Source organism: Thalia democratica, chromosome 7 (assembly GCF_965202585.1).
Source record: "Thalia democratica chromosome 7, ktThaDemo2.hap1.1, whole genome shotgun sequence".
Classification (NCBI taxonomy): domain Eukaryota; kingdom Metazoa; phylum Chordata; class Thaliacea; order Salpida; family Salpidae; genus Thalia; species Thalia democratica.
The window spans coordinates 38,533,436-38,677,614 of record NC_139171.1 but is presented as its reverse complement, the minus strand read 5'-3'; the positions used below and the strand labels follow the sequence as shown (position 1 = coordinate 38,677,614).

The window sequence follows — 144,179 nt, the reverse complement described above, 5'->3', positions numbered from 1 at the left end:
AAAGGTTCACAACTTAACAGACAAAAAAGCTTCTTTTGTACATAATTTATTAAACTTGATTTCAAAAAATTTAATATCTCAATTTTAAATATAATACAGCTTCCAAAAGACAAGGGGACCCAATTGTTTTTAATTTATTTTAACTTGATATTTTTCAACTTATACTATTATAACTCGCATGCTTCTAGTTTGACCTTTTCTTAAATTTCTTCTATTTTACATACTTCAGTCAATATTTTTTAACTTGATACATTTCTTATCTGATTTAACTCACTATTTTTAAAAATTTTAGTTTTATAACTCAATGTTTCTAATTACTTTATTGCAAATCTGTACAACTAAGTAAAAATTTTGTTTTTATTAAGTATAGTATAGTATTAATTTTGTTTTACTTGATCTTTTAAAATTTTAAAATAATATAAACTTTGCATTAAACTAAACATTTACAATATTAGAGTTAGAAATAGAAAGTTAGAACTGTACTTAGTTAAAAAAAATCAAGTTAAATAGTACTTTTTACAAATCATCATTTAAAAAAAGTGTTGAGTAAAAAAGAAACCAATTTGAGTTACAAATAAAAAAATAGAAACAGTTAGTAAGCAATGATAGTTAACCATTGACTAGGTTTCATTAAATACATAATTAGCAAATTAAAAAAAAAACTAACCTGACAAACCTAAACGAGTGTAACCATGACATATAATAGGAAAATGTCAAAACAAAAAATAAACAATTCATAATTTGTTTGTATTTGTATGAAACTTCTTAAAAAATTTTGAGACAAAACTAAACAAGAATGAAAACATATACACAACGTATTGAGCAAAAATTATACTGCATAAAAAGTATTAAAATTAAAATTGAACTTAAATTGCTAAGTTTAAAAAAAACAGGAAACAAACGCTTTCGGTTCTAGTTTGAGCAGCTTCTCTCTGTAAAAAGTCACTTTCCTTTCTTCTAAAAAAAAAACTATTTTAGAATACAATATTATCAAATTTATTTAAAATACTTTAACTTAAATAAAAGTCAATATAAACTAGTCCATAACTATTTTAATTTTTCAAATGCTTTAAATTTTTTAACTTTTAGAACTTACTGATAACTAGAATTTACTCATAAAAACAAAATTATTATTAGAAAACTTTTTTTAAATACTAAACAAAGCACTATTAAAAAATACAGATAATTTAGAATTTAGGAATAGTTGTTAGTTTTTATTTTTTGTGAAAAAATGGTTGAGTACCAAACTAATTTTTAAAGAAAAACATGTTTTAGAACAATATTATAGAACACATGCATAAATTTTTGTTATTAAAAACTAATCTAACAGGGTTTCAACTTCTTCTTTTAATCCACCTAGCTTCACCTGAAGTTCTTCGAGCCTGTTAAATTATTCAAGCATCATAAGTCGTAGCAAAAGTTTTACTACTATGAAAAAGAAAGTTTAAGTTTTAAGAAAAAGCATTTTATGAGTGTATCTAAGATTTAAATGATATCTAAAAACTTAGATCAGAATTTTACAATAACTAGAAAGTATATTATTACAAACAACAAACTGTATATATTTTTTCTATTCTAAGCCTAAAACTAATTGTTTTTAAATAAATTAAAAAATAATATTTTTTAGTTTAACTGTAGATAAATAAGCATAAATTAATTGAAATTTTTCAAGATATAAAGTTATGTCATTAAAAGTAAAGAAAAGTTTTTTGAATATAAACAACGACCAAACTTAAAAAACATAAACATATTTTGCTTAACACTTGAAAATTTCTTTTTTAGAATATTATTTTAATAAGTTTAAAAAAGAAGACATTAACAAATGGATTATTACGAATTATGAAATAACAAATGGAATATGATTAAACCCAGCAGTTTTTTTTGCATAGCATCAACATCTAGTGTAACAAGTTTTAGAATTGGAAATTTTCAAATATAGGTCTATTAAAACTTTTTTATAGAAAAAAAACTAACTCTTGTTGAAGTTGAATTTCAAGTTCTGTGGGTTCAACTGGACCAACATAATCTTTGCTTGTACTACTTTTATCAGTTTTCTTTTTTGGAGGCATGTTTGATTTTTTTATATGATCTAGATAAAGTAGTAATATTAAACTAGAGTAATGTTTTAGTGTTAGGCAAAAAAAATATTTGTATAATAATTAAACATTTAAAAAACAGCTAATGATTGTACAAAAAAGTAGCTAAAACGGAATTTGTTTTGAAAAAACTAAAAACTTATAACATACTAATATTTATGGGATATGTAAGTAAGCATGTTCATTATTTACTTTGTAATTGGCTTTTTAGAATTTTCTTTACTTCCAGGTTTTTAAAACTACAAATTTTTTTGTCCCTTTTTAGTAAAAAATAAATTTTAGTTTAAAAACTAATAAAAATTATAATACTACTGAAAAAAAATTGTTATGTTACTTTAAGTTTTTTTTAAAATAAATAAAATTTAAAACAAAATAAATTAATGTAAAAAACAATATCTTTTTACTAATCTAAAATTTTGTATTACACATGTTAAAACTTTTCAAAGTTTCAAGTTTTTCAAGGTGCTTTGTGCCTAAGTCTACAATTTACAGGATTTCAAGATTGGCAACTCTTATTTTAACATAACATTTTATTACTTTATTCTCAAGCTATGTACTAAATATCTGTTAAGGTTGGTACTGCTGACTATTAATTAAAGCAAACTGTTGTTTGTAAAAAATAATTTTGAGATATTTCGTCAAATGCCTGATCTGATCTTTAAGAAAACCTTTTTTTATAAAGAATGGTCTGATTAAGTTGAATGAGATATTTTATTTGCAAGTAAGTTTAAAGAACTTAGGTATAATTTGAGTTTAAAACAGTTGATTTACATTTATGTGTTTATTGCATAACTGAATATTTTTAAAGAGCTTGATTTTGTAAAAGAAAACCTTGGAGAAGGCGTTGCTAAAACTATTTTACATAATGGGTTCCTAGTTTTTGTCTAGTGACAATTAAAAATTTTTAAAGGTAGTTTTAAATCTAAACGGAAAAAATTTCTTAAGCTGCTATAATGTACAATTTGGAGTTATTCTAGTTGTTAATTGGTTAAATATTTTTTTGCATGTTGTGTCTATTGTATTATTTAATTTTAATGTTCGATTCTCTAACCAAATGAAAATTTTTATTATATAAAAAGTTATTTAATTAGTTTTCTCTTACTAAACTTAATACTAGTTTAAAATAGTAGATTTTTTAGATAACTTTATAAAAACTTGACCTCGATTAACTTTGTTTTATTGTTTGTACTAGCAATTTAATGAACTGTTTTATAATGGTTTTCAAAATAAATACTTATCATTTTGGTTTTAGTAAGTTATATGTTAAATATTATTGGTAACAGATGATTGTGGATTTACATTGATAACAATGATCACATAGTAATGATTAGTTAGTTGGACTTTTAGTATATATTTTTTAAGTAAAAGTTGGATAAAATTTGCTTAGGATTTTAAGCTTTAGGGTTTTTCTTACTTTGTAGTTTTTTAATACTAATTTAAACATTATCACCAAGGTTTTTTTCATGTCAAGATAGATTCTACTTTAGGATAGTTTAATGTTATTTTTTAAAGAGACCATTGTTTTTAAGAGCAGTAGAGTTAACTACTTTCTTGACTTCTAAGAAAAGTTTTTTTTTTGAGTATGTGTAAGCCATGGTTATGAACTGCGAAAAGTTTTACATTGTTCATAGCTGTTTCAAAGTTGTTGAGGGAAGAGTAAGATATATATTATTCCTTTTTGATGATGAGGATATAGTGTAGTCTGATAGAATAGAGGTCTTTATGATAGCTTTGAAAGCTCTCTGAGTGCACTTGCAAGATTAAAACCCATAAGTCAACATATTGACAAAATCATAAAAACTAACTTTACTTATATTTCCTAAACTTTTAGTTTTAATTTAGATACCAAAATAAGCATTGATGTTGTTATGACGTAAAATTCCCTAAATAATAACTTAAATTATTTGGAAAAGATTTTAAAAAACATTTTTGTTGTTTTGATTTCCTAAACTTATAGTTTAAATTTTCTTTTATTCTTTTTGCTATAAATTTATTTGCTCTTTTAACAGTTCTTTTTTTGATTAAAATAGTTTTAGCATAATTAAGCTAGGCTCCTTTTAAAAAGTAAATTATTGTGGTTATTTTTAGGGAAATTAATAAAGATATGCGACTTATACATTTTATTCACAACCGGGTTTAGCTGACAAAAAATTGTGACTTCTTCAAATTAAATAAAATACTTAAAGAGGTTTTTTAAGTTTTTTTTATTTTTATTCTACTAAAAGGTATTTTAGAGTACTTGTTAAATAAATAGTATTTTATTTAACTTGAAGAAGTCGCAATTTTTTGTCACCGAAACCCGTTTGTGAATAAAATATTTAATTCGCACATCTTTATTTAAAAAAGCTTTTTACATTTCAGCATAGAAGCCAAATGTAGCTGAAACGCGGAAAATTTGTTAAAAAATGAGCTATTTTCCACAATAGCTGTTAGCTTAGCATAAACCTCTTTTAACCTAAATTTTGACTTTTGTAGCAGAACGGCCTTAAGGGGCGTCACATAAACGCAAAGGGGAATCCCATTGTACAAAACATTTTGGAAAATAATTTATCAAAGTTTATAAACTGTAGTAACAATGCTTGTAACTACAAGTTTCAAGGTTTAAAATAATAAATTAAACTGTGACAAGTTAAAACATTATAAAAAGTTCTAAAGGAACACTGCTCTTCAAATAAATTAAATTTGGAAATATTTAAAAAATGCTCATGCTCATAACTTTTATAAAAAAAATCATCAGTATTAAAAAGCCAATTTTTAGTATGTTTTAAAATTTTAATTAGTTATATATATTTTTCATTTTTTCAAGTAGAAAATTAAATAATGTATTTAAATAAGAATTTAAACTTATTTAAACTTTTTTATATTGTTTAACGAAAATAAGACAAAATACTTTCAGCAAAATATTAAGCTTAGTAAGTTGTTTATGAAACATTGCCAAACCCTTAATTACACTGAATATACAATTTTTTTAATTTACAAAGTGTTCAATTTAATGTTAAGAAGCAAAATAGAGGGTGAAGTAAATCTGATGGTTGTCTACCATAAAAAATTAAAATATCCTAGAAATAAAATAATAAATTGTGATTAAAGTCTTAAAATACTTAAAGATTTTTATCAAAAAGTTTTCTTTTTAGTTCAATTTTTGCATTCTATTTTATATATTTGAATAATATAATGAATTTTTAAATGACTTGATTAAATTTCAAATTACTATTTTTTTAAACATAAGTTTATCATTTTTCAAAAAAAAAAATAAGGTTTAAATATTTTTTAGTTTTTAGAAATGCCACTTTGACTTAATTTTTGCACATTTTTGCTGGTCACTATTTACTTAAAAAAAAAACAACAGATTGAGTCTCAATGAAATGGGTAAATAAGATTTCTTAAAACAACTTATCTGCAAAATTTAATTTAATAATGCCCTGCATTTTTAAAGTCTAGGACTGTTTGTATAGTAGCCATATACAAAGTAGCCTACAAATGTGCATAATTGTGTTAACCATTTAAATAATAATATTAGTTAACCTGTGTTATTAAGTTAGTCCAGTTTTATAAGCTAACTCTTATTAAAAATATCTCTAAAGACTCTTCTTTTGTAACAACTAAATATTTTAACTGTATACTTATTAATTATTCAAAATTAGCTAAATGACTTTAGACTAGTAAAAAACATTTTACGTATAATTTTAGAACTTAACAGTTATATAATGTTTTCTTTTTAATATTTGACACTTTATTTACTCTATTTAGCTCTTCTTTGATTTCTTAAATAAGTTCTTCTGTTGTTTGATAAATATTTTTGTTTTGATAAATCATGTTTTTCAAGAATTCTAGAAGTTATAATTTTATAGCTTAAGTTTAGAAGTGTACAAATTTTTCTAAAAACAGCTGTGTTTAAATCAAAATCTAAACAATGTCTTTGATTCACTAACAAATTAACAAAGTATTAAGTAAAATCCTAAAAAAATTAAAAATAAGTTTTGTGTAATAAGTATATTAAAATGGTAGTTAAATAATTGATCTTAATCATCTAATTGTTATAAAAAGGAATCATTAAGAACAGTTTAATAAAATATTCATTAAAAAAGTTTGATGGATTTGCTTCATTAAAAAAGTTTTCAGCTCACATTTCCCATATCCTACAATATATGAGCAAAATTAAAATTATGTCTTTTAAAGCATTCAAATAGTCAATGAAAATGTACATTAATTTTTGTGGTGGACTTTAGATAAAATGATTGTGCTAAAAATTAATGTTTCAGTTTTAAAATTTGTTTGTATCATGTAGAAATTTCACATCAGTAGATTTGTTTTTTTATAGTATTATCCATAAAATCTATAGGAAGATCTTTTATACAACCAAAAACAGTTTCAGTTAACTTTTAAGATATATTCAGTTAAAAAAGATTCAGATACATACTGCGTGTGGCACTCTTAGGCTAGTATGAACTTTTTTTGAAATCTCATGCTAGTGTTGATTTTAAAGTATCTCATACCAGTTTTTATGCCTTAATTATTTCTTATTTCTTACAAATATTGATTTTCAAAATTGTTCTGTAATTATTTAGGTATCTTTTTGTATTTAAAACTAATTAGTACTATTTTTATTTAAAAATTTGCTAACAAAAACAATTTGTTTCTATTTTATTATAAACTCTAACTAGTCTCAGGTAACACAGGCTGACTATTTTGCCTCAAAGAGTGGCAATTCTGATTATTATTAACTCAGCTAAATTATAATTACTTCAACTTAGTAGTTAGAATAGTTAAAAGCAAAATATACATTTGTAAGTTGTTTAAAAAGTAGGAAAAACATCTATCTAACTAACTAACTAATGAATTTTTATTAAGTATTAAGTAAAAAAAAATATTTAATATTTATTTTAATAGCTTATTACTAACAAAACAATGTTTTACTCCTATATTTGCATATAGGAGATCCTCAGTTGTTGTTAACAAATCTGAAAAAATTTTTAAATAAATGGAAGTAAAATAAAATTATAAACAAAATATTGAAATAGGCATTTAAGTCAAGAACTTTAAATTGATTAATTTAAAAAAAGTAACAATATTAGTAAAAAATATGTACAATTATGATTCCCAAGATTTATTTAATCCAAAATACTAGAAAAATATAATTTGTTATTTTAAGATAGTTAACTTTATAACAGCCTATTTGATATAAAGCACTAAAACATTTATTTGTCACTGCTGGTTAAAAATGATAAGTGGAAATTGAAGCACCTACTAGGAAGAATAAACAAAAATACACTTCTAAATGAAAATCTGTTCCTGAGCTTAAAGGTAAAGTAGTTGATTATTGCTTTACATAAATAAGACTTATCTATTAAATACAGAATATGATTTTACTAATAGACTGGATTATGCCTTATGTTTCTAGTTCATACCACGTAAAGTGTAGATATTGTAAGAAGAGATTACAAGCGAAATGCTCAAGTCTTAAATACCATGCTAATACCATCCAACATTTGAAAAAAGTTAGTTTTAACTAATCATCCTAACAACAATTTTGAATAAAAATTTAAAAAATGTTAAGGGCATAGGGATTTAGATCACTGTTTTACAATTTAGTCTTATAATATTGAATTTTAACTAAGCTACAAGTTGCTTTTTACAAATTAAAAAAAATCAAATTACTTTTTGAGATATAGCAGGTCAAATTGGACGGCAACAATAGGTTCCTTTTGGGAGGGGCAAACTAAAACAGCAAAAAAAGACTACTTCACTAAAATCTATCTTCTTTTACGTTTTTCGAGATAATAGCCACAAACTTTCAGAATATGCTCCTTGCAATTTTTAAAAAATTGTGTCGGAACAGAATTTAAACAAGTAAAAATAAATAATTTGTGACAAAAAAACAAAAAAAAAAACTGTTTGTTTTTTGTTTATTTTTTTATAATTTTATTTTTTAAACTTTAAAAACATTGTTTCTTACAAAGTTTTAAAGTACTTTAGTTTACAACAAATCCTGAAAGTTTGAGGCATTTATCTCAAAAAACGTAGGAGAAGATAGATTTTTAGTTAAGTAGTCTTTTTTTGCTATTTTAGTTTACCCCTCCCAAAAGGAACCTATTGTTGCCTCCCACTTTGACCTGATAAATCTTAAAAATTGTTTTTTATTGTTAAAATCAGTAAAAACCATCTTGTAGCTTAAAAACTCAATAAAATAAGATCAAAATGTGAAAAAAGTGTTTAACCCCCCTATGCCCTTGATACTTTTATTAAAACTTGTAAGCATTTCTTGATTTTAAAAATAACAAAGTTAATTTTCATACTGCTCTACTATTTGCATGTAGTTTTTATAGATATTCATGATTAAAACTTCAGTAACAGTTTAATTCATTAACTTTTTCATAAATAGGCCTAATTAAGCATGCTTGTTTTCAAAAATCTTATCATTTTGTTAAACTTTACCTGAACACAGTAAGCTGAAAACCGGTTAAAAAGTCCATTAAGTATGATAAAATAACCTTGCTGAAAAAAAATTGTACAATGAGTTAAACATAGTTTAACAAAGTTTGATTTCTTTGTTTTAAAATTGGTTTTGTTGTTTTTCTGCTTTAAGTATTTAAGAAATTATGTAAGTTTAAATCCAACTAGTTTTTGCCTATACAGTTTGAAAACTACTCCAAATTCTTCATAGTTTTGACAAAATTTTCTTTCAGAATGTTAGAGAAAAATTTCTTCAAGACTAATTTAGAGAAACTTTTTTAGCATTTTTCTTAAACTTTGCTGAAATGGTATTGGTAAATACAATAAATTACTTAAAAACTTAAAACTTTTAACTTAATTTTTTTATTTGATATTTAAAAAAAAAGTGCAAATAGGCATCAGGATATTGCTTGTATAAACCTAATATATAATATAAACCTTGTATTTCCTAATGATTGTTTTATTTTGTAAAATTGTGTATAAAATTCTTATCATATATGCTAAAACATAAAAAAATGAAGATATTTCATCACCAAGCAGTTGAAATATTCTCTTATAGAAATACTTTGTAGTATATTACCATAAATACATCAATGAAATTTTCAAAAGAATATCATTTTTTTATGAGAAAATATACCTTTTTTTCAAATTTTCAAAGAATTCTGACATTTTTTAACACTAAACCAAAGAAAACAAAAAATCTAAAAAAAAAATTCTATATAAAAGCCTCTAAGGTATTTTTTAGTAGTTGCTGTTGGCCTTAATTTTGACAAAAATTTAAGGGTTTTTCAACTTATTTTTCTATTTTAAAAAAGTAAAAATTTGCTACATTTAAGCTTACAAAACTTTTATTAAACTTCAAGCAGAATAAAATCAATGCAAATTTAAAAAAAGGAAGCCTAGCTATAAATAACTAACTAAATCTCTGGGTTTGATTTTAAAGTTACTCAAATGTTCAATAGCCATTTGCCAGCTCATGTGCTGAATTTCTTTATAATTCTGAAAATAGTATTATCAGTGAATACACAATTATTTCTAGTAAACTTTTAAGTTTGATAAAGTGTATTTTGTATTTGTATCAAAGTTGTTTTATTTTTATTTTTTATTAATTTTTTTAATTGAAGTATTTGTAAAAAATGATCAATTTTTAATGTTTTATACTTGAATAAATTTTATAGCTTTCTACTTTTAATGATATTTTTTGTTTAGTATTAAATGTGTTTGTTCTAATACAACTTAATCTATCTTAAAAACCTTTTTGAATTAACAGGATTTCAAATCACTTAAAGCGCTGATTTCAGTCAAGCCAACCGCAAAAAGTTAATTAAGATTTCGAGATAATGTTCCAGTTTGATAGTGCCTGTCAAAGTTGCAAAACAAATAAGATTTTATTGTCCCAGGAGCACTCATCTCTTCTAGTTAGTTTTTGTTTTAATATTTCAGTTATTCTAAGTAATTCAGCAATGTTTGTAAGTTATCTATTTATTTATTTTTAAACCATATTTGCTAAATAAATGGATACTTTGGTTTTTAAGTTAGTTAAAAAAAGTTTTTTACCTTTCAAGACTTTTTATTTATTTTACAACTAAAGAAAAGTAGGATTCCAATTTTTCCACTTCATAATATTTATATTGTTTTTCTAACTCTTCGTTTTGAAATATTTAATAATATTATAGTTAACCACAATGGATTTTCAAATATTATAAAAATTATTTTTGAGTGATAAACAAGTTTTTGAAATTCAACGCTTTCTGTAAAAGTTTTAAATACAAAAATATGTAAAACAAAGCTTTTGTAGTAATATTTTAAGAGTTTTAACTAATTTACACAACTTTTCTTATCTTCTTAAGCAAAGAACGTTGAATTAAAAAAAAAATTGCGAAAAAAAAACATAATATATATCAATTAAATTTAGATATATTTTACTAAAATGCAAAAGAAAATCAACAAATTTTAAAATTCTTTTATAAAGATTTTTATTTTTATTAGATTGCTAATCCAAGTTTAAGTAAACATTAGAGATTGAAACTACTCAAAATACTCTATTTTCTGTTATAATTTGCTCTTGCTTTGTGGCATGTAATACAACTTTCTGATCAAAAGAACTGTAATTTTTATTTTTAGTTAACTTTAGTATTACTTCATAAATACTGTATCGGTTGAATTGAAGTTTAATAGATGCTAATGAATTTTGAAAAAATGTATAGCTTGATCTTACTTTGTAGATTTTAAACTAAATTATATGTTGTTTATTTATATTAACTAACAAATTATAAAACATAGCTGTTTAAAGTTGAGAGCACATTTAATTTTTAAAATATTTAACAAATTTTAAATTTAAAATGATAGACAATAAAATGATTTAGATAATTATTTAAACTAGAAGAAAAAAAATTAAATTGGTTTTTTATATGTTTTGTAATTATAAATAAATGAATCTTAGTTATATACCAAGTATTTCATTTCTTAATTGTTTGCAATTTTAATTATAATACATTAAAAATAACATACTTCACTGCTAGGGTAACTTGAAGTAATTTGTTCTAAATTTTTTTCAGATAAACAAAAAAAAATATTTTTATAACCTTCAATTTTTAATTGGTTCAGTACATATTTATTATTTTATTTCTAACAGTTTTATGTAACAAATTTTGCACTTAAGTAAATTTAGTTGTGTTCAAAATGTTCACAAAATGTTGTTCTTGTGTTTTTTGAAGTTATAGAACTAATAGTTTTCTTACTTACTGTTTTGTAAAACAACTTAAGTATTTATATAAACTATTTCTTTTTTAATTAAAGTGTGTTCAAAAAAATCTTTTTTTGTTTTATTAGATCTTTTAAATTTATTTAGTTTTGAACAAAAAAATAAGTTTCTGGTTATTATTTATAGTCATATTTATTAAAAGATCAAACATTTTAAAAATTATATACTGTAGCAGTTAACTTTTTAAAGTGATGTATGTTAAAAGATTAATAGTTTCAATAAAAAATTCCTCCTTGTATGGTTTTTTTTTTTACATTTTGGTGTTATTTTTTAGACAGAAAAATTAATTAAGTGGCTTAAAAATAAAAAACAGTTACTGTTTAAAGCAATTTGTTTTAATTGCTTTGGAGTTTCTTTATGTTTTAAGCCAACTTTACAATCTACAATGTTTTTACTGATGTTTTTTCTACTTATTTTTATTAGTTAAGAGTTTATTTAGTTTTAGTCTATTCAAACTATTGTTTACATTAAATGTAAAATTTAACTAACTTAGAACACAAACTTTTTTTAAAAATTTAGAAATAGTAAACAGTTTTTAATCAGTGTTTCAACTTATAAATTGTTGGTTTTGTTAAAACTTATTTGTCTTGTTGATTTCTGATTTACTAGTTTTTTAGAAATGCTTAAACAAATAAGTTGTATAAACCAAGCTTATGTAACATTTTTAAATATTTTTAAATATATATTGTATTTTTATTAAACCTCTATTTTCGTTCAGATGTTTAAAAATAATTGAATGCTTAAAACTAAGTTAAATTTTTACCTCGTACCTTGGAAGTTTTGTTTTTAATAGAACATTTTGATATTTAGTATTTTTGATCTTAAAATGCACTTTAAGCTGTATCTTTCTATCAATTTTCTTCATACTTAATTTAAAATTATTCATAATTTTTTTGTCACAAAGGCTTTTATAGAAATGATATTTTGAAACTACAAATGTAAGCTCTACTTTTTATGTGAAACTACCTTTTAGAAAAAATAGTGTAGAATTTTTTTAAAATCTATTTGATTAGTCTTTTTAATTACACAGTAGATTATTTGATGTTTTTTGACCTTTTTCTTATTAATTTTTCAAATTAATACCTAAAATAATGACATAAAACATTTAGTTATGAAGCTTAAATAGTATTACTTATTATTTTTATGGTTTAGTTTTAAGAAGTACCAATAGAAGCAATTTAATTCTAATAGCTTTAATCCATTTGTTTTTCATTATTATGATGAACAAAAAAGATTAAAAGACCAGCTTAAAATTTAAAATAAATTCTTCTAGGTGTTTTATATTGTAAAATAAGTTTTACTGTTTATAAGATGTGTTTTTTAGTTATGTAAATAGTTTTGCAGAATTTTAGACAGTGAACTATTACAATTTCTGCAATTAATATTTCTGCAATTACTTTTATTTGTTTTTATTATTTGTATTTTTTATATGTAAATTATGATAAAACTTTAGTTTTTAATATATTCATTTTTGCTAGTTTATCGCAAATTTTTTCAACAAGTTACTTAATATATTTTAAGTATTGGAAAAATACTTAAATTAGCTACAAAAATTAAACTTTAAGCTAATGATTTTTTTACATTTAAAAGTTTTCTGTATCCTTAAGGTAAATGTACTGAATTTGTATACGTCCAATTATTAGAAAAGATATCTTTTTTTTAAAGTTTATCCAAAAATTCTGTTCACTGTAGGAATATGTACAAACTAAATTTAAACATATTATAAAACTGATAAATAACTTTTTCATTAAATACACTTACTAAACTTCACTTTGTATTCAAAATAAAAGTCTAAAACTATATAAATATTACAGTTCAATACTAAATTAATGTATTTTTTTAATTAATTTATTAATAAAAAAAAAAAGCTTTTATCCAATATTATCGTTAAAATTTAAACCAACATTTATTACAAAAAGGTTACATACTTTGAAGTTACTGTAAATTATAAAAAAATATCATAGTCTAAACATTAAGTACAATTTCATTTACAGATTTTTAAAAGAATCGTCTTTTAATAAAAATAGAAAAACAATCTTATGATTTACTTTTTTTCAAAAAAAAAGTGTTTATTACTGCTATTTTGAGACTGAATTTACAGAAATATAAAATTAAAGTTCTCAATTAAGAAATGATTTCTTTGATTAGAACATTTAGTACCTTTAAAAGTTTTTCTTTAATTTTCTAATGTTTTTATATATTTTTTTTAAATAAATTAGAAAAAAATTACTCATTTAATAATAATATTTTGAAGTAAATATTAAAATTAAATTCACTTAACTTGAAATTGAAAAAGTTACATACTAAGCAATCTTTTTTAATTTAAAATCCAAACTTAAACAGCAGTGCGAACTCAATATTTGCAAATTTAACCGACTGTGCGAACTCAAAAAACGCGAATCTAACTGATAGACTTCTGCATTTGAAAATTTTAAGTATGAACAAAAAACTGCAAGCAACTTTTAAATCAGCTAAAAATGATACCGGAATTTGTACTTTTAGTTTGCAATAATTATCCTTTTAGTATTTTAGTATAAAGAAGTTAATTTCAGTAAACTGAAAGTTTATAAGAATAGGACTATAGTATAGTGATTTATTTGTAGTCTATTTTATTTGCTGAAATTCAAAGAAAGCCAAACTTAGCTCTTTGGCGATACTTAACGGTTAAAAATTTGTATATGTCAATTTTCCTGTAGAAGTTGAATGAGGGCAAAAATAGCAGAAAAATTCTGGCAACTGTGCTTCAGTAAATTAAGCAATCTTTTTTAGCTAAGAGAAATAACTATATAGGGAAATTAATACAAATCAACAAAAACAACATGTTATTTGAGACCTAATAAATATATTGTTACTTTTTCTGCACATTAATGCAAAAGTCATTGTAGTTTTTAAATTTAACTATAAAATATGTCGAATAAACTTTTTTACTACGTATGCTACTGACTGCACAAATAAAAACATATACAAAAAGCCATAAAAAATTAAAAAGTGTTAAAAAAATCTAAAGAAAATAATTATAGTATTAAGAATATAGTAAAAAGTTGTGATATAATATTAATGATTTATAATTTTCCTATAAGTTTAATAACCATCTCACTTTGAGAAAATTGCCAAATTATTAATCGAGCATTAAAATTTTAGTCATAACAATAAAAAGTCTAACTTCTGTACAAAACTGATTATTTCTTAAATTCTGGAAACTCTGCTTAAGAATAAAAAGAACAATAATAACCCAGTTTAAAAAATAACTAGATTTAAAAATAAACACTAATATGTGTTTAAACGGATTAAATGTAAAGTACAAAATTACAAATATAGCTTAAAGAATGATAAAGTTATTTTAAAAAAATGAGGCAACTTCAATACCACCCTTTATCACCAAGCTTAATTTTTTATTCTATTAGTAAATAGTTGATAGTATGTATTAAAGCTCACAAGCTCACAAATGTTTAACAACAAACTGTCTAGTATTTCGAAAACTTTGCAACTGTTTAAATTCAGAAAATTTTCAAGGAATTTGTAGCTGCAATTTAAGTATTTTAGTTTGGTACAAATTCGTTATTTAAATTTAAATTTAGTTTAATAAAAAAAAAAGTTATTTCGTTATTTTTATAAGTAGCTAACTATTTTATCAAGCCTACTTTTAAAATTTTGAATTGAGTATCATAAACAGTTTAACTAGCTAGTACAGATTTTAAACATTTTATTTGTATTTTATATAGTGTTGAAAACCTTCAAAAATAAAACAAAATGATATTTTTTTTAGTTAGAGGGTCACTAAGGTGCCTGTCGTTATTCAAAATAACCGAACGACATTGCTAAAGCTGTCTGAAGTGGATATTAAAGCTGTCCATAATTTTATTGGGCCGTTGAGCTGACTGTTGTACTTGTACCCCACGTGTATCTTTTCTGGAACAGCTTGCGACACAGCCACACAAATTTTTCAAATTAATTTTAACTAAGAGATTGTAACATAATCATACAACTACGTTTATAGTTATAGACCTTAGAGTAAGGGTTTTCTCTGAGGTAAAATGTTTTTAATCTGAAAGTTTGCACCTTAAATTCATTCATCTGGTTTTAAATCATTCCTGTTAGCCGGTGCAATATGTCTCTGAATTAAGTGGTAGTCTGGTTTTTATACTAATCGTTAAAATAAAACTTGTTAGAAAAAACTCGTAAAGAAACTAAGAGTCTACCTTAAACATGTCAATCAAAGTGTGTCAGTTTACCTTAAAACTAATTAATAATAAGAAACGTTGTTGCTTTGGAATTTTGGAACGGATCAAAATTGCACGAGGGGACTAAACTGTACAACAATTTTGCACCAAGGGTAAATTTTGCACGTGTTACATTTTTGCACGAGAGTAAAAAAAAACGGAAAAATAAATTAAAAAAAAAAAACAGAAAACAAAACTAAAAGATAAATTAATTAAAAAACAAAAATAAAAAAAAGTTACTGACCGAGGGTAAGGGTTAGGGTTAACAGTGATAGTAATAATAAAAAATAAAAAACCAAAGAAAAATTAAAAATAAAAAAGCTACCGACCGAGACAAAGGGTTAGGGGTAACAGTGATAGTAAAATAAAACTAGATTTAAAAACAATAAAAAGTTAAAATTAATAAAAAAAAAAAATTAGTGCAAAAATTTCTTCGTGCAATTTATCGTCGTGCAGTTTTATCTCCTCGTGCAAAAGTATATTTGTGCAATTTTGTGCACTCGTGCAATTTTGTCCCCTCGTGCAATTTTGTACACTCGTGCAAATTTGACAGCTACCCTTGGAATTTAGTTAAAAAAATTAATGCAGCATATTTTTACCCTTTTTTTTTCTAAAATATACAAAATATGTTCTTTTGATGATAAAATCTTAGTACCTTTTTTAGCATAGTTGTCTTACCTTTATAAAGTGTAACGATTAAAAACTAACTTCAAAAGGCATCGTGTTCAATAAACTTATTTAGTATTGTTTAAAGTAAAAATGCACTTAATTGGTAAAAACATGTACCTTTAAAGTCATACTGAGCTCAGAAAATTATAAAGTTTGTTATCTTATATTATATTAGTTTTTTTATAAAAGTATATAAATTATTATTGATAGTTTTATACGGCAAAGTTTCCAGAATATTAATGTTGCTATGCCTAACGTTTGTAAACACCATACTTATTTATATCTAGTGATGTAGGAATTTTACGCAACTTAGAGTAAACAAGTTTTACTAATAAGAAGGAAAAAGTATTCAAAAGTTGATATGTAGTAGTAATTTTTTGTTTTGATGTATCATGTTTTTTAGGTTCTCTATTTTAAAAGGCTTAATTAACAGCGTTTACAAATAAAAGTTTTTAAAACAGTAAATAAGAAAACTATCAGGAAAACCTTTGAATTCTACGGTTGGAAAAAAAACAAATAAGGTTACAAATTATGTCTGTTTATATAATTACACAAAAAAAAATATAAATTAAATTAGAAATATAACGATACTTTTTTGGTTTAAATAATTGTTTAGTTCTGCTATATGATGCATAATTTAAGGCTATAAAATACTTTCTCGCTTCTATTTCATATGTCAGCTTAAGATGTACCAGGTTTAATATTTAAATTGAAAATGAGCTATTAAAAAATGAGCTAAAACGCAAGCTTTTTTTGACATTACTAAGAAAATGTAATAACAAAAGTACAATCATCAAAGAAAATACATCCATTTTAGTACTCTATACTTTTGAAAACTGCAGCCTTGCTTTATAATTTTTTTCGCTAACAGCTTATACCACCAAGTTTACAAAAACGTCGAGCTTTACTTTTTTAGACTAATGTAAAGTTAAGGTTGAGTTCAATATATTTATACAAATTAAAACTTTCGATAATCATAATAAAAGCTGCAAAGGTTGTTAAAAGTCCTTTATGATTTGAAATTAGATGTAGAAAACTTTGAGAGCTTCTGGAAATAAAGTTTATTGAATGACAAAAAGCGCTCAAAATAAACTTGGTCCAGTGACCTAGAGTACGAAAAAACCTTTCAGTTATCGAGTCGTACACTACTCGGATACCTTTTAACGTCTTGCCCAGGACAAACGTAAGCAGTTTAGTAAGCTTTAACAAAATCAATGCATTGATAATACCATGTTTTGTATACCAAAATAAAAAGTTAAATGAATCAACTTCTTTAAATCCTATAGTTTAATTATTTTAAATGATAAAAACTATAATCTATGGAACATTTTAAAGTGATATAATTTTATTCCTATGCATTAAGTACTAATTATAGAACGACAGCTACAAATTTAAAAGTTATTTTAAACAACTTAAAAATTAACTTTGGAAGGTAACTTATGCCGTTATGATTAATACATTGAAAGACAAGCAACTTGCAAAGAGGTAGTGAGTTTTTTAAATAAAAGCTTAAAATCAAATAAACGACTTTTCTTGAAACAAGTCTTTGGAATATTTTTTGATGTAACTTAAACATTAAAATCGTTAACAATCCCAAATTTACCGAGCTCTTCAGAATTGGTGGGTGTCACTTTTGCACGAGCGTTACTTTTGCACGAGGGTCACTTTTGCACGGGGGGACACTTTTGCACGGGGGTCACTTTTGCACGAGTGTCACTATTGCACGAGGGGACACTTTTGCACGGCGACTCTTTTGCACGAGCGTCACTTTAGCACGAGGGGACACTTTTGCACGGCGTCACTTTTTCACGCAGGGTCACTTTTGCACGAGGGGACACTTTTGCACGGCGACTTTATTGCACGAGCGTCACTTTTGCACGAGGGGACATTTTTGCACGGCGACACTTTTGCACGGAGGGTCACTTTTGCACGAGGGGACACTTTTGCACGGCGACTCTTTTGCACGAAGGGTCACTTTCGCACGAGGTGACACTTTTGCACGGCGTCACTTTTGAACGAGGAGACACTTTTCACGGCGACATTTTTTCACTATGACAGTTTTTTACGGCAGCATTGTTGCACAACGTTACATTTTTACGATGAAATTTTGCACAGCGACATTTTGGCACGATGACTTTTTTGCACGGAAAATATATTTTGCATGCAGGCTGATTAAAAGTTTTTTAGCTACTACCAAGTCTCTAACATAAAAAGACCTAATCATCAAAACCTAGACCACTTAAACTGGAAGACACATAAGGAAAAAATAAAATAACACATATAGTTTATTTATTATAACAAAGATAAACACATAATTTGATATAAAATTTATAGATTAACATAAAAAGAAAAAATTTAACCACAAACTTATATTTTTTTACGCTTTGATGTAGAACGAACAACATCAAGTATTTAAATGCATTGACTAACAACAGAAACAAAAACCTATCGCTCCAAGGACATTAACGTTAGGCTCTCATTGGCTTATTTCATGATCATGAAATGCTGGTATAAGCATCTCTTGATACTTTTGATGAACATAAGTTCAAACTTCGAAATGTTACTCTCTCATTGGCTTATCATTATCATGCAACATCATTGTAATGAAATAATCTAAGTTTAAATCATGAAAAATGCGCTATTTTATTGCTTTTTTTATTTTCACGCTAAACTAAAAAATAAAAATAAACATCAGGTAAAATCTTAAATACCTTTACACTTCATAAACTTACTAAATCTTTATTTTTATTTAACAATTGTTTGTAATAAAAATAAATTTAAAATATTTTTTCAAAAATAATATTTGCTAATTATAACATCAAGAGAAAATAAGTAAAAATAATACTCAAAATTCGTGTTTTAAAGCCTTACTAAAGTTTATCTTTCTGTTTAAAAAGTAACAAAATTCAGATTATTTTCATTTAATGTATTCAAATCGTTTTTATCAAAAATTAAAAATGTGTATTCAACTAATTTATCTAAATTAAGCTGATAAATATAAATTAATGAATTGTGGTACGTTATTAATTATTATATAGTTCTACGTAAAACTTCAAAAAATCTGTACATTAAAATTTCATTAAAAAACTACCACATTTTATTTATTTAAAACAACTTGCGTTTAAAAGCGAATATTATTTGAGTAAAAATTTTTTTTTTTAATTAAAAAAAAAGTCTTCGTGCAAAAGTGTCACCTCGTGCAAAAGTGTAACCTCGTGCAAAAGTGACCCTCCGTGCTAAAGTGACGCTCGTGCAAAAGTGACCCTCCGTGCTAAATTGTCACCGTGCAAAAGTGTCCCCTCGTGCAAAAGTGACACTCGTACAAAAGAGTCGCCGTGCAAAAGTGTCCCCTTGTGCAAAAGTGACCCTCCGTGCAAAAGTGACGTCGTGCAAAAGTGTCCCCTCGTGCAAAAGTGACCCTTCGTGCAAAAGTGACCCTCGTGCAAAAGTGTCCCCTCGTGCAAAAGTGTCCCCTCGTGCAAAAGTGACGCTCGTGCAAAAGTGACCCGTTCCCCTTCAGAATATAAACTTAATAACTTAAAAAGTATTTATTGTTTTCTATGCATAACAGTTTTGAACTTAAATAGTTTTATAACAAAGTTAATGTCAATATTAATTGCTTTTTTCATTATTCTACAAAATGAATTTGGTAAATAAATTTAAAATATTTTTGCTGAATTTAGTAAATAAATAGTTTTGAATCGAAATAAAATAATGTTTACCGATTTAAAAATTAGAGTTTTACAAGGTTTAATTTTTATTAGTAAAATAATATTATATCATAACATATTTCAAAAGAAACTTTTTACTTTTACAATAAAACTGGAAAGTCTAATAACCTAATAACTTAAATTATTCTTCGTGTTTTGCATAAGTATCTTAACTTACTATTTAACTTTAAAGACTTTTAACAATTTTTTAAAACATTTATTATTCAAACAATATATGCATTTTGAGTAGCTACATATTCGTGTTAAACTTTGAGTCTATTTTCGTAATCGGTTTCACTTTACCAAAAATTTATTCTGCAGATATAAACTGTAAAGTAGAAAAATAAAATACTTTGCTGCAATAAAGTTTTTTAAAAGCAAACCATTAAAAAACACACAAATTGCGTGCTTATTAACTACTTTAAATGATGCTAAACTTAAAACTAATCCATTTATAGGTTAAATTAAGTAGATTATTACGGAAACCATCTATTGTAGAAAGTAGCATTTAAGTAAATGGGTAAAAACATATTTTCACCCATTATGTTGAATGCTTTCAAAGAACTTTAACTTTAAACTTTTCGCTAAAAATATATTTGATAAAACTAGTAGATTTGCCTGAACAAAAGCAATAAAATAAATAAACACCTGATTTTTTTGAAACTTAACTATTTTTTCAAACGACTTAATCCGTTATAACTAGATAATAACATCTAAATATTAGTTTGTTAGTTAAAAGTAGTTAATTTTTGTAACAAATTTTTATTACATTTAAACCTACATTAGCTCGTAAAACACAATTCTTCGTTTCTATATTATACTACACATAAAAGTTAGTAAGTAAAGGAACTAATCATTTAATGTTGACTTTATTTTCTTGAAAAAAAAAAAACCTTAATTTTATTAAAAAATTATTTTTCACACTGTAATCGCTTAGCAGATAATATTTTAATTTACATTTAACAAGAACTTAATATAATACAGATTAACTGTTGTAGCTTGTTAAAATAAATAAATATACTTTTCTATAATTCTTAGTAAATCAACAACAACTATGAAACTTAAAGTTAATGGCTTTTCAACTGCTGCAATATTAAAACAATATAGTTTAACGACACAGTTTCAGTTTTTCTATATAAACATGTATTAGTACATAACATTTTTATTTAATTTGCTTTATGTTTGCATTATATATAAAAACTTTATTGAAATATATCATGTTATTAAAATAGTTTTAAAAACTAAACTAGTCAAAATTAACTAGTACTTTAATTAATTGAAAATTTTTAATTATTAAATTAACGTCTTGAACATTAGTTGATAAAAAACTAAGTAAGTATGGTTAATTTTCAGGATCTACTTTGTTTAAAAAGTATTTAGTAAAACAATATATATATGGATATATAACAGACCCTTCACAAACACTTTACAAAGGCCATAAAATAAAAAAGATTTTTTTTTTTTAAATTTTCACTTAAAGTGTTCTATTTTTATTACAGTCCTTAAAGATTAATATTAGATTAGTAATTTATCATAAAGTGGTTGAAGATATTTTTAAAAATTTCACACAACAAGCTTTTTTAAACAAGATAAGAATTGCGATAATGATAATTTTTGTTTCAACTGATTAACTGTCTTTTTTATTTAAAGATAAACTAATAAAAATATTTAATTTTTATAAAAGTTGTTAAAAACTAAGCTACAGATCCTATGTTTTAAACTATAACCTCTTATCAGATGTAATGAGAATTTGCTATAAAGTTTATTTTTAGTTCCAGAATGTAAGCTTGAAATGATTTCAACTTAAACTATATGACTCGAGGCTGTAGTAGAGACATGTTTGTAAGTGCGTATTGAGAATACGAAACGCAAAAATGAAGAAAAGAAAAATAAGAAATTAAAGTGACGTGACAATAGTCAAGTGTTCAATTAGATTTCAAGAAGTTAACGTATTTCAAACCACAAGGCCAGTTGACTTTATTAACAGATTTTATTTTTCTACACATCGTCGACTTTAAACTTGTTTTTTGAAAGTAAGATAAAGTTTGATGTTGAAAACTACTCCCACACTTTAAAGATAAAACTTGTTTAACAAAGTAAAAAGAAAGTTTTTAGGTTTAAAAAGATAACAGTTCAAGTATAGTTTATAAAAATTGGTTATGCTAGCATTAAAAGTAGTAGTGTTTTTTTGCATAGTACGTCTTGGAATGGCTACAAATGAAGGTATAGAACTTATAGAATTCTATTTTTAGCCTAGTTTATTTTTTAGTATGTTATATAGTAAAAGTACGGTTATTAAAACCACACGACTTTTATAGTTTTTAAAACTTAGTACTAAAGTAGTTCAACTTTTAAAGTTTTCATTAAATACATCAAATATTTTTCTAAATTAAATAATTATAGCTTTTTAAAACTGAATTTAAACCGAAAACTGTAAGGATCTGAAATTTATAGATATAGGATGATTAAAAAAGACACTTTAAGTTGACCTGTTACAAATCTACTTATCCAAAAAGTTCAACAACACATATTTTATTATTATTTATTGTTTTGTACTTTTAATTTTGGCTTATCAAAACAGCATCTTAATAAATTAATCTTTTGTTAACCCTTAGTTGAAAGTACATAACAATACATAGATAACAATAAAATGTGTGTTGTTAAATTTTTCGAATAAGGTATGCAGCGGAAAAAAATCGTTCAAACATCTTTTTACAAAAAATGTATATGAAAATCATTTAGTCGGTACTTTTTAAAATTATGTGTATATACTATATAATATATACTTACTTATACCTAATTTCTTTTTGCTTATATAAAACTGTTTTGATTGAAACTTTAAAAAATTTACTTGTGCTGATTTTGTTTATGAAATAAATACAAAGTATAAATCCAAGCTTTTAAAATTTTGTGTGTTCAACAACCAAATTACTTTATACATTAGCGAAAGTTTCAACGACTTTTAAGGTGTGTATATTCTTAACAGACAACGCGTATGCTTACGACGACTCTTACGCTGAATCATACAGCGATTACAGCTACGGTTACGCAGATTACAATGAAAGTCGTGAAGAAGAACCGGAACCTTACAGCGTTCCAAATGCAGAAACCGCGCCTGACGACGACAATTGCATGGGCCTCGAAGGCTATTTGATGACTGAAGAACTTAAAAGTTGCTGCACACTGCTGGTTCGTTTTAAACGGATGCGTTTTTACTTGTAGTCGTAATTGTAATTTAGAAACATTTAGACTTGTTTGAGAAGTATTATCATTAGTACATTATGATAGTAAAACAACAGTTATTAATTCAAAGTCAATTTTTATTTAAAGATAAAGATAGTTACTTATACAGAGTGTCTAAAAAATGTTGGTGAGCCAAAAAAATGTTTCACACTTCAAATGTATTCACACTTCAAATAACTATAAACTTTAACCTAATTATTATTCGAACACATATCAAAATTGAACTTTTTTTTTTGATTAAACTCATCAATTACTATAAGAATTAATTGAGTAACCGCATAAAACTTATTGTTAGTTAAAATGTGTTCTTTTTTTAAACACTCCGTATAAGTAGCACTAATAATTTAAAATGTTTGAAAACAAAATATTGAACATAACATTTTATTATTTTCAGAGATTAACATCAGACTTAAAACTGAAAAAGTAGCATAAAGTTTAGCAATTGTTTTTTTTTTTAAACTAATATAGTTTTTTAATTTTATAAATAAGACTTTTTTAAATTGAACTTAGTGTTTTGTATAACTAATTACTGCAGTATTGATTTACGAGCAGAATTCTAAATATTTAAGGTTTGATTACATAATTAGCAAAAGTTAGAGTTTGATTAGCATATGTATGTATTTGAAAATCTGCTTCAATTAATTAAACAAAGGAATAGCGCTTGGCAATTCATATGAAGTTTGGTTGCATACTTGAGAAAACTTAAGTATTCTACAAAGTTATTTCTACTGAAAATTTATGTTGAACGTGATTTTATTAAGGCTGGTACATAATCTAAAATTTGCCTTATTGATTTAGCTTCTTGAATTTTTTGTCGTTTTTAAGCTGCTTAATATGCAGTTTTTAAAAATAGTACAATAATGTAGTATTAAAGGTTACACGACTATTTAAATCACGACAATTCAAATTCTTATGAAAAACTTTAAGGCTAACATCTCTAAAAAATTTTGAATTTAAAAAAAGATAAAAAATGCTAATGTAGGCCTAAGTTTTGTTTATAAGATAATGGTATTAAAAACTTTTAAAAAATGGTAAAAAAATAACTAGTAAAAGAAATAGTTAAGAATAACTAAGATTTTTTAGAAACTAAATAGTCGTGTACCCGGTAGTAATAATTAATATTTACTTATTCAAAAAACTGCAAGTTGTTCGAAATTGTATATATATATTCTAAACTTTAGCTTAAGGTTGTTTATTTTATTTGAAAAACGCTTTTTTTAATTCTATAACATTTGTACAAGAACTTTAAAAATATTTTAGGTAGTTTTAAGTTTTGAAACTCATTTAAAAAGAGATTTTGATCTACTTGTTTAATGCTTCTGATAAGATTTTTTCTCTCAGTTAAGACATAGCTAAATTAACATATCAAGGTCTAGATAAAGCATTCTTGATTTTTAATTTATAATTTTATTTGTAATTGGAAGAAGCAGTTCGTATCAGCAAAAAACAAAAGTTTAATTCTAATTTTTTCTTAAGGATAAAACTAAAAAACTACATTTAGTATAATCTTTTTATATTTTTTAAGATAACAAACAATTTTTTAAAAGTTTTGAAAGTATACAGATATAATTAAACTAAAACTATTTCTTATATACAACATAAAAGTTTTATTACAAACTGTAAATAGTACCGGTTGGAAGTACAGTTTTTATTAGCTATAAAACAATATGCATGTATTTTACTAAGATATATTAAAACAAAAAACTGAAACCTAAAACAAAAATTATATATTCTAAAAATAAAGATATTTTATTGACTTTAAATGCTATACAACTATTCAACCTTGTACAATTAGCTTACAAATATATCAGATAGAATGGGTAGAAAGATATTTCTGTTGTATACAATAATATTATTTTTTAGTATGATAAAATATTTTCTTTGTCGATTATTCTGATTACTAATACTTTTAATACTTTATTTAAATTTTAGGTTCTACTAAATTTACTCAGACAGTTTTAGTTATACTTTATTGCTAAGTAGGTTTTTTGATTTATTAAATTGTACTTATCATAAAAATAATTTTAGTTTGTTTACATAAACTTATAAAACAATTTATTGAACTTTTATGTAACATAAAAAATTTTAAATTTAATAAAAAAAAGATTTTGTCAACATAAATTAAAGTTTAAACTTGATCTGTATAACGTACGTATAGTCTGCAAGTAAACTTCTTAGTTGTTATAACATTGTACTTATTATCAACTAAAAATTTAAATAAAGTTTTGCACAAGCCCTAAAATATTATAGTTTTAAGTATAATTTTTTATACAAAAGCATACAAAAACAATTTCATCACAATACCGAGATAATATAAAACTGATATTTAATACTAATGCAATTTAAAATACTTACATGACGACATTCTTTTAGGAATCAGATAGCATTTACAACACAACAATGAAAAACCAAACGGAAAAGTGCATGGCGTTGCAAATGCAACATATGTACGGAATAAACGACAATGGTGAGTTTTAAGTTTCGTTTAATATCATTACAAACAACAAACGTATATTTTTTATTTTTAAACAAAAAGGGTTTCTACCTAGTTGAAGTAATACTACTTTCGTTTACTTATGGTAGATGAAATTTGTTAGTTTACAAAGTTTTCTATAAAATAAATTTCAGATGATTACACTGAAGATGTGGCAAGCAGAAGTTCTAAAAGAAGAAGGTGCCCATTTTCTGGAAAGTACAAACTGATCAAGCTTTTGTGCTGCTCGTACAGAAGTTGCAGTGGGTATGAATCTGGTCAGTTTCATTTTTTTACTAGAAAATATACTTATATTTATACTAAGTAAAAATAATGTTATAGTTGTAGTTATAAAAGAATGTTTGACTTGCAACATACTAAACTTCGCTTATAATTAAACTTTGAAAGTAATAAAATTAATTTTATCAGCATAAAACAACAGATTAATTGAAACTTTTTTGTTATTGACAAAGAATTAATTGTCAGTTATTTTACAATTAGAAGCAAAAAACTTTTTTAAAGTTTTTGAAGTTGATTTTTTTTTTCAGTACGTTTGAAAAAAGTATGTAGAAGGTGTTCAAAAATTTGCAAGAAAGTTACATGTCAAAGATCTTTATATCACGAGTAAAAACTTTGATGATGATTCTACAAGCTGTTAAAAGTCTTGTGTTTATTTAAAATACTCTTTTATTGTCTTATTATACAATTTTATCTCTGTTTTGATTGTTTTACAATTTAACTTGTATTGTTTTATATTAGAAGAGACTATCAATAACTATTAATAAAATGTAAAAAAAAACTTTAATAAGGTAAATATGCTAAGCATCTAACTAATAATGAAAGTTAAAATGGAATATACAAAAACATAAACCATGTGTGTATATTTAATTTTTGCATTTGTCGTTCGATATATATTGATTGTACATATATGAATTTTATCAATCAAAGTAAAATTTTACGTACCGTTCTAAGTTGGTCTTAATTTAAATTTAGTTAAGTAGACTTTATTTAAAAACTGTTCGGCACAAATTATTATTTATAACATTTATAAAGTTTATACTTAAATCGAAAGCTTACATTATTACTACAAGTTTTTATTAACTGTTAATGTTTACGCATGATATTCTCTGTTTAAATCAAAAGAAAATACTTTTTTGTTACTAATTTCAATAAAATCTTAATGGTAGAATTTTAAATATAACCGTTAATACCTGTAAAAAAAGATATGCTTTCTTAAAAACAATTTATGTGCTATCAACTTTATACTTTTATACGGTTAGCTTGTGCTTAAGATTTAAAAAATGAAGTTATTTTACTAAATAAAACAAAACCTTTAAAATCAAATTATTAATAAGTTTTTAAGCGTTTACGATGATATGTTTGTAAAAAAAAAACTTACATTTAAAATTGTTTTAAAAACCAAAAAAGTCATCACTTCATTAAATATGTTTTAGTTTATCATTTAGTATAAGATATAAACAAATATAAAATTTAAATTAAATAAAATACTTTTAGTTATAAGTTGAATTCTAATACAAATATAAAAAACGGTCTGAAGCTGAGTTTTTTAAGTATTAAGTGTACTATCTATATTCTATACTGAAGATTTAAATACTAAACTTTGGGACACTATCTATTTATAGACAACTGAAAAAAAAAGTTATTAGTAGTTTAATAGTAATATAAGAAAAAACAAATAGAAAAATTATAGTAATAAAAACTTAAGTATTTTAACTGTTTAATTATTGTCGTCAACTTGTTTTAAAATAATAACAAAATTCGACGAATAATAAATAAGTTAGAAGTTTTTAAAACTAACAGATTTTTTTTTTTAGATAAAAATTAAACAAAAATATTTGTAATTAAAATTTATAACGCTTATAAGGAATTTAATTTATTCGAAGTTTTAATTAAGCTGTAAAAACACAATAATGTCTAGAGTTTTTCTTTTTCGCTGTAAACTTCGGTTGTTTAGTAAATTAGTAAAAATTAAAGTCTATTATCAACTGAAAAACAAGATAGACAAAGATAACAAAAAATTCCAAAGATAAACAATTGCACAACTTTAATCAATGATAAGGTGTTATAGTATAAGTAGATAAAAAGTTAAATACTCACAAATCAGCAACCTACACATTTAAAATATAAAGCAGCTGTCATCAGTTTTGAAAGTCAAGCCTGGCTGCCTTGTGAAATGTAGCAAATGAGCATGAAAGCATTAAGCGATACATTCGTAGTAGCTGAAATGTTTCGTGACAAGTACGCTTTAAAAGCTAATGTTGATTTGAGAAAAAAAAAAACCTTGTTTAACAATTATTTCAAATAATTCAATTAAACACTTTAACATAACTACTTTAAAACTTGGTTTAGTTAATCAAAAATTAATAAAAGTAGTAATTTGTTTTTACGACATTAAAAATTGTATCAAAGTATAACATTTTGAAAAATTTACTGTTTTCTTCAAAAAAAAAAAGATTTTAATTCTTACGGGCTCCATCCTTTTACAATCACATCGCATCCCGAACAGTGAGATAGTTTATTCAAGTACTGGTAAGCGATACCTGGCATGTACTTCTTAATTTAATTACTTTAACTTCTGTTTGAGCGAGCGTGAGTTAAAACAACAAAAAGTTGTGTTACCAGCCAATGTGGTGCTTGTTACCAACCAGCATGATACCTGTCAACTTTTCCTCGTTCAATCAGGAGACATCTAATTTGTGCAGTCAAGCGCAACGACTAATTAGTCAAACCCACAACAATGAAAGAAATTCGAAAAACCCTCTGTTCTGCACTTAAGCCACCGTTCGAACATTTCTGACTATTTGGTAATGTGCAATTTAAACTTTTGTAAATGTAACAAATATGCTAAAACTGAATTTACTCTTGTTTGAAAAAAATATGCATTTTTTAAAACATTAAAAAAACTCAAGTGACTTGAAAACTACCTTCAAATATGCTCCAAAAAAAACTAATTTTGACTGCGTTGTCGCAAGTGTTAATGAATTTGATTTCAGGAAGCCGCAACTAAAAATCGTGTACACAAAACAAGGCAAGCTTCCAGCAAATAAGAAATAAAAACACCATGCCAATAAAAAGCTGGTGAATTTCCAAGAAACGTTGTTTTTATATTTAGTTTTTTTTTTCTGTGCGCGAAAAGAAAATATATAAACTGAAAAATATTGCCTAAAAAATAACTTAATTTGTAAAGAAAATGGCAGAGTATAAACTTTCAAGATTGTAATGAAATTACTAGATAGATTGACAATAATTTGACAAATATCTGCCGCAATTTTATACAAATCACTGAATATTTAATAAATTGTCCACCACAACATCTCAAGGGGCGTTTTAATAACAACACAAAATGTCACATTGAGTTAACATGAATTTTATTTCCATTAAAATAAATTAAGTTACAAAGTTGTACGTTTTCAAAAAATATATATATTGTTTAAAATCACGATTATTTTTTAATAACTTTGTTTTTTTTTTTTAATATGAATACTTTTACATAAAAAAAAAAGTTTTTTCATGTGACTTTTTTACGTGCTATATTAACACAACTTATAAGCTAGGTAGGTGTGCTATTTCGCTAATCCCGTTATTGAAACATGAAGACGTTCAAACAACAGTAATTTAATAAATCCCTATATGATCTGCTAATCTACTATTAAGCCACGTTAGTTGCCAAACATAAATGGGTAGTGTTTTTGGCAATACCCATAATTAACTTTTTCTATAGTAGTATACTACGATATCAATGCCTGTGATATCTAGCGAGCTTGAATGAAAAAATCGTCAATATCAAAACGAGAAGACTTTTGTTAAACATATTTAGTAGTTTGGTAGTCAGCAATTCTATTTATAGTACTAATCATACAATTTTTTTTTATAAGTGCATCTAGAAATTTAGCATTTAATTAAAACTTATAAAAAGTTAAAGTTTAAAAAACCAATAAATAAATAAATAAAAGTGTGTCAAGTTCTCCTTGCAACTATTTAGTCAGTTCCAGGAATGCACAGATGTGCCATTTTCTGAAAAGCTGTTTTAAAGTTATAAGATAACTATCCTCCAATAAGTAATAACTTACAGACAGTTATTACGCTGTTATGTATCGGACAAGTGTTGTTCTTACAGTGTTCAATAATTTAGTTAAACAGTTCAAATCTAACTTTTGCAATTTATTAAAAGAGAAGAGGTTGAAATTCTTGGCCAAGTATGAGAATTGGATGACAGCTTCCCCAAAACCACCATTTAAAATTTAAACAATTTCGTAGCATTTGTAACTCTTATTTCTCTTTAAAAGATGAAAGGAATCGCTTGGCCATCATATACATCGACTGTATGATCATTGAACCACGACAAAAAGCAAAGTTGCTAAGCAGCCATGCGTAACTGAGATGATAGTACAAGAACAAGGCATGTAGATGAGCTGATTAGTAGAGATGTTGCATAGAATATTATTGTAAAGGCTACTAGATACTATACATGTTTTATGTGTTTTAGATTTAATCTGAGTTTGAAGGAAAGTTTTAAAAGTAGAGTTTTTATTGAAGTAATGTATTTTAGATATTGCCTATTAGTAGGTTCTAGTCTGTTTAGTAGCACGTTCTTTATTTAATTAATGTAATGATCGTAAAGTTTTAAATAAAGCGAAATCAATTGCTTTAATCTTAAGTTCTTTTTAAAAAAGTGCTATAAACTTTTTTTGAAAAGTAATCATAAACACATTTACTGTACATATGTTTTGTTTTATCAAGTGCAGTAAAACTGTTACTACCAACTTAACAGATGTTTACAAGTTTTTTGTTTTTATAGTTTTAAACGCTAAATGCTGTTTTGATAGTAAAACTTGCAAACAAAGGTAATTTATAAACAAACTTTTTATTTATTATTGAAAGTTTAAAGAAAAAAATCTTTGTTTATAAAATTTGTGGAATTTTGATGTAAAAGAATACAACTAATAACTTTATAAGCTATAAAACTTGTTGAGCTTTTTTTTAAATTCTAAATTGCACAAATTCATAAGTTTTGTTACATAATTAACTTAATTTGTGTTTTAAATATATTTCAGTGTTGATGAAATTTAAAAAGATAACTTATTAATTATTAATGTATTGTAAAGTACTAACGCTTCTTTAAATGAGCCGAAGTATGTAGAAGTTTTGAACAATTAAAATATCATAAACAATTAAGTCAAAACTTAATAAATTTTATGCTAGTTTTTACACTTTGTATAAAATTAAAATCAAAATAAGGAAATTATTAAGTATAAATTTAGTTTGAAATTAAAAAGAGTAATATAAGACTTAAAATCGTGATTTTCTTATAGTTTATTTAACGTAAATGTTTTGAAGCTTACGGATTTAAAATATAAAAAAATGGTAAAGCTTTAATATTGAATGCTTTAAGTTTGAAGTCTCAACGAATATTTTACTTGCAGTTTATTTCTATAAGAAATAAAGTTATTTGAATGGTTAAATATAAATCTAAAAGAAATAGCAGAAGTTTTACAATCAGTATTTTACATTGATATAAAAGACGTTTAGAAAAAATAACAAAAAAAGTTTAAAAATTAAATTATCAAAAAATTTTGACATACATTGTAAACAAACTCTAAATTTTCAGCTTAATTTGTAATTTTATTGAAAAACAATCAATTAATACGTGTTAAAGAACAAAAAACATGTTTAATAGTTTACTTCTACAAAATAACTGTTTAGTTTTACTTTTTAAAGATAATGGAATATTATAAACAGAAATAGTATATTACAATTTTTTGAGTTAATTCGTGCAAAACGGTCCATTAACTTTTGTTTAAAAGCCTTAAACTTTTTGTAGTGTTTATCTTCACATAGTTTATAAAAAAAACTTATACTGATGTATACCTTGAAGATGTAAATGTAATTCTTAACTAATTTAATATTATGACTAAAGTAAGCAATTTATTTCAAATTTTTTTACCAAAGACTTTAAATTTTTAAAACACTTGTTTAACTTTCAACTAATAGTTTGTTCGTTAATAAAATCAAATATAACGTACGTTAAATGATTTTAAAAAATAGTTAGCTTGAAGCTTACTCAAAAAAAATTAACATTGTAAAAATATCTAAACAGCATTAATAATTTTATTGCTAGTCGGGTTTTTTACATCCAGAAGCTGTTCATAAAGGTTCGATTAAATGCAAGCTATAAGTTTAATTGTACAGTTTTACAACTGCTAAATATTTTTAAAGTATGGCTGACATTTAAAAGTTTTTTATTGTTTTGAATTTAAAAAAATTGTCTGTATGCTCTTTATTCACAATGACTATTACTAATGCTTTTATTTAGAGCATCACAATGTACAATTTCAAAAAAAAAATTGTGAGCAATAAACTATTTAAAAAATATAATTTCCTAGTGAACAACTTTAGTTCAATTTTCTCTTACTTAACTACATTTATAAATTTATTAATTTTTTAATACAAATATCTATTGATTAACTTCATGTCCATTCGATGAAGTGAAATATATAAGCTACCAATTAAATCATTGCATATTTTGTTATCGAAAAAATAAACTAAAATTAAAAAACTTTGTTTATACAGTTTTGTAAAATAAAAAGTTTCTTACAAAACTAAAGAAAGATAGGGTAGTCTATCAAAAATAAATAATTAAATAATAAGCAATTATTTATTAAATTTTGTATTGCTTTTTTCAATTACTTAACTTTTGTTTTAAGCTAAACTTACTCATTTTCACGAAAAAAAATATTAATAAAATTAAGTTCGGTCAGTTATCTTTTGTATTTATAATTGACAAAATTTAAGATTTTTGTGTTGAAATAGACTTTCTTAGTTTTTTTTTAGTTTATGATACATATTTTCTCTAAGATAAAACTTACAAAATCTAACGAAACTTAATGACTAGCTTTTTCAGTTAGTTTAGTTTAAAACTATCCCTAAACAAGTTATTTGTATTGATATTTAAAATAATAAAACTACCAATGAGTATTTTTGTGTTTGGTTATTAAACTTTAAAACTAAAGAAACAAAGCATTTAATTAAAACGTAAAAGTATACATGATATTTTCTTTGTTTCAATTTCTTTAGTATGTTAGTAAAAAACTTCACGTTTTTTTCACAGCTTTTTTAGAAACTATAAAGTTAACTGTTTATGTTTGAAAATTTATAATGTTTTTTATACTTCGTCTCTAAGTTGTACTATATAAAACATTTATATTCGATACAAATTTAAAGTTATATACGTTTAACTTAAAAATTAAATTATGTATAGTAGTAGTAAATTAATTTACCATTGATTAATTTACTTGCAAAAATATATGTATCATATTAATATATTATTGATAAATTATATTTACTAATTTATTTAATATATGCCTTCTTTTTTACCAAAATTTTATTAGATTTTACAAACAATTTAATTTCTTGCTGATTTATAAAATAATACTTTGGTTGGTTTTTGAATGTAGAACTTGATATTATTGTATACAGTAAGATGAAAAATTTTTAAAGGCGCCGGGCCAGATTTACGTGAAGATCTTTCGCGAGCCAGGCTTGTTAAAAAATCTTCACAAGCAAAAAAATTAAAAAGCACAATATACTTATAAAAAATATCTTTAAATGCAAAGCTATAATGAAATGATCATTTAATAAACAAGCACTACCGTGTACTTTAAGTAAAAATAAGATCACGTTTTGAAAATTCGTTACATTTTAGTTATTTGTTTTATGATTTTACATAAATTATTGTTAAACTGAAAAATACGTCGCCGGCAAGAAACTTGTGCGTTCGGGCTAGATCCGGTCTGCGGGCCGCAAGTTGTCCACCCCTGGTATGCAGTCTTCCTTATGCTAAACATCAGTATTTAAGGTTAATACAGACTAATTGCACCGTTTTTATTCTATTCTTATACCTGAAAAGTAAATATTAGTATCCTTCCTAAGTGAGGCTTTTAATAAACACATAAATAAATCACAAGCAATTTTTTTTTACTTTTTATATGATATCAAAAAGGTGTGAGATTTTTGCCTTTACAGAAAACAAAAAATAATCAATCTTTTAAGATGTCGTTACAAAAATATAAGCAACTTTACAAATCTTAAGTTCTAATTTAATTTTTTATGATTAAACAGAAATACGATGTAACTTTAGAGGGCTTTTAGACTAACAGCAAAGCTGTAAAACAATACTATGACTTGAATTAAACATTTAATTTAAAAAAAAATATCTTGTTTTTTTTTAAATTTACTGGAATAAAAAATAAAGTAATTTATTTTAGAGTAGTTACTAATGCATAAAAAATAATATGTTTGCTAACCTTTCAATTTACATTTTTTGAAAAACTTTCTTGAGTAAGAATTAAAAATTAAGTAAACCTGTAACAACTTTAAACTACTTCAATTAATATGAATTTTAAGATACAAACTAAAAATTATAATCAATACAAATGTGATATTTGCACTGTATAGCTTTTTTTTTTATCGCAATTTTTATTAAAGCTCTAATACGTAAACTGTACAGCATAATGGTTAACTAGTTTTAACTTTATTTACAACTTTAAAAGGTTTAATATAGTTTACATTACTTAAAACTTTCATAACTTATAATTTCATATAGAAGCCTTTTTTGATTAAAATATTTAAATTAGGTAAATCAGGAGTACAACCTTAAATTCTTGTTCAAAAAGTACTGGTAATTCATAAAGAAGAATCTATGTAGAAGCAAAACTTTTCAACCCTAAATTACTAAAATTCAAGTAACACTTTTTTCGTTAAAAATTAATCAAGTAGACAGTTATTGTAAGGTCATGTTAGAGCCAGACAGACGATAATATTGATCTTTGCTATTATAAACAAACAAAAAGTTCATTTTAAGATGTAAAAAAGACTACATTCAAACGGATATAAACGAAAGTTTTCCTTCCAAAAGTTACAGATTCGACCCAAAATTTAAACAGGACTGGTATTTACGTAACAATAAGTTTCGATTAAATGAACGTTTTCTACCAAACTGACAGGTTTTATCATTTAATGTTTGTTGTTTTTTCATTGTTTTGTAAAACACTTGGTTTCCTAAAGCGTCTGAATTATCCTTTTAAAAGTTAATTTTTGCATCATAACTCTTTGCATTAGATACCTATTAAGTAACTTTGTAAGAGACTCTACTACATTTTGAAATATAGTTTTTAGATAGTAAAAATATCTTTAATCTACGCATAGAATATTTATAAAATTATTTTCTGTAAAAAAGAAGCATACGCAGTTTGCAAATATTTTTTATCAATATAAAATTAGTTCTTGTTATCAATTTGTTCAAACAAGAACTAAAATATTTTAGTCTTAATGTTAAGTAGTTAACGGTTCTTTTGATATGTGTCATATATAAATACGATATAAATACTTTGAAAAAAAGAACAATCTAAATAATAACATACAGTATTATTGAAAATAGAAATAAAGATAAAATAAGACAACTCATACTACTATTATTATATACTTGAGTATAGCGCCTTGCGATTTAAGTAAGACATTTTTAAATATTGAAATAAGAACTAGACACATTAAATTCAGAAAAAAAAACATGTGTACAAGATAAATGTTATGTATAAAATTTTATAAAAAAAAAAAGTCTATCATTATTATTATTTTTTTTAGTGACTGATATTTCTTAAAAAAAAAGTAATGAACTTCGTTACAGTCAAAAAGCATGCCAAGTTAAAAAACTACTTACTAAATTACTTATAGGTAAGAATTATGTTAACAAATGTACTTTTGTTAAAATACTTCAGCAGTAGGTTAGTTTAAAGCGACATTATAGTTTTAACTTGTGTTTGAAAACTTAATTTTGTGTAAGTTTTAAAGTTAAGCGACCGAAGCAACAATGGAAATATATTACTCGTACCACATTTAAGTCGCCATTCGAGTTGATTATTGAAAACGGCAGCTGTTAGCTAATTGTCTTATAATTTAGATTTTATCTGAATTCAGTCAATTAGCCCAGGTGATGCTTGCTGGTGCGTGTCTTTTTAACGTAGTTTAGGTTAACATGAAAATAATTAAAAAAGATACTTTGTTAGCAACCGATACCAGACCTCTCACACGGAAAAGCAAAAGTAACACTTTGTTAACTAGAACAAACTAGCTACTTTTTATGTGTTCAGTAGCAATCATTATTTTGTTAAGAATTTTCAATGTAGAGCAGAGAACGTATTTTTTCAAACTTAAATATAAATTGAGCTCTCCACCACACACAGTTTAAGACATAGCTATAGTAAAGTCTTAAAACAGTTATAAACATATAAGTTTTGTTTAAACCGTAACGTTTTTAACGGATCTAGCTAGGTATTATTATATATTTTTGAAATTAGTTTTTAAGCATTAATCAGTATTTGTAAGCTTGTAAAATAACTAATACTATTTAAACTTTCTTTCATTAATAACTATCAAAAATGTTTTTAACTTGTAAACAAAAACAAACAATATGATAAAGTTTCAATTATAAATTTTTAATAATGTTTATCAAATAGTTGTTTATACTCTTTAGTTTAAACTAAAGTATATAAACTGATCTAATCATTCAAACTAACATTGTTGTGTGGCCTTAACTAACAGTGAGAATAAATCTTTGAATATTGGCTTGGAGTAGAGAAACTTTGGCAAAAACTAGACAGTATACAATTTATTTTGGAAACAATTTAGCGCGAGTGTTTAATCTGGACGCTTATAACCCGTGAGTATAAGCCAAAATATAAAAAGGTCATTTCTCTTGCAATATTTTGTTAAATAAATGCTCCGTTTGATGGAAATTGTGTTTGCTACGAGGTTAACTAAGCAGCAGGTGTGCAAGAATTATTTAAGCCGAAAATATTAACATAAAGCATAAGAAACTGTAATATTTTTCATCTTATTTTCCGTCGTTGCAGTTTATAGTTTAGATTAAATTAAGATAGTTCTTTTAGTGAATAATTTAAGGTGTAATATAACGAATACGTTCATTTTTTATTCATGAAGATAAGTTTTACCAGAAATTGTTACAATTTTTATCGTACCGTCGTTGTATTTTTGTTGTAAATGTATCTTCTTTACAAAACAACTTAAGTTTTCATCATTTGTGTAAAATGCTCAATTTAATTTAATTTTCTTTGCAACCGGTAAGCGCTTTGCACAACGTTTTACAATATTTAGTTACCTTTGAAGAAGTTATGATGACATGTAATTCCTTTGATGACGTCACATTTCGCAGCTGATAATCCCTCGTGTTGTAATGACGTAATAATCAAGTAATTATTATGGCGCCTTCAATTTCGATTTTCATTTATTATAGATTTGTTTGTGGTTTAATTTGCTAATTTAATTGTTTGTAATCTTAACTGCTTTCATTTTACATCTCAATTATAGTTTTGTTATGTTAGCTCAAACTTAAATCACTTTTTCAGCTTTCACATGTTGAATTTGACTCTTTTGTTTAGAAAATTGTTTACCTTTTTTATGAGAAGAGTTTCGATTAGGCAAGTTGTCACTGTTAAGGGCAACCGTTAAACTTTTACAGCCTTTTTATCAAAAAGTTCAATTTTCATTACTTAAAATTTCTTATCTTTTATAATAAAAGTTTATACAAATGCCATTAGCTACGTTTCGACTCCTACGTACAGTTTTTAAGCCTAGTAGTTGAAAAGAAATCCATGTGTTATCAATGTCTCTTTGAATTTATAAAAAGAAGTTGTAGCTATTATAGATAAAACAACAAACTGTAAAACAAAACAAAAAATTACTTCAACTGTACAAGGATTTTTCCTACAAAGCAATAAAAGACTCAGAGTTGTTGCAGTACAAACAGAAAAATCACTGCCAGAAAAGTATTTGTTAGTTTGAGGTGTTTTTAAAGAAATCATTGCGAGCAGTGCTGGTGTTTTTTATTTGCTAAACACACAAGTCTCCTGTTTCAACTCGGTACAGTTGCTTTGTAATTATAATTCGAGACTAAAACAACACTCCAGATCGGAAATCATGCTTTGGGGGTTCCACCCTACCGTGAAGCGCCGTGAAAAAAGATAGCCTCGGCAAAATACGGCATCAAGAAAGAGATCGGGGGGTTAATTAGCCGAAAGTAGCTGGGCTCTGATGGCTTTGGCAGACATGTTGGACAGTTTGTCAACATAAATACCCCCAATCATCTCAACACGGTCCCCTAGAAAACTCTTCCCGGTACGTGAGTGTGTGTGTTCGCCCGCAAGAGAAGCGCAGTCGAGCTGCCACGGAAAGAAAAAGAAAAGACTCTTCGAGACGACGGCTTGAGCGCGCGGCCGGGAAAAGTTGAGCAGCTTAAAGTTTTCATCGTGATTAGTTGATAGCGAATGCGCAGCTGCGGCGGTGAGTACAGATTACTTGAAGTGTTCGCGCTAATGTAATGAGCTGCTTATTGAGACTGCTCAGTTTAATTCCTCTGAACTCGCCGGATTACATTCTTGCTCAGCCATTGCTTCCAACGATGCGCGCCGGTCAAAAGCACGAGCAAGAGAGTTTGTTGCTGCGTGAAAAAAAAAGGACTGCTCGCCGATGACCAAACAGAAACGTTTCAGTAGGAAATTTTCAAAAGTGACAGCCAGCAATAAAACTGTTTTGCGGTGACGTTTTTGTATAAACTGAATTTATGTATTATTAATGTTGTGAAGTTGCAAGCTCTTATTTTGGGAAAACAATTTGTTGTTTAGGCTATATTAGGTTGAACTTCGTAGTAGTTTTTTACGTTTTAATGGTAACAATAAATTTGTAACATTTTAAAATCTAAGTAAAAAGTAAAAGTTAACAATTATCTAACTTTATAACCGGAACTTGTACATTCGTCTCAATATAGTGTTGCGTCATAAAAGCTGGTCGATAAAAGCCGTCTGATAGTACTATTAGTTTTACACTTTTATTGTTCTTAATTTGTTAAAAGCTTCAATTAGTTAAAAAGGCAACTTAAACCGTCGTCAGTGGACAACTTGTTTCGTTTGATTTAAAACTTTGTTTTAAGTGATTAGTAGATAATTGCTTTTTATTTCGTTTATTTGTTTACAAGAACAGTTTATTTTTTAAAAAGTAGTTATACTTTGAACAGGTTTAAAAGTTGTGAAATTAACATATGGTTATGATACTTAAGTTTCAAGCAAAAAATAGTTCTATAGTTCTAAACATCAGTAAAAATTTTTCAAGCACTCATATTTTTAGATTTTATCAAGTTGTTGTTAAAATTATAAACTTATAAGATAAAAAAAGTAGGAAATCAAATACAATACTTCAATTTTCTCAAATATTTTATCAATTTTGATAAATTGCTTGCTTTTTATTTCAGTTTAATATCTTTTTTTTATATACTTAAAGTAGTGTATTTATAAAATAATTTAAAGCTAGATTATTAAGTTTTATTCAGTATTTTTTGATAGACTTAAAAAATTATTTTAGTAAAAAATATAAGCTTACTTAAAAAATCATTAATACAAGAAACTATTTTATACAAAAAATTAAAGCTAGCTTTTTTAAACTAAATTCAACCAAACACTAAAGTATAAAAAGAATTTAAAATGTACTAAAAACAAAAACAAAAAATATAACAAAAATTTTTTTTATTATATATACTTTCTTTTCATAAAAAATGAAAATTTAGTTAATAAAAGTGTTTATTTCCTAAATGTAAAACAAAGCATAACGTTTGCTAATGTCTAACAAAGTAAGTTTAAACAAAAAGAACTTCTACATAAACTATAAGTTTTAGACTTAAATGACTTAATTCTTATGTTTTTTTTCAAGATATTTTTAATACGTCCCTAAGGAATATTGTGTATTTTTTTTAGAAATATGATGGAGATATTCTTTTATAAAAGGACTAATATAAGTAAAAAAGTATATCCAAAAAAAGAATCACGGTAATACTTGTAAAAAGATTAATTGTAAACTTTGTTTAAAGTTCTCAAAAATATTTTTTGTATAAAAGATGAGTAAAAATAGTTAATAAACTCAAAAAAAACTATACTTTTAATTTTGATTTTGACTGCAAAATAGTTTATTTTAAATAAAAAACAAACACTTTTTAATTATTATATTCTAAAACAGAGTTATTACTTAGAGAAGTGATTGCATTTTTTATACGCTGTTTTGTTTTAGCTAGTAAATAAAACGACAAATATGACATCCGAGGCGCAGTACAATTACGGGGACGCTTGCCAGGGCAGCAACCCCCAGCAAGCCTGCCCTCCCTCCCAACAAAGCTGCACTCCTCAGCAGAGCTGCACCGACTCCACGGAGTCCTGTTCCACTCCGCAGCAGACGCAAGTATCCGTTTCCACGCCCCTCTCCTCCCACAACGCTTCCGAGATCAACCTCAACTTGAGCACCTATGACGTGGCGAAGACGAGCTATGACGTCACAAACATCGCGCACCGCAAGCTGATGCTCGACCAGGCGCTCGTCAGGAATCACCAGCCCGAGGTGAACCACCTGATACAGAACCATCCCGCCGTGGGAAGCCATTTTCAGAGTGGAAACCAGCTTTCTCAAACGGCCAGTTTGCCAATAAACACGCGGGGCGACTACAACGCCGATTATTACGTCACAACAACAACAGTTAGTTCACTTGCAATTGTTATGAATGTTCAAAGAATAATAGTTTAGGTTTTATAAGTTTAATAAATAGCTAACTCTATTTGAAGTATGTTTTACATAGATATAAACTAATTTTTTTAAATTAAAATTTGTTTTTATGTTGAGCTTTTATATTAGTTAATTAGTAGAGATTATGTTTATTATAATATATAATACTTCAAAAATAAAAATTATATGGTTTAATGTTTTGCCACTAACTGCTAAGAATTATAAAAACACTAACACGTGTGCGTCAAACTAAGTAAAAAAGTAAATAATTAACTACCATTTTTATGCAAACCTATTTAAGATTTTACTTGAGAGTACTAATTTACAAGTTTGTATTTTTATACTTTCTATTGATCCTTTTATCTCGTGTTAATCGCATTATGAGCCTTCTGGAGGTCAATTAGTTAAAATATGGGGGTCAAAAATGAATTCGTCAATTTAACAAGCCTTGCTAAGGTGGTTCGCGGTATAAACTTGCTGGAAGTTGTCCAAATAATTCTATACGCTGCAAAGCTAGCAACAAAGTGGATCAAGTCGATGCTCGTTTAATTCAATCAACAAGTAATCTACTTGCATTTATTTTTATCGTTATCTATTAGTTAGTGGTTTTTAACTTAGCAGGCACATCATAAGTCGTTTAGTGAAGAAATAAAAGTTTAAATACTTGAGTTAACCTATTTAAATACGAACTGTTAATAAAAATGTCAACAGTAGTACCTGTAACTGTAAAATTATATTCTAATAAACGCTTATTTTTAAGTATTTAATTAAGCTTATTAAATTGTATGCAGAAAATACAAGCTAAATGGTCAATAGAAAGACTTTAGTAAACAAAAAAAGTTTATGAAGCAAAATTGAAAGTTAGAATAAACTTTTAACAACTACAGCTAACTTTTTTATTTAAACTGCGCCGCATAAAAATTCGAATTAAACACAACAGTTGCTACTTATACTTTCTTTAGTGGCGTGCAATTCGATCACGCAAATCTCGATTGAAATCAAAAGGTGACTTGCTTGACGTTTATTGAAAATTTATTTGAAAAATGCCACACAGTTTTGATTTGTAGAAACTAAAGTGCTTCAACAAACAGATTGCGATGGGAAAGGTTTAGCTGTTTAAGTCGTTATTTCAATGACTGTAAACACTAAGTGATCGACGCTATACGTAGGTATTGATATTTAGAATAAACAGTTAGTAAACACTACTGTGCTTTTAAAAGACAGTTAGCGTAGAAACGTGTCAAACTTACTTGTTTTGTTCAAGCCAGTTAGTTGTACACTATTATGATAAGTAACACTTTAAAAACATGATATCTATTAAGTGAGTGTATTCGCATTAGCATGAGAACGGCAGCACTGCAGTAACATTAATCGAATTACCGAGATTAGATATGAATTAAAATTCAATTACTACTTCATTGAGTTGGAGTCAATTTGTTTTGATGTTAGATTATCAATTAACGTAAGACTCGAATAACTAACTAACAACGAAAAGGTTAACTTTTTTTCAAACTAATTTAAGAATGGCATTGTTTTAAATATGGTTGTTTAACAACGTGTTTTAATACATCAGTTAAACAAAAACATTTAATCTATAAAAGTACTTTATAAACAGTTTTTTTAGTCAGTTTTGTAACTTCTATAAAGTTAATTCATGGTTATGACACAACTTAACATTTTTATTTATAACGTAAACCATAATAATAATTGACATTCTAACTCAAGCTTAAACTCTCAAAAATTAAACACGCAAACATTAGTACCAAATGATACAATACACAATGCTGACAAGTAACTGAGCAACGATTGTTTTAAATATTGAGTATAAATCAGCACATAAATGACCGAGCCAAACTTTATTGGACCGAGTTGGTATGAGCCGAAGTCTCTGCCAACCGAAACATATGTCGTTATGTTACAGTTGCGTACAGCTCATGTAGCCGCAATGTTGTTATTCATTTGTTTTAAATTGAGTGTTAATACTAATGAGCTTGGCGATATAACCCCATTGATTTTACTATTGTGTCGCCTGCCAAAAATTACCCTAATTTTGACACTTTTGTACAATAAATAACTTTATTTTCATCGCAGTATATGCAGAAAAATAACTCAACTGTCAAAATAATTCTGCGATACATGCTATATTTAGTTAAATTTGAAAATGTTATGATAAATCAATAGGTAAATGTTTCGTATTTTTAACGATTTACGTAGAAATTTTAACGATAAATGTTTAATGTTAACCTTTTTTAATTCGTTTCTTTTCGCTGTTTATGTATCTACACTTTTTTAACACTTAGAAATTGTACAAAAACAGAAGCGTATGGTTATATAGTTGTTTACTTTTTTTAAATACACATTCTACGATAAAAAGTGTCAAGGTATTATTTTTTTGAAGATAGTTACGGCTTAGTGCATGTGAAACAACCTTGTTGTCAGCTACATGTTAGAAAAACAATTAATTAAAAAAAAAACTAATTAAATACGCATCACCTAAATCATAATAAAGTTTTATTTATTACACCAACAAGAGACTAATTTAAAATTTCTAATATTGCAACTACTTTTGTTTTTCTGATTACTTCAAACAGTTTTTAATTAATATTTTGGTGATATCGTTACTACTATTTAAAATCATTGTTATTTTTCATAGAAAAGCGATAATTCCATGGCTTAAAAAACAAATTTAATATTTAGTTGATTATGACAATTGTTAATTGAAACAAAATAGTTTAAGAAAATTTACGATCGTCGTTGAAAGTATTTTAGACTTTTTATATAAATTACTATATTTTTAAAATTACTTGATAAGTTTTAAACATTTGTTTATTTTCAAAGTTAAAAATAAAAATATTTTACAATATTTTGTAGGCTTTAACACCGTTTAGCTTTTGACAAACCTACAAGTGTAGATGATATAAGTTAATTAAAATTTCATACAATGAAAAAGAAAAGGGGTTTCTAAATTGTTAAAATCTAAGACCAAGAATATATTTTTATATACTCGAACTTAAATTTTTCTTTCAAAATCATGATGAACAAAAAATTACCGCTCGCTAGCTGATGCTATTGAATACAAATTAATTAGATTTTTATCAAAAAGCTTGAATTATTTTATTTCTTTAAATATCTGATTCTTTTAATAATTGTAATACAGAAGAATACAGTTAATCTTGTTTTATTAAATATACTTCTGCATTATGTTCCAAGATAGACAATTGATACATACTACTTTCCTTCTTCTAAGATAATGTAGTAGGTAATGCTTTCGTGTGCGAATATTTTATTGACCAGTTGTGCAAGAGTTGTCATAAATTTTAAAATAGTTTGCACAATGTTAAAAATATTTGTAGTTGTTAATTTTGTTTAACATAAGCTTTATATATTAGAATAAAATCTAACATATTTTTATCAGTAGTTTTTTCTTATAATCTTTACAATACTATTTTAAAAAACATAGATTATTATTTTACAATAAATATTTTACTGGTATATTTAAAGTCTGACTGTTTTTATTCTTAAGTCACTTAGTGTGCATATCATAATCTTACGTATTAAAATTAAGAAATACTATTTTAAAAAGTTTTTATTATTATTTTACGTTATAGTTTTACATAGACATAACTTTACAAAATTTAGTTTTTATAAAACTGAATTAATAGTAGTTGAAATAATGATTAAAAAAATAATAAATAAAGACTATTTTATTAACTATAAATTCTTTAAAATAAAAATAAAAATTAGTTTTTATAAGCCTAACAAATTATTCGTTATTTACTTTTTGTTTCTCAAGAAGTCTTTTGTTTAGTTAAAGTTAAAGTTTAACTAAATGATATATAAGGCTGTACAAAAGTAAATAATAAACTATACGGCTACTATAAACTCTTAAAACTATGTTAAAACAATTTTTAATTATTGTACATACAATTTTTACGTTACTTAATGGTAAAAAAATTAATTATTTTTAACGAAATAAAATGTATGCACTTCAGTACTTCAAAAATCCTTATTTATGTTGAATACCAAAACTGTCTATTTAAAAAAAAATGTACGTATAAATTTGTAAGTATACAAATATAAGTCTTATAACCTTTCTTTCTGGTAGATTACGACTACCTATCTTAATCAAAAAATAAATAAAGATGTAAGCGTTTTATTTTTCATAAAACTTTAAATAAACCTGATTTTAGGTTTTTAAATGTTTAAACGTGTTCTGATTATAGTTTAATATTTTTATAAAAAGTTTAGGCTTTCTTCGAAAAAGGACATTAACAGTAACAAGAAGGTCGATATAATAATAAAAAATATTTACATAGGCAAAAGCTAGTTTGCATTGCATAAGGTTTCGTTTTCTGTGAGTTTGGTATTAATTTGTATTAAAAAAAGAAGATATGTTTTTTACTCAACTATTTTTAAATAACTTAAATTTTTTGTTGTCTAGTTTTTGTTAACGATAGCCGTAAGAAGAAATTAATTATTACGAAACATTTAATTTCAAACGGAAGTTAATTTATTGTACTTATGATGTCATCAAATACATGTAACGATATCGTGATTTTTGTTTCATTTTACTTCAGTTGATAAACTTGAAAATATTTGATAACGTGATTTATTAAAATTTAAGTATAAACTTTTATCTTAAATCGTGTATTCTTATATGCAATCGTCAATCGACAGTATCAACTAAGGAAACATATTCGACTGAAAATTTTTAGATTAGATTTTTTTAACAATTAAATAAAATCAACAAAGTAATTATATTTGTGTTTGAATTTTCAAAATAGTTTGTATTATCAGAACTAAAACTTTAATGAAAAACAATTTTTTTTTTCGAGTTGCTATAAAAACACTCACAAATATATAAAAACATTCATAAAACCGTAAACTTCCGCAAAAGTCGAAGTATAAAACGAAATAAAGTTTATTAAAATGAACAATAAAGAAAGCGACTGAAAGTTATGGTCAGATACCTAATGTATAGAAAAAAATCACGGTAAGGCTATAAGTTTGTATTTTATTTAATAATTATAGTGTCTGGATAACTTCTTCAGAATTGAAACTATTTGTTAACAAGTACTAGTTAGTTTAGTTTAAAAAAAACTTTATCTTGAGGTTTTAATCAATAATTAATTAAAGGAAAAATAGTTCTGAGAGGTATAAATAATGTCCAGCAGTTGAAAGAATGATTCAAATTTTATGATATATATTAAAAACCCAAAAAATAAGTGTTTCTTGGTTTAATTTTTTAGAAATGGTATAAAAAAATTACAAATTTTTATAAATTGTAAACAAAAAAGGAAATTTCACAAACTATATTTTGAATAAATTTTTATGGAAATGTTTTAGGAGCAGTACTTATATATTTTTTGTATATCTGTTTAAATTTAATGAAAAAAAAATAAAAAATAATAAGTTTGTTTATATTTAAAATAGCACAGCTGCAAAAAATTTGTGAGAAAAAAAAAAATCAAAGTAACTGTTCTGATTGAAATTTCATTATTTGAAAAAAGCTATTTTTTAGAGTTTTACATTGTGCTTAAGATGATAATTGAATTTAGGAATAAAATAAATTTAAAAATCTAGATTTTTTTAACTAGTTCAAAGTGGTAGTTTAAATCTAGTTTTTTGATAGCTTTTACATATAAATTTTTAAAATTTTATTTAAATTTAATTTTGAGTTTAGACTTGAAGTTCATTAACCAGGATTTGTCCATTTTTTACTTGTTTAAAATTTTTGGTTTTTTGCAGTTTTAAATCAGGACAAGCAAACGTACCATATTTGGTAGATTTCACAAAATTCATGAGTTTTGATTGATTATCTTATTTCTTTTCAGTTTTGTATCCTGCTACTGAAGCTATAACAAAAAGTTATGGTTTTTTTTCAGTTTTAAATTTTATTCAGTTATTTAAAGTCCAGTTTTGGCAGCATCTTCAAAAAGATTTGTTTTTATTATTATTCAAATCATGTTTTCAGATGCCAAGTAAAGTTTTTTATACACGTTTTTTTTTTTGAACAAGGGTTGTTACTTTGTAAACTAATTAGAAAATCAAAAAATGTAAAATTAAAATAAGTTAAGCATTAGATTTATTTTATATTTTTCTTTTTATATAACGTGATAAAAAAAACTATTGACCCATAAAACCTTTAAACACGTTCTGTGGTAAAAAAAAGTTAAACCGACATACAAAGAGTAACTTAAATACTTGTAAACTGTCCAAGACAATGTTTGAACTTGGTTTTTAATAAAACTCATCCTAAAGAGTAACTTTATTGCCAAGCTAAACGATTTTTTATACGAAATACTAAATTAAGCTTCTTTTAATTATAGCTAGTTATGATATTTTGTCACTAATTTTCACTTAGTAATATTGTGTGAGGATAGTAGAAGTTTTAATGTTTAACAAGCGTTTACATTATCTGGTTAATTCACTTATGTCGCTATATACACTGCTGTTCATTAAATATTAAAGCCATTGCCTCATCAATATTTAGCTGCTTCTTCAAGAATTAACCAGCGACTTAAATTGCTTCGCATCAAGATGACCTTAGGTTTAAACTTGAGCGAAGGACGCCATTTTTGTTAAGTTGCTAGAAAAAATGCAATAATTTTCACTGACAGCACTACGGTGATAGTTAGTAATATCCTGCTTTAATTTACTAATATTTGTTTAGGTTGACAAATTTCTTCATGGTTTGAAAAGCAAAGCTTCAGCAAGCGAGCTAATTTGTTTCTACTATCCAGTTAATTACTTACAACCCTTGTTTATTGTGAAAACATTATGCTTCTATTGAGCTGTTTAGTAAATAAGCTTCACCCATGGTGTACTGACAACTTAAGTTAAGGTTTATTCCAGCGCCACAAGAATCAATAAAGTCACTGAAAGTTTATACTATTAAGATTTTTCTAATTAATGTTAGTTACAAGGTAAGCTTAGTTTTTGGTTTTAAATATCTTTTTGAAATCTGTCTTTAAAAAATATACGTAATGGAATTAACATAATTTGAAAAAAAAAGTTTTACTTTAAGAAAAAAATCTATAAAAGGCAAATACTTTTAGTTGAGTCAATTGTTGAAAATTATTTGTTTTAAAATTTTATTAATATAGTTTTGTACTGACATAGTACTGTTTTTAAAATTTACAGTGTTTAGTTTTTAATATACTGTACCTTAAATTCAGTTTTTTCGGTCTCTAAAAATTAGTACCACAATAGAGTTTTGTTGGTAATGTGTTAGGTCGTTAGTTTAAACAGTCAATATTTGAATAATTAGTTGAAACTTTAAACAAATAATTTTTTTTTTAACTTTTAACTTTAAGGCTATCAATAAGTGTTACAAACAAAATTGTATAAATGTGTACACGCAAAAGGAACTTGAGAGCAATCATAGTAGCGCAGAAAACTAACTAACCTACCCAACAGTCCTCACTTCTGCAACAAACTACTGTTTAGTGGTTGTTGGAATAATTGTTCAGTTTAACGTCAACACATTAGCGAGCTGCACCCCAGCACGCAGCTGATTGCCACAATTTATCGGAAACACATCGATATTCCAGCCCGTTGCTGCTTCGTTAAAATGTCGCGCAAACCTCTCTACAGATCGCGACTCGAACTCGGCTGCGGCGGCGGTACAAAAGCTCACTTGTCACTCAGTTGCCGCGAACATTTTATTTCGCTGCTGACTTGCAACCGATGATGCGATGCATTGTGTGATGGAAAATAGTTCAAATCGAAACGACATTTCAGCCTGAAGTTTTTTTTTTGTTTGTGGCCTCTGAAACTTTATTCTTTTGTATCACAGTGAAGCTCTTTCTGCTGAGCAGCTGAGCTAGTTCGCTGCTGCTTTGTTTCAGCGAAGTTTGCGTCCTTGAAATAGATGTTTTACGTAAAAAAACTGTTACTTTAGAGGCAAGCTAAAAGCTGTCAGGCATTTTTAAGTTCTAAAAACTGTACTTAATGAAGTAATTTATGTGATTATTAATTAGCAGAACAATTCTTATAGTTAAATACTTGAGAACATAAATTTTTCTGTATAAAAGTTAGCTAAAAGAAAAAAACATTATCAAAAACTTTTAAACATTTTACATCAATTAAAAAACATAACTGATAATTAAGTAACTGAAATAACAAATAAAAATTTGAACAACCAAGTATTGTACACAAGTACGTGTATTAATAAGTTATTTGTTTTTTAATAAAGTTTTAGGTATTTTTTTAATATAAATATATTTTCAAGTAGAATTATTTTATTGGATCGAAAAAAAAGAGTTGTTTATAATACTATTTAGTTTTTATTTTATGTGTGTTTAAATACTGACACTTATCTAGAATTTATAAGTATAGTGATAATATGAAAATAACTAAAATTTTTATTAATAAACTAAATAGCTAATTATTATTAACTCTTTTTGTTTTTATTAATGTATTTATTATTTAATAACTCAAGTTTGAGTTTCACCATTTTTTGTATCAGAGGAAATAATTTGTATATGCATTTAAAAGTTTTAAAGTTTTTTTTTTCTTTATTTAGGTTAGATTTACTTCAGCTCGTGAAATAATGAGTAATATTGTTTTGCAGAATCACTCTAGTACTTTCAAAATATAAAAATATTAGCATAGTCCTTAAACATAAGTTAATCATTTAACTCTGTTAAAAATTTATTCAGTTACAGTAAAAAAAAATGATTTTTTTTAGTATTTTTGTTGAGTATTTGATGCAGTATACTTTCATAAAACTAGTTTAATATTGCAATAAAGTTAGATTCGTCGTTTTTTATTAAGCTTAAACAACGAAAGTTTAACGTTGTTTGTTAGTTTTGTTATACTGAAATAAATGCAGGTGTAGAAAAATGTGGGAAAGTATTTTTGCATCGTGAACACAAATAAAAGTTTCCCCGCAACAATAAAAACAATCGGTGAAACAAGAGTCATAAAAATAAATTTCACACAAGCACTACTGAAATAAATTTTAATTGTTTTGATAACAACTTTTTATTGAAGCTTAGAAAATTTAAAAGCACCACCTTTGTTACATATTGCCACCTTTAAAAAAGCCGAGCTTTGAAGCAAACAACAGTAGCAACGTGACAATTACAAAATCATGACATTTGGGAAAAAAAACATGCGAAAGAAAAACGGAAGCCTAACACACGAAGCGAAAGTTGTAAATAAGTTTTAAGCTTAAAAACTCCTAACTCAAGTAAATGTTACGTTATAGCGAAAAGATGCGTCAAGGATGGCCTTTTTTTGTTTTCTTTTTTCTTGCGGACTTCTCAAACTTCGCTAAGTTCATTGAACGTTTCAATATTACTTGTTCGCAAAGGCTATCAAACATCATTATGGTTCAGACTTTGTTTTCTAAGTTATTAATTGAGACGTGCTAGTAAAGCAATTAGTTTTTTAAAAGTTTTGATAGTAAAAGTTAGCTTTTTTTTTCATAAAAATTTTGTTATGAATTAGAGTTATGGGAAAACATAATTTGTTTTTTATTAAAAGTTAAACTTAATTGATTTTAACATCAGTAAAAAAAAGATTTACTTTTAATACAACCTTAATAGAAACAAACAGCTAGTAAGTATTTTAGTTCAGTATTAGTTTTATAAATTTTTAATTTCTTTTTAAGTTAAGCGCAAACAATTCGCTGTTTAGTTAAAAAGTTTTCAAGAACTTCTTATTAGGTTATCTTTCAAACAAATTCATGTCAATATAAATAAATGGTACTTTACGACATGATGTCTTAATTCAAACTAAAAATAAAACTAGTTCGATCATATTAAAGTTTTGAAAAATTTTTGAACTAAAACAACTATAAACAAAAAATGTAGTTTTAGCCATGTTTATAGCAGTAAATCTCTAAGCGTGCAAAGGTGTGCATAGAAATTTAACTAAACACTTTTTTTTAAAACAATCGTAGTGCATATCGACTTGTACTCAAAAGATATTTTTTTTTACTTCTAACTATATTGAGTATTTTACTAACAATAGAAAACAACTAAAACAAAATAAAACAAATTTTGTTAGTAAAAGAGTAGTACATAATAACTTTTTTAATGAATATAGAGTTTTTTTCAGTAGTTTCTGTGCACAACTTTAAAGATTTTTAGGAACTACTTGTCTTAAAGTTTGTTGCATCATATAAAAACTTGTAAAAGTATTCATCAAACATAAGAAGTATTTACAATACTGATTAGTTTTAAGCAGTTAAAAAAGTATGACAATCGTAAGAAAAGTCGATTTTTTATTTTAGCATTCAGATTTTCAAATTAAAAGAGTTTTTATTACGCCCTTTATATAAATAATTTAAACAAATAGAATAAAAAACTATAAATAATGATGTGAAAGCTCAAAAATTTTAAGTAATTAATAAAAAAATTTAACTAATAACTCTAAGTAAAATTTTTAATTTAAGGTTAAAAATAAAAATTGTATATTGTTGTCAAATTTCTTTACTAAAATTATATATTTTATTTTTACATTAAAAAAAAACATTGATACTAATATTTTCATAATTTTGTTAATTTTAAGAGTTATTTACTAACTTTCTAAGAAATTGATTTTGTATACATTACTAATGTTTTTTCTTTACTTTTTTGATAGTTGTCTAAGTTTTCTTAAATTTTATACATATATGTTTTTTTTAAATTTTGAAGTTTCTTCAGCTTAATCAACTACATAATAAATTTAAAAAATTCAAAGTATTGTAAAACAAAACTTAATAAAACCTGTCTACAAGTGCATATATATAAATACTTAATTTAATACTTTTTTTTGTCATATAAATTTTTATAATTAACACACTTGATTTCAAATAGATTATATTCGTAAGAAATTTGACAAAAAAACAATCAAAAAGTACATATTATGACAACTTTGCCACAAAACTTCCCTATAACGTCTCATCAAGGCGGCATAGCTTGCAACAGCCCCTACATGACGTCATCGCCCCTCGAAAACCAGCAGATTTGCCCGTCTGACGTCATCAACGTCGTTCACAACCAGCAGCTGACGCCAACTAGCGGCGACGCGGCGGTCAGCATCGACGTGTCCCCGAACATGATCGGCCACTCGGTTTGCATGCAGGGAAATTCCCCGATCGACAACCGAAGCTCGGCCGGTTCCAACGTTTCGCAGCACGCGCACTTGTGCGAGCCGGCGAAGGGGTTGGAGGGGCGAGGCGCGAAGCAGTTCGATTACGTTTCGCACGAGCCGAGCAATTTGCTTTTTAACTACCCCACTGGCGACATGATTTCGCCGCAGCACCAGCACGATCACTCAGCTATTATGACGTCACAACAGGACGAGTTTCACCCGTTCATCGAGGCGCTGATGCCGCACGTCAAGTCGTTCGCCTTCACCTGGTTCAACCTGCAGGCGCGCAAGAGGAAGTTCTTCAAGAAGCACGAGAAGAGGATGACTCCGCAGGAGGAGAAGAGCGTCAAGGAGGAACTTCTGAGGGAGAAGATCGAGGTGAAGCAAAAGTGGGCGTCGAGGTTCGTTGTTTTAAATGAATTGCTGTTAACTAATATTAATTGAAAAATATAGTTTAGTTATGACTTGATGTTATGTATAAAAGAAACACTTTTCATCAGAGTTTACAATCTTTTTTTTTTTTAAACAAGTAGTAATAGTGTAAAAGGTTTAAGTAGACTTCATTCCAGATTGCTTGCCAAGTTGCGCAAGGACATCCGACCCGAGTGCCGCGAGGACTTTGTTTTGTCAGTGACCGGTAAGAAACCAGCGTGCTGTGTTCTCAGCAACCCAGATCAAAAAGGAAAAATAAGAAGAATTGACTGTCTAAGACAAGCTGACAAGGTATTTCAATTTGATAGTGATTAAGTTCCTTACAAAGTGTTTTGATGATAAAAAGACGCATTACTGGTTAATACAAGTTTTTAATTAATACTGTCGATAACTATTTTGTAACTTTTATAATAATTTATCAAATGTGTATGTATCTTATTCAAAACTTAATTAAAAAACTTTAAAATATAAACAAAAATCTCGTTCCAAACAACAGTTTAAAAAAACCTATAAGTATATACTTTTTTAACACAAAAACGAAGATTCAGCATACTTTTTGATTTTACGCTTTTAGAAGGCTTTAAAACATTTAAGTTTCAGAATTTTAAAACAACAAAAAATATCAAATAGTTATATTACAGCAAAAATAATTCAAAAATATAATTTTAGTACAAATGTAATTATTACTGTAAAATATAAATTATTTCGAATAAACGTTCTTTGAATCATAGGTTTATATTTTTACACATTTGAAAAACTTCATATCAAAAAGGTTTTTTTTTTCTAGTTAAACAAGCTTTTAAGTTTTAAGATGGCAACAAAGCATGTATTTCAAAAATAGTAGCTTTTAAAAAATAAGTTGTAGCTATAAAACTTGAATGACTGAGCAACAATGTCTTTTAAAATTTCAAAACTAATTAAACTAAACTATTATTCAATATTTTAAGCATATTTCAAACATTTAGTTAATAAATTAAAAAATATATTACTCTGTTTTAAAGTTCTTTCACAATAATTTCTAATAAAGAATTAGTTCATAATTAATTAACAAATCCTTGCAAATCTTCAAATCTCGCCTAATTAGCTTTTGGTATATACGGGGTCAAGAAAAAGTTTAACTTTCGATTTCGTTGTCAGCTGTGCGTTTTACAAAGCTTCGTCTTTGACTTAATGACGTCACATTCCACTAAAACAACTCAACAGACTAATTTGCCGAGATGAGTAGAAAATAAATATTTCTACGAGCATTGCAACTTAACTTAATCCGATTAAGCATGACCCCTTCCTTCTTATTAAACTTGGCAGGAATGTTTTTTGAAAAAAATTACTTGTTAGAACTAAGTTTTTTGTAATTTCCTTTCAAAATTAAGTTATCACGACAAAAAACAAGTAGTTCTGATAAACAGCTAGTTATTCCCACATGGACAGTTGTCATTTTCACTTACTGCAAACTTGTTGCTTTTTGATCGCTGCCTACTCGCTTATCCTACTGAGAATTGCTGGTCACTATGACAACTTTTTGACGTCACGTTGACGACTCACAAAATCGCCCTTCTAATTCGATTTGTCTCCTTTTTGAAAGCAGTACTGTCCCCATTTGCCGACTCGAGCGTGTCATTTCCACTGACATAAACCGTTCTGATTATCCAGACATGAACTTTTCATTGATGCTTTTGTTTGATTAATTACTTTGACACTGTTTGCACCTTAATAGAATTAATTTTATCATAATCTGTTTGCATTCTCTTTAAACTTATTTTGGGTGACTCTTAAGTTTATCTAGAAAATAATCATACAAAGTTTTTACTTTTTCTTAACTATTGCGTATAGCTTAAGCTGAAGTAGTAAAAACATGTAGAGGATTTTGAAACTTTTCGATAAAATTACGCTAACTTTGATGAAATGTTTCTTAAAAATCAAATGTTGATCGAGTTTTTCAATAAGTAGAAGTTTGTCAACAAATCTATAAGAAACAAACTATATTTCATTGATTAATATTTAAGTTTTAATAGCTAAAAAATTATTTTGTAAAAGTTGTTTAATTATAAAATAAACTTATCATATACTACACTGTAACTACAGTAATGCCCTTAAATATAAAACTAGTTATTTTATTTATGAATTATAAAAATGAGCAGTTAATTAAATTTTAAGTCTTTCAAAGATTTAGAATAAGTTGTCGATAAAAAGCAAGTTGTTTCGATAAAAAGCAAATTTGGTTTGAAAAGTTATTATAAGTTTAATTTTTAGTTTATTTTGAATTTTACTTACTTAAACAAAAGGTTTGGAGACTAGACCTAGTGATGATAATTCTGTTCAGAGGCTTACCTTTAGAAAGCACAGATGGAGAAAGGCTATGCAAAAGTTGCGGTCAAAACTCTGGATTATGTGTTCAACCTTTTCATATATCAGTCACAATCAAAGAACTTGACCTGTATCTTGCTAATTACGCAAAGGATGAAGGTTTGTTTTTGAACGACAAATGTTTTAACATATGATTGAGACAACCTTTAATAGTTAAGCATTAGAATAGATATATTTTAGCTTACAGTATAACAACAAACTTGTGTAAAAAAATTTTTAGTTAAATTTAAAACGAGCACGTCTATTTTTAATTTTTGATTCTTAATAATTTTTCTCACATTTAAATATATTTAAATATTTTATTTTAATAAAATCCTTAAAAATATTTTTTTTTTATCAAAAAGAAGAATCTAATTAACCCTATTGCAACACAAATTAAGTTTATATCTTTCTAAATTTAATCAAAATGGTGTACATAAAGCTACACTACAAAACATGTTTTATTATTTTTTTGTTGGAAAATTAGCTACTTCATTATATTTTGCTTTTAATAATATTGGTTTATACAGTATACAATATTACAAAAGCCTTACTTATCAATTTAAATACTTAAAATTAATTAAAAAACTTTTAAAAGGTGATTGTAAGTATTGAATTAAAAATACTTTCAAACCTTATCAACATGTATTAAACTATTTTTCAGCGTAAGTTTCAGTTTGTGTATTTCTTAGGTTTAAGATTTAAACAGACTTTTTACTTACATTATTTTTCTACAGTTATTAAATCTAATAAACTTAAAATTTAAAAAGGTTTTTAATTAAACAGAGTCATCAGACGGACGTGATGACGAAGATACTTTAAAAGAAGATATTAGTAAAGGTTTTAATTTAATTTTACTATTTTATTTATTGTTTTGAACCAAGTCCAAGACACTGACTTTTTGATTTTTTATAGACAATAATAAAGTTTATTTGTTTTTGTTTAATTTTGTTAAAAATTAATTAAATAGGTGTATATATATAAGTATTTTTTTATATTAGCAATTGAACTGTAATACCAATTGAAAGCTATAACTTCTACATTTTTTTTAATTAAACTATAAATTAAAAAACAAAAATAAATATTTTTTAGTCATCGGAGGCTCGCCATGTTTTAGAACATCGGGTGTTTTTGGTGTAAAAGAAATATACAGAGTTGCAAAACGTAAGTAGTTAAATTTTGTTCAACAGTTCTATACATCAAAATGACTATATAAAGCAGTTTAATACAAAAAAAAAAAAATAAAATAATATTTATTTTTTAGTTCAACACTTTAAAGTTAAAAAAAAAACTGTTTAGTTTTCAAAAGCTTGAAAAAGTAATGTATTGCCTGAAAAAAAATCATTTCACTTTTTTTTTTCAACCATATTTATAAACAACTCTAAAAAAATTAAAATATGTTTTAATGTTTCAATGCAGTGTTTCCTACAAAATGTAAATTATATTAATTAACATTAACAACATTTACTGAAAAATGTTAACTGAACAAAAACAGCCTTAAAAAAAACTCACACTGCACAGAGCCCATTTTGACCGGAGATATGCACAGCTTTTCTATTATTCCGAACCCTGCCGACTCTTACTACTACTCTCACCATCATCATCACAACAATGGAAGAGTCGCAACTACTTTGTTCGACCACAACACCAGGCACAATGCAAGGTTTGAAAATAAACCATAAACAAATAAAGTGTTATACAACAATATATATTCAGTATTACCAGCAAAAATAAATTAGTCTAATAAGTAAATTTTTGTGACTTACAAGTTTGTAAGCTAAGACAATAACTTAAGGTTGTTCAGTAAGTTAATTTTAATATATGTTTTTTAGCATATAAAATAGAATATTGTTAATCATAAATAAAAACTTTGTTTCAAGCAAAGTTAGGTTTTTTGAATAAAATTTGAACATAAAACTAAACAACTATCTAAAGAAAATTATTGAAACACCGTTTGTACTTAAAAGTTGTCTAAAGTCAATGTTTTTAATAATACTTTATATCTTAGTTAGATTATTGGAGCACTACTATTGTACAACAGGTTTTATGTATGACTGTAATATACTATTTTCAAACCTTTATTTATGTGCTTAAAATCTATACTTTTTCAATTAAAAGTTAAATAGTTTTATCAAAATCGTATTTCCACAGTCACTCACAGCCGAAACGTATGAAGTCGTCAGCAAGCTCTCAAATGTCCACTGAGGATGCAAACGGGCTCGACAACGGTGCAGCTAACGACACGGCAGCGGCAAACTCGAGTTTCTACAACCGACCTCACCATCCTTGCGGAACATGGCATCCTGGTAATTTTTTACTTAAATTAGTGTTCTACAACGAGGTTTAATTTAAAAAAAAAAATTTCTATAATTTTAAAACTAGCCATCGAGTTTTTTATGTTACAATAAGCAAAGACGAAACAATAAAGCTAAAGTAAAGTCTTTTAATGGTTTAACCGTTTTAGTAATTTAGAAGTAGTTTTGGTATTGTTAAATGTTAGAAAGCTGAGAAAATCATTTAGTTAGATTTTAATTTGATGATGAGTTTTAGAAACGGTAAACTTTTAGTGTTACAACGAAACACTCTTATGTTAAGCTTGCGATTTGCAACCACACATTTTCAAACTAACAATTTTCAGGTAGTGGAAATGAGATATTTCAGTCAGCTGGCAATCCTTCGGCCGGCCATGTAGCTCATTTTCCAAGATTGCAAGGTTAGAACATTAAATTTTACAAATAACATCGCAAAACACACTTAAAATCAAAAAATATACTACTAATCTTGATGAATTATGTTTTAAGTTTTATAAAACAAAAACAAGTATTTTAAAATAACGTTTTAAAACTTTTTAGCATACGATTACTTTTATTACATGACGTCAATAAAACTAATTTAGACATAGTTCAACATAAACAATTGGATTCCTAAAACAGTGTCTTATTTTGACAACAACCTAATTAATAAAAATTTAGGATCACACGCTGCTTGGCACACAGTTCACCCGTTTCCCTACTCACAATCGTTCTACCATCCGAACCAAGACTTCAAAGAATTCGCTCAGCTGGCCTGCTTATCCGCAGAAGCTGCTAAGCACACAGCTCCGTCGCAGGTATGAAACTTTTAGTAAGCATATATACACTAGCGTTGTTTTGTTTATAAGGTAAATAACAGCGTCAAATTAAAAAGAAATACTAACGGTTAAAAAAAAAAAATTGATTTTGTTTTACTGAATGAAATAAATAAGTTTTTAAGCAATATAACTAAAGTTTATTTTTTTAAAACTGCAATATTTATTATACGCAGTTATTATACGTAGTATTTACCAAACTTCAGTAGTTAATACTATTTTTTGAACTTAAATGATTTGTTTAGGTGATTAATTTGTTTAATTTAAACGCTATAAGTTTTTTTTTCTGGTCTATTTTTTAAACTTACTATCAAAATGTAAGTTACAAAAAATAAATAGATATTGTCTTACCGACCTCATGGTATGCCATTTGGCTCTCCGGCCGCTGCTTTAGCCCAATCAACTTCAAGGACAGTCCAGCAAATGTCTCGACAGAACCCTGGACTTGAGACCGCACCTTCGGATGCATGGCCTCAAGTAAGTTTTTTATTCGTATTAACTAGTTGAATTCTTACATATCGAAACTACAATTTTTTAATAATAAATGTATGTTATTTATTTTGGATTTTTAAAGACAGCTTAAACACAAAAACTGATAGCTAAAGTCTCAGATTTAAAAGACTTGGGTATCGGTAGAGAAATTAAACACAGCTTTTATTTATGCTTTGAAAAACCAACTTAACTTTTTTAACAGATTCAACAAGTATCGTGACCTTTATAAACAAAATAAGAAAACAGTTAGTTATTATTGCGTTGTAGCATTACTACGCAAATGAAAAATATTTGGAACATAAAGGTTTTACTTAAAAATATTTCTGTTTTTGAAGCATATAAACGAAGTTTAATTGCTTATACTCATTACCTTTCATTCTTCTAGTTTTAAATCAGTTTTAAAACTTTCAATCAAGATCCACATACTTTTTATGGTATTATGATTTTTCTTACTTCGTTTGCGTAGTGTTAACATGGTTTAAAAGCTAGGATGTTTTGAATCAATCATAAAGTAGCACTGTTTTAATCGTGTTAAAATATTACTATTTAATTTAAAGCTTTCCTTTATCTTCATTATTGTTTTTCTGCTGCAATTACATCATGACGACTAAACTTTTTACGGTCGTTTACTAAAATCGTTTCGAACAATTCTTCAATTGATTACTTGTGCTTATTCTGAGTCTTTTTATAATAAAAAATACTAGTGTTGTTCTTGCGTTTTATTGAATGAATAATTTACTGTCTATCCCGTAAGTTAGTATGTAGGTTACGTAAAATAAATAAGAACCAGTTTACTTTAAAATTTATACAAGTCTAACTAAAAATTAATAATAATTTTGGAATAACTTTTATTTATATTTAAGTTTATTTTTATTATATGTGTTAAAGAATAAGTAGACCTACTTATAAAAATCGTACATATAGCTTAAAAAAACACATTATTTTTAGGCATATATATTATAACTTACTCATATGCTTTGTATTGATTAATCAATTAAAACAACTTATGAGACGCTAAAAAACTCTTAAAATAATTAAACTTTCTCGTTAATTTAAGAATGTGTAAAAACTGTTCAGTATGTATAAAAACATTTAGTTTTAATTGTTTTCGAGACATTTGTATATATGTTTGTACCTTTGTATATATTGAATTTTTTTTTTAACATTTAAAAAACTAATCAAGTAAATTCATAAACCATGAAAAACTTTTTCTAAGGTTTTCTAAATAAATTAGATTTGTAAAAGTTCAATCAACTAGTAAAAACTAACCAAATTAAATACAGAAAATACTTCAACCCAAACTAACTAGTCTTGGTTTTACGTAAATAATTTCTAATAACTTAAAAAAAAGTTATATACAGTGAAAAGCAAAGTGATGCAACCCTTGCTTAGAAAAGTCGTTTCATTTTCATTAAAAGTATCTATCAACTACAGTTTATTATACAAAAAGGCATTTTTTAATTGAAAGAACAGAGTTAAAGTTGTGTTTTTTGTAAAAATAAAAACGTTAATATAACTAAAAAAATATGAAACAATATGTCTTAAATTTTTTAAATTTCAAAACATAGTTAACTTAATTCAACAGCAGTTTTTTAAAGTATTATATGTTATATTTATACATTTATACATGTCCTTTAACTTTATAAAGTTAAAAAAATATGCAACTGGTCTATAAATTTTGTTTTTGTTAAAGTGCCTATTTCTACTTTAACACCTACTAACTTAATTTAATTAGTTAATTTGACTGTAAGTTGCTCATAATATTATAGATTTTTTTCACAAAATTAGCTTTATTTCAAATATTACAGACAAGTTATAAGAAAAGCTGTGAACTTTTATTTTTACAATTTTCCTGAAGTGTATGGATGTAAACAAAAAACATAACTGCGAACGTAAATACATTTATTAATTTAATTTATTTACAAAATAAAAATTTAATGATTTTAAAATTCTAACAGTTAAATGTTCTAAATAACTTGAAAAATCTAAAATAACTAGATAATACAGTAAACAAGCATTTTTTTTAGAATTTACACTATTTAAAAAAATGAAAAACTAGAACTTAAAAAAATAGTCTTTTATTTAAAAAAATTTAAATGTTCTTTTTTCACGTTTTTTACAGTTTTAAATATTATAAGTTTAAATATTATATTTAGGCATAGATTTTAAATATAAATTATTGTCGTTATTTAAGATATAAAAAATATACTTTCACAGTTTAAATTAACTTATCAAAGTTTAACAAGTTGTATTAATTAAATGTGAATTTTGTCTATAACAGTTTAAATAGACTAAAACATAATTGTTAAGTTATTAATTTTGTCGCAAATTATCTTAAGTATAAATTAAGTTCAAAAAATGTTTGATAGATTTTTGATTATTTTCAAGAGTTGTTACTGTATTAAGTGCACAATAAGTATTTAACATTGTTACAACTTTTTTAGCGTGTATCACAAGCTTTTAAGTTTTTATATTGATAAAAAACTAAAAATTATTATTATCAGTTATAAATAACAAATAAACATATATGAATAATAGAAAAATGATGACAGCAACTTTTCTTAACCTTGAATCATTATTGACCAAACAAAAAGGGGTCAAAATTAGGCAAGAATGTTCAGTCTTATTACAATATGCTTTAAAACTATCTAAAGTAGGAAAATTTTCATTTTTATTAAACTTATGTTAAAAAAGTTTTTTTTTACAATTATGTTCTTTCTTGGTGTTAAACAATATAAAAGATAGAACAAAAACGAGTCAAATTACAAAAAGTTTTAGTAAGCAAATATTTTTGAAAAAATATGGCCAATCAAAATCAAGCTTCAACCAGACTTTTTAAACACATTTAGATAAAGTACAAATTTAAAAGATTTTAATATTAAGAAAGATAGTAAAAATAAAACATGAATAGAACATGTTAGAGTTATTGTTAATAAATTTGAACACGATCAAATTTCAAGGCTTTATTTAAGAAGGTAACAGCTAGTTTTTAGAATAAAAAACCCTTAGAATACAACTTATATCTTGAAATAAAAAATTACCATTTGTATGAGTTAGAGACAATATAGCTTAATCTGTAATGATGATTATTAAAAAATATACTTATTGTTAGTCTTTAAAACGAGCATTAAAAATAACTTTTAGCTGTTGTTTATTGTATTACCTTAATTCGTTTTTATTTTTCGCGTTTTGGTTTAAAATTTTTAGCATTTAGGCTTTTGACCATTTTGTTGTCATTTTATTATCAACCTTAGTGTTCTACGAGTTTCTTATATAGATTAAATCGACAGTTCTGTTATAAAGTTGATATAAAGTACGTGTTTTTTGATCGTACTAATGTTGAATGTTAAACCTCATTTCTATACAAGGTATTATTTAAACAAGGACTTAATAAGAAAAATTGTAGAGTAAATTATCAGTGTTAAAACTGTCACAGGTGATATTTTTTGAAATGTTTTTCTTTGAACGAATTTCGTTTTTTGGAAATATAGTACTTTTTTCAAAGTATACGTAACTCATACTTTTTATTTTGTCTATAAAAAAAGTAACCGAATTAAAAACTTTTTTAATTAGGGCTTTAAAAAAATAAAAGCTTTGGAGAACTTGAGAGAATAAAAGTTAAAAACGGTTTTAATTGAATAAAAAATTGTAAAATAAAAGTGTTATATTATTAGAATAATTTTCAATTAGCAAAATCGGCATTTTTATCTTAAATTTAAGACATTAAAAACTGACGAGAAAACTTGTACATGAAAACTTAAAAAAATAAAAAGTTTTAAATATAAGTAGAAAAAACTTTTGACTTCTCTAATATCTTAGCTCTTTTAGGAATATTTGTTACTAAAACTCATCAAGATCTATTCTAAAAGAGCTAAGAAGAAACAAGACTTATGAAAAAGAATTCTGTCCTTAACAACAAAATACAGGTAATCTAAAAACCTAAACATGCCAGTTATAACTTGAAATTTGATGTAAGCTCTTTCGGTAAGACTAAGGAGAGTTAAATTACCTGACGAAATATGTTACTTAGGCAGTGGCTATGAAAAAAAAGCATTTTCTCTGGCCAAGCAAAGCAATTCATTCTTTGATTTTTTTAAACAAACATATTTTTTGTATTATGTAATTATTTTTTTTTAGCTTTTAAGTTTGTCATTAGTATATTAGTCAACTATTTTTTTACTCTCCCTTATACGAAAAAAAAGTTTACAATTAGTAGTTTATCCGGTAAACATTTGGTAGTTTAAGCGATACACATTACATAGTTTTGACTTAATTCCTATTATCACTTTAAAAATTCTAAAAATACTATGTTTTGTACGTACATATAAGATTAAGTTAAATAAGTCTAGATGAAATAGAAAGCATTTAAAAAGTTAGAGCTGTGTTAAATTTTGTCGTTAAATTTTTTGAAACAATCAAAAAAAAAATTCGAGGTCGTAATTTTATCGACCTTAAAAGGTGTACACTTCCAATACTTGACGGTTTCTAATATTTTAGACGAAATATCAAAAAAAACTACCCTTAGTAACCAAAAACTAACTAAAGTCAGCCTGAAATTGCTTTTATAAAGTTTTTTTTAAGGTATCAAGAGCATTGATATAAATATACTTCTTAAATGTATTAAATGTCTTTTTTTTTTCTTTTTAAAATCTACACTCTAAATTATCATGTTATATCTTTGTTCAAGCGATCAAACTTATAATAAAAATTGTAATATCAGAATTAAACTAACCACAAAACTGAAATAATTGTTAAACAGAGGAAATCCATAACACAAAGTAGATAAAATTAATTAAAGAACATAAGTCAACAAATCAAGAAAACTTTCTAGTTTATATTAGCTGTGTCTCATTGAAATTCTGACAAAAACAGAACTCAAAGTTATTAAAAAACAGAAAATTGTCTAAATTAGCCTGAGTTTACCTGGGTTGTTCGAAAATTCCAAATTAGGCAGCCTGAGTATGTAGCAATAAATACATTAGTGTGGTAAAAAGCGACTTAATTTTAACCTTAAGCCGTTTAAAAAGTTATAAATAAATTTTTTCTTGGCTCTTTTTTGTGCACATCAACACTTATATTAAAAAAAAAATAATTGTCTTCGCAGTAAAACATTTAGGTCTCTTACTGCTGATCTCAAAATGATCTCAAAATTGCAAACTTTTCGATAAATGGATGGTGCCGTTTTTAAAGAATCTTTTTTTTTTTGAAAGTAGCTAAGATTTTTATCAACAGTTTTAAAATAGTTTTTCCTTTTAAGTTCAAAAAAAAATTTAGGTGTTTACTTTTTAGGTGTTTTGTGTAAATAAAAACTTGCAATTGCTATTATTTTAATTTAAATAGTCCTACTTCAACGACAGTTGTTCAAAAATATTTTTTCAAAGCTATCAAACTACAAGCTAACTATACTTTAAAATAAATATACGTAAAATTAAACATTTAATAAAAATTATAAAAAAAAAATATGAAGTACCGAGAACATTTTAAACTGAAAAGAATTATTTTATCAAAATTTATCAGGTACGTGTTTAATTATTGTCAAACTAGTAAACAGCAAATAAAACGTTATCAACAGTAGTGTATATAAAATGTGAAAAGTACACTGATATTATTTCATATTTAATTACTAACTTAATAAATTTAAAAATCATTTTTGAGTTGTTGAACTCGTTTATTATATTTAATCCTTAAAAAAGTCTTTTAAACATCCTTAAGTAATTAAAAAAGGGATTTGCTGAATTTGATAAATAGACTCATAAGGCTTACATAAGCTTTATCCTTACTAAACAGTTTCCCGATTTTTCAAGTGTGATCTTTCACACTTTCTAAGATTATTTACTTTTTTGCTTTGTATTATTTTTTTATGCATAATAGCAAGTTAACATTTAACGACCAATATTTTGTTCTATAAATTCTTAATGCAATAAAACTTGTTTTAATTAAGTACACTAAAATACGTTTTTTACGTTATAAGGATTTTCTGAAAAAAACGTTAAACTTGTTTTAAAATTGTTTTTATAAAAATCTTTCACTGTAATTTTACCAAGTTATTGTGAATTAGTAACATTTACAAACCAATCAAATATAAAGTTAAACTGTTTATATTAGTAGCATTTATGTAACGAAAGTCTTTATATTTAAAATATAAAAAAACATTAAAAACTAAACTGTACATTTTATAAGATTTAAGTTAAACGTGCTTAAATATTTTTCATTAAGTTTTACTATTTTATATTTTAAGTTATTTTAAGCTTTAAATACTCGATCCTCAACTTAATAATCAATGAGTTTAGTAATAATAAGTTTAGTGCAAAAATAATCAATGAGGTTGAAAATTTTTTTTTATTATAGAAAATTAAGCTACTACTGCAAACTAAATAAAGTTTAATATCTACTTTTAAAACAATAATATGTTTCTACTTTGTTTTTAAAAAGTTTAAATATTTTTTTTGTATAAAAACACAACCATTTCTATAAACTTATACCCACTGTTTTGCTTAATAAAATCAGTGAGAAAAATTTGAAGTTATAATTTAAGAATAACAGCAGGTAGTAAGTTTAAAAAAAGTATCTGAAAGAAAAATAATCTGCAAATACTTACCTATGAAATTTAAAAAGACATTTAATTTAATGGAAAGTTTTAATAGTTCCAAATACTTATAATTTAATTGTTTACTTTCAGTAGTAAAATTTTTAGACACATACATTTTATGGGAACGGTTCACTTTTGCACGAGCGTCACTTTTGCACGAGGGGACACTTTTGCACGGCGACTCTTTTGCACGAGCGTCACTTTAGCACGAGGGGACACTTTTGCACGGCGTCACTTTTGCACGGAGGGTTACTTTTGTACGAGGGGACACTTTTGCACGGCGACTCTTTTGCACGAGCGTCACTTTTGCACGAGGGGACACTTTTGCACGGCGACACTTATGCACGGAGGGTCACTTTTGCACGGAGGGTCACTTTTGCACGAGGTGACACTTTTGCACGGCGACATTTAAAATTTTTTTTTTATATTTTTACTTGAATAATATTGGCTTTTAAACTTAAGTTGTTTTGAATACATAAAATGTGGTAGTTTTTTAATGAAAATTTAATGCAAAGACTTTGTTTAAAGTTTTACGTGGAATAATATAATAACGTACCACAGTTCATTAATTTATATTTTTTAGCTTATATTAAATAAACTAGATGAATACACATTTTTAATTTCCAATAAAAACAGTTTTGAATACATTAAATAAAAATAATCTGAATTTTGTTACTTTTCAAACAGGAAAATAAATTTAATTTAGTAAGGCTTTAGAACTTTTGAGTATTATTTTTTACTTGTTTTCTCTTAATGTTATAATTAGCATTATATAGTTGTTGAACAAGTACTTTAAGTTTATTTTAATTTCAAACAATAGTTAAATTCAAAACAAAGATTTAGTTAGTTTAAGAAGTGTAAAGGTATTTCAGATTTTACTTGTTGTTTATTTTTATTTTTTAATTTAGCGTGAGAACAAAAAAATAAATAAAATAGCGCATTTTTCATGGTTTAAACTTAGATTATTTCATAACAATAATGTTGCATGATCATGATAAGTCAATGAGAGAGTAACATTTTGAAGTTTAAACTTATGTTCATCAAAAGTATCAAGAGATGCTTACACCAGCATTCCATGATCATGAAATAAGCCGATGAGAGCCTAACGTTAATGTCCTTGGAGCGTTAGGTTTTTATTTATGTTGTTAGTCAATGCATTTAAATACTTGATTTTGATCGTTCTACATCAAATCGTAAATCAATATAAGTTTGTGATTAAAATTTTGCTTTTTATGTTAACCTATAAATCTTATATCAAATTATGATTTTATATTTGTGATAATAAATAAACTAAATGTGTTATTTTATCTTTTATTTATGTGTCTTCCAGTTTAAGTGGTCTAGGTTTTGATGCCTAGGTTTATCATATGAACTATAAACTTGTAACCGTATAGTAAAATATATAAAAAGGCATAGTTGTTTATTAATATATTAAAATTCAAAATAAACTAGAACAACTTACTTACATTTAAAGTATTTGTTATCCTAGTTTCTAAATAAATTAACTTTATTGTCCCTGGTATGAATCTTTTATAAATAATTTTATCTTTTCGTTAGTTTGTTTCTAACATTAACTTTTACTGTTTAAGATTTTAGACCTTTCATTTTTTGCCATTAGTATAGGTATAATATAAAATTTTAGTTTTCAGTTTCTTTTTATGTTACAGACTCGGTACGGTACTAGCTAAAAAAACTTTTAATCGGCCTGCATGCAAAATTGATTTTCCGTGCGAAAAAGTCATCGAGCCAAAATGTCGCTTTGCAAAAATTTTATCGTAAAAATGTGACGTTGTGCAACAATGCTGCCGTAAAAAATTGTCATCGTGAAAAAATGTCGCCGTGCAAAAGTGTCTCCTCGTGCAAAAGTGACCCTCCGTGCAAAAGTGACCCTCCGTGCAAAAGTGTTGCCGTGCAAAAGTGTCCCCTCGTGCAAAAGTGACGCTCGTGCAAAAGAGTCGCCGTGCAAAAGTGTACCCTCGTGCAAAAGTGACGCCGTGCAAAAGTGTCCCCTCGTGCTAAAATGACGCTCGTGCAAAAGAGTCGCCGTGCAAAAGTGTCCCCTCGTGCAAAAGTGACCCTTCGTGCAAAAGTGACCCTCGTGCAAAAGTGTCCTCTCGTGCAAAAGTGACGCTCGTGCAAAAGTGACACCCACCCACATTTTATAGCAGTAGTATTTTTTTATTAAGAGAGAATTTTTTTTACATTTACCATAGTTTCAAACATCACATTTTTTATCTTTAAAATTTATTATAAGTTTATGGTGGAGTTATGATATGAGTTCTTAAGCACATTTTTATACATATAAGTGTTTTTATTTATGTTAAGTTGATAAAAAAAAGATAAATAGTTAAATTGAAAAAAAAAAATAGTGATAAACTTAACTGGAAATATTTAAGTTTTTTTGTTAAGATTTAAAAACATGTTTTAAATATCTTATATGTCTGTTAATATTGCTTACAGAGATCTAAGTTAAGTTTTAAGTTTTCAGCCGAATTAACAAATAGAAATTAAAGTTAAAAATGTTATAACCTGTTTTTATTACTTTTTCTTGTAAATAAATAATTAACACTTTTGGAGTCCTATATTATGTTAACTTTGATTTGCTATAAGTAAAGTTAAATTTTTAAACATAATTTATAGTTGTAAAGTTGCCATTAAAAAAAAAAATATTAGTAGACGATTAGTTTTAAGGTTTTACAACATATGTATTTTTTAGTATGTGAAAATGATATGATTGGGTTTTAATTAAAAAGAAAAAATATATTAAACACTAAATACAAAATTAATCGTGTTGACTTATTAAAAAATTAATAGTCGTATTTTTTTTTCAACTATAATTATTATTTTTGTTTCTTGGAGTTTGAGTCTTTAACTTTTTAAGAGTTTAACTTTCTTAGCCCAATGTACTAAATGTAAGCATGTAATAAAATAAACAGAACCCTAAAAAAACAAAGTTATTGTTTACTCTTTAAAACGACTGTTTAATTTAACTTAAAATTCCATGCTTAAATATTTATGTAGCCACTTGCTCGTTATAGTCTGACAACTATTATTTGTGGTGTTTGAATCGATGATTAAAAGGTCTTTTTATACCCTAGACTAGGTATTTAGGATTTAATTAGACCACATTTTTAAGAATTTTCTTTGCTGTTTACTAGACTTTTTGTTATCCAGATCAGAAGGTTTCACATTTTTTATAATAAGACTTTTTGACAAAAATCTTATTTAAAACGTTTATTACTTTTATTTTAGTTAAATTACATAGTATTTTTTAAGTAATATTTAGTTTATAGTAAACCTTAAAAAAACGATTGTTGTTTTTTATTAAATATTAGAAATAAATATCTTTTAGTTACAAGTAAAATATTTGTTTTGTAAAAGGGTCTTTTTATTTTTGAAATGTTTTGTTTGTCTTATTTAAAATAAATTGAAATTCATATTTAACTCATTCCAAATAACTTAATGCTTATGTAGTTAAGAAAATAACATTTTCATGTCAACACAAAACAAACACTGTATTTGGAAATTTTACAAACCACTTTACTATTTATTTTATTTACATTAAAAAAAAAAATTATCAACTTATATTCTTTGTGTTGCCTGATGGTGTAGGTGTCCTCATAACTGATCTTAAGAACTTCTGAATTGATCTTTGAAAAAACAAAACCTAGTGGTCTTTAAAATTACTTTTTTATGTGTAAATGATTTTAAATTGTACAACACTAACACAGATAATTTATTAAAAGAGTTACAAAAGAAAAAAAAAAAAAACTGTTTGATATTAAGCTCTCTAATAAGTACTATAAAAGTTATTAAATAAGAAAAATCTCTATAATTTCATAACTAAAAATTCTATTGTTTCAAATTTGGAATAAAAGTACAAAACCGAAAGCAAACTGTAAAGCTCTATGGAGCCCCTTTTTCTATAGTAAAAGACCATAAAAATGGAAAAAAAAAAAGTTGAAGCTCACAACTAAGTTATCAAGTTGCGCACTATTTGCTTGTAGTTAATACTTTAAACTACCTTAAATCAATAATTAAAAAAAAATTAAATAAAAAACTTAATAAGTAATTATAAGTAAAAACAAATTATACAGTAATCTTCCTTTATTCTACCAACATATGTTTCTGTGTGTCAACGAATCAACACACTTCAACTGGGTCTGTAAAAAAATAATAATTATATATACATCAAAAAGAAAATTAATTTAAAAAAGGGTAAGCACTTTTTAACCCTTTTTAACCCATTACTGCCAATATTGACCATGGAAACCATAGTCTACCATGAGCTCTACACAGTCTCCTCCTCTAGATTTTTATGATCATTTAATTCACATTTTCTTATTGCCATTTCTACAAGAGCAGCCACAAAAAATGCAACAAACACCTCAAAATTAAATTAGTAATGTAGCATGAGCAGTAAAGGAGCCACAAAGTCATAAATTGAAACTTACACTATATATTCTGTAGTTGTTGATTAACAGCAAAAAAAATCTTAGGGTTTTTTCGGGTATTTTTTAAGTAATCTTGGTACAAGGGGCCAAAGCTTTTTAAATTTTACTAAATGGGGCCATTTGACAAAAAGTTTGGGAAACCCTGATGTAAATAGATCAAAATTTTGACTCATATAAGAAGTAGCTTGTAAATCAAACTTATTGGTAAATTTTTCTTCTTCCTTGACTTTAATAATAGTCATACTTTTTATAAAGTTATCAGGGTGAGCCTACCATAAATTTTTACTAAAAATAACTGAAATTTTTAACAAAAAGCACAGAATAGCCTCAAAGTTTGAACAGTTCTTGTTAGAAAAACATTGAAGATTTAGAAATTATTTGGTTTACTTTTTTTAATGCTGACAATTTTTCTAATTTCTTATTCAAAACTGTGAATTATAATGTGATATAATTTAATAAACCAAAGAAATAATAACTTATTTTTAAACAAGATCAAACACTTTCAAAGATAAAAAAGTTCAAAACTTAACAAGATATGTTTTTTTTTAATTTGATATTCTTACAGAAGCTAAATAATTTTTTTTTATTGATTTTGCTGCAAACTAAATATATTTTGTAAACGCTATGGTGCATTTGAATATTTTACAACTAATCTTAATATAACTTAGTATCAATCAAAGAGTAATTTTGACTAAATTATAATTAAAACTTTAGTATAGTATACTGAAGTAGTAACTTTCTTTTAAAAGTTCTCCATATATTGTTATAAATTTGTTTATTTACTTAAGGACTCATAAATTAAGGACTTGTTCTGTTTTTTAATATTTACATTTTATTGATTTTAACCGTTGTCAATGTTAATAATTTATATTATTTTTCTATAAAAAGTATCTTATTGTATACACTTTAAACTTTCAAATACAAGCCAATTTTTTTTTTTTTAATTTGGAAGCCCAGTGCTCTAAATTACTTATATTTCTGTATAAAGATTAAAATGTTCAGGGTTATATTAATTAAGAATAGAGTTATTTGAGTATATTATATTGATATATATATGTTATACAAGTATATTATTCAAGGTCAGCATAAATATAAATTGTGAAACAAAAGATTTTTTTATAAATCTGAAAAAAAACTATGACATTATAACTATACCAGTTTTCATCTTAGATGAAATGTTAGTACATTTTTTACACATATTAATTTTATTTTTGATATAATAGCTGATCTGCTTTAAAAGCTCAATTATAGTTAAAAATTTATTTTTTGCAAATACCTAAGTAAGGATTGATACACACTCTGGCTACTTGGGATAAGTCAGACTATTTTAATATTTTTGAAAAACCACGGTTTACTCAGACTACTTTAATAAGTAAATACTTTAATAACTATGAATTTATTGACAATAACATATAGCAATTTATTATTAATAAATAATAATAATAATATAGCTAGTTGATAATTAACAAAACAGTTATTTTAACAAATATTTATTTTAAGTTCATAAAATTAAGTGATTTAGTTTATAACAAAAAGTTTAGCTTAGTCACTTGAAATAATTTGTAAATATAATAAGAATTTAGTTTTTAGATAAGTAAATTATAATCCATGGATATCTTTAATGGCACTACAATACATTTAAAGCTGTCTGATATACTTAGATTATTAAAGAAAAAGAGAAAGACAATGAAAACGTAAGAATAAGCATTTTTATTAGTTTCTTTTTTTTTGTTATAAAATACATTTGTCAGTTAGGATAATGTAAATTTAAATAAAATTTTCTTCTGTTTTTCATATTTTAAATATTGTATGAGTTTAAAATTAGTACTGCAGTGTGCAAATTGTATAAAATCTTTTGTATATAAATGTTGTTGTTTTAACTTAAAATGCTCCATAGTCAGTACCATCATCAGCAGTAGGTCCTAATCTTCCATTATTGATGTTATCTTGATGATCAACTTATTTAGTCTAGTTCTAAATACAACTAGAAAATAAGTATTGACTGATGGTAATTTTGATAATTGTTATTAAATGTTGATGTAAATATTATTACATTATTTCTTAACTTGCTTTGAAATATTTTTCAAATCAAATTTTATTCAACTTCTTGAAATTTTTTTTATAATGTTTTTGTTTATAAATTTAAATTTATTTATTTCAATTTGTACTTTAGTTAAAATGTTGATAATAGTATATGAAGATACTATTATTTACTTATAAATTTAATATTTATTTCAAAGTTCTCATAAAATAAAGTTCACATTCTTTCTAAACAAAATTTTTTAAGACTTTAGAGCATGGAAGTTTTGTAAATTATTCTTTTTTCAATAAGTTGAATTTATAGTTTTTTAAAGTTTCTAATTTTTTACTATACTTTAGATCTACATCACATAAATTATGTCTTTTTAGTTACATTATCAAATTACTATAACATTTTTTAGAGAAATTCTGCTAGATGACAGCATGCTTGATGATATGGCAAATATTATTCTATCATTAGGACATAAACACATATCAAACGTTTTAGGTTAGAACTCATGTTATCAAATTTTAAAAGATCAGTTAAAATTTGTTTTTTTTTCTACTTAAGATAAATCTTGATAATTTTTCAGTTTTAGTTTGTGTATTTTAAACTATCATCTATTAAATCAATAAAAAAAAAGTTACAGCTTACAGTTAGTCTTGTTTCACTTTTTTAAGTTTTTTATTCTATGATAGGATTGAGTTTTTTTTTTAGTTTGCTGTCCAGATTTACTTTAATTTTTTTTGACTTGTTTAAAAAAAGGCTTAGCAGGCCCAGTAAGTTAAAAGAAAAAATGTACTATAAAAAAAATCTTAAAACTAAATTACAATGAAATTATTAATTAAGCCCGCTTGAGTGAGGGGATAATAAATTAAATATTTTTACAGATAAAACTAAGCTACGGGATTTTTAAAGGTTTATTAAATTTAAAGTAACTTTTGAAATATAAGCAATCAAAATAATAGAGTTCAATAGGTTTCTAATGGAAAGTGCAAACTAAATAAGAAAATTAAAAGTAATTCACTAAAAATCTATCTTTTCCTATAGTTTTCAAGCAGTTGTTTTAAGATTTTCTCAGTCCAATTTTCTATAAGTTTTAAGTGCTTTGTAGGAGACAGATTTTTATACTAAAAAATATAAACAAAATTTTTTAACTTAGGTTATAAATTATTTTTAATTTTTTTAACTGGCTTTATACATCTTTTAATAAAATTAGGTTATTTAAAACAATTATCATACCCCCAAACTATATATTTTGCAAACTTTTTATTTGTTTGATTTTTTTTTGTGGAATGCAAGAAAACTTTTTTTTTCTTTACAGAGTCCAAATTATACTCTGTAGTTGTAAGTTGTTTTTAATTAATGTAAATAGAGCATAAGGTTGAGTTGTTACATCATTTTAAAACATCAAAAAATCTTGAAATTAATATTTTTAGAAGAATTCTTCATTAAAGATAAGCACTTTTATATTAGAGTTAGTCTTTTTTAAATTTAACTGACCAACCAGTTGATCTCTACTGTTTTTAATTCAAAAAGGCATTTAACATTTAACCTATCAAAGTTGGAAACTTTTTGGTTCTTTATGGAAGGCACAAACAAAAAAGACTAAATTAGATTGTTAAACAAAAAACATATTTCCTACAGTTTTTTAAGCAATAGTTTTTAAACTTTATTTGTTTAATCTTTATACTACTGAGAACGATTTGTTGAAAAACTTGTTTATATTTCTAACTAATTTTTTTAAATTAAGTACAAATAAATTATTTTGTTTTTCTTCTTTTTTTAGTTTTAAAATATTGTTTTTCATTAAAACACAATTGTTTGCAACCAGTTATTCTTAGTGTTACAAGGAAAGTTCCATGTAAGCTTGAGGTTTTTCACTTAAATTACATAGGTAGAGATAAGCTATTAGTAAAGTTTTCAAAATTTCTAAAAATTGTATTATTATATTTCTTCCCATATAACTAAACTGATTTTTTACACATAACTGAGTTTAAGTCAAAAGTTGATTAACTTTTTACATTGTAAAACAATACTTTATCCTTTAAGCTTTCAAATAAGGGTCAATTTTAGTTTTTGTAAACAATTATTTGAAACCCTATAGATTTTTGTTAAAACTTTATTCACTGATAATATAATTTACTTCAGATGAGCTAAAGAAAAAGCAGGAGAAACAAGAAAAAGAATACTTTGAAATCAGAAAAACATTAGAAGACCAAAAAGAAAGTTTGAATTTTATGAATTTAATATACACATCAACTTACTTTTGTAGGAGTATAAACCTTCTTGGATTTTTTTGTGGCAGTATTTATATTTTATAGATAGTTTTATAAACCATCTTTTTTGATAAACACTTGTTTTAATTAAAGCTGAATTAAACAAGCTAGAAGATGATTTTGTTAAGGATCAAAACAGTGGAAAATATTCAAACATTGCCTACCTGGAAGGTATTTACGTTGAAAAGGAAGATAAAATAGTGGATGAGTTTGAAGTTGGTTGATTTTTCTGAAAATGTAGTAAATAAATGTCTTTTTTTTTACTGTCCTTAGAGTTTTTAGAATTCGCTCTTAAACTTATGAAGATAGGTTAGATGTAAATACTTAAGCAACATGTTATCACTTGTTATCAAGTTTTCACCCTTTTATGACCAAAAACTCACCTATTAAGCTAAGTGAGTACATTTTTAGAGTTTTTTGACAACAAAGCTAGATAAAATCTTAGTTAATAAAAAAATTAATAAAATGTATGTTGTTTTGATAAGTAGTTTATAAAATATTACTTTTAAAACACCACTTATTTATTGTTGCTAAAGTACTGAAATATTAAAGTAAAAATTTTCACAGTACTTTTTTTTATTCAACTATCATACTGTATCTGTGTTAAACAACTTAAAACAATTCCATGGAGTTCATTAATGAATAATTTTTGCAATATTTGAGTTGAATACAGAAAATTACGGTGCGAATTGTTATACCTTCCTTCCAAGAAATTTGCTTCATTAGGATCTTTATTAAGAAACTTGATCTAAAAATTTTTGAATAGTTTTAACTTTGAATACAAGATCAAGTTAACTATTTTTGAGACTTAAACTGAATATGCTTTTTAGAAAAGGTTTATTTAATTCTTAAACTATTTTGGTTTTTGCCAAAAATGCCAAAACACCACAATACTATTCTGGCTATGTTTAGAAAATTGATAGCTTGTTTTAACAATGTTTCTCAAGTAAGTTATTTTTAACAAATCAAAATAATAAGATAATCTATTGTATGTTCAAAAAGTTATTCCTAGAAAAGTTGTTCACTTTATATATTTTAATAGTTGTTTATGAATTTGGACCAGGTTTAAAAGAAACAAAGTTCCCACTTTGGCAAAAATCATTGATCCGTATATATATATTTTTTTTAAACTAATGTTTTGTCAAAAATTACGTTTGACTAATTTCTAGTTTTTAAATAATTTGCCAATATTAATTTTTTTTAGACTGAGAAAAAAAACAGTAGTAGGTTAATTGATTGCTTTTTTATCTATTATAATGGGATGAAGGTAGTCTTCCTCTTTTGATTTTAAAGACCGGACAGGATTGAATTTTAGATAAACATAAATAAAAATGGTAAGAACCATTAAAAAAATCAGTCACAGTCTTTTACAACCACTTAGAATAGATCTTTCGTTTATTAAAAAACAAACATTTTCAATTCTGTAGAAAACAAAAAAATATACTAGCAACTAGAGAAAATTAAGTACCGTAAATTAAATATTTTTAGCAAAATTTAAAATAAAACTAAAAACTACCATATTATTAAAATACTGAATTTTATACTATTACTTTAAAATTAATGGAACACTTATATTTGAGATTAGTCAGTAAAATTTGATATAATTTTTCAATTTGAGAAACTGAAAAAAAGACACTTTGGAAAATTATTTTTGTTTACTGTAACTAAGAAAAACTATTTCTATAAACAACAAACAATTAAAAAATTCTCTAGTATTGTACTTGATAAAAAAAAAAAAAAAAAATATTTTTTTGATGACATTTTCAATTTTTTATCATTAAAACTATTCCTTAAAAACACTGTTTAAATTAATTTTTGCCTTAGTTTTTTTAATCCACCACTGTTCTGTGTAGTCTAAATTAGTTCTTATAGGGCTTTCTAAAAACTGGACTGTGTATGCATTTTCAATCTTTTCTGGTATATTGTTTTTGTGAAATTTATTATAATGTATAATTAGAGCAAATTGATCTTTTATTTCATGGTTTAGTTCAGTTTTATTGTTTTTCCATATGTTTCTGTGGGCATTCCACCTCTTAGTAAAGCTATTCATAGTCTGTCCAATGTATAAATTTTTGCATATGTTGCATGTAGCTGCATAAATTCCATAATTTTTGCAATTTAGTTGTTGTTTAATTTTCATATTTTGTATTGTTTTGTTGTTACTTATCATACTTTTATTATAGTTTCCAAAATTTCCACACAAAGCACACTTTCCACATTCAGCTGTTTTGTTGTTTTCTGTTTTTGTAAAATTATTTTTGTTTATTAATATATTTCTCAGTGTTTTTGGTCTCTTATAAGTTAATCTTAATAATTCTGTACTGTAACATTGTTCATTTTTGCTAAAATTTATAAATTGTTTAAAGCTGGTTGCCCAAGTCACTTTTTCATTTTGTTCTGATTTTTTTATGTTATTTGTACTAGGATCTTTATTACATACTTCATCTAATTCATTAAAGGTATTATTTATTAATTTTTTACTGAAACTTGATCTACTGCATTTAATTTTTAAGTTAATTAGTGCCTTTTCATAATCTTCTGTTTTTTCATTTAATTTTTTAAGTCTATTAGCTTCTGATAAAATTATTCCTCTAAAAACGTGTGTTGGATGGTAAGAATTGCCATTTAAAAATTTTGCTAATTTTGCTGTGGGTTTGGTGTGGTTTACTGTTTTAAATCCGTTTATTTCTGAGCTATTTATAATATGTAAAATATCTAAAAATTCCAGTTGTTTTCCTTCTTCTGTATTTGAGATTTTTTTAAATTGTAAATTTAGATCATGAGATTGAAATTTTTTGGTGAGTTCATCTTGAATAAAAATAGCTTTATCTGCTGGGCACAAAAAAATAATGTCGTCTATATATCTTTTATAAATAAAACACAATTTTAAAAAGTTTAAATTTTTAGTTATAAAGTGGAGGGCAATATTTGCCAGTGAGACGCTGAAATTTTCTCCTGTAGGTATCCCTTGGTTATTCTTGTATAGACTATTTTTAAAACTAACATAATTGTTTTCTAAGCAGAACATTATTGTTTCTACTATTTGTTTATTTTGTTTAAAGTTATAATGAGTACAAACTTTCAGGCAATCTTCAAGGGAGTTTTTTATCAGAATTCTTTTTAGGGATGGGTATAGGTTTTTAACATCTGCTGTGATTATATTAAATTCTTCTTTAATTTCATTTTTTTTCCAACTAATTTTGGAAACTATAATAAAAGTATGATAAGTAACAACAAAACAATACAAAATATGAAAATTAAACAACAATTAAATTGCAAAAATTATGGAATTTATGCAGCTACATGCAACATATGCAAAAATTTATACATTGGACAGACTATGAATAGCTTTACTAAGAGGTGGAATGCCCACAGAAACATATGGAAAAACAATAAAACTGAACTAAACCATGAAATAAAAGATCAATTTGCTCTAATTATACATTATAATAAATTTCACAAAAACAATATACCAGAAAAGATTGAAAATGCATACACAGTCCAGTTTTTAGAAAGCCCTATAAGAACTAATTTAGACTACACAGAACAGTGGTGGATTAAAAAAACTAAGGCAAAAATTAATTTAAACAGTGTTTTTAAGGAATAGTTTTAATGATAAAAAATTGAAAATGTCATCAAAAAAATTTTTTTTTTTTTTTTTTTATCAAGTACAATACTAGAGAATTTTTTAATTGTTTGTTGTTTATAGAAATAGTTTTTCTTAGTTACAGTAAACAAAAATAATTTTCCAAAGTGTCTTTTTTTCAGTTTCTCAAATTGAAAAATTATATCAAATTTTACTGACTAATCTCAAATATAAGTGTTCCATTAATTTTAAAGTAATAGTATAAAATTCAGTATTTTAATAATATGGTAGTTTTTAGTTTTATTTTAAATTTTGCTAAAAATATTTAATTTACGGTACTTAATTTTCTCTAGTTGCTAGTATATTTTTTTGTTTTCTACAGAATTGAAAATGTTTGTTTTTTAATAAACGAAAGATCTATTCTAAGTGGTTGTAAAAGACTGTGACTGATTTTTTTAATGGTTCTTACCATTTTTATTTATGCTTTTTTATCTAGAATCTAATTTAGATGAACGCTGTTTCAATTAAATAAAATTAGTTACGATTTAAATGAACAATAAAAAAACAGAATAAGATTCTTGATGTTACAAAAAAATTCATGGATGATTTAGAAAAAGTGATAGAAAACCAACAAAAAACACTTGAAGACATTGAGTTGCCAGGGTTCTGTTCAACTAAAAATCAAGATGTAAGTTTTGCATAGTTTTTTTCAAATTTAGATATATTTAGTAAGAAAAAAAAGTATATAAAAGTATAAAAACAAAGTGGTATTTGCTGTCATTTAGTCAATATTTTTTATTACAAATAAAAATTAGTTTACTTAAATTAGTCAGTAATTTTTGTTTGACAAAGAATTTAAAATGTTTTGTGTATAACCTTCAAACAAAACTATATATTTTGTTTAAAAAAATTATCATGAGTTAAATGTTAGAAATAATAAATAATTTTTGCTGATTAAAGATTTGAATAATATAAGTATTTTGAAATAAAACAGTTTGAAATTTTATTGAAATTTATAACGTTCTTCTATGATAAGTTAATAAAAGATTTTTTCAAGTTCTGTAAAAATTTAAGTACTTAATGAATAGAAGATTATCTGTATAAGATAAATATGTGTATCAATTGTAACGGTTTGTTTCATAATTGTTTTCTACATTTGTGATGTAACCTAATTTTAGTATGTTATACCAAAAAAAAAAACTTTTTTATCATTAAGTTTTGTTCCAGTATTTTTAAACATCTATTTAGGTTTTTTTTTTGTTTTGTTAGTATTAAATCCAAGTCAAATTTCTCAAAATCAAGTTAAGTTTTAGCATATTCTTAAAAGTTTCTATTACTCTTTATTGCAGTGTGTTTTTATAATCATAATGTTAGAACAATGGACTGTTCTTTGTTTAGCAATTAGGATGTATGGTATGTAGGTAATCTGCCTTATATAGATTAGAATTGAATAATGTTTGATAGTTTGACAAATAAAAATTAGTTCAAAACCCAGGGTTGCCACTCGGTCAGGAAATCAGGAAAAGTCAGGAAAAATTCAAAAAAATGTCAAAAGTCAGGAAAAAATGGGGGGTTTTGAAAAAAAGTCAGGAAATTTGATAAAATTTAAAAAAAGTCAGATTTTGTCAGTTCAAATTTACAAAATTCCTTGTTTTCCAAAGCCTTCAAATTGTAAAAATTAATTGAAAGTCCTTTAAAGTCAGAAAAAAATTCCACAATTTTCCTAGAAATTTACAAAAACATTTAATTTTATTTCCAATGCCTTCATCATGTATAAATTATTAAAATATCCTTTATAAAACTGCAAAAATTTTGTTTTAACATATTAAACAAGTACCCTACTTGAACAAGCAGATTTTGTAAGCTTCTTAGTATTGATGATCTGTAGAAAGGACATTTCCATAGTAAAACTGTGATATATACACAAAAGTTTATCTAGCATAATTTTAGAATCAAAGTGGTTTTTGTTTAAGTAAATAATTGAGTTCTTTATAACTATTTCAGTTAGGTTAGTATTTTATGTAACTTTACCTCTTTATAATTTTTTCAAAGATGTTTAAATTTATAAATTAAGTTATAAGAGAGGTATATGCCAAGATTAAGTTTTCTTATTGTTTGTATTTTTTGTAGAGTAACTTAAGTCTTAAAGTAAATAAGAGTTTATTTATTTGTTACAAATTTTATACTAAATGATAAGAGGAAATATTTTATACAACAGATATATAGTTTAGTTTCAAGGTTTCAACTGTAAAAATTTGTTGTTGCTTTAAGATTTTAGTTGTGCAAATTAGTTATTAATTCAAGGTTTTAACTGTAAAAGTTCCTTAGATGTCATTTGTTTATCTAGATAAATTTATGCTAGGAAATGCGAAAAAATTGTGTCTTTTTTCAGACAAGCTGTGTTTATAAGGTAATAATACAAGCATTTGCTGATAGAGCTGTTTGTTACAAACATCAATCATACACAGATGGTTTAAGTGATGTACTGGAAGTTTGATGATAGAATTAAGCAAAATAACTGTTGTTCTTAACCTGTATTAAAATTAGATTGAAAGCTTTATATAGTTTCAAGTGTTAGATTGTGTATTTTAGAATAAGTTTTATCTAAGAGTTTGATTTAGAAAAGTCAAGAAAGTTTTAGTAAAAAGTCAGGAAATTTTTCTCAGCTTGATCAGTGGCAACCATGAAATCCATTGAAAAATCTGTCTCAATTCTTTAAACAAAAACAATTACCAGTAGCATTTCGTTTATTAAAATAGCAGCTAAAAAATTTTTTTTTGAAGTTTTTCTTGATTTTGAACACAGGTATTGAATGTCAAGGTCATTGTATTTGTACTTTTTAATATGAACATAAGTTTAAAAACAGTTTTTACCACTTTGATAAAAATGCACAAATTCTAAACAAAGTTTAAATCACAGAAAAGAAGATTACAAATGGCCATGATTGATTTATTACGGAACACCTTGAAAGACAAAGAATTTTCATCTTCAAAAACATAGCTGAAATATACATTTTCTGTTATCAAATTTTCATGCAGTATATTAGAAACATTTAGATAATTGTTTAAAAACATTCTAGATACAACTGCCTTAAATAAACATAATTTAATGAAAACAATTTTCACGTTTTCTTATAGTTTCTTTAAAAAAGTTTAAAAATTTTATTTATTTATAAGTTTTTTATAAGGTACAAATTACTGCGTTTTTTATCGTTTTAAAATTGGTTAAAATATGAATTTTTGTACTATAAATTTTTATTGTAAGTGAATTTACTAAAAAGTTATTGTATATGATATAATGTATACATATTGATAATTTTATATAAAACTATATTTACAGTTCTTTTTTAATTTCATAAAAATAAATTTGCTAGTTGATAAATGATTTTCTAAAAAAATACTAAAATAATAGTTTGTTTTTAAAATAAAGAATACCCATTGTGTAAATATTAGTTTTAGCTTTCAGAAGCATAAATATTTTTTACTTGAAACTTTTAGGATTTTTTATATTGTCGTACTTAAAGTTAAAATTTTGTCATATTTGCTTTAATTTATTAGAATCAATTTTTTGTTGAGCTTCAAATACATTATTTTATTTAAAAATTTTTTTCTACTTTTTAAATACTCATGAAAAATATTTCATTTATGATATTCAAATCTAAATGTTTAGTAAGATTTTTTTGCTTAGAATAAATAACGAATAAAAGATTGAAATTTTTTGCTGAATCATAAATAAGTTTTGTAAAAGACTAAAAAAATGTTATTGAAAATAAACATTAAATCTTCAAATAAATAAAAGATTTAAAGCTACATAAAAGAAAAAATATGTATAAAATAAAAAATTACTACTATAATTTAATTTATTACATCGAGCAAATAAATACAGTTAAAAATTACCTAAAAAAATAAAATTAAAGAATGCTAAAATCCTTAAAATAAAAAAAATCTTAAAAGGTTTTGTTTTTTTTACAAAAACAAAAAAGTGTTAACAAATTTAAATAAAAATTTTTAAACTCAAAAAATTGCCTAAATTTGAAAAAAAATTAGTATTTAAATGAAAAGTAGTCTTCTTTTAAGAATTACTAAGCTCAAAAACTGTATAAATTTTAAAAAGTACAATAAAAAGCATTTGCTAGATATTATCAGGATTTTCCTTAGTTTTCAATTCATTTTTTATAATCAGTCGTTGATCTAACACATCTTCAACCATTCCAATTTCATGCATGATGATGTCCTATACGTGTGTTTATTTTTATATCAAAATTAAAATTTTAAGAATGTAGGAGATTTAAAATGAATTATTTTTATAAAAACTGTTTGTGTTGGTGTAATCTTACATATTTAAAAAAAAATAAACTGTTCTACGTACAGTACATAGTTTTAGAAAAAATTAAAAAATATCTGAATTCAGTGAAAAGTAATTTAAACCATATGAACAACAACAATTTTAAAACTAAGTTTCTCTAATTTTAGTAATAATACAGTTTTAAGAGTTCTAAGATTTTAAGGATAGAAGATGTAAAATATATTTATAAAAATAATTTACAATTGTTAATACATAAATATAGATATTTAAGAAACAATGACAATTTTTTATTTAATATGTTAACAAATATATGTTTTATATTAAGTTTAAATTCACATAAACAAACATATCTTTTTTTTTTAGACTTAATATTTAAAATGATTTAAGTAAAAAATTCTTAAACATGTTTATCATAGCAAAAGTTTAATAAAATGAAGTAATTTTTCAAGGTTAATAGCGTACTTCATAAAACTTGATTAAATAATTCAATATGTCAATTTTTTATATAACTTAGTAATACAAAAACTTTATTTATTGAAGATATTATAACTACTAAGTAATTTTATAACAACAGTTTAAATCATATTTAAAGGAATGACGTTTCTCTGTAGTGTGAATAAAACAGTTTGACGGAGTTTTTATAAATATTGAACATCAATTATGTGTAAATTAAATGTCAAAAAAGAAGTTACTTCAAGAACAGGTCAATTTTTTCATAATTCTTTTTTTAATTAAAAAAAATGTTTTTAAGTTTGTAGTAGAATTGTATAATGTATTGTTTTTTTTAAACATCTGAACATAATTAAAAGTTTCGCGATGTCTGTTTTGTTAACTGATACTTAGTGTAAGAAAACTTTTCATTAACATACACTTTAAATACTAATCGTTGTTTTCTATATAAATTTTGTATTTTTATTTTTTTTAACTATTCAAGCTAGTGATCTACCTTCGGATTCGGCCGAACCCTAATTTCAAAATGAGATTCGGATCCGGCCGAGTCCAAAATTTCGGATACGATACACCACTTTAAACTTTTTGAGTTTTACTCAATTGTTTGTCAAAAGTTAAATTAAATGTGAGACTAATTAATGATTTCATGCTAGAGTTGATAAAACAGTGCTTTTTCACACTTGTAAAAGCCTTCTCAACTTTTATTTAAGGTTTTGCACACAGTATTTAAACTAATTAATTTTTAAAAATAAGATTCGGATTCGAATCCGGCCGAAACCAAAACTTGTGGATTCGGTAGATCACTAATTATAAGCTACAATAAGTTTTACTATGTGTGTTTTGTATTAAATAAAATGTTGACTGTGATTTTTTGTGAACTGATTATTTACTTTTAACAGTGCAATTTTAAAATAGTTTAATATATATTTTTTTATGGTGTCAGGTATAAATAACATGCATAATTTAGCAACGTATGAACAGGCTAACTACAAATATAAAAGCTGATATGTACCAATTTTTAAAACAGTACTACCACTAAACTTTAAACAAAAGTACATTTGTAAAAATTAAACATTTTGTACATTCAATTACCAAACAAAAACAAATAATTTATAAAAATTAAAGCTTTCTTATTTTAAATTAACATAAAGGTTTGATCAAACACATTCAATTATCAGAACAAAAGCTTTTGAGTTTCAATAAGAACGAAACCCGGGTCTCTACCTACCGAAAGCTTGTGATTTGAAGATTAAAGTGGTAAGATCAAACCATATTGTTAACTTGAGCTTGTCTCACGGCAAACGTAAGTCCAGGCTTGGGCTATTTAAACTTTCGCCGATGCTTTTTTGAATTTGAAATGGTTAAAAAATTTCATGATTGTCCGAAATATGGGAAAGTAATTTAAGTATTTAAGTTTGAGCTGGAAGTGAAAATATGCATTTTTGATAGTAAAAGTATCTTTAAGAATTCATACAAAACATTTAATCGTAACCAGGTAATCTAAAAATCTCTGTTTAAGTTTTTTATGACGTCAGATCAGATACTGCATTAAAAATTCAATTTGAAATTTAAAGCGTAATCAAACAGTAAACATCTTGTTTATACAGACTTTTTGTTTTACAGAGCAACATGTTTGATTATTTTAACTCCACCAGGAAAGCAAACCATATTCTAGCTAGAATCGCAAAGACAGCGTTCAACTCTGCAGAAACAAAACCAATTGTGGAATGCCAAGGAACTTCTGCTAGCCTAGCTTCTGGGAAGATCATTTTGAGGTTAAGGAAGTTAGATAGTACTGTGTGGAAAGTCTGTGCTCCGAAGAAAACTGAAAGTTTTGGTAAAAAGGTCATCACTTTAGATGAGAATTTCAATCCCTCAGCTGAAAAGAACAAAGAAAAGTTGGCTAAAAAAAGAAAAGTTGATGGTAATAACTTGCAAGTTGGTAGAACAGAAAATGATGGAATTCCTTGCAAAAAGCGTCGCGTTCTCATAAGAAAAACCAAGTCTAGCAAGAAATGGGATGTTAGCTTCATCTGCGAGCCAAAAAGTCTAGTTAGAAGGTCAAATAGATTGGCGGCAAAAGCTGTAAACAAACAAAAGATCGAAGATAGTGCTGTAACCGACTTCAACTGTTCAGCTGTTGTCAGCCAATCTAAAGTAAGGAGAAAAGATCAGAGTTGTTTGAAAGCTTGCCCTCACAAATCGAGCAGACGAATTCAAAGCTTAAGATCGAGTTCGAATGTTCCAAGTTAGTTTAGCTTGTTTTTTTAAAACTTGACTGTTTCTAAAATATTACTTATTTTAGTTTACTTTGAAATAGCTAAAATAACTTTTTATTAAAAGTATATTGACTTAAATTGTAAATAGATTTATGCAAATTATATATTTTATTCGCGACCGGTTTCGGTGGCAAGAGATTGCGACCTTTTAATCGTATAAATTTAAATTTATATGAAAATGTATTTGTTGAAATACTATCTACTTAAATAATAATAGTTTTGTAGGAATATAAATTATTTTTTTTAACGTTATTAAAGTCAGTAGTTTTCGTTTTAAATAAATTTAGGATGAATATTTCTAAAAAAAAGTTCTTTAATGTTTTGTTTTATGGTAAAATATAAAAACCTTAATACTCTAGACATTTTTGTAAATTAAAGGTAGTATAAACCTAATTATCAACTTAACGTGCAACTATAATGTGCTAGTAAGAGCTTTTTTAAATGTTAAATTTAATAAGAATTTTTAAATATTTCTATTAAGAATAAACACGTTTTATCTATGTTTAGGTCATTAAGTAATATTCTAGAAAAGTTTTTGCTAATATGAAACATGTTTTATCAATTTTAATTTTTCTTCTCAATTTTATTAGTACAGATTTAATAGTTTGAAAATGATATTTATTTCAATAACAACTACTTTTTTACCGAATCATTTAACTTAAAGTTAATTGTAAGACATACATAAATAATTGTCTCACATAATTGATCAGTCTTAAATTGTAGTAGTTTTTGTATTAATTTCAAAAACTGATAAACGAAATAAGTAATATTTAAATAAGAATAATTTTCAGTAAAAACTTCTCAAAAAAGAACTTCCTTTTTGTCTTTGATTTTCTTACGGTTTTAATTTATTTATTAGTACGGTAGTAGTTATGGTATTTTCTTAATAACTTAAGTATTTTGTTTAATTCTAAAGCGATTATTTATTACTTTTATTACTTAAAGTTTAAAATAAGTTTTAAAACAGTAAATTTAACCTGAATGGAGATTTAAGTTAAAGTTTTAGTTAAATATTGGTAGTTTTTGTCCAGAAAAAGTTAGTTTTGTTTTGTTAAATATTAACAATTTGAACTTTTAGTCATATTTATTTGTAAACACAGGTAACTAAGGTTAAAAGATAATATATTTTAAAAACCTTTTAACAACTTTTTCAAAGACCTTTTAAAATTTTAAAGCTATAAATAAATAGTTTTTTAGTATGTTGAAGCCATCTTAAAAACATAAAAGCAGTTTTTTTTTCATAATATATACAAAACATTTCTAGTTGATTAACATTTCTAATTATTTAGTTTTTAATGTTTTTTTTTATTTAAAACTTAAACTATTTTAAATTTTTTTAAAGTTTCAACAGACTGTATACTTTAGTTAATGATTAGTTTTAAATTATTGTTGTTGTATAAAAAAAACAATATGCTATTTTTAAAATAAATTTTTATAAACTTTTTTTTTCGATTATGTTAAATAAAAATAAAATTAATAACAGATTTTGTAAGAATCGAAATTAAACTCAATGAAATAGTAAATGACAGAAACAATAGAAATTCAAGAAACAATTTCTACGCCTTGATTGTTTTAGTGTTTTTATTTTACTGTAATTTTCCTCCAATAAATTTTTTGAATGCTAATGATCTTGTTTTTTTTTTATACTATAAGATTTTTTTAAATATTATATTTTAGAAACTTTTATAAAAATAGCTAACTTCTGCTGTTATAAACAAAATAAGATTCTTTTAGATTTAAATGACTTGCAAATAAATACTAGTTAAGAAAAATAGTTTTAAGGTCTAGTTGTTTATTGAACAAAACAATTATACTTAAAACTAACAAACTTATTAGAAATAATTTTTAAATTTATTTTATAAGAATGACTTATAAAATATTACAACCAGTCTTCTTGAAAGTTATGATTACTTTGTGTTTAAGACCATTGAGTGTAAATTACTCTTGTTTGTTGAGGTCAAGTACTCTTTAAAAAAAACTATTGGGGAACAATTAAACAAAAAAAAACTGATTATTGGGGTTGAAATCAGTTTTTTTGGTAGCAACTTTTTTTTTGCAAAATTATAATTTTTTTTAAGATTCTATTTAACTAAGCAAAAACACATCCGAATCATATGTACTTATTTGAATTTTACAATATGACCAAAAAAATGTGCTGTACTCCCTGCCCCTACATTTTACAGAAAAATTTTGCACACTTAAAGTGATTATGACGTCATAATACTTCAAAAGCAGTTAATATGTCTTTAAATATATGTAAATAAGTATAATCTTTCATTTAGACCAGGGTTTCCTAAACTTTTTTGCAAATGGCCCCCTTCAAATTAATTGAAAAAGCAATGGTCCCCTTCAACAAGATTACTCATAAACTACGATAAAAAACACCGAAGACCTTTTTTTTTTGCTCTTCATCTGCAACTCAAGAATATCTAGTGTAAGTTTCAAGTTATGGCCTCATGCCCCCCCCCCCCCCCCCCCACCTCTTTACCCTTTGCTGCTCGTGGCCCCCTGAGTATCTATCATGGCCCACTTTGGGAAACCCTGATTTAGAAATAAGTTATAAATTTAGTACATGTATAAGTGATTTTATTACTGTTTAAGTCAAAAAATCGAAAAGTATGTGATTTTTGGGGGTGAAATTAGTTTTTTGGGCTGCAAACTTTTTTTTTTGAATTTTTTTATTTTTTTTTTCAGATTATTCTTAAGAAGCAAAATTACATCCGAATCAAATGTACTTATAAGTCAAGCAAACATCACCCTAGTACTCCCTACCCCTACTTGAAAATTATTTATTGAAATATATTTTTGAAGATTTGTACAAAGTTTTAATTCATAAAACACTAAAGTTTAAGCTACAGTTCTCTTAGATTTCAAACTTTCTACTCAATATTTTTCAATACACTTTTTTTTAACAAACTTCAAATAACCTGACTTTTTTATTTTCACCCTGCCTAAGTTAACACCAAACCCTGTATTTGTTTTAAGTCAATAGTTTTACTTATACCTGATAATTTTTTATAATCTAATAATTATAAGGTAAAATCTAACATCATGAACTTTAGATGACACTTCATTGCTATCTTCTTTCGGTGTTTCATCTTTAGAGCCCGGTAGTAAAATCTAGGAAAAATAATATCTAAAAAGTCAAGCAAACGTGAACAAAATATTTATAAATTTTTAATTGAACAACTCTTTAAGTTTTATCGTAATGAAATAAATACGAATTATAAATAAATTTATCTATTTTACTATGAAAGAAAGAAAAGTTAAAACTAGTCGGAGTTTAAAAAACTAAAACTTTTTTTTACATAATTTTACTTTGAACTTAGAGCATATAGTTTTAAAACTTTAAGACTATCAGTGCAAAAGTATTTTGGGCACAGTTATAACTCAATTTAAAGAAAAACCTTTATTTAATATTCTAAATAATGAAAGATTAAGAATAACCAATAAACATTTTACAATCAACTATTGTGCTTCTGTTTTGTTGGCAGTTGACACATGTCACCCATAAACATAAAGTATTTGTTATAAAATTTTATGGTGAGTTCTATACATACTGAAAAATAAAAAACTATATTTTACCTTATTTAGTCTTGCCAAACGTTTGTTCAAATTTTTGTCGATTGTATCATCTAGTATATAATCTTTGAAGTCCTGAAATTGATAAATTAAAGTTAGTAAAAACAATCCTTGTTAAAAAATTATGAAATAAGTATAAACCAGTAGGTAACTAATATTATACCATTTGAAAAATCAACTGTTTTTACTTTTTAAATAAAAATGAAGAATTTATCATATAAACAACCCAGCAAAAAAAAAATTCAAAAAAATTATAAAAAAATAACAAAAATAATTTCAAAATCTATACAAATATATACTTCTAAAATACAACTACATGCACAATATAGAAATAAAATATTTTTAACATTTTTGTCCACAAAATTATTAGAAAACACCAAACCAAAGTAAACACCATTCTAATTCTATAATGAAATATTTAGAAAACATTTTTTTATTGTTTGCTGTAATACTAAAAATAATTTGTGAAATTAGTAAAAATATTTAAAACTAATTAGAAGAAACTAAAAACAGGCATACAACAGATTTCTAAAAAAAAGATTAATATATAAAAACTAATATAATAAATTAATACAAAAAATAAGATACTTAAAAACTAGTTTAAATAAAAAGCACTTTTAATATATTTATTTCTTCTATTGTGAGCGGAAGAAAATTTTAGATTTATTAACAGTATCATATTAATGTATTAGAAGCTTTTAAATTTCAATGTTATCAAAATTTGACAGCAATTGGTATCAGAAAAGTTGTAAAAGGCAAAACACTATTTTTAGTTATTACGTGACTAAACTATCAATATGCAGCAAATAACAGTTTAATTTTATTTTACTAAGTCTTTTTTTTTTGTAATAAATTGAAAATCTGTTCATTAATAATTTTAAAATCTGTTTTAAGCTGAACTTTTTTTCAAAAGGCAAAACAGTCATAAAGTTTATCTAAAGAACAAAGTAAAACTATTTAAGATTTTAACACGAATAAAATGTCAACCGTAGTCAACACACTTTACAATAGTTATTATAGTTTGTTAGGTACGTAATATTATTTCGGTAGACGTTTTTACACAGCTATTTTGTAAAACATGATATAAACATTACGTCGTCTAGAAAACAAAAAATAAAAAACTAACATAATTTTATATAGTATTCACACAACAAAAAAATTATTGTTAGTAACTACGAAAATTGACTAATAATATTTAACAAAGTTCTAAGTTATTTTATCGGAATAAGATCTTAATTAATTGAAACTGATTATTTGACTATAAATTGTTGTAAAGAAATTATCCATTAAGGACTAGGTATTCAAAGTACTTGTGCTTTACTAGAAATAAAAGCTCAAATTTTTATCAATCGCTTTTAAAGTTTTAAATTCGAAAAAGTATTTAGAGTGAACTTTTAAAACATGTTATACTTCACAAACTATATTACCATATAAAATAAAGCAACTTACAATGTAGCTATAGAACTACTTGACTTACCTTAGGTAACCAGTATATCGTCAAACTTTCATCGAGTGTGCTACTGATGTAGTTCGACTTAATCCCGTTTAAATCCGAGTTTGATACCAACAATTCGAAACTAAGCAAAGAACGTGACATGTAAACTTTAATAACTTCCAAATGATTTTTAAAATTGGAATACTCCTCAGCGCTTTTTACATGAAAAGCTATTTTTTCAATCCTATTTGAGAACATATTTGTAACTTTTCGGTATCCATCGATAAATCTCATAAAATCATCAACCGATTTCATTTCTTTGTCTTCAATACTGGCTAGTTGGCATTGAAGCTATAAATGTATAACTAGTTCTTTTTTTGTAAATATTTATTTAATAAAGTATTTTTTTTTTATGAAAATCTTGTTATCAAAAAACAAATCATATACACGATAAATCTGAACATAAAAAAAGTTTGATGAACTGGTAATCAACTTTTGGTAGTATAAATAATTTTGTCCAATGCTTGCTGTTTTAACTGCAAGTCTAACCGTATCAAAAGTATTTTGAAATCAAATTTAAATCTGTAAATTTTTAAAGAAAGAATCTATGAATTTATTTATTAGAAAGAAACAAAATTTTGGTCACTCAGTAGAAAAAAATTGTAAGCATCCTTTCAGAAAACTTAAAGTAAACTTAACAAAAACACTTCAAAGTGTAAAATTAAACGTACATCATCACCAGTTGGATAAGGCGCAATCATCACGCTCTCAGGAACTTCTTCATAAAACATGGAAACGAGGTCTTGGGGGAGGCGCTGCCACAACTCTTCTGTCACAAACGGCGCCACCGGGTGGAGAAGCCTCAGGAACGTTTCCGTCACCTTGGCGACGTTCCACTGCAATGCTGCCATCGTGTGGTCGTCAGCGCGGTAATAGGTTCTGTCGCCGACTGTCTCGTGGCGGAGTCTGCCCTTGCACTCTTGCTGTTAGTTTGATTAGTTGCGTTTTATATACTTTTAGAGTTAAGAAACTTGAGACAGTCGTTAACATTTTTATTGGTGGTCTAACGTACCCAACTTTTTTTCTAAATCAAACTCCAGCTGAAACCGGATTAAAATAATTAGAGGTTTTCAAAGCTAAAAATACTAAGTAAACTTTACTTATAGTTTTTGTATTCTTCTATTACCTTTAGTATGACTGAGGATTCTTTTCTAGTCGATTGGCTAGGTTTATCAGGATAAGTCTTATAAATATATTATACTACTAAAATTGGACCAGGACACAGTCAGATTGTTTTGTGGTTGATGAAAACTTTCACCAAATAAATAGTCAATCAAAAGATTCATATGATTAAATATCAACATTGTTGGTTTTGCCCATTTAAAATTTAAAGTACTTTAGAAATAACTTTGCTATCAGTAAATTTCAAACAATTTGCTGTTTTGTTTGTTTGAAAAAAAAAAAGAAGTTTACCAAGAATGAGAATGTCTCTTAAGTAATTTAAACTTTTGGTGTGAAAAATTTAATTTTTAGATTTTTATCATAAAAGTCTTTAGACTCATTATTTATTTCAATTTATTAAAAAAAAATATTTTGTTGGGGGCATATTAGGAATAAATCTTAGTGGTCTGTGTAATTTGAAAAATCATTCCAATTTTTTAAACTTTAAACTCAAATCTGTGAAGAAATATTTAAGCACTTACTGTGTACAGATAACCGAATTGATAACACATTTGAAAATATTAACTAAAAAATAAAACATTTTAGATGTTTTGCACATACTTTTTAAAGCTAGAAATTATAAGTTAAACTTCACTACTCATTATAGAGCTTAAAATTAACGTATTTTCTATACATAAAAAAAAACAAACCAAAACAGTTTTATAAGCTTCTATTTAAATCTGTTAAGTTTTGTATTAAAAGAAATTTTATTTTTAGTTCGAAGAACTTTATAGACCATGTTGTATATCATATTACTATTTTTTTTTAATATTTACAAACATTGATTTGTATAAAACTTCATTCTCAATTTAAAGTTCAGCGCTACTTTGACACACTGTGGCCCACGATTAAATTTAAAAAAATCACACTTAATACAAATTTTTATTTTAATGTTGGAACAGAAATTCAGAGTTATGATATAAACTAGACTGAGAGCAATTTGTATTGCTAATTTCATGACTATGTTTTTATATTTTAATTCTTAGACAAGTAATTTTTTTATGAAAATTTACAAAAATAGAGCGATAGACTATTTTGAACAGATCTTTATGTATTCTCTTTATGTTTACAAGGCTATCACATCTGATTCACATATTAGAAAAGTTGCCAAAACTATACAAAGATTAATTGATTTAGAAATGAAAAGTTACATCAATATTTCAAACAATAAAGTTAATAAAAAACAAATGTTGGGGTGTCATGAAAAAAAAATAAAATAACCATGCATTAAAATTTACATAATTTTATTTAATTGTCAGGAAAAACATATCTCAATAACATACAAGTTGTTATTTACATTTGGAAATTACATCAAACATTTTTGTAACTTCTGAAACAAAGAAAAAAATTGTAGATAATTGAAAAACTATGGTATTCCTCAGGTAAAATTTGTAGAAGTATCTAACACTGTTGGTTTGTTTATGCTTGATGATTAACTTGTGTCTTTACAGCAAAATTTTTGTTACAAATTTAGTGCGATTATTATTTAAAATGTAGATGTTTTGATCTAAATAAGACGCTTGCTTTTTGTAAAAAAATTGATTCGCCGAATCCGGTCGGATCTGGATTTTGACAAAAAAAACTGGATCTAGCCAGATTCGGTAGATCACTAATTTAATTTCATACGTAACACAACAATTGTTGTTACTAAAAAAAATATTGCTTGTTCTAATTTAGCTATATTCAAATTTTTGAAATTTGTATTTTATCTTAAATTAAGTTATGTATTCATAAACTAGTGATTTATTTTTTTAGAATATACTAAAGGTAAAGCTATTTTTTATAAAATCAGCTCTTCCACAAAAATATACAAAACATTCTACAGGGTTGCCACTCATTTTTTCCAAAAGTTTTTCCAGGTTTTCCAAATTTCTTCTAGGTTTTTAAAAGTACAAATTTTTTATTTCATATTCTATTTTAAGTTTAAAGTTTAATTTAAGGTAAGAAACTGTTTTAAATAGTATAAAAACATTGAAAAGATACTGTAAAGCTAATTTGAATATATTTTTGAATAATTTTTTTATGATAATTACAAATAATAATATAATGATAATGATAGATTTTTTTAGTCAAATTGAAATTTTACTACCGAACATGTGAAAATTGTGAAAATTCAAGGTTTTTCTAGGTTTTTTTAGTTATTTTTGTTCAAAACTCTAGGTTTTTCCAGATGTTTATCAAAATTTCTCAAGTTTAAATTTTTCCAGGTAAAGTGACAACCCTGATTATAATAAAGACAGTTTATTTTCGAGTTAATAATAAAAAGCAGTCATAAAACTTGCACCAAAACAAGCGTTTAAAAAAGTATTTAAATTGAAAACATGTCATAAACTAACCAAGTACCAATCGCAGAAATAGTTTTTCCAAAAATGCTGTAATGTAGACAAATAAACAGAGTATTGGTGGTTTTTAATATTCTTGTTACATTCTTTAATTGTTTCTAACAATTTGAAATTAATCCACTTATCCATAGGTTGAAAATTCCCAATCAATTTCTGCTCATAATTCACAGAATTCGCCTATATTTTGATATTAAAATCATTTTTAAGCGCTCGTTTCAGAACTAAAAAATACTTTCTGGAAAAAGTTGTTTAATAAACGCTAAATAAATAAAAAACGTAAGTAGTAATAAACATTACTTTATATTTTGACAAACTAACTATTTCTTTTATCTTTGAGACATCTTCAGTAGACTTAATAACCAAGTTGAACGATTGAAAAAGTTTGTTCAGAAATTTCCTTTCTCTTTCACAATCTTTCAAAGAGAAGTTTACGCTGTCTTTCTGTTGTAAATAAATTGTGAATTTCAACAAACTATTCAAAAAAGTTGAGAACAGTTAACTGAAAGAAAACAATGATTATTAAACTTAAAAAAAAAGTATGTTTAACCAACGTTTAGTGAATGCAAGCACAAGCTCATTCTGAGAGCGTCAGCACCCATGGGCGGGTGTTCCAAATCTTTCATCTGCATCATGGCCAGGTTCATTTCGTCCTCACTCAAACACATATCTGTGATGGCGTCCATTCGTTGCTACAACGTTTGTTAAATTCTAATAATTGTAAAAGATAACTCGCTGAAATATTTTTTTATTAAAAATCTTTTTTAAATGAAACTTTGTTATAAATTTATTTTAAAAAAGTAGAGAGTAGTTTTAAGAAATTTAAAAACAACTTTGATCATGCTAAGTTTAAAATTGATAGCTTAAAGTAATTAATGCTAGTTGTATAGTTTTATGTATACCTGATGAGAGGATCCAGTGATTACTTGCATAGGATCAACAACATTTCCCAGTGATTTGCTCATTTTCCTCCCATAATCGTCACAGACCATCGGGTGGAACAATACTTGCGCGAATGGAGCCTTTTCAAAAAATTTTTATTTAGTCATTTATTTATACTTCATTAAGGTATATGAACGTACAAGCAAACTCTTTGCATTAAAAACAATTTATAATTTTTAATAAAAGCTTATGATAAATTAGGTCTACAAGTAAAATTAAACTTTTCCAATCAATCTAGTACCGAGCATCATCATTCTAGCAACCCAGAAAAAAATCAAGTCATGACCCGTTTCCATCACATTTAAGGGGTAGTACCTTAGAAAAATTAAAAAATAATGATAGTAAATAATTAAGTTATAAAAATATATTAAGAAAGAGCAAAACAATCTTTGTTTATAATATTAATAACAAAAACTACTGACTTATTAATGTTTCACTTATTTTTATGCAAAGGTACAAACTAAAAAATATACATAGCACCCGGAACAATAAAACGCAGTAAAACTTTGTTGATACGAAGCTTTACTGCCTGTGCCTGAAAAGCACATAAATAAACAAATACCTTTCTAATTTCGAGGAGTTTTTAGGCCATCCCATGGCGACAAAGGGATATAAGGCAGAAGAGAACCACGTATCTAAAACATCAGTTTCTTGTTCAATGGTGAAATTTTTAAAATCGTTTTTCTTTAAAGCTTCTTCTTCATTGCAAGCAACAAGCCATTTAGAATCACCACTAAAATTAAAAATCTAATAAAAATTTATTAATCAAAAAAAATATTTGCCTAGATATGTTAAAAACAATCAAAATTTTAACGTTGTAAGGGAAAAAATGTAGAAATCATTTTCATAAAAAGTCGAGTTAAAAAATAACAAACGTATCGTTGTCAGTAACTTTGTAGGCGGGAATTTGGTGACCCCACCAGAGACTGCGGGACAAGCACCAGTCCTCGCAGTTAGTCAACCATGACTGCCACTGCTTCGTGAATCGTGATTGGACGAAACTAGTTTCTCCACGCTCCACTGCTTCCAGCGAGCTTTTGCACAGCTCATCGACCCTGTCAAAAAATAAGACAAACTGAAAAGGTGAAAAGTCAAACAGCTAATAAAAGATTTTAAAAATATATATCTTACTATTTTCAAGTTTAGTTAAACTCTGAGTAAAATTAAGATTAATCTGTGATATGATAAAAGCTACAATTTTTGATTTTTTTTTAAAGCCACATAATAAAATATTATTATTAATTAAACTGTAAGGAAGAGTTTCGACCAGGCATGGTATAATTTGAAAACCACTAATTACAGCTGTTTAATCTCTATAGTAATTAGAAAGCTAAATTATCAAAATATAAATAATTTTCTTCTCTTATGCTTTACATTGAATAAAGTTTCATAAGTCAATCTTTATTACTTTTGTTATCATAAACTCACTATAGTGTTTAATTACTTAAGTTTCAATTAACAATGTACTAAAACAATTTTAACAACTTAATTGTAAAACTAAAACAGTTTATAATAATAATTTTACATACTACCTTAATTTTTTTTTAAACAAAAAATAAAGTTTTTCTTAAGTTATTTTAAGCTTAAAGTTTAAAAATAAAACAGAAAAAAAAAAGTTTTAAATATAAAATAACATTCATTTTTAACTTAATCTTTTATTCAACATTATTATTTATTAACTATTTTTGTTTTGTATAAATTTTTCATTAAGCTAAATACATAAGTTCTACAAGGTACATTAGACTTAAATGTTTTAACATCTTTATTATTCAATAAAAGTAAGAAACAACATTTTTAGAGAAATACTTTAGTTTATATTTACAATATATAAAATTAATTTTTTTTTGTGCATGCTTTGTCCACAAATAAGAGTTGTAAATTATAAGCTGAAATGTTCTAAAAATTAACTATAAGATGTAACGTTATAAGGCGTTAAATCCTGGAGATCCTGATAAGCTAAGCTTATCGGAATGTATATCACAGATGTTCTTGTGCTAAAACTTTATTCCGACTAACGGCGTTTCACTGCTCTCAAATAAATTTAAGAACAGATCTACGGAGTCTATAAAATGTTAACACACATTAGAAAAAAAGCAGAAAAAAGCATGTATAATTATGTATAGTGTTTATCTAGGTAGTAATTATAAATGGACTTTATGGTTTAAAAACAAAGTTTGGGATAAAAGCGTAAAATTATAAAATTGTCTACAAAAAAAACAAATTTAATAAAAGTAGGCACCAACCTCAAAAAGCTCTAAGAATAGGCAGGTTTTAAAAATGAAAATTAAATTGAGTTGTGCAGAAATGTTACGTCATAATAATTTTAACAAATTATTCAATAATTTATACAGCTTGAAAACATGAAGTATTAAACTTGCAAGAATATATAAGTTTTGTGAAATAAATTAGTACATAAATAGACAGAGTTATTTAAAGTAGAATCGTCGGTTATGGGGACAGATATTCGATAAATCTTGCCGCTTATTCAGAAGTAGGTCTTTATCTTCTGCTGCAATTACTGCTCTTTCTGTATTGCAAGTTGGGCAAATTCTACTTACTCCGTTGGATGTATGTTTTATCTTTGAAACAATACTCCACTCCATGTTTGGCCTTTTGCCGTACCTGTGAAAAAAACTCCAGACATAATCCGATAAACGCGTGCTTTGTTTTTTATTTATATTTTTAAAAGTATGTTTATGATTAGCATATCTATCCTTGAAACTACCTGCTGTACTTCCGATATAAATTTTATCTGGGCCCTTACTTTCAACTTTAACTTTATAAATTACATTTTTAATTAAGCAATTACCTTTTAATGGGCAGTTATCTTTATTTAATTTACGGCAATTACATGTTTTAGGCATATTACTTAACTTATTACTATTAGTGTTAGTTGGTTTTGAATATTTATTTATAGTTTTATTGTTATGCATTTTACTTATACTTTTAGCGCTATTATCGCTTACTTGTTCTAAGTTTTCTTTTATCATTTTAGAAATACTTCTAGTTATACGTTGATTATTATAATCTACACTATTGTTAGTACTATTGATATCGATATTTTCATTATCATTAATATTAAAGTTATCATTATAGCTTATATCTTTAATGTTTAAAGTTTTAATATGTTTTACATTATTGTTACCATAATTAAAATTTTTACTATTAGGATTATTATTATTATTACTGTTATTAAAATTATTATTATTATTATTATTATTATTATTACTGTTATTATTAATTTGATTAGTATAATTAGAAATATTGTTCATATCTACGTTATTACTAACTTTATTACTAGAGTTATTATTTGTATTAGCTTTGATATGTCTATTTTTAAAATTTGAAATTACTGTTTTGTTGTGCGATTGTATTAAAGTTTTAACATTACTCATGCAAATATAAGAAATTTTAACTGTCTTTCTATTAAAAATTTTGTTATAAAAGTGGCTATCGGGGAAGTGTTTATCGACTAGCTTTAAAAATTCTTTACCTAAGTTTATATTAACTGAAGAGCAATATGGAGGATTATACCACATTATATGTCGGTTACGCGGTTTTTTGCGTTTTTTATCTACATCTAATTTTTCATACTTTAATTTACATTTAAAACCTCGATTTTTTAATTCATTTTCGTACGGTGCTTTTATTTCGTTAAATATCTTTTCGTTCGAAGAGAGGGTACTTAGACGTTTTTGTGTCATTACCGGGAGGCATTTTTTTACATGGTAAGGGTGGTCAGAATTAATATTGATAAAGTTTAATAAAGAATTCGGTTTACGGTACGGACGGTAAGTATTATTAGATAAATTTAAAGTAACATCTAAAAAATTCGTTATTTGCGCTCCTATTTCTAAAGTTATTTTAAAACCGATATCAGACATCAATCTAAACGTTGACTTTTTAATTTTTTCGTAAACAAGAGGTTTTGAAAGATCAATAACACCGAGTCCATCATCTCTATACAACCCACAATTATCAAAAATACTTTTGAGTTTATCTAGGATGTATAAGCCTACAAGATCGCATACCTCCGCTCCATGAAAACTACCCATTGGTATATCAAAAAAACTATCGGTATCATTTTTCTTCCATACATCATCACCCGAAAAAAGCAAAGAGTCGCACGAATGGAATATAATGTCTGTATCAGATTTATTAAAATTAGAAAATTGGGATGCATAATCTAGTGCGTTAATTAAGTGCGCTTTCGTAATAGACGGGTAAAATTCGACGATATCAAAGCTAATAAAACGCTTACTACTTTTATTGTTAATATTATTAAACCATTGTAATAGTTCACCAGTGTTTTTCCATTGGATTAGACTAGTGGCTGTTCTTACGTCTTTAATTATACTAGTTAAAATTTGTTTAGATATTTTACCAATATGCGTTTTACTTTTACTTATTAGTCTGCACTTGACTGTTGCAGGAAAATTATCTTTATGATCCTTTACTGTTATATATGCTTGCGATCTTTCTAACTTAGGTATACGTTTACCAGTAATATTATTTTCATTTAAAAGTTCTTGTGCACGGGAGTCTATCGTATCAGCCGGATTATTGGTACATTTTTTATAGTTTTTTGTGATATTATCTAAAAGTAACTTATCATAATTTTTTGGACTGATTTTATACAAATTATTAGTTTTGTCTGCAAAAATAACAAGTTTATTAGACTTTTTTATAGAATTGATCTTGTTACGTAAATTATATTGAAAGTTATTAGTTTTACCGGGTTTAAGTTCAATTTTATTAATTAAATCAATTAATTCAGATTCAAAAGGTATTAATTTTACACAGATTGGTGCCGACTTTTTAGTCGGGAAAGGCAAAGATTTACTTATTGTACTTAATTTACTTGTGTTCAAATGAGCATCAGAATTATCAGTAACATGGTTTGTTTTTATACACAACTTTTGTTCGTAATAAAATGCACGCCATCTCATCTTTTGGATGAGGGCGTTTGTGTAATGAAACAATCTAACCTGATAAGTGTGCTTGTTCGCCAAAGGGATGTTTTTAAGGGAACCATCGAACTCAAGTACTTCAAATATGCTTTTTTTCTTAGGATTCAGCATTCCTCAGAGATCCTCCAATACAAAAGTACCAGGGAAAATTATAAGATGTAACGTTATAAGGCGTTAAATCCTGGAGATCCTGATAAGCTAAGCTTATCGGAATGTATATCACAGATGTTCTTGTGCTAAAACTTTATTCCGACTAACGGCGTTTCACTGCTCTCAAATAAATTTAAGAACAGATCTACGGAGTCTATAAAATGTTAACACACATTAGAAAAAAAGCAGAAAAAAGCATGTATAATTATGTATAGTGTTTATCTAGGTAGTAATTATAAATGGACTTTATGGTTTAAAAACAAAGTTTGGGATAAAAGCGTAAAATTATAAAATTGTCTACAAAAAAAACAAATTTAATAAAAGTAGGCACCAACCTCAAAAAGCTCTAAGAATAGGCAGGTTTTAAAAATGAAAATTAAATTGAGTTGTGCAGAAATGTTACGTCATAATAATTTTAACAAATTATTCAATAATTTATACAGCTTGAAAACATGAAGTATTAAACTTGCAAGAATATATAAGTTTTGTGAAATAAATTAGTACATAAATAGACAGAGTTATTTAAAGTAGAATCGTCGGTTATGGGGACAGATATTCGATAAATCTTGCCGCTTATTCAGAAGTAGGTCTTTATCTTCTGCTGCAATTACTGCTCTTTCTGTATTGCAAGTTGGGCAAATTCTACTTACTCCGTTGGATGTATGTTTTATCTTTGAAACAATACTCCACTCCATGTTTGGCTTTTTGCCGTACCTGTGAAAAAAACTCCAGACATAATCCGATAAACGCGTGCTTTGTTTTTTATTTATATTTTTAAAAGTATGTTTATGATTAGCATATCTATCCTTGAAACTACCTGCTGTACTTCCGATATAAATTTTATCTGGGCCCTTACTTTCAACTTTAACTTTATAAATTACATTTTTAATTAAGCAATTACCTTTTAATGGGCAGTTATCTTTATTTAATTTACGGCAATTACATGTTTTAGGCATATTACTTAACTTATTACTATTAGTGTTAGTTGGTTTTGAATATTTATTTATAGTTTTATTGTTATGCATTTTACTTATACTTTTAGCGCTATTATCGCTTACTTGTTCTAAGTTTTCTTTTATCATTTTAGAAATACTTCTAGTTATACGTTGATTATTATAATCTACACTATTGTTAGTACTATTGATATCGATATTTTCATTATCATTAATATTAAAGTTATCATTATAGCTTATATCTTTAATGTTTAAAGTTTTAATATGTTTTACATTATTGTTACCATAATTAAAATTTTTACTATTAGGATTATTATTATTATTACTGTTATTAAAATTATTATTATTATTATTATTATTATTATTACTGTTATTATTAATTTGATTAGTATAATTAGAAATATTGTTCATATCTACGTTATTACTAACTTTATTACTAGAGTTATTATTTGTATTAGCTTTGATATGTCTATTTTTAAAATTTGAAATTACTGTTTTGTTGTGCGATTGTATTAAAGTTTTAACATTACTCATGCAACTATAAGAAATTTTAACTGTCTTTCTATTAAAAATTTTGTTATAAAAGTGGCTATCGGGGAAGTGTTTATCGACTAGCTTTAAAAATTCTTTACCTAAGTTTATATTAACTGAAGAGCAATATGGAGGATTATACCACATTATATGTCGGTTACGCGGTTTTTTGCGTTTTTTATCTACATCTAATTTTTCATACTTTAATTTACATTTAAAACCTCGATTTTTTAATTCATTTTCGTACGGTGCTTTTATTTCGTTAAATATCTTTTCGTTCGAAGAGAGGGTACTTAGACGTTTTTGTGTCATTACCGGGAGGCATTTTTTTACATGGTAAGGGTGGTCAGAATTAATATTGATAAAGTTTAATAAAGAATTCGGTTTACGGTACGGACGGTAAGTATTATTAGATAAATTTAAAGTAACATCTAAAAAATTCGTTATTTGCGCTCCTATTTCTAAAGTTATTTTAAAACCGATATCAGACATCAATCTAAACGTTGACTTTTTAATTTTTTCGTAAACAAGAGGTTTTGAAAGATCAATAACACCGAGTCCATCATCTCTATACAACCCACAATTATCAAAAATACTTTTGAGTTTATCTAGGATGTATAAGCCTACAAGATCGCATACCTCCGCTCCATGAAAACTACCCATTGGTATATCAAAAAAACTATCGGTATCATTTTTCTTCCATACATCATCACCCGAAAAAAGCAAAGAGTCGCACGAATGGAATATAATGTCTGTATCAGATTTATTAAAATTAGAAAATTGGGATGCATAATCTAGTCTATTACGAAAGCGCACTTAATTAACGCACTAGATTATGCATCCCAATTTTCTAATTTTAATAAATCTGATACAGACATTATATTCCATTCGTGCGACTCTTTGCTTTTTTCGGGTGATGATGTATGGAAGAAAAATGATACCGATAGTTTTTTTGATATACCAATGGGTAGTTTTCATGGAGCGGAGGTATGCGATCTTGTAGGCTTATACATCCTAGATAAACTCAAAAGTATTTTTGATAATTGTGGGTTGTATAGAGATGATGGACTCGGTGTTATTGATCTTTCAAAACCTCTTGTTTACGAAAAAATTAAAAAGTCAACGTTTAGATTGATGTCTGATATCGGTTTTAAAATAACTTTAGAAATAGGAGCGCAAATAACGAATTTTTTAGATGTTACTTTAAATTTATCTAATAATACTTACCGTCCGTACCGTAAACCGAATTCTTTATTAAACTTTATCAATATTAATTCTGACCACCCTTACCATGTAAAAAAATGCCTCCCGGTAATGACACAAAAACGTCTAAGTACCCTCTCTTCGAACGAAAAGATATTTAACGAAATAAAAGCACCGTACGAAAATGAATTAAAAAATCGAGGTTTTAAATGTAAATTAAAGTATGAAAAATTAGATGTAGATAAAAAACGCAAAAAACCGCGTAACCGACATATAATGTGGTATAATCCTCCATATTGCTCTTCAGTTAATATAAACTTAGGTAAAGAATTTTTAAAGCTAGTCGATAAACACTTCCCCGATAGCCACTTTTATAACAAAATTTTTAATAGAAAGACAGTTAAAATTTCTTATAGTTGCATGAGTAATGTTAAAACTTTAATACAATCGCACAACAAAACAGTAATTTCAAATTTTAAAAATAGACATATCAAAGCTAATACAAATAATAACTCTAGTAATAAAGTTAGTAATAACGTAGATATGAACAATATTTCTAATTATACTAATCAAATTAATAATAACAGTAATAATAATAATAATAATAATAATAATAATTTTAATAACAGTAATAATAATAATAATCCTAATAGTAAAAATTTTAATTATGGTAACAATAATGTAAAACATATTAAAACTTTAAACATTAAAGATATAAGCTATAATGATAACTTTAATATTAATGATAATGAAAATATCGATATCAATAGTACTAACAATAGTGTAGATTATAATAATCAACGTATAACTAGAAGTATTTCTAAAATGATAAAAGAAAACTTAGAACAAGTAAGCGATAATAGCGCTAAAAGTATAAGTAAAATGCATAACAATAAAACTATAAATAAATATTCAAAACCAACTAACACTAATAGTAATAAGTTAAGTAATATGCCTAAAACATGTAATTGCCGTAAATTAAATAAAGATAACTGCCCATTAAAAGGTAATTGCTTAATTAAAAATGTAATTTATAAAGTTAAAGTTGAAAGTAAGGGCCCAGATAAAATTTATATCGGAAGTACAGCAGGTAGTTTCAAGGATAGATATGCTAATCATAAACATACTTTTAAAAATATAAATAAAAAACAAAGCACGCGTTTATCGGATTATGTCTGGAGTTTTTTTCACAGGTACGGCAAAAGGCCAAACATGGAGTGGAGTATTGTTTCAAAGATAAAACATACATCCAACGGAGTAAGTAGAATTTGCCCAACTTGCAATACAGAAAGAGCAGTAATTGCAGCAGAAGATAAAGACCTACTTCTGAATAAGCGGCAAGATTTATCGAATATCTGTCCCCATAACCGACGATTCTACTTTAAATAACTCTGTCTATTTATGTACTAATTTATTTCACAAAACTTATATATTCTTGCAAGTTTAATACTTCATGTTTTCAAGCTGTATAAATTATTGAATAATTTGTTAAAATTATTATGACGTAACATTTCTGCACAACTCAATTTAATTTTCATTTTTAAAACCTGCCTATTCTTAGAGCTTTTTGAGGTTGGTGCCTACTTTTATTAAATTTGTTTTTTTTGTAGACAATTTTATAATTTTACGCTTTTATCCCAAACTTTGTTTTTAAACCATAAAGTCCATTTATAATTACTACCTAGATAAACACTATACATAATTATACATGCTTTTTTCTGCTTTTTTTCTAATGTGTGTTAACATTTTATAGACTCCGTAGATCTGTTCTTAAATTTATTTGAGAGCAGTGAAACGCCGTTAGTCGGAATAAAGTTTTAGCACAAGAACATCTGTGATATACATTCCGATAAGCTTAGCTTATCAGGATCTCCAGGATTTAACGCCTTATAACGTTACATCTTATAATTTTCCCTGGTACTTTTGTATTGGAGGATCTCTGAGGAATGCTGAATCCTAAGAAAAAAAGCATATTTGAAGTACTTGAGTTCGATGGTTCCCTTAAAAACATCCCTTTGGCGAACAAGCACACTTATCAGGTTAGATTGTTTCATTACACAAACGCCCTCATCCAAAAGATGAGATGGCGTGCATTTTATTACGAACAAAAGTTGTGTATAAAAACAAACCATGTTACTGATAATTCTGATGCTCATTTGAACACAAGTAAATTAAGTACAATAAGTAAATCTTTGCCTTTCCCGACTAAAAAGTCGGCACCAATCTGTGTAAAATTAATACCTTTTGAATCTGAATTAATTGATTTAATTAATAAAATTGAACTTAAACCCGGTAAAACTAATAACTTTCAATATAATTTACGTAACAAGATCAATTCTATAAAAAAGTCTAATAAACTTGTTATTTTTGCAGACAAAACTAATAATTTGTATAAAATCAGTCCAAAAAATTATGATAAGTTACTTTTAGATAATATCACAAAAAACTATAAAAAATGTACCAATAATCCGGCTGATACGATAGACTCCCGTGCACAAGAACTTTTAAATGAAAATAATATTACTGGTAAACGTATACCTAAGTTAGAAAGATCGCAAGCATATATAACAGTAAAGGATCATAAAGATAATTTTCCTGCAACAGTCAAGTGCAGACTAATAAGTAAAAGTAAAACGCATATTGGTAAAATATCTAAACAAATTTTAACTAGTATAATTAAAGACGTAAGAACAGCCACTAGTCTAATCCAATGGAAAAACACTGGTGAACTATTACAATGGTTTAATAATATTAACAATAAAAGTAGTAAGCGTTTTATTAGCTTTGATATCGTCGAATTTTACCCGTCTATTACGAAAGCGCACTTAATTAACGCACTAGATTATGCATCCCAATTTTCTAATTTTAATAAATCTGATACAGACATTATATTCCATTCGTGCGACTCTTTGCTTTTTTCGGGTGATGATGTATGGAAGAAAAATGATACCGATAGTTTTTTTGATATACCAATGGGTAGTTTTCATGGAGCGGAGGTATGCGATCTTGTAGGCTTATACATCCTAGATAAACTCAAAAGTATTTTTGATAATTGTGGGTTGTATAGAGATGATGGACTCGGTGTTATTGATCTTTCAAAACCTCTTGTTTACGAAAAAATTAAAAAGTCAACGTTTAGATTGATGTCTGATATCGGTTTTAAAATAACTTTAGAAATAGGAGCGCAAATAACGAATTTTTTAGATGTTACTTTAAATTTATCTAATAATACTTACCGTCCGTACCGTAAACCGAATTCTTTATTAAACTTTATCAATATTAATTCTGACCACCCTTACCATGTAAAAAAATGCCTCCCGGTAATGACACAAAAACGTCTAAGTACCCTCTCTTCGAACGAAAAGATATTTAACGAAATAAAAGCACCGTACGAAAATGAATTAAAAAATCGAGGTTTTAAATGTAAATTAAAGTATGAAAAATTAGATGTAGATAAAAAACGCAAAAAACCGCGTAACCGACATATAATGTGGTATAATCCTCCATATTGCTCTTCAGTTAATATAAACTTAGGTAAAGAATTTTTAAAGCTAGTCGATAAACACTTCCCCGATAGCCACTTTTATAACAAAATTTTTAATAGAAAGACAGTTAAAATTTCTTATAGTTGCATGAGTAATGTTAAAACTTTAATACAATCGCACAACAAAACAGTAATTTCAAATTTTAAAAATAGACATATCAAAGCTAATACAAATAATAACTCTAGTAATAAAGTTAGTAATAACGTAGATATGAACAATATTTCTAATTATACTAATCAAATTAATAATAACAGTAATAATAATAATAATAATAATAATAATAATAATAATAATTTTAATAACAGTAATAATAATAATAATCCTAATAGTAAAAATTTTAATTATGGTAACAATAATGTAAAACATATTAAAACTTTAAACATTAAAGATATAAGCTATAATGATAACTTTAATATTAATGATAATGAAAATATCGATATCAATAGTACTAACAATAGTGTAGATTATAATAATCAACGTATAACTAGAAGTATTTCTAAAATGATAAAAGAAAACTTAGAACAAGTAAGCGATAATAGCGCTAAAAGTATAAGTAAAATGCATAACAATAAAACTATAAATAAATATTCAAAACCAACTAACACTAATAGTAATAAGTTAAGTAATATGCCTAAAACATGTAATTGCCGTAAATTAAATAAAGATAACTGCCCATTAAAAGGTAATTGCTTAATTAAAAATGTAATTTATAAAGTTAAAGTTGAAAGTAAGGGCCCAGATAAAATTTATATCGGAAGTACAGCAGGTAGTTTCAAGGATAGATATGCTAATCATAAACATACTTTTAAAAATATAAATAAAAAACAAAGCACGCGTTTATCGGATTATGTCTGGAGTTTTTTTCACAGGTACGGCAAAAGGCCAAACATGGAGTGGAGTATTGTTTCAAAGATAAAACATACATCCAACGGAGTAAGTAGAATTTGCCCAACTTGCAATACAGAAAGAGCAGTAATTGCAGCAGAAGATAAAGACCTACTTCTGAATAAGCGGCAAGATTTATCGAATATCTGTCCCCATAACCGACGATTCTACTTTAAATAACTCTGTCTATTTATGTACTAATTTATTTCACAAAACTTATATATTCTTGCAAGTTTAATACTTCATGTTTTCAAGCTGTATAAATTATTGAATAATTTGTTAAAATTATTATGACGTAACATTTCTGCACAACTCAATTTAATTTTCATTTTTAAAACCTGCCTATTCTTAGAGCTTTTTGAGGTTGGTGCCTACTTTTATTAAATTTGTTTTTTTTGTAGACAATTTTATAATTTTACGCTTTTATCCCAAACTTTGTTTTTAAACCATAAAGTCCATTTATAATTACTACCTAGATAAACACTATACATAATTATACATGCTTTTTTCTGCTTTTTTTCTAATGTGTGTTAACATTTTATAGACTCCGTAGATCTGTTCTTAAATTTATTTGAGAGCAGTGAAACGCCGTTAGTCGGAATAAAGTTTTAGCACAAGAACATCTGTGATAAAAATTAACTATATAGTTTTAATATTAGGCTACAAAATAAATCAAAGGATTATATAATAAAAGTAAAAAGATTTTAATTTAAATTAATTTTGATATCCTCAGTATGAGAAAACCTGTCTTAAAAATATAAACTAATTATTATAACTATTTTTAAAAGTTTGTTTACATTTGAGAATAAAAAATCCTACTGTCGGGGATTTTTTAAAATGATATATATAATTTGCGACGCTTGTTACCATGTCTGGTTTCGACAACTAAACTTTAATGTTTGTATTTTTTCTCGAACTAGCCTTAATTGTAAAAATACTGCAAAAAAAATAAATGTCGTGGAAAATAACAATAATGTTAAATAACAAAATCTATTACGACTGACAGCATCAAATAATCTTTTTGACAATTTTTGTTGTTTGTACTTTAAGACTCTACATCAGGGTTTCCCAAAGTGGGCCAAGTGGCCCCCAAGGGGGCCATGACAGATACTCAGGGAGCCACGAGCAGCAAAAGGGGAAGAGGGGGGGCACTAGATATTCTTGAGTTAAGAGCAAAAAAAATGGTCTTATGTGTATTTCATGGTAGTTTAGAAACTTACACTAGATATTTTTGAGTTGCAGACAAAGAGAAAAAAAAAAGAATCTTGTACTAGATATTGTTGAGTTGCAGACAAGGAGCAAAAAAAAAAAGGTTTTGGTGTTTTTTATCGTAGATTATGAGTAATTTTGTTGGAAGGGGGCCATGGCTTTTTCAATTTCTTTAAAGGGGGCCATTTGCAAAAAGTTTGGAAAACCCTGCTCTACATTATATGTTACATTATTAACACACAAGCTCGTAAGTTTTTACAAAACTTTTTCAGTGAAATTGAAAAAGTTATTTTAATCAAAACAAAAAAATATATTTTCGTTTACCTAACAAACCACTGCTTTTTTATTCTAGGTTCAATGATATCGCCAGTCCTGCTGCATTGTCTCGCTGATGCGCTGTAATTTTGACTTCCTCTGTTTTACAAATGTAAAAGTAGTTAGATAAAATCAAGAAAATACACTCAAATAAAAAATTTGTTGGGATAGCAAAATACACAAAAAAGGGATTTACCTTTTAGTATTAGTATGAATCAATTTCCATTAAATAAATCATTTATATTTTATAGAGTTAAATTATCGGATAACCACATTATAATATAATATTCTTTAAACTACTTTTATTGATTATTAGAAAAAAAATTGTAGATTTTTTGATAAATGTACAACCAAGATTTTCACCTGTACAATTCCATTTCTTTTATCGTGTTCAGTATTTTGTATCTGGCTTCAAACTGCTTCACGCCGTGAAGAGACTCGTGAAGCGGACAACTCTCGTCGACGACAAGCCTGCCTGCCGAGTCGACGCCTTCCAGTTTTCGCAGTTTGTGGCGCTGGCCGATTTCAAAATCCAGTCTGTCGTGGGACGGTGTTATTTTTACTGCACCTACAGTTATTTGACAAATGTTAGTTATTATGTTCACTTTTACAACCTATATTTTACTTGTGATCAGATTCAAAAAAAATATCATTATAAGACTGGAATTAAATCTTAGAAATAGATAAACTTTTTAAATTAAAGTATTTACAAACTTTTTAAAACTTTAGAATGCTTAATGGAGATAGCATAACTTTTACATGAAACTAGGTCTTTTTTGGCAACAAATATGAATTTCAATGATGTGTAATAAATAAAGAAGTTTACTTTCTTGCAGAAAAAAATATACACTTTGATTAAAACTACTACAAAAAAATCAACTAGCCTGTTCCTTTATTCATATCAACCATCTCGTCAGCTATAACTTTCATGTATCGATCTGGCAGAAACGGATGAATGATGCGTTGACCAATCACATCACAGTATCTTGGATCATCCGGGTGAACGGCGACCGCCACATCTCCGAACAGAGTTTCGACACGCGACGTCGCCACAACAATTTCTTTGTGTTTGCCTGTTGAACATGTTTAACATTTTTCAACAGTTAGACTTATTTATGTGAATACTAATTAACTTAAATTGCCCAGATGTAGACTTTTGTGGAAGTAGTTAAAGTTAGACTAGAATGAAGGTTTAAGGTAACCAAAACAAGTTTTTAAAAACAGGGTTGCCACAGATCGAGCTGAAAAAAATTTCCTGACTTTTCTGAATAAATTTCTTAATAAAGACTAATTCAAAAGTACATAAACAAAGACTTGATATTATGTAAAGTTTTCAATTTCAATTTTATACAGGTAATACAACAGTTCTTTTGCTGGATTCAACCATATAACTTCCAGTGCCCCATTTGAACCATCTGTGTATGATCGGTGTATTTGCAATAAACAGATCTATCAGCAAAATAATTGTATCTCTACTACATAGTAAATACACACGTGAGATCATAAAATAATTTAATCTATTCCGAAAATTCAATTAGATTCTAAAAAAAGATAAATTGCAAAACAAGTTTTTTTTTAATTACATTAGCAAAATGGAGTTTTTAGTGATGATAAACTTTCTTATTATATGAGTTTCCTGACTTTTTTTCAAAAACCCCATTTTTTTAATGATTTTACCTTATTTTAATCTTTTTTTTTGTTTTTCCTGCTTTTCTTGACTTAGTGGCAACCCTGTAAAAATGTTTTTTTAATCTACCAAATGCAGTCTATGAATATATTTAGTTTTAAAATAAACAAAGCTAAAAAAATTTAAAATCTTGCAAATAGGATTACACAACAGAATGTCTATTTTCAGAAAGTCTTTTTTTTGCTGACAACGGATATACTCGATAGTTTGAAACACAGTTTAAATTACTTAAAAACATTTTAGTAGTTAGAAAGAGATAACTTAACTAAGTTATCTGAAATAACACATGTAATTGTCAGTCTTTAGAGCTAAAAAAACTAAAAGCCATCGATTAAAGCCATCTCAACCAAAGTTTTTATTAATTATGTGATTACACTTTAGCAGAGAGAGTGTTGGTTAACTTAGTTCTGACTTGATAGACAAATTGATTCGCTAGTTAAAACAATTTATTTTCTACTTAAACATAACTAAAGGGGTTGTCAATCCTTGAAGCAAAAAAAAAGCAGCCTATTACACAAATAACTAGCCTGAGTGACTAGTAAGTAGACTTAGTCAGCCTGAGGTCAAGCTTTTAAAACACTATTAAGTAGGATATATAGGTAATATAAAAAGTAGGAACTTGTAGGACTTTTAAAAATTGCTTTCAAACTCTACAATAAATAAGAACAAATTATAAAGTTTAAATAAAAGAACACTAATTTAAAATTTTAACCACACAGTTTAATAAAAATAAAAACTGAACAAAGTTCGTCTTAGTTTTTATCTTTTACCAAAGCAGCTAGTCTTATTGGTCCAAATAGCCTGAATGAATGCAAACCCTGTAGCTAAATTTTTTATAATGAAAATTCACATTTTTAATTGTATGCAATGTTAAGTTTTAACTATAGTGGCAAGTTGTTTTTTTTAATAACCAGTCTGTTTATTTTGGGTTTTAAAAAAATATAAAACATTTAAATTTTCTGGTAGTTAAAATAAAATTTGAAAAAAATTTAAAATAAAAACTAAATTGATAAGCTTTTATGTATTTTTATATCAATAAAAACTTGAAATTTATTCAAAGTTTAAGTTTCAATAGAAAAATAGGTGGTAACATTCCATGAAGTAAAAATATAAGATAAAATTAAAATTCTGTTACTTACTTTGATTAATTCAAAATATTTTATATATAAAGATTTGAAATATTGTTATTAAAAATATGTACAAAATTTCACTTAATGAATACATACTTTATCTTATAAAATTTAGTTTTACAATTTATATTAATTTAAGAGCTCTTTTTATACAATACTATTTACAATAGTTTTGCTCCCACTTAATTACAGATGTTTTTTAAATAAAAATAGTTTAGAAAAACATGCATTTATACATACTTTATTTAAGAGAAACTCTTAAATAAAGTATGTATATTAATCAAGTTAACGATTTCTGAATTAAATTGTGAAAAGTAAATTCGTTTCAATTCACTTAAACAGAAAACAACATAAACTCTAAAATTCTACTAAACAAAAAATACCACAGAAATACACATAGTTGGAATTCTCCTTTTAATGAACAAAAAAACAAATTACTGATACTTAAGTCACGCTGCAACAAAAACTGACTTGACGGATGCGCCAGTTTGTACGCAACTTTGTGAAGGACTCCGAACTGCACACCGTTGTCGTACCCGGGGCACGGAAGGGCGAACGGTCTGTCCTGCTGTACCAAGTTGACTTCGATGTCTGACAGGGAGGTGCGCATGTGTGGCGACCAGTTTATCATTTTCTCGTCTCTGTATATCAGCCCTTGGTCGTGCAACCTGTTCAGAAGGACTTTGAAATGTTTTTCACACCGTTAAGTTTACTTACGTAGTCCTAAAGACGATTAGGACACAAGTATTTTACAACTTACTTACAATTTTTGTTTGTTTTAACTCTACTTAATTCTTGTTAAAAATTCTAAACATTTAAAAAGGTTTGTCTCAGTATATACAATATAAGTTACTTGGGTAAAAATACTATAAAAACAACTAGATGTTCTGCTTGTCGATTTTGCTTTACAGCGTTTTTAATTTATATGTCAAGGAAACTTTTTAATATCTTTATCATTAAAGTTTTGAACAACATTTTATGCCTATAAGCTCATTACATATGACAAAGTAACACAACATAAGGAAGTAAAACAACTTTACATGAAGAACAAGTTTGTGTGTACCACTTTATTTTTTTAACAGTTAGTTTTTTGTCCAGTTATAAATAGTTGAAAACTACAAACATTCCCTTTAAACGCAGCTCATTTAAAAAAAAATTAAAAACACAACAAACACTTACTTAACAAAAGCTTCAATAACAGCTTCGTTATAGTCTTCACTTAACGTAAATTGTTCTTGTTTCCAATTTAAAGATGATCCAATAGTTCTTAGTTGCTGGAAAATTTCAACTCCTTTCCTGCAACAGATTTGTTTTACAAAACCAACTGTAGATTAATACATTAGTCAACGAAAATAAGGAAACTAAAACTTACCGCTAAAATACTTTAATTGGTAGACATAGCTAATGGAAACTTTAAATACATTTAAATATGTATTTAACAGCAGATGCATCTAATTAAACAGTAATATATAATTACCTTAAATGTAGATAAAAATAATAGTAACTTTATTTTTGAAGACATTAAAAACATAAACAACTATACATTTATTTTTCTTAACTGATTCTGCATAAAAAATTAAAACATATAATTCAATCAACTTAAACTTTTATCATTCTAACTGTTTTACAGCATAATTTTTGGTTTCGTACCATTATGTTTTAACTTTTATTTTCTAAACTAGTTTTTTTTTCCATAAGTTCAAGTAAAACTTTTAAAAATGTTAGTTTTAAACTTTGTAAATTTTTTACTATAAATAAATACTGTAATTAAAGATTCTCCTCATAGATGTGAATAAAAAGTATTTGCAATTTTTAGCCAGTACTTATTGGAAGGTGGCGTAAAAACATCTCAGCTCTGATGTAGAGAGCCAAAACAATAACTAGTTGATAAAACTTTAGAAACTTCTAAAGCAACGAAAAAAAAGAATTATAAACATTTGTAAACTTAAAATAAAATTAATTACGAATTTTAAATGCATCAAATATAATGATTTACGCTTGTCCTTTGAGGGAACTTTATGTTAAACGCTAATTGTGAATTTTTATAAACATAGAATTTTTGTTTCTACAAAAAACTTATTCACTACTGGTATAAACAAATTGGATCCAGATCTTAACAAAAACGGCCGAATCCAGTAGATTGCTAGCTAGTAAAAAGAAGTTGATAAATTAAAGTTGTATTATTTAGATAGTTAATACATTAGTCGATTTAGTAACATGGTATATACAGACCGCATAACTATTAATTTAAAATATGTAGAACATACTAAAAAGTTAAAAGCTAAAAGTTTAAAATCACTTGTCTTTCCATTCCCATATTGCTTTTTTAAATCCTTCTTCTCCGAGCGAATGTCTTGTTTCTCCCATTTCGCGCTCAATAAACTTTTCCACTTGAACTTGAGTTGCAATACCAGCGTGATCACAGCCTGGTATCCACATCACATCATAACCATGCATTCGGTGCCTTTGTAAAATTCACAGATTAAACCATATTTTACTTAGTAAGCATAACAAAATTTAAGTTAATAAAACTAGGGATATACAAAATCACATGTATAAATCAATGAAAAACTTTTTAACTAGTTTAAATAGTAAAAGATTAATAACTACAGATTAATTTTGATGCTAATATAATATTATTATTGAAACAAACATGATAGTATAAATAATATAAAACATAATAGATTGAAAAATGTTTTTTAGAAACCATATCTTAAACTTACCATCTTGCCATGATATCTTCAATAGTAGCAGTTAAAGCATGACCCATGTGTAACTTTCCTGTAACATTTGGTGGCGGCAGTACCATACTGAACACTTTCCCACTGCCTTTCGGTTCAAAGTAATTTTGTTTTTCCCACCAGGCATACCAGCATGGTTCTACGAATTTGGGACAGTACGCTTGTGGTGGATCAACAGACATGTCTAAAAATCACTATAATATTAAAATTATTACTATTATTGTAAGTTAAATGTCTAAAAAATGAACAAATATTTAACAGCTCAATAGCCACATACTAAAACGCTTTAGACAATGCTAACTTCAAGCACACACTAAAATATACAGAAAATAAAGGACTCAAACTAAAAAGAAAACAAACCAACCAAGAAAAACCATTCACTTTTATCCCCCTTCTGCCAATCAGTAAAAAACTAATATCCGCAAAGCATTTTTCGAAATTACTAATAAACACTGCAAACAAAACAAATAACCAAGTAAAATATAAGACAAAAATAGCTGTAAACTGTTTATAGTTGTATAAGCAGTATCTTAAGGTGATAATACAAAAGCACAACAAGAAAACTTTAAATAAAACCAACTAAACCGTAGAACAAAACTACACTACTAATAATCCATCCTGTAACTGCGGCTCAAAGAATCTATGCCCCCTGGATAACAAATGTTTAATAAAAAATGTTATTTACAAATCCATATGATATCATCTGCAAAGGAAACAAAAAAGTATATAGGTACAACCCGAAACACTTTTAAAAGTAGATGGTACAGTCACAATAAATAACTAAGACAACGGGACCAAACATGAAAAATACATTTGGCATTTTAAAAACAACAAAATCAATTACGACATAAAATGGAGCATCGACCACCACATCGAGGAAACTAAAAACATACACAATATCTGCAAAACTTGTATTTTAGAAAAAATAGAGACAGCCAATGCTAACAAAAAGATCAAATTGTTTAATAGGAACGATCTGCCCGCATTTTCAGAAACTCTGCTTTAAAATTTAAACTATCACTCGTAATTAGTAAGTTAAATTATTTGTAGTTGTAAGGAGTTATCTTCACCTCTAGTAATTTTTTTACATTAAAATGCAATCCCAAAATTATAAGTTTTGAACACATAAACCTTCTTCAATAAGAAAATTTAGCAAAATTTTATAAATTTATAGCAAAAACAAACTATTTCAATTAGTACACAAGTTCAAACAGTAATAAATTACCTCATAAAGCTAAGTTATAAAAATTTCGAACTTTAATTTTCAATACTTTTTGTAAAATATTTATCAATTGCAAACTTTATGTTTATTATTATACTCTTTTTTTTTTGCACTAACTTCCATGTGAGTTCTATTTATTACTATTGTAATTTTTTTTAATCTACAGTGTCTTTAAAATTCTTAAGAGATAATATAAGTATTAAATTCATACTTGAGATTAGTATTAGAAAAGTTTTGTTTTTATATAACCTATTTTAGCAGTAACATTTCATACTTTACAGTAAAAATTCGTAATAGTAAACATTCTAGTTTTAAACATAAGTTTATTAAACCATAAGTTTTTTGCTACTTTGGTTTTTTTCATTTTATTTTACTTATTATTTTTTTATAACACTCCATTTATTTGTTCAAAAAGTTTTTCAGACTCATTTTAACAACTGATGATCTCTTATATCTTAATATAGAAGTGAAAAATTGTTTTGTTTACAATAAAATAGTGAAAAAAAAAAAACTAATATCATTAAAGCTAAATAAGTTGAGAACTTTCAATTGTTTAATTTGAAGCAAATTACAATATCACTTATTTTTTAATGCTAAATTGAATTGAGAAATTTAAACTGACCTTTTTTATTTCCTGGATTTATATTTATTGCATATGGGTGAACTATGTTCTTTTTCAGAAAAGTTTGAAGTTTTAGTTCCTTAACACAACATTAATTAGTAAATTATTTTTATTTAATTGAGTTGTTTAATATAAAAATTATATCCATGAATGTCAGTTTATTTAAACATGTAGTTCACTAATTACAAGTTTAAGTATAAGTTTTATATTCACGTTTACTGTACAATATAAATAAATATAAGTTAAGTTTCAAAAGTATTTACCCATTTAGTAGTAACTTCAAAAAAAAAGTAAAACATATAAACTAAACTGATAGTTTTTTTTCTACTGAGAATATAAGAAAGTATTAAAAATAAACTCTAAGGAATCTAAACTAGTTTTATAAACTCATCAAGTATAAAAAGAGCTTTGAATGCATTAGAATGTGTATATAAAGCTATACTTCCATTAGTTTTTACACAAAAGTTATTTACTTAAAAATAGTCAAATTTTATTTTGGTTTAAATAAGTCTATAAATTTTAAAACCTCAGCATAAAATCCAAGAAAAAGTTACAGCTTTTTAAAGTTTGTAAAAATTTTCTTTAAACACAAAATAAATTGAACATCAACATTAGCTTTTACAAACATTAAAACTTAACATAAAACTTGTTTAAAACTGGACAATAGAAGTTTATTAATATTATTAGTTATCTTTAAAGCACTACAATTATTCTACCGATTCTAATAAAAATAGTTTAAACTTTTTTATTAGAGTATAGAAAAATTTAACAAAAATTGTATTATGTGTTTAAATAATACTTATGATTTACAAATAATTTAAACTAAAATCTACACTTAAATAAATTAATATTCAAACTCTTTTTAAATATAATCTTAATCTAAATAACATTTAAGTTTAAACATGTTTATGATGTTTAAAACTATAAAACATGTGTTTGGCTAACAACTTATTAATAAAAAGTTTATTAATCGAGTTTCTGAAACTTTACTTATTTTTAAAAAAAGATTGACTAAATTTTGAAAGGAAATAAGTGCTAGAGAAAAGACTGATAAAATTTATTTACATATTTTATTAATCATTTTTCAAATCTTAAGACAACACAAGACTTACATGGCGGTGTTTCTGTGATAAAGTTTTTTCAACTTTAAGTTTTTCTTTCATTCTTCTCATTTCTTTATAATCTTTTTTTGATTGGTTGCTCACAGACCTAAACACTGTCTTTCTTAAAAAGTGTCCATGAATGACAAGATTTTTGAATTTAGCTTCAAAAAATCTCATTTTGTTTATAGTCTTTTTTTTTATTTCAAAAACTTGTCTGTTTATTTTAAAATTTAACTTACTTAGCTAAGTGTTCATATTATATAAAAACTATTTGCTTTCAGCAGAAATTACTACCAAAATATTTATATACATAATTTATTATCAAACTCATACACGTTTGTTTTTGCTTATTGTTTACATCAATGACATTTGTTTGCAACAATTTTAAACTGGGATTAAGGCCAAAAGGGGTCAAGCTATATTATTAATAAAAATGAAAAATACTCTTATATGTCAGCGGAAAATATGAAATACAAAAATATGAAACACAAGTCATAATTTAAGTGTATAACAACTTTTCAGATATTATCCATCTTGTAAAAAGTTTCCAATACAATTTGGGGATGGTATAAATTAGCCTGATTTTTTTAAAACACCAAAATAACCAACCTGAGTTATCCTGAGTAGTCTGTGAATGTTTGATCAGCCCTGTAAATTGTGAGAAAATCCTTATGCACAAATCCTAAACAAGTTTTCACCAGCTATGCAGATAAATATACATCAACAACCCAATTTATGATCACTGACCCCAAAGTGAACCCACAATCAGTTGTCACAGTTAAAATTTTAAACTACAAAATGCTTACATCAGAAACTAATAATTTGTTCTTAAAGAAAAACAAAACTTAATTCAAAAAAAGTGCACTAAACTTTTACTAATGTATAAATTAGCTTAAATTTAATCATTTATGAATTCAAATATGTTGTCTAAAAATAAAAAGAAATAGTTTACTGCATAAAAGTGTGTAAAATTTAGTGATATAGCATAGTCAATTAGTTAATGTATATTGTATAAACAATGTAAAATGTTTTAAATGAACTCAAAAAAAAAAGTATTAAAACTAATTTCAACCAGAAGAATTACAATTTTATAGATATTAGCCTCTTTTTGGATCAACTTTTACTTGATCAAACTTTTAATGATCAGTAATAATTATAAATACTTTCATTTTTAATTATTTCTTGTATATTTGGAAAAGTGGGTTAGAAACAAACGTATATATTTAAAAAGTATAAAAAAATGCATAAAAAATAAATCTTGTTTTAGTACATGTATAAAATATATACATAAAAAAAGCTGATTTAGAAAAAAATTATACAAAAAAAAAGGTTCATTTAGATTATTAAAATTTTGCAACAAATAAAATTAGACATTTAAATATATTTCTTTGTAAGTTTGAAAATTCTCTGGAATACTAGACCAGTAATTTGCAAACTACAGCCCATTTGACTAAATGTGTGTGCAAAGAAAAAATATGCTGCTTGCAATGTACTTTTCAACTAATTTTTTTTTTGTTATAACTTTAAAAAATTACACTACTAATTTAACAAACAGCAACTACCAATGTTATTTTATCAAAAATTTATCAAATTTTTAGGGTGAAATAAAAATGTAACATTTATGATTGCAATAGAAGAATTTTTGCTGTACAGTGTGGGCTGCAAAAAACTTTTTCTACAAAAATTGGTAGGTCACTTATGAAAGGCTATTAATTTCTGCACTAGATTAAGATCTGGGGTTAAAATACTTGACCAACTTTTGGCAAAATATTGTTCTAGTTCTTTCACTTACATAGATTAATTCCTATAAAATTAATTTTTCATAAAAATAAGTAAAAGAAAAGTTTATATATACTATGAATAATAACAAATCTACTTAAAGAAAATGAAACATGCCAATAAAATGTTTGATGTCGTAAAGGGTGGTGTAAAAAACTGATATTTTTTACTATTAAAACAATTCTCATCAGTTTCAACACACCAGTCTTTAAAAAAAATTGGCTTGTTGGGTTTAAGGCAGGTACATAACAAACATGTCTAATAACTATTTTTGTAAACACATAATTTGTTATTAAGCTGAAATTTGATAGAAATATTTATGTCATACATTCTCAAAAAATACAAAAGGTTTGTTAAGTTAATATGGCGATTATAGTGACTCTAACCTTACAAAATATTTCATGGTGTTCCTAAAATCATTTGCCTGTTGTGTGCAAAATTATTTGTGAAAAAACTAAAACTGAAACTTTTAACCAGAAGTATGTTCAGGATTTAGCACATTTGATGTTGGGGTTAAATAGTCTTGGAATGAAATTGCAAAATATGAGATTGTATGCAGAATGTTGTGAAGGTGTGAATAAATGCTGGGATGAGTTTGAAGTTAAATTTAGTGGATGAGTTTATCATCATCCTCCGATCAAGGTATTAATTTAAAAAGAACAAAAATTAAAAGCTAAACCATAGTTAACAGAAGGTAACTAATTTAATTAATAATAAAAACTTAATGTTTAAATTTCCAATAAAAAAAAAAATTCTGTTTCATTTAAAAAACATATAAATTTACTTAAAGGAGGTATAGAGTAAGCCAAAAGACTTTATTTTAAACAAATAGTTAAGTATAATAAAGGTAACAGCAAAAATGATGGAAAATTGTAAATAATATTGTCTCCACTAAATCTACTTCAAGCTGTAATACAAATGGTGTGCTTGATAAGAGTGTAAGATTATTAGTGACCTGAAAAGAGTAACTGATTTAACGAATAAAAATTTTGTTAATATAGCTTACAAGTTACCAAATGATAGAAAGGATGTTTTGAGACCAAATAAAAGTGTGCGGTCTGATGTGCCAAGTATTCGATTTGTAAAACTAAGGGCAAAAGTTTTTACTCTTTATTTATGTAAACTGTTCAAAAAATGTGTAGAGTATGGTGTATTTCCCGAGTCACTTAAATATGCTGAAGTGGTACTAATTTACAAGCCTTGTAAAAAAAGTGATTTTAAGAACTGTAGACCTATTTCCCTTTTAACTCCTTTTTTTTTTAATTTTTGAGTCCTTAGTGTATGAGAGGTTGAATATTTTTTTTGTCAAAGGATGTTTTACATAGAAAGCAGTATAGTTTTAGAAACCAGGTTTTGAATGAGTTGACTGAGGCTGGTGAGAAAAAGATAATTAATTATTCTGCATTTTTAGATTAAGTAAAAGCATTCAATACTGTTAGTCATGAAGTTATCTTGTCAAAGCTAAAAAGTTATAAGGTTAAAGGATCTATGCTAAATTTACTACAAAGCTATTTAAATAATAGAAGCCAATCAACTGTTATAAATAATGTTATAATTAGTTATCAACTGAGTATGAAATTTTGAATGTTGGGATACTGCAAGGTTCTTGTTTGGGTCCTTTGTTGTTTCTTGTGTATATAATGATATTTTTTCTTCTACTGAGATTAAAATGAGATTGTTTGCTGATGATACCTGCTTAAGCTACCAACATAGTGATACTGCTTGTGTGAACAGTGTTAATAATGAAGAGCTGAGAAAAGTTGATGTATGGTTGCGTGCTAATAAACTTTTTATTAACTATTCTAAAACTAAATTCTTGCTTTTTAAGGGCATAGGGGGGGGGGGGGGGGGGGGGTAAACACCCTTTTTTGGTTTTTGATCTTATTTTATAAAGTTTTTACTAAGCTACAAGATACTTTTTACAGATTTAAAAGATTCAAAATAATTTTTGAGATATAGCCGGTCAAAGTCGGAGCCGACAATAGGTTTCTTATGGGAGGCGCAAACTAAAACGGCAAAAATAGACTATTTCACTAAAAATCTATCTTCTCCTACGTTTTTTGAGAAAACTACCTCAAAATTTCAGGAAGTGTTCCTAAATATATTTAGAAAATTCTGTCGGAAGGAATTTAAAAAAAAATAAAAATTAAAAAAATTATATAAAAAATAAACAAAAAAAACAGTTTTTTTTTTGTTTTTTTGTTATAAAATTTTTTTTTATTAATTTTTTTTTAATTCCTTCTGACAGAATTTTCTAAATACTGCAAGGAACAATTCCTGAAAATTTGAGGTTGTTATCTCAAAAAACGTAGGAGGAAATAGATTTTTAGTGATTTCTAGTTATTTGCCGTTTTAGTTTGCGCCTCCCATAAGGATCCTATTGTTGCCTCCGACTTTGACCGGCTATATCTCAAAAATTATTTTGAATTTTTTAAATCTGTAAAAAGCATGTTGTAGCTTAGTAAAAACTATATAAAATAAGATCAAAAACCAAAAAAGGGTGTTTACCCCCCCCCCCCTATGCCCTTAATAATACATCTAAAAAATTCGATTTTAAAGTAAACATAAATGTATTTAATATTGAACAGAGTGAAAGTATAAAATATTTAAGTGTGGTTTTGGATGAGAAACTGAATTGGAGGACTCACTTAAGATCTCTTAAATCAAAGCTGTCTTGAAGTTGTTTTGTTTTCTCAAAATTGAGGTACTATTTGGATGTGAGTACACTTAAAATGTTGTATTATAGTTTGTTTTATCCGCATATTCAATACTGTATATCTGCTTGGGGTGGTGCTGCTCAGTGTTACTGAAAACAAATTGTTAGTATTCAAAAAAGGATAGTGAGGATGTTTGCCGTGTGCCTGCTTTAACCCCAACAAACCAACAGTTTGTGAAAACTAGACTGCTGAAATTAAATAATGTCTATAAATTGCAAGTTTGTAAATTAATTCAGAATAGTATGACTTGATTTGATGTCAAGTATAAATTTTCTACTCTTGCTAGTTCTCTTCACTCACACAATACAAGATTTTCTGAAAAATAAAATTTCATAACTGAAAGACCTAGAACAAGACTTGGCCTAAACTCTTTTAGATATTTGGGACCAAGGTTTTGGTCTAGTGTCCCGGAAAATTTAGAAAAACTAAAAAAAGATGAATTTAATTGCTATTAGAAAAATTATCTATTAACTTGGGACAAGAGGTAAAATTGGAGTTCTTTTAATCACTTGTCTGAGTATATTGTTTGATTGTCTTATACTTTTGTGCATTTGTGTATAAACCAAATTAATTGGATATTTTGTTTCTCTTTTAATTTTTGTATAAATTTAAGTTTGAATATTTTATATCAGTTATCTTTTTTTTTATTACATAAAGGAACATTTCTGTTGAGATGTTGTACTTTTGTTAATAAAACTTTGTTATGAGAGAAGTCATTTGTCATGATTTTAAATATTGATCAAGATTTGTGTTAACTTATTGCTAGCAATAAAGTACATTAGTTTTACTTTTTTTCTTTTAGAAGTTTTTTGTTTTGTAGTTATTTGTGTATTTGTAATTTTAATTTATACAGCTTAATGGTATTTGCTGCTTAAATTTTTAACAGCTAATTGTGGAATTATTTTGGTGACAGTGATATCATAATTGGATTGTTGTTATTGTTGTTTTGTTCAGAACGTCAGAAGCACTTGCTTGAGCTTCAAGATTTTTCCCCACTTTTAGGTTTTTAATGATGAGATTTTAACCTTGTGAGTGTTTGCCAAACAACTTGTCACCAGGGGTTTTTTCAATAAAGGGTTAAGAATAGTTTTTGTTTTTATTTTGGTTAGTTAAAAATAAAAGTTCTGCTTTTTTTTTTGTTTAGAGATAGATTTAGTTTTATTATTTAATTAAAAGGTAATTTTTTTCTTGATAAATTTAAAGATAGGGCAGGTGAAATAACACATGATGAGCTCAAAATCACTTGACCTTTAGAAATTTTTTATTGTTGCAGAGGGGAGAGTGAGTTCTGATTTTTTCTACCTTTAAAAAAAAGTTGATTTTCATCAATTCAAAGTTTTCAATGTTAATTTTTATAAAACAAAATAACTCAGAAAAAGCTTTAATTTTAGGAGCCTCCAATTTAGTTTGTCAACCAAAACTTTTCTAGAAATTTTGTTTTTTACATAATTAGAAAAAGCCGTTTGAGCAAACGATTTAGCAAACATTTTTTGTCTAACTCAGGCTTCTGAAAACTGTAATATGCCAGTGTTTGAATTGAGCCATAATTGTTAATAGTTTGACTTCAAATAGAATTGTACTTTAAAATATTGTTTTAGTTAGGGAGAACCCCTAATTAATTTTTGAAATCTTATTTTTAACAAAGATAAAATATGACCATTTGATAAACGTAGAAATATAAACTAAGCAAAACTTTTAGTACAAATATTATAACAAATTCATAAGATGTCTGAAGACTTCTTTAAACTAGTTCAATTTATAAAAATTATTATTTATACATTTAAGCTGTGATAAATTCTTATATTTTATTTTAAAACAAAAATATAAATTATTTATATACTTTGAAACACTTTATTATAAGTAACTGCAACCAAATGAAACTTTTCTAAAAGTAAAAAATATATTTATATATATAAATCAAATGATAATACGCAAGAATACTAATAATATTACGAGTATTACGAGACCTAGTTAAGGTAAAGCTCCACTCTGGGTCAAATAGGAATTTTATATTATTTTATATAAAAGCCCTAACTTAGGCCTGCAAAGGGTATACGTGAGACCCACTGTACTAAAAAAGTTTCAAACTTATAAAAGACTTTTCCGAGTTTGTAAAAAAAAAGTAAAAACAAAAGTCGCGTATTAACAAAACTTTTTTTCGAAATTAGGCGTGCAACCACTAAATGCTTGGCGACCCCTGTAGTAAATAAATAAACTTTATATTAAAATTGTAAAGATTTTAAAAACATCTAAAAGCTTAAATTTAATGAATCTGGTATATTATTAGGTAAAAACATAGTAGAAAAGTTTAAATCTATTTTTTTTTACTTTACAAAACAAATTTATTTAATAGTTCATGTTTTTAAACAGAATAGGCAATATTTAAGATAAATTTTAAAATGCAAAGTCGTAACTTTAACTTCAAAAGTATCTAATATAAGTAGTTAAAGAAAGGGAATATTTAATAAATGCATAACAAGTATAAAACACTCTCTTAAGTTTTTTTGTGATAATTTAATTCGTGTTTCACTACTTTTCATCAAAATCTAACAGTATAACAAAACATAAAACTATGAATAGTTTTATAACTGAAAACACAAAAAGTTAAAACTAACAAAGTAATTAGCGCAATAAATATCAGTGCAAAGTAAAAACTAATCAAACTCAAACACTACTAACGGAAACAAAACGGATAATTTAAGTAAATAAAGACACTTTGTAATCAAATTCCTTTTGTTTGCACAATTCTGCTTTCTCTAAAAATATAGAGATAGCCTCCAACTTAATGAGATCAAATACACTATTGCAATGATGAATTATTTTAAATCTAGATATGTCATATTTCCTAGCACAATCTTTATTATTTATTAGATGTTCTGCAACTGAAGATCTTTTTTGCTGCTTTTTTGGTTGCCGTTGTCTTAATATCAGGTTGTTTTTCAATTAATTCAAACACACAAGCAAGTAATTGTTCTTTTATCCTGGTTTTTAAATGCCTCGAAGTTTGACCGATATAGCTTCTTTCGCAGAAGCAGTTAAGTTTGTATATTACACAACTTTTGTCTTGGTCTGGTATTGGATCCTTTTACTGCACTTAAATAAAGGTTTTGAGAGGAATATAACCCTTGGACTGACTTGATTGTAAATTGTTTTTGTTAAATTTTTTACTTTATTCTCAAATACACGTAATGTTTCTTCAGTATATGGTAGTTTCAAAGCTGCTGGATACTTCTCCGGTCTGTATATCTTAGGTTTATTTAGATTATTGTGATGTGATTTTTAGTAATTATTTAATTACTGATTTAACAGTATTAAATGCTTAGCATAGTTGCTAGAAAATTGTTAAATAACTACTCGAGCATGGTATTCTAAATAAAGGAAACAGTTGTTTATTTTGTACTCAAAGTATTTATTTCTAGAATTATGAAGTAATACTATTTTTAAAGTACTGAGTTAGGTTTACGTCATTATAACAAATGTTACAAAAATCTATTAAGTCTTACTACATTTGTTAATAAACACCTTTGATACTATATTGCAATGTAAGTAAATTATGTGCTGCTTAATGAAAAGTCTTACAGCTGCCTAGGATACCTTTTTTATAACGATCGTGATAACAGCGGGTAGGCCGTTAGCGTCGTTAAAAAGTAAGAAGTTGAGATTTATTATAAAAAGAAATTTAATAAAATCGAGTATGAGAAAACAAACTAACATGAAAAATTGCTTAAATTAAATTGCTTGATATAAAAATTACAAAAATATCTGTTTACCGTAAAAATTTTCATGCACACTACTGTTAACGAGATCACACTTTGACACGAGTTAGGTAAAAAGCTAGTTTTGTGGTCATATTTACGGTACCGTTTTTTCTTATTTTTGTAAAACTTTTATCACTATTTCAATGTCGGTGCAGAGAACTATTTTATATAGCATATCGAGACTTAAAAAATTAGAACAAAACAATTATTTCTTTTAGACATTACAGTATTTCGGCTTCTCTTAGTCGATCAACAACATATAGAGTTAAAGGTTGTGTAAATTAATTCAAATTTTTGTATTTTTCATATCGAGTTGTATGCCCTATTTAATTTATTAGATATAATTTTGTATGAAAATAATTATACACTAATAACAAAACAAACAAAAATATATTTTACTTTATTACAAAAACTTTTCTGCAAATCGGGCATATGTTGTGGTCAGCAAACCATCCTTCGATGCAAAAAGATGGCAAAAGGTGTGCTGACCATCGCAATCGAGACACGTCATATTTCTACCGTTTTGACATCTTCCATGCATATCACAAACTCAAGACCTACGTACGACTCGTCAGGTACATAACTGTCGAGCTGCTAGAATTTTTGAGGACTCCAACTATTCTGACGCGTTTGTTGATTGTCAACAAACGATTGTTGTTGTGTAGGAAAAACATTCATCTAATTCAGGAAGATCAGGCTGTGTGTTAGAAGGAAGTGCAAATCTACTTCATGTTGTTGATTAATCAATTAACTAATTAGTCCATTAGAGCATTGGTTAAAATTTTCAAATTTTTGTTCGGTTGAACTTGAAAGTGTTTAAGCTCTTCCATAAGCAGTTCAAGCTCTTATTTATCAAATTCATTGGCCATAGATATTGCAACTTCCTAATAATCTCGGTAGTTTTTGTTCAGATCCTCAAGTTTTGTTTTATCTTTATCAAAATCAAGCAGAATATCTATATAAAGAGAAATATTCAAACTTTCAAAAAATTTTTGCCATTTTAGTACTGGCCTTCAAGATATCTTTTCAGATTCAGGTTGTCATTCTGGTAAAAGTAAAACATTGATAAGATTCTATAAAATAAATACCCAGATTTAAAAAACATGCCTAAAATGTGCTTTAGAATAAAGTTGTTCATAAATTCAAATAGTACACTAGTAGCTTAATTTTTTATGTACGTTTACAAAATACAAACGTTTTTTTACATTTATTAGTAAGATTAAATTGATATCTTACTTTTAGAGAATGAACTTCGAAAGCTTTTTTGCAGGACATAAAAATATCTTAGTGCTTTAAAAAAGTATCTTGCTTACTGTTTATTTATCAACAACTCAACTTGGTAAACAAATTTAACTAACTTTAAAATTTTTAAATGTTCTCTGATTAACCATGTCTGCTATATTATCTATTTAGTTTACCTTTCTTGTAATGAATATATTTTATAATGTAACTTTAAATAAAGTTTTTATGAAATAATGTAAATTACTATTGTTTTGCTATAGAATTTGTAAAACATAATGTAAATAAGATTATGTTTTCAGAAAATTTATATTAAAAAATTCGGAGCTGCTGTATATTAAATACTATTAGAAGTTTTCTTCAAAAAGAGTGTGTAGAAAGGAAACGATTTTAATTTTTTCTACCGTTACAGATATTATGATAACTAACTCATTGTATGAGAAGCTAGCTATTTAGTTTTAAAATAAATTATCAAAAATTGTTATAACTGTTTACAAATTAATTGATAGCTATTGACAATTTAAAGATACTATTATAGTGTCCTAAAATTTTTTTAATAAACGTCAGAATTTTTATTTGTTAATAACTAAAAAATTTTTGTTAATAGTATATATCATTGTAAAATATTTTAAATTAGTATATAAATGTCCGGAAGTACGAATAGAAAAGAATATTTTACCACAAAATTTAGAAATAAATTTAAATAAAAAATAAATAAATAAAATTTCAAAAAAATGGTGAACTGTTACTACATTGATGAATTGGTTGATTAATTGAAATTAAATGGTCATTATTAAGTGAATTACAAGAGTTCAAACATAAAGATATTAATAGTTATTTATACTAACATAATAAAAAAAAGTTGAAAAATTTGGGGAAAATGCTTTAATATAATCGAAATTTTAATTGCTATATAAATGGTTGCCAAAGGTTTTTTGGAATTTTTTACAAGTTTTTTAAATTTTTTCCAAGCCTTTCAAAGTACAACTTTTTTAGTCTATGTATATTATAAGTTTAAAGTATTTAATGGCATAAAAGTATTTTTTTTAAACTTTTATGCTACATTAACTGTGTTCTATAACAAAAAATTCTAAAAAATACAAAAAATGTTTTAAATTAGAGTGTAGATTTTTCATATCTAGTCTAAACTTTGTTTTTTTTTTATATTAAAGTTGTTCAAAGTTTCAGGTTTTTTAGTGATTTTTGTTTAAAGCTAAGAGATTGAGTGTAGTTAAACTTTACTAATAAACATTAAATGTATTTAAAGTTTTTTTTTTATAGTTTAACAACAGTGTATAACAATTATAAGCATTTTAAACTGTAAACTTTAAGCAAGTTAGTAAAAACCAAATGTTTTACAAAAAGGTTGTTTTAAAACTTGTATTAGTTATGACATAAAGATTAAATACTAAGTCTCTCTCAGCACAATCTAGTAATAAGCAAGTGTGTGTTTAAACATTGTTAATTTTATCTTTTATAAATTCAACATTCACTTTTTTTCTACTGTTACAGATATTATGATAACTAGCTCACTATGTGAGAAGTTAGCTATTTAGTTTTAAAACAATTATCAAACATTGTAATAACTGTTTACATATTAATTGATAGCTATTGACAATCGAAAGATACTTATATTGTCCAAAATTTTTTTCTTTAAAGTCAGATTTTTTTTTTGGCTTATAACTAAAAATGTTTTGTTAATTGTATATATCATTGTAAAATATTTTAAGTTAGTATATAAATTTTAGTAAAAACGCACAATCAAGTCTCTAAGAATATGTAAAGTTTTTGATTAAACAACGTTCTTACTGGACAATCAAACTAAGCTTCTTCCTTTTCAAGGGATGCTCAGGAAATTTTTATGGTTCTAATATTTTCTGATAGTATCAGAAAATAATTTGTTTTTGGAGCTTTGATTGTTATGTAACTGGTACAAAAGTATCTGATATTTTTTCAAGGTTGCTAGCTGACTTAGTTTTTTTTTTGAAATAACTGTTAACTGTGGTACACTGTATACACTCAATTTATGATACCCCCTCTCCCCAACAGGTAAACTTAATTCTTTACAAGTAATAAATGTTCTTATCAGAATCTAAACTAAAAACTGAATAGAAAAATAACCTTCATTTTACTGATTAGTGATGTACCGGACCCACAATTTCGGGTCCGGCCGGACCCGGATCCGGACTTTTTTTCAAACTAGAATCCGGCCGGAACCGGATCCGAACTTTTTTTTCAAATTAAAATCCGGCCGGAACCGGACACGAACTTTTTTTTTCAAATTAGAATCCGGCCGGAACCGGACCCGGACTTTTTTTTCAAATTAGAATCCGGCCGGATCCGGATATCAGACAAAAATGGCAATATCCGGCCGGACCCGGATAGTGAGTCCGGTACATCACTAGAATAAACTAGCCTGAGTCAGAATGAGGTTTTTAAAATTGAAAAAAAAAAGAACTTTAATCTAATAATAAGTAGAACAGCTAGCCTCAAGGTTTACAAATTTAGGTGTTATTTACAATTAAAAATACGAAATCAAGTTCTTGAACAAAATACAGTAGAAAATTACAAAATATTTAAAACTGGATCAGCTCAAACTTATTCAAAATCTAAAAGAAAACTAGCCTGAGTTTTTATAAAAAACTAAACTAGCCTGAGGCAGTCCAAGATTTTCTAAAATTTCCAAAAATTTTCAAACTAGCAGGGTTGCCACTGTTTAAGTCAATAAAACTAGCTAGAGTGGGTATAAACAAGCCTGAGTCAGAATGAGGTTTTTAAAAACTGAAAAATTACCTTAATCTAATAATCAGTAGAACAGCTAGCAAAGGTTGACAATTTGGACTAATTGGAGCTAAAGTTGTGGACTGATTGTGGTATACTTAACTTATTAGTACTACCCATCATAATTAAATCCTACCTTATTTAATTTATATCTAACAAATACTAAATTCTAACTGAGACTACTTTCTATAACCAGACACAACAGTTTTGAGTGATGAATCTTTTATATAAAACACAGCAAGAAATACTAGCATATACAAAATTATTAATTACTTTAGTAACACTTTAAAAACTGCAAGCTATTTAAATCTATATCAAAAGACTTAAAACAATAAACTAAAAATTAAATAAAACTTTTAGTAAACAAGACTCTGTAAAATTTCTAATAAACTATAAACCTGGCTTAAATAGTTAAACAATTAAACACCAGTTGAAATACTCACTTTTAAAACAAAACACTACTTACAATAAGCATTCACAAAAAAGTTCAAAATATTTTGTTGCTTCAAGCTGCACACCAAACTAACTGACTGCTTACATATAAACTGCCCGTCATGTTCTGATGTTTTGTTGCATCAGTATTTAGTTTGAAACATTTCGTCATATGATTCTCATTGGCTCGTACATTCAACCGTATTAACTCTAAATATTCTCTGAGCTCAACTTTAAATAATAAAAATGCAAGTAGTCATTTCAAAGTTTTCAATTATACAAAATATGTAAAAAGTTGCATTTCTGAAATGTTTATTTCATAGTTTAAATGTAAACTAGTGGAATGTACAAAATTAGCCAATCACGGTAGGTGTTTAATTTTAACTGACGAAAATGACTCTTATTAATTTACACAGAGTATGTTTTTGAAAAAATAACTTTTCAGTATGCTCTTTTTTACTAACTAGATCCGGGTCCGGCCGGATCTCTGTTAGGATCCGGCCGGACCCGGATCCGGACTTTTTTTTCAAATTAGAATTCGGCCGGAACCGGATCCGGACTTTTTTTTCAAATCAGAATCCGGCCGGAACCGGATCCGGACTTTTTTTCTAAAGTAGAGTCCGGCCGGATCCGGATATCCGACAAAAATGGCAATATCCGGCCGGACCCGGATAGTGAGTCCGGTACATCACTATTACTGATTCAATTTATCTTAATAGTATAAATAACAACAAAAAGTAGTTAAGTACCTGATTTTCGAAGAAACATAAATAGTTCAAATTAATTAGTAATCTTTTTGTTGTGTTTTTAAACCTCGCTGTGCGTGAAATTTTTAACTTTATTTGTATCTTAAACAATTACTAAAATCGATATTAAATTTATCTTTCTTTAACAGCATACAAGTATCTATAATACAAGTTTATTGTAAATGTAGCTTGTGATCATATCAAAAAAAAAAACTTAGATCTCGTGTATGTAGCTTGAATTTTTTTCTACTTAACGAGACGCAAGTTTTTTGTTCGTTTTTTAAATAAAGTACTTCAACTATACAAATGAACAGGGTTTCCACAGATCAAGCTGAGAAAAATTTCCTGACGTTTCCTGACTTTTTACTAAAATTTTCTTAACCTGTTAAAGTCAAATACTTAATTTAAACTATTCTAAAATACATAATCTAACACTTGAAACTATATAAAGTTTTCCATCTAATTTTAATACAGGTTAAAACAACAGTTTTTTTGCTGTACATTTATGTTAGGAAATGCTAAAAAATTGTGTCTTTTTTCAGACAAGCTGTGTTTATAAGGTAAATTATACAAGTATTTTGCTGATAGAGCTGTTTATTGCAAATACATCAATCATACACAGATGGTTCAAGTGATGTAATGGAAGTTTGATGATTATTTACCTTATAAACACAGCTTGTCTGAAAAAAGACACAATTTTTTAGCTTTTCCTAACATAAATGTATCTAAATAAAAAAAACAACATATAAGGAGCTTTTACAATTAAAACCTTAAACTAATAACAAACATTCACAACTAAAACCTTAAAACAATAACGAACTTTTACAATTTAAACCTTAAAAGAATAAATAACTTATCAAACACTGTTTTTTTTATTATATGTAGTAAAATTTATTTTTTTCGGTTTCTTGATTAGCATTTCAACCTCTTCATCTAATGAAGATATGGTTTCCTTCATCTGGTCTGCATCCTGTTTTATTTTCTTGGCAAGTAAAACCATTTGCCATATTTTACTTAAATCGTTTTCATCTGATGCCCCTACACTTATCGAAGAGAATCTTTTCTCTAAATTCAGCCACAATTTGTGGGCTTCATTTATTTTCTTTTTGCAGTCATTTATTTTTACCTCCATTTTTGCTGCCTCAATTATTTACTTAAACAAAAAATACTTTGATTCTAAAATCATGCTAGATAACTTTTTTGTATATATCACAGTTTCACTATGAAAGTGTCCTTGCTACAGACCATCAATACTAAAAAGCTTACAAAATCTGCTTGTTCAAGTAGGGTAGTTGTTCAATATGTTAACAGAAAAAATTTACAGTTTTATAAAGGTTATTTTATTAATTTATACCAGATGAAGTCATTGGAATTTAAATAATATTGTAAATTTCTAGGAAAATTTTGCAGTTTTAGTCTGACTTTAAAAGATTTTAAACTAATCTTTTACCATTTGAAGGTTTTGGAAAATAAAGAGTTTTGTAAATTTAAACTGACAAAATCTGACTTTTTTTCAAAAACCCCCATTTTTTCCCGACTTTTGTCATTTTTTTAAGTTTTTCCTGACTTTTTCTGACCTTGTGGCAATCCTGAATGAATTAATTTGTTGACAAGTGAAAATATTTTTTATGCTTTATTTTACTAAATTAGTAGTAGGACAATACTCAATTATTGTGTAGGCTTATTTTCTGTTCACATTAGAAACATAAGTTTAGTTTTCAACAAGGATCCAGATTTCAATTAATTTTATGGATTTGCACTAGTTTAATCTTATCAATGTTACCTTAAATATGTCTACTAATACAAACTATGAATATGATCATCTGTAAAATTTATGATAAAAGATACAATTATACAAAACATTTATACAATTATACAAAACTATTTCAAGCAAAGTTGCTGTTTATAATTTATTTAAAAGTTAATACAGTCAACAAGAATAAAATTTTCACTTTATAGATTTAAATTTCAAACTAATAAAAATTGAATAATAAATTACGAAAAGCTTTTTTCAACTATTAAAAAGTCAGTTTATTCGTGAAAAACAACTTTAAACAGAACTAACGACATTCGATACGGAATAAATGGTAGAAATTTATGATCAATAAAAACGTTAACTGTCAGAAACATAATTTGTTCAGATAAATAATTTTACAACAATTCCGCATGTAAGGCACCACAATATAGTTCAATTGCATATAAAAAATTGAATGAAAAAATAATTTATTGGTCCGTGATAGTGAAATGTATACGGTTATTTTAAATAAAATCTTTTAATGCCAAACTTTTAGGTCAACTAAAACTGTACCAAATAACACATTTACAGTAGTTCATTTAATGAAGTTTGGAAATTTGTTAACAAACTGCAGCAAAATGGCTTTTGACAGTAATTAAAAACAACCAATAACAAAAAGTTGATTTGAGTTGAAACTTAAACAACAGAGTTGGATTTGAAAAATCAGTTAAAAACTTGATTAACAACAAATATAAAAGCATTGAAATCTAAAGTTTAAAGGAAAACAAAAAACGGTTTGATAATATTAATAAAACTTGATTAAAACGTTCCGTATCAAAATAACTTATCAATTTTCTCGAAAATATAAAGGTTCAAGTATAGCTAATAGTAGTTATACTACAACCTCTACTTACTGAGTAATAAAAATACAAAACTTTTTTTTCTGTACCTAATCTAACAGCCGTCAGCTCTCCATGTACTTCTGCTTCATGTTTCTCGCTCTGACGTGCTCGTCTTCTATTTCGTCACAATGGCTGATGGGAAGCCACCCGCAGCTCATGTCTCGCAACCTCTCTCCGTACGACCATCCTGAAGAACAATTGCTTTTTAAGACTTTAAATGTCTAAAACTTGGTATGAAAAGTTAAATAACATGTTTGTATACATGTTTGAGTTATTCCTATACTATTTCATCACTTTACTTAAGGCTTCGGAACTGTTTTTAAATTGTTAACTAATTGTTATAAATATGTGTATTTAAATATTTTTGTTACTCTGAAGCAGTATTTTACAGAGTGCATCTGCACGGTATTAAGAAGTAAATTTACTATGCAGAGAAGTTTTAGTGAGGTATTGAAATATTTATAAAAGAGGTATGTGTACATTTAGTTTTACACTTTTTTAAAGGATTGATGATGATTTTTATAAAGCTTTATATACAAATAAAAGTAGAAATGTTAAAAAAGGTAATTAACTTAATGAAACAGGTTTTTCCAGTGACCTTCTGTGCATAACTTTAAGGTAGTTTTGGTGATTGTATAGTAGTTTTGGTGATTGTACTATAATAAGTTTATTGAATACGATATAGAAACCGAAGATTGGAATATTATCAAGGAATCTGGTATATAGAAAGAAGACCTTTCGCTCATTGAGCTATACAACACTTCTATTTTATTTCAACTATTGTGAGTATAAAATAAATAAAAAACACATCTTTTAATATTAAAAACTCGTAGTTTCAAAATAATGAAGATGTAAGAAAAAAAAGCATATTAAAATTAAAAAACAAAAGAGGTAATGACATTTATTTAAGAATAGCTTAACATAAAAAATAATTGATAGAACAAATTTTTAATTAAAATAATAAACTCATGCTTATTTAGTTGTTTTAAGTTGTAAAAATGTTTAAGGTAATGATGTTTCTTATTATTATTTTCTATATTTTTTTGTTTTAAAGTTTTAATTACTTAAAGCATTTTAAAACTTATCATCATACAAGTAAGTCAGACAAAATATTTACCCGTGTAAAGTTATGTTTAACTTTTTTAGGTTAACTTATGTTAGAGTTTGAAAAAATCTTAAAAATACAAAACATTAATACCATCTGGTGTCTTTTTCGTTATTTTGATTACGTCACCAACATCTATGGACAACTCATCTGCTTGTTTCGCACGATATGGTTGATTGCACACTACTTGAGGGCAATCTATTTTGTAATTTATATGATACAATAGAACTATTATTTTTAGTTTAGGTAACAAAAAAATAAAAAATAATGTCAATGTAAGTTGTTAAATTAAATGACATGGTTCAACAAAAATTTCAAACTAAAAAACTTTATAGTACAAGGCAACAGTTTCCAGTAGAGACAACATAAACAGACATCATAAAGTATAAAAGAAGCAATCGCAAAATAAAAACTTAAAGATACCAATGTTACTTACCCCAATCTTCATATATTTTTTCACCGTCTTCACTGTCCACTTGCGGCGCAAGAGCTTGCAACCACCTCGAGTGCTCGTTCCTAAAACGCATGTAACTTTATCTAAAACCTCATTTACAATTTTTACTTTACCAATTGAAATTCAACTGACTGTTGCGGTATGGTTATGCTGACTTCGACTCTTTTCTGCCGCTGGTTCTCGAGTATGACGAGAAATATCACGTGTTCGGCGTACACCGTTTCGTTCACGAACATGAAGTTCCTGTACGCCCAATCAACTATCTCGTAAGTGACTTGATGACCGCTTATTATTGAACTGTGAGGAAAGAATCAGCTGTTTAATGAAAGCTTAGAAATTACTGTAAAGCGCGTTGTTTTAGGAAACTTATAAATTTATTGATACCTATTGTAGGTATATTTGAACAAAAAAAAAATTTGGCATGAAAAAAACTGATTCAAAATGCATCTAATAATCTGTATATTCTAACTTAAAAACGATTTGATTTTAGAATTTACATTCGTATTATGGAGACAACATTTATATATAAACAAAGAGCATAACTAAACCTAAGAAAAGCAAGTTTAAAGAACGGAATATAATTAGATTTGTAAAAAAATAATGATTCTTAAGTTGCAAATAAAATTTTATTTGATTAAAAACAAAATGTTGTTTACACTTACAATACATAAGTAAATGAGATACACAAATAGTTTCTATAGTATAAAGTACTAACTTTTAAATTAGTTAGAGCTATCAAATAGTAACAACCTTTTTTTAGCTTTAGTAATGAAGAGCACATCATTGAATAAAAAGAGATAGAACTTTGAAACTTTTGGACCTTTTTTGGGAAAATTTAGCTGAACTTCTCCTTTTTTAATAAGATATCTGTAGGGAAAATAATAAATATGTTGTAAACTAAGGAAAAAAATTTTTCAAAGCAATTTAGTAAAAGTTTGATTCTTAAAAAGTACTTTTTTTCAAAACAATTGAAAGTAAAATAAATAACTAAAATAAAAACTGCTGCACAAAAACATAAATTTTTACTTTTATTTTAGAAATGTAGATAATAGTTATCATTAACTTAGAAACATTTATAAGTACCTAGACTGGGAGACCAATGGAAACACCTTTACGCCTTTCGGGTACTCGAACAACTGCGCTAATTCAGCTATTTCTTCTGTTTGGTGCATTTTCTTTGCGCGGTCATTGCACTTTTTAACCAACTGTTACAAATTACAACATAAACCTCCAAACTTTATTCAAAGTAATGTAGACAGTGCAATATGCATTGCAAATGCTAAAATATTTAAACTAATTTTTTAAAACACTTAAATAAAACTTTAACATTGTAGAGCAAGTAGAGTTAAGCCTTTTTTTGGGTTGTCCTATGATTTTTGGGTTGTCGAAAAAAAGTCAATCGATCACAAGACACACTCTTAAACAGCATAAAAACGCAAACAAACTTTTCTGATGTTGGCGAGAGTGAACTTTGCCACTTGGAGCACGCGCTCCTCGTCCGGACAGCTGCCCGCCGCGTTGACGATGGCTTCGACGAGCAGGGGGAGCCTGCACGCCCGCTGGAAGGGCAGGAGGAGGAAGGACATCATGGGCAGCATGTTGCACTTGGACGAGTTCTCCAGCCGGTTCAGGATCTGCTCGAACTGCTGGTTGCTCTTCCTGTTGTGTTTTTATTTGGTGAAACTGCTACATTGTTTTAATAAAAAGTTGCAAGCTGTTATGTTAATAATTTATTATTTTTGAGAAAAAACAATTACTCATTTTTACCGCAGAGCGGATTATTCAAATTGCAAATCTGTAGTAAATTAATAATGGTAAAAATGACAAATAATTAAAAATTACTTTGAGCTAAGTTTTTTTACAAAAAAAAAAATAAAAAAAAATCAATAAATTAAGAATTATCAATCTCCCTTGTGGATGGATTACTGTGTCCTATTTATTTGTTTTAAACTCTGTAGTTAAAGCTGTTATATTGCCACGGATTCGACAGTAAAAATTTAAAGAAATGTTGTTTATTAAATAAATCATTTGTATAAAAAAAGTTCCAAAATAAATATTTTTGATAAAAATTATGTATAAAAATATTTGTAGTTTTATAATTGTTTTGATATTCTCCTATAAGTTAAAAAAAAATATCAGATCATATGAATAAAAAAAAAAATCAAAAATGATAAATAAATTTCAACAATGCTTTTAATATTTCTTCGCTAGTGGTATAAAAATACGTATATGCTTTGGAAACCTCGCAAAATATAGAATACTTATTACTAATTACTTATTCAATTTAAAATTATTTGAAAGTTTTAATTCTGTAAATTAATCAAATAAAAATGTATGACATCAATATTTTTAAGTTGTAATTGATGATGCGTAAATTGTTAACTAAATAATTTAAAAACTGAAAAACGAAGATAAAGGTAGTTTTATATGCTTATAAGTTGTAAGCACTGTGCTACTAAATCATATATTGTTTAAAAATAGTTATTAATAAAGCAAACGAATGGAACTTATTACAAATTTTTGTTGTATTAACTTTTTTATTACATTACTAATTTACTTAAATGTGTATACTATAAAATCAAACATTTTAGTATTTATTATTAAATTTCCGCTTTATTTTATATAATTAAATGCTAATTTTTATACTAGTTTTAATTTATCATTGAAACGAGACGAATGAAGTTTGTGCAACTATTTGTTCAAATACAAACTTAATCTATAATATATACTTTGAGACATCTTTAGAACATCCTGTACGTATTTTAGAAATAATCCGTTTACATTTAAAAACTAATTCATTTTCTTTCAAACATCAAAACAGATTAAAATAATTGAATTGTACCAATTAAAGTTCACTTACTTTTGCACTAAAACATAAGTTTTATTTAAAAACTGAGCTGACATTTTTTACAATGTTTTTCAGACTTTGTATGTAATAAAAGATGCACCTCAACATTACAATTAAAAACATTAACCAGTTATATTTTAAAAAAACTTAAATATAAATAAAACATACATCAAATTGTGCAGTTTTCTTTCTTGGTAGACTTGATTCTGTATGTAAATCTCGTATACGCCAAAGTCTTCCTTACAGAACTTGGATATCAAATCACACACTTTGGAGAGTTTAATTTCATTCCAAAAGTGATTTTCAAGCTCGCGAAGAAACCTGTTTTATAAATGTGTACATCGTTTCAGTAACACAAGCTTGATAAACAATAGTTATTGTTATATTAAAAAAGTTTTGTTAATAAAAAAATTATATTTTTTTTTTTAAAAACAAGCTAAATTTTTAGTTGAAAAAATATTCTTTATTTCGTATACAAAAAGAAATTATAACCGATAACATACTTTTGTTCAACACTATGGACTTTTTCTACATTTGAAAAAATAGTTTTTCTCTCAGCATAAGGTATAACTTCTTTCAATTGACGATCTTTCATGAAATGATCCAACAAAATATTTAAACTTCTTAAATAGCTTGCTTGCGATGTTATTACTTCAAATTGAGCCTTAAATTAAAATTAATTATAATTTTGAGAAGCTTTACTTTCGAAAAAGAGTTCGTTAAAGCATTTAAGACTTTTTGTAGTTAAAATTGTATAATTTATTCAAATATAGTTTAAATATTAGTGTATTTTCAAACTAAAACAAATGCTAAAATAAAATTTAGAAGTAACAGCTTTTACAGGACAAACAAAGAAACAAGCAAGCATAACAATAAGTATTTGTCACACTTCGTTTAACTTATATAAAAGTTATTAAAACGAAAGTTTTTTGAAACTGTTGCAATCAAAAGAACTTGCTATTTTGATTTAAACAAAATGTCTAATTGTTGAAGTGCTTACTTGCATTGAGCTTATATGTGAAACTTTAAATTGAATAATATTAATATCGTTATGAATGCTACTTGTAAATCGAATGTTTTGCAAAAACAGTTAACAAAAAAAAAGTTGGTCATTTTTTAAAAATTCTATTCTACTGATTAAATTTATATAACTCTTTAATTTCTGAGCTTGAATAAAGTGACATTTATCAACATATTTCTTAATCAATAAAGTGCTGTTAGTTCTTCTTTAAAAACCAACACTTCAAGAAACCATACTTGTTGCAGTTTGATATCATTCGGTTTCATGTTTTCCAAGCAACCGCTGTTGATCACATCTGGAATGGTTCTCCACATCGTGCTAGTTGTAACTTCTTCCGACAGATCACTGATCCAATCTACATACATGAGTTACTTTTATTCACATAAAAAAGTCGGTTAGCGTAAAACTCGCACCTACGCAATGTTATCTTGCTGTTATAACAAATAACGTAGTGGATATTTCAAGTGCAAGAGGCCAAAAACAATAACAAAGGCTTGAAATTTTGTATATAATACTCAGCTATTATACTAAGTTGTATAATATTCCTAAAAGTACTACGTTTATGTAAAATGTCAGTTTTACTAACTTTAAAAAGTAAGAACCAGATCTACAGTCAGTTTAGTAATAGAGTTTTTGATATTAAACAAAAACATGCATGTATATATAACAAAAAAATTATTAAATATTTTCATTTAATAAAGATAACTTTCAAAAAAGTAACGATAATTATTTTACTTTACTTTTTACTTAATATGATGCAAAACTCTGTTTAGGTTAAAAAAATTAAATTTAGTTACAATATAATAAAAAGTAATTTTTATTTTTCGCTTAAACTAACTAAAATAATTTATTAGGCTAATTAAAAGTGATTTTTAAATTCTAGGTTACTAATAGTTCTTACTATATATTTTCATTTCTCAGAAAATTTTCTAGTAAACTAAATTTGCTTAAAGAGCTAGTCAGAGCATTTAAAAAGTCTTACTTAAATAGAATATTTGTATTTGTTTTGTCCACTGACTAGCTTTTTGAGCACATTTTGGTCTGCTAAAAAGTTTAGAGAAAATAAATATACTTGTTTACGTCAAAAAAAAAGAGATCTCTAATTTTTTCTAACAATTAGACATATATTATAGTTGTTATTATGAAAAAAGTAACATCATTTTTAGCATAAAATATTCTTACCTCCTTCATCTAACTGGTTTTTAATGGCTTTTTTGAAACTAGCCCTCGATTTTTCTGGCCTTCTTATTGTTTTCCTTCTTTTTGTCATTCGATTACGGTAAACCTTAATTTAATTTCACTTACTACTTTACTTACTTACTTACTACACTTACTAAAACTAAATGCTATTAGCTTTGACTATAAATTAAAATCATAAATATTTAGATTAAAGGATGGTTAATATAAATTACTTCGTTTAGAACTTAAGTGGAACTTAAATTTTCAATAACTGCACTTTACCTATTATTTTATAATTTGTAATATAATTGTTGTCATTTGGTTTATAACAAGTTTATTAGGATTTTTAAAATCAAAATTTTTTTTTATTTGGTGTTATGAAAAAATTGTTTTGCAAAAACTGAAAAAAATTACATTTAATAACTTTACTAAACATACTTGATAAAGAGGTTCTGAATTTACAAATGATTGGTTTCTGTTCCTAGTGAATGCGGGTACAACCGTATCTATTTGATATATATTTTTTAATCTACATTTTATATATCTAGTTTTTTTTTTTTTGAGACGTATGAAATAAAGTTTTGAAAGTTTTAAGAATCAATAAAAACAAAGAGTATAAAAAACAGCTTTAATGAATTGTACTTGTTGCAAACTGACTTTTTAAAACTAAAACAATTATATATGTGTACTACTACTATTTCATTTTATGAACCTTATAAGATTTTTTTTAGTTAAAAAAGGGAAATTTCTTATTTCAAGGATCAACAACAAACCAGCATTGAACACGTCATCGTTGTAATTGACGACGTCATCTTTTTCCAGAACAACGTCTTTGGGCGGGAGGGGCGGAGGTTTTTCCCCGTCGCCGTTTGAACGCGGAGGAACGGTAGGGCTGGCCGTGCTCGACTTGAGAGATTGGTTACGCACGGGGGGCGGAGGTGGTATGACGTCATCAATGTCGTCATAAATCGTTTCGCTGTTGTCAAGCTCCTCGTATATGCTGAGTGGTTTTACTTCCGGGGGTTTCTCGCTTCTGAGAACTGGCGGTGCTGGTTTATTAAGTTTAACTTGTGAAATAGGATTTATATTTTTTAATCTTATTTTTTGAAACTTAAATTAACTTCTGTTTGAAAAAAAATTATATGCCATAAACTTTAAGGTAAACACGTTTACAAAAATACGTATATATGCTTGTTAAAATATTAAGGCCATAGGGGTTTACAAAATCAGTTATATTACAATTTTCTTTTAACAATAAGCATCTTAAAGTATATACTTTAAACTTTAAATAAGAGCCAATAGATATAAAAGAAAATTATAGCCTTAAATAGTATGTTTAATTTAAATAAACTAAAAAATTACCAAATTTCAAACTTTCTTGTGGAGCAGCATCACGTCTTTCTACATTATTTATCTTTTTAGAGTTCTCTTTAAAACTGTCAGTGAAATTTGAACTGACCTGTAGTGCATTATTAACTTTATAATATTTTATATAATATATGTATTCTAAAGGGGTAGAAGTCTAATATGCACGAACAGAGACTTTTACACGAAGGGTCAAATATGCACGAGGACGCTGTTGCACGAAGAGACATTTTTATACAGCCTCAATTTTGCACGAAGACATATTTGCACAGGTTGAACTTTTTTATAACTTTTGTTTTAATTTTTTTTTTTTTTTTTTTTACTGTCACTATTACCCCTAACCCTTACCCTCGTTCGTTTTTTTTTTGGTTTGTTATAATTATTTTTTACTTTGATTCTTATTTTTAATAGGTTTATTTTTCTATCACTGTTAACCCTAACCCTTACCCTTGACTGGTAACTTTTTTTTTTAATAATTTATCTTTGTTCGTGTTTTTGTTCTAGTTTTTTTTACTCTTGTACAAAAATATGACCAATCGTGCAAAAGTGTCTCTTCGTGCATATTTGACCCGTCCTCATTCTAAAGATAAGTTTTTATAACAGTTATACGTACATATAACGGTTAAAAGTAACAAACTACAAGTGAAAATTTTGTTACTATATTCATTGGACATTAAATATCATTTAAAAATTAAGAATTTATAAATTAAAATCTAATAACTGATTTAAAAAATAAAAAAACTCACTTTATTTCTCAACTTATCACAAACATCGATGTCATCATAAACTGTAGTTGGGCTTATACCTGAATCTATTGTCTTCCTTCGTGTATCACTGTAAAATTATTTTAAATAAAAATTAACCAAAATAGAAACTTATTTTACTTATATTTTAATCATTTGGTTTCAGTCATAAGTAAACCAAAATTATTACAAATACTACAATTAGTTTAAAAACAATAGTATGCAACTTGTTTACTAAAACTTGAAAATAACCTGATAGGACTTCCAATGTCAATTTTGTCAACTGTTTTACTTCTTCGCCCTTTCTGTTAGAACAGTTAAGTATTTAAATAAATCATATTTTTAGATGCTAAACAACGATTACTTTCATATTTTAGAACATAACCTAACAGAAACTTTAGAAATAAAATAGTAAAACAGTGATTTAACGTTTTGCAAAAAAAAAAATTAATGTTTACACTTAGTCATAATTTACAATTAAACTTTAAAATAAAAGAAAAAATTTGAAATTAAATAGAAAATTTTAATACCAAATAAAACTTAGTTTTAAGCGAAATTATAATCTAATAACGTTTACATAACAAAAAACCATGCTGCTAAGAAATTTATTTTTGTAATTATGATTATAATAAATAGTGAAACAGATAAATATACGAACGTTTCTGAATTTTTATTAGCACCTACAAAATATTGAACTACTTATTTAAAAATATTTGAATAAATTATTCTAAAGAATTTCTAATTTAATAAAAACAAACAATATAACCTATAGAAGTTCGAGTATAAAAATATTTGACTAACATATAAAGACTTAAACTCAAAAAAGCAAGCATAAAAAGCAATAGTAAAATTTCTACAGGGAAACTAAAAACAATGCTCGTATAGCATTAAAACATAAATTCTTAATGACGCGCTCTCTATTCAATATTTTCCTTATTTCAAATAGTTTTATGAATACTTTGTAAACTTAATACATCTTATAAATACAAATTTGTATATAAATACATAAGTTCGCCTTAGAAAAGTTATACTTTTTGATGCATTACGTTATTATGTTTATAGTTAAATTTTATAATGCTTGTATTTAAAATGAAAGAGACAACATTATTATTTTTCAAGTATAGTTAGCATACTTGTTATTTTCAAAACAGCATTTTTTTAAATAAATAGAAGTTATTAATCTTTATCACTTAAAACCTACTAAACTAAAAAATAATAACAGAAACTAATTATCATAATATCTATGAAAAGTAAATTTTATCTATTAAAACAAAATTAATAATAAAAAAGTATACTGTAATGTTATGTTTTTATTTATTTACAATACTAAAGAAAAATTAAAATGTAATTACGTTCTAAAGAATTAAAAATTATTACTAAAATTAAAAACTTTTTATACTTTATTATTACAAATAGCTAAAAATTTTTGTTAAATAAACAGTATCACAATAAACTTTTACAACACATAAAACTGACCGCTTTTTAATTCTCCTATTAATCTACACAAATTTGATATCAAGCTATGAAATATATTAAATAAATTTAGTTGAAGTAACACATAAAAGTGATCATAATATTAAAAACAATGTATTGGATAACTTATATAAATAAAAAAAAAATTATAAAAAAATAATATTATACGAAACATAACTATTTAAATAAAAGTTTTTGTGATTTCTTTAAAAATGAAATTATAAAATTATTAGTGAAAAAGAAACAAAACCCTTCATGATTAAATTTTAAACGAATTTAAGTAAATCTTAATAATAGAAACAGTTTGTGAATTTTGCTAAAATTTTAATAACTTTCATTTCTTTGAAAACATATCAAAAAATTAGTTATATATTAAATATATTTTTAACATATGTTTATAATCTTTAAAATTTTAAATAAAAACTTGTGTTTATAAAAAAAAACACGTGATATCTATAAAACATGCTTAAAAAAAAAAATATTTTAAGTTACAATAAAAATCAAGTGTATTAGTTTTAAGTTTAATAACTAGTAATCTTAACAATTTAAAAAATCCTGAAATTAAAATTTCGATTAAGATTGCTTTATTAATTTATATAGTTTATTAGTACAAATAATAGCTCAAAGAGTGTTTTTATGATGAAACTAGTTAGCTCTCTAAAGATATATAAAATTTATTATGTTAAAGTAAGATACAACTGAATTATTTGATATATTTCAAACACTTACACTAAACATTTGAAAACTTCTTTTTTGTAACTTTATATAAATAAAATATAGCTTTTAATACTGTGTAGCTTTAAAAGTCTAATAAAATAAAAAAGTACATAGTCTTACTTTAAACATTTTCAACAAGCTTTTTCTTTTTGGTTTATTGCGACTTTTACCAAAATCTTCCATCGGATATTCCTAATATTTTTTTTTGGTTTTTAATTTTACTAAACGGTTGTCAACCATTTAAATTTTATTTTAAATGAATAACAAATTTTTATACTGTCAAGTGAGTTTGCTAGTAACTGTTTAATTAAATAATGATACTAAATTTATACTATTAAGAAAACAGTAATCAAAAAATTTCAAAACAGATTACAAAAAAAACTTAAACAAAACTAACCTCGTTTAGTTTTGTTTCACTCAAACAAGTTTTTTCGCTGCAATTTAAAAACAGCATTATATTTATATCAAAATTACTTTTATAACAAGTATGATATTTTTTAATTTGTTAAATTTTAAATACAAAATAGTAAATTTTACTAAACTTTTAAATTTGTAAAAAAATTTAAGATACTATGAGTTACTTCAAGAAAGATTAGTGACTTATTTAGAATCAAGACAAACTTTAAGTTGAAATATTGAATGATTATACAATATTTATATTATTACTTTTATCGTTTAAACTATTCTACTAACTAATATCTAGAGAGTTAATTAAATTTTTGATTAAAAACTTATTTAACTTACTTGAAGTTCTTTTTACTTTCTTTTTTTGGAGAGTCTAAAAAACAGAACCATTTTAAATCACACAAACAACTACAAACTGTCAAATAAATTAGCAATTAAGTTCAAACAATTAATGAAATTAAAAACAATGAAGTGTAGGAAATAATATTTTTATACAACAAATTAACGGCATAGAGAAATCCAACAATTTTTTTACAAATATTAACATTGGCTCTTACTTTAAAGCTTAGTAGAGTATATACTATAAGATAATTTTAACAGAACAAAAATATTTCAATAAATTTTTGAGATATAGCAAGTACTGTAAAAATATCCGATACAACCATATGGAATCAAAAATATTTGAGGCTTATTATCTCGGATTATGAAAAAACCTTTAAAAGTATATATTATCCTTCATTTTCAAAGATTCAAATTTTCAGAAAATGTACTTTTTAAAATAAAAAACAACTTGTAAGAAGCGAATATTTGAACAAAAATCAATTAAAAAACTATGAACAAAGTTAAAAAAAAAGGTTTTTTGTTTATTTTTATAATAAAAAAAATTATAAAAAAAAATTACAAGCCTGTTTCCTTTAAGTTGTTTAATATTTATAAAATACTAATTAGGGAAAGTTTTAAAATAACTGCTTTAAAACTGAAGGAGCTTTTAGTGAAATAGTCTATGTAATATATAAATAACCCTTTTTGTTTTCGCCTCCCATAAAGAACCTATTAAACGCTCTGACTTTAATCACATATATCTCAAAAGTTACTTTGAATTTAAAAAGCAGTAAAAAGTATACATTAGTAATTAATTATATAAAACATGAGAATAAATTTTAAAAACTTGTTTTATCCCTCCTCATATGCCGTTAAACTAATTTACATACCTCTAGAACCAAGGGTTTCATATGTGTCTTCGATGGGAATGTTGGGCAAACTTCTATTTGTCTGTTCAGAACGTTTTCCAA

General features: G+C 25.8%; 6 protein-coding genes across 10 annotated transcripts in view; 3 read left to right on the top strand and 3 right to left on the bottom strand.

Moving 5' to 3' along the window:
• LOC145840635 (coiled-coil domain-containing protein 166-like) overlaps nt 1–2,075 on the bottom strand; it is a 5,809-nt gene extending 3,734 nt beyond the window's left edge. The window contains exons 1-3 of the mRNA XM_082947952.1: nt 1,975–2,075; nt 1,329–1,382; nt 903–957 (exon numbers count right to left, since the gene is read on the bottom strand). Coding sequence (XP_082804078.1) covers nt 903–957; nt 1,329–1,382; nt 1,975–2,069 — 204 coding nt within the window. The 5' untranslated portion in view covers nt 2,070–2,075. The remainder of the gene's footprint in view (nt 1–902; nt 958–1,328; nt 1,383–1,974) is intronic.
• Nucleotides 2,076–21,925: 19,850 nt separating this feature from the next.
• On the top strand, nt 21,926–26,740 carry LOC145840852 (uncharacterized). The gene is made up of 5 exons (XM_082948193.1): nt 21,926–22,135; nt 22,899–23,101; nt 25,529–25,622; nt 25,784–25,906; nt 26,177–26,740. The coding sequence occupies exons 1-5, from the start codon at nt 22,072–22,074 to the stop codon at nt 26,254–26,256; spliced, it is 564 nt and encodes a 187-aa protein (XP_082804319.1). The 5' UTR covers nt 21,926–22,071; the 3' UTR covers nt 26,257–26,740.
• A 13,040-nt stretch (nt 26,741–39,780) lies between these two features.
• On the top strand, nt 39,781–58,452 carry LOC145841040 (nuclear factor 1 A-type-like). Its single transcript, XM_082948398.1, has 12 exons — nt 39,781–40,235; nt 51,555–51,748; nt 51,917–52,070; nt 54,062–54,242; nt 54,909–54,962; nt 55,215–55,286; nt 55,644–55,785; nt 56,274–56,428; nt 56,761–56,835; nt 57,095–57,231; nt 57,589–57,726; nt 57,944–58,452. Exons 1-12 carry the CDS (start codon nt 39,798–39,800, stop codon nt 57,959–57,961), a joined length of 1,758 nt encoding a protein of 585 aa, XP_082804524.1. The 5' UTR covers nt 39,781–39,797; the 3' UTR covers nt 57,962–58,452.
• An 11,905-nt stretch (nt 58,453–70,357) lies between these two features.
• LOC145840969 (uncharacterized) lies at nt 70,358–79,882 on the top strand. Its single transcript, XM_082948327.1, has 6 exons — nt 70,358–70,478; nt 71,226–71,311; nt 72,956–73,033; nt 73,177–73,298; nt 77,238–77,357; nt 79,589–79,882. The coding sequence occupies exons 1-6, from the start codon at nt 70,393–70,395 to the stop codon at nt 79,667–79,669; spliced, it is 573 nt and encodes a 190-aa protein (XP_082804453.1). The 5' UTR covers nt 70,358–70,392; the 3' UTR covers nt 79,670–79,882.
• An 848-nt stretch (nt 79,883–80,730) lies between these two features.
• Nucleotides 80,731–115,644, bottom strand: LOC145840170 (valine--tRNA ligase-like). The gene is made up of 21 exons (XM_082947322.1): nt 115,498–115,644; nt 114,386–114,464; nt 112,524–112,725; nt 112,100–112,264; nt 110,980–111,096; nt 110,272–110,468; nt 107,868–108,056; nt 107,347–107,551; nt 106,993–107,082; nt 94,098–94,277; nt 93,785–93,955; nt 93,444–93,537; nt 93,183–93,302; nt 92,835–92,972; nt 92,602–92,724; nt 92,278–92,460; nt 89,452–89,703; nt 88,763–89,071; nt 87,289–87,360; nt 86,752–86,823; nt 80,731–80,902 (listed from the first exon to the last, which is right to left on the bottom strand). The coding sequence occupies exons 1-21, from the start codon at nt 115,555–115,557 to the stop codon at nt 80,801–80,803; spliced, it is 3,120 nt and encodes a 1,039-aa protein (XP_082803448.1). The 5' UTR covers nt 115,558–115,644; the 3' UTR covers nt 80,731–80,800.
• Nucleotides 115,645–130,830: 15,186 nt separating this feature from the next.
• The window catches only part of LOC145840176 (uncharacterized), an 18,861-nt gene continuing 5,512 nt past the window's right edge, over nt 130,831–144,179 (bottom strand). For 2 of the 5 annotated variants that reach the window (XM_082947336.1, XM_082947339.1), the window contains 20 exons: nt 144,099–144,179; nt 143,227–143,260; nt 142,880–142,916; nt 142,603–142,674; nt 140,545–140,597; nt 140,296–140,383; nt 139,547–139,643; nt 138,958–139,233; nt 138,623–138,690; nt 138,188–138,290; nt 137,242–137,360; nt 136,488–136,648; nt 136,153–136,305; nt 134,582–134,795; nt 134,220–134,341; nt 133,887–134,003; nt 133,269–133,433; nt 133,119–133,198; nt 132,776–132,880; nt 130,831–131,764 (listed from right to left, as the gene is read on the bottom strand). The exon at nt 144,099–144,179 is cut by the window's right edge and continues 57 nt beyond it. In XM_082947336.1, coding sequence (XP_082803462.1) covers nt 131,640–131,764; nt 132,776–132,880; nt 133,119–133,198; nt 133,269–133,433; nt 133,887–134,003; nt 134,220–134,341; nt 134,582–134,795; nt 136,153–136,305; nt 136,488–136,648; nt 137,242–137,360; nt 138,188–138,290; nt 138,623–138,690; nt 138,958–139,233; nt 139,547–139,643; nt 140,296–140,383; nt 140,545–140,597; nt 142,603–142,674; nt 142,880–142,916; nt 143,227–143,260; nt 144,099–144,179 — 2,270 coding nt within the window. In that variant the 3' untranslated portion in view covers nt 130,831–131,639. The remainder of the gene's footprint in view (nt 131,765–132,775; nt 132,881–133,118; nt 133,199–133,268; nt 133,434–133,886; nt 134,004–134,219; nt 134,342–134,581; nt 134,796–136,152; nt 136,306–136,487; nt 136,649–137,241; nt 137,361–138,187; nt 138,291–138,622; nt 138,691–138,957; nt 139,234–139,546; nt 139,644–140,295; nt 140,384–140,544; nt 140,598–142,602; nt 142,675–142,879; nt 142,917–143,226; nt 143,261–144,098) is intronic. The other 3 variants (XM_082947338.1, XM_082947337.1, XM_082947340.1) reach the window with 3 other exon arrangements.

Coding starts and splice junctions, on each gene's coding strand:
- LOC145840852 (XM_082948193.1), top strand. CDS start 22,072: ATGCTAGCATTAAAAGTAGTAGTGTTTTTTTGCATAGTACGTCTTGGA. Junction 23,102..25,528: donor AAAGTTGCTGCACACTGCTG/GTTCGTTTTAAA, acceptor ACATTCTTTTAG/GAATCAGATAGCATTTACAA. Junction 25,623..25,783: donor GTACGGAATAAACGACAATG/GTGAGTTTTAAG, acceptor AATAAATTTCAG/ATGATTACACTGAAGATGTG.
- LOC145841040 (XM_082948398.1), top strand. CDS start 39,798: ATGACATCCGAGGCGCAGTACAATTACGGGGACGCTTGCCAGGGCAGC. Junction 52,071..54,061: donor GTCTAAGACAAGCTGACAAG/GTATTTCAATTT, acceptor CTTAAACAAAAG/GTTTGGAGACTAGACCTAGT. Junction 55,786..56,273: donor AACACCAGGCACAATGCAAG/GTTTGAAAATAA, acceptor GTATTTCCACAG/TCACTCACAGCCGAAACGTA.
- LOC145840969 (XM_082948327.1), top strand. CDS start 70,393: ATGGATATCTTTAATGGCACTACAATACATTTAAAGCTGTCTGATATA. Junction 71,312..72,955: donor ACACATATCAAACGTTTTAG/GTTAGAACTCAT, acceptor AATTTACTTCAG/ATGAGCTAAAGAAAAAGCAG. Junction 77,358..79,588: donor GTTCAACTAAAAATCAAGAT/GTAAGTTTTGCA, acceptor TTTAAATCACAG/AAAAGAAGATTACAAATGGC.
- LOC145840170 (XM_082947322.1), bottom strand. CDS start 115,557: ATGAGAAGAATGAAAGAAAAACTTAAAGTTGAAAAAACTTTATCACAG. Junction 114,465..115,497: donor TATCACAGAAACACCGCCAT/GTAAGTCTTGTG, acceptor TGTTGTGTTAAG/GAACTAAAACTTCAAACTTT. Junction 108,057..110,271: donor CAAACTGGCGCATCCGTCAA/GTCAGTTTTTGT, acceptor CATGTTCAACAG/GCAAACACAAAGAAATTGTT.